We start from the raw sequence: 144,179 nt of genomic DNA, 5'->3' as shown, positions 1-144,179 counted from the left end.
CTACTGATCGGGAAGTATACTGAAGCGAAACCCGGTTCCCTGTATCTTTGTTTTGCTGACCTGAGCAGCGCATTCGATATGGTAGATCATTCCATTTTATGGCCAACTCTGTTAAATTTAGGAGCCCCAGAAGGCATAATCTTTTTCCTCGCTAGGTTATACGAGAAATTGAAAACCAACGTACGTTTTGGAACCAGAGGAGAATGTACTCCAAAAATCTGTGTTACACGAGGAATTAGACAGGGTTGTGTTTTGGCACCTCTTTTATTTATTTTATTTATTAATGGAATTGATGATATTTTAAAAAAGGTTAATGCTGATGCTCCTCAGATCAACGGTGTTCCGGTGCCGGTGTTACTATATGCCGACGACGCTGTTTTACTTTCTCGAACACCTGTCGGATTACAACGATTAATGGATAGTTTTTCCTCCTTTATTAAAGATAGAAAACTAGTAATTAATAAGGGAAAAACGCATACCATGACCTGCGGAGCTAAAGCTAAAACATTAAATGCCTTTTTTATAGACGGCGAAAAGGTGCAACAGGTGGATACATTTTGTTACCTAGGTATTACCTTCTCTAACGACAGGAAATGGAACAATGAATTTAATAATATCCGGAATAAAATGGCAAAAAATGCTTATGGTATTTATAGATTTGCTGCAAAAATTGGGGATCGTCGAACCAGGGATATGCTCAAGATTTACCAAGCTAGATGTGTGACTATTGCTCTGTATGGGGCAGGAGTATGGGGTTATAGCTGTACCTACAACTTACAGTTGGAGGAAAATATGTTTTTAAAAAAGCTCTTGTTTTTGCCCATCTCTGCCTCAACTGAATTAAGCCATCGCGAATTAGCCATTAATTATTTAACTGATCTGATATCACTTAGACCATTGATGATCTGGCGGTCTTTTTGGCTTGGAGATGAGAAGCTACTTAACAGAACTATTGTTGAGGATTGCTTACGTTTGGATAAATATCGAGATATTCCCTGGGTTAAATATGCTGTTGTCTGTTTTTCAGACATTTTTAATCTGAATATTTTAAATAATCCTAGATCAGCAACCACGATCTCCAAATCAGAAATGAAAAATATATTTCTAACTTATGCAGAAAGGAAACGAGCAACCATAGCCGGATCATTGTCCTCCGTCATTTTTTATAATAGATACAATCTAATGGAGGGTTTTCCATCTTACCTAACTATGGTGACTAGGAATTCACATAAATTTGTGCTAACCAGACTAAGATTTGGGATGGCACATTGTCTAGTAGCCCATCCAAACATTAAGAAACACCCGATTGGGCCATGTAGGTGCGATAATGTATCTACACAGAGCACTGTGCACCTTCTGCTGTTCTGTAAACTGTATACATGTTTTCGTATAGTATTTTTTAAACCTCTGTTTGTTAAATACGGAACACGTACGGTTAAACATGCCATGGCTTTAATTTTTAATCTGCAATCGGCAGATATTTGTTTTTACACTGCCACCTTTTTAAATCAGTGCATCAATTCCAGGAAAAGTATGAGTTTTTAATGTATTTTATTATTCATTTTATATATTTATGAATGACCATATGTATTACTCAATGAGCCATTAACTATAATTAATAACTGTAAGTTTTAATTGCAATGTCTTTGTAAATACGCACTGTTGTCTTTTTTTTCTTCTTTGTTCATGCTTTCATGGTCATTTATATGTGCCGAATAAAGCTTTATGAATTGAATTGACTTAATTACGTTTTTTGAAAATTCATTCCAAGGTGGCCACATTTTAAGGTTGCATGCACAGCAGACATACTGGAATGGTTTTTTTAAACTCATACGAAAATCCATTGTAAGATGGCAGCTGGCATGCAACTGCATGCATGGTAGCTCTCTTGTAAAGGGTTATCTTTGACTTTATAAAAAAGTAATTTCGCTGCGAAGAACACACATGTACAACAGCCATTTTCAAAATGGCGTCGTGAATATGCATCACCGACGATCATCAAGGGAACTAATATGTACAGATGATAGGTTTGCACTTGCAATGAAATAAAAAAACTAGTTGTTTTGTCAAGGCTTTTTTACAATATTGAGGTGAAGTATTACGCATGAAGTCAGCAGTGAAGATGACAGGCTTGAAGACCTTAGGCAGACTCAGAGAAAGGTCTTATCTCTTGCAGCAGCAAGCAATAAACGAAAAAGATAATGGCCGCCGAGTCAGGCAGGGGTGAAAAGGTAGAAAGGTGAAAAGTTTACCTGCTGAGGCAGGAAATGATAACAGATAGATCCACCAGGTGACACAGGGAACACGACGTCCTTACCAAGAATAACGATCAGTATCTGGCACGTCTATCGCATTTGTCTCTTGTATTTTACTATTCAGCCTAGGCAAGCGTTAATCTGATTAAAAGGGCTTGCTGTTTGTTTTGGTTGCTTCACCATTGTGCTGTGGCACTCACTCCCTTTTCTCTCACTCTTTGGCCTTGTATTTGATATCTTTACGGGTTGGAGAGGACCCCAAATGGTCCTTTCTCCGATTCCCTTAGAATTGATCATTCCTGTTGCGTCTGATCTTCCCTGGGCCTGTTCTCCTACCTAAGGCCTGAAGTCTCTCCCATCATCAACTTTCCTGGACTCCCGCTCTCTGCGGTATTTTTTGCGTGCAATTTTACCTCGCCATTACAAATTCTGCTGGTTGGAATGGAGATAACACAGTCATACACATTTTTTAAGCATAATATTCTTTATTGTACGATTAATTAACATCTCTACACTATTTGTAAAAGAGCAAAACGATTTGAAATAAACAGTTTGAGCAAGAATCGAGTACATTGCAATGAATCATTTATTTAAAGAAAACAGAAGAAATTACTTATCAGTTGCATGTAGCGCTTTAAATAAAAGCCTGAAGTTAGCAGCAGACATATAAAGTGCTTAACAGTGACTTGGATAACCCTAAAGTGCAAGTATTCTAAAAAGAGTCTGAGCTCGTATCAGGGGCACATGCTCTCTCACAAAAAGTATTAAGTGCCAAGTTATGACTAAACACTTAAAGAAAAGGTCTGCCCAAACGAGGGCAAAAGATCAAAAACCTAAAAATAAAAGAGACAATAGACTGTAATTAAGAAGCAATGATAGCGGCTGTATTGTGAGATACACAAGTTAAGGGAATAAACACTGTTTGCCATCAATGGTTTACTGAAGGAAGAGAATCTAGCCAAACTAGCAGAAGTCTTTAAGCAAATCATGTATTGCAAGTTCATATGCTGTGGGTTAAAAAGAGCGGTTTTTATCAGGGTGCACCGGGCGTTCAGCAACTCCGGGTGTTAGAAATGGGGTCTCTAGTTGGCAGAGGTATACACCCTTGTCCAAGTAGGGACCACAATCCTAGTCAGGGTAAGTTACACATAATAAAAATTATCCTGTGCCCTCCCTCTGGTAGCTTGGCACTCAGCAGTCAGGCTTAACTTAGAAGGCAATGTGTAAAAGATTTGTGCAATAAATCATGCAATAACACAGTGAGAACACCACAAAAAGACACCACATAGGTTTGGAAAAATATAGGATATTTATCTGATTAAATTAAGGTCAAAACTATCAAGATTTGATAATCACAAGTGGAAATATCACTTTTGTAATGATAAAAAGAGTCTTTAGTTCTTAAAGGCAACAATTGTCTCTTGCAAGCACAAGAGGCAGGCCACTGTCCTTTGAAATGTGTCAAGCCCTCCACCCTTCCAGCCCAGGAAGACCCATTCAGTATGCAGATGTGTGCAGGTGTGACTGAGTATCCTGTGTTTGTGGTTCTCTGGGTGAAATGCACAAGGGAGCTGTCAACCAGCCCAGCACAGACGTGGATTGGAGACAGGCTGTAAGGCACAGAAGGATCGTAAGTGCAGAGAAATGTTCACTTTCTAAAAGTGGCATTTCTAAAGTAGTAATATAAAATCCAGTCTCACCAGACAGCAGGATTTTGTATCATCATACTGGCCATATTAAATATGACCTGTCTGTCTCTTTCTGACCAGAACCTACCACTCAAACAGCATATGAGGGTAGACCTAATTTTAGCCTTTGAAAGGAACAGGCCTCAAAGCAGTAGAAAACAAATCTAGGAATTTTCCACTAGCAGGACTTATAAAACACAAAGGTATATGTCCTGCCTTTTATCTACACAACACCTTGCCCTATGGGTTACCTAGGGCCTACCTTAGGGGTGACTTATATGTAGAAAAGGGGGAGTTTAAGGCTTGGCAAGTACTTTTAAATGCCAAGTCGAAGTGGCAGTGAAATTGCACATACAGACCTTGCATTGGTAGGCCTGAGACATGGTTAAGGGGCTACTTATGTGGGTGGCAAAATCAGTGCTGCAGCCCACTAGTAGCATTTAATATACAGGCCCTGGGCACATGCAGTGCACTTTACTAGTGACTTGCTAGTAAATTAAATATGTCAGTTGGGTAGGAACCAATGTCACCATGTTTTAAGGGAGAGAGCACATGCACTTTAGCACTAGTTAGCCGAGGTAAAGTGCGCAGAGTCCTAAAACCAGCAAAAAAACAGTGTCAAAAAGTGGAGGGAGGCAGGCAAAAAGTTGGGGGTGACCACCCTAAGACTGTCAGGTCTAGCACCGGGCAACAACATAATAAGTAGTTAAATGACTCAGTTTTGTATCCGCAGAGCCTGGAATAAATGATCGTGGAAAAGTAGAGCCATTCCGGGTTCATTTCTTTAGTCTGGAGGCCCATCAACTTTGCTTGATTTGTTCAAGGCAAGCTTTCCCAACCAAGCACTAAAGGTATGGTTGTGGATTCAAACGGTGTGGATGGCTGTTAGCATAGGATAGTTCCACAGTTCAAGCACCAGCATGCTCTTTAATTTCACCATGTCATTTAACATTGAGAAAGATTTTGTCTGGTTTTTTGGCTATTTGGGGCAGTTTGCGCTTAGGCCCTCATAACTTTTTGTCCACATATGCTACCCACGCCAAATGTGCGTCCTTTTTTCCAACATCCTAGGGATTCTAGCGGTACCCAGACTTTGTGGGTTCCCCTGAAGGAGACCATGAAAGTAGCCAAAATCCAGTGACAAATTGGTTTGTTAAAAAAAATGGAAAAAAGGGCTGCAGAAGAAGGCTTGTGGTTTTGTCTCTGAAAATGGCATCAACAAAGGGGATGCAGTGCTAAAATCACCAGTTTCCTAGCTTTCAGGAACAGGCAGACTTGAATCAGAAAACCCCATTGTCCACACAATTATGGCATTTTACTGGGACATATGCCATTTTTATTATTTTTTGTGCTTTCAGCCTCCTTCCAGTTAGTGACAGAAATGGGTATGAAACCAATGCTAGATCCCAGACAGCTAAACATTTCTAGAAAGTAGACAAAGCTCTGAATTCAGCAAGGGGTAATTTGTGTAGATCCTCCAAGGTTTTCCTACAGAAAATAACAGCTGAAATAAATAAAATATTGAAATTGATGTAAAAAAAACAGCCATTTTTCTCAACGTTTTACTGTGTAATGTTTTCCTACGATGGCAGATTTTTGAAAGCAATATACTGTTACATCTGCTGGACTCTTCTGGTTGCGGGGATATATAAGGTTTGTAGGTTCATCAAGAACCCTAGGTACCCAGAGCCAATAAATGAGCTGCACCTTGCAATTGGTTTTCATTCTATACCGGGTATACAGCAATTCATTTGCTGAAATATAAAGAGTGAAAAATAGGTATCAAGAAAACCTTTGTATTTCCAAAATGGGCACAAGATAAGGTGTTGAGAAGCAATGGTTATTTGCACATCTCTGAATTCCGGGATGCCCATACTAACATGTGAATTACAGGGCATTTCTCAAATAGCTGTATTTTTTACACACTGTCTTACATCGGAAGGCGAAAATGTAGAGAAAGACAAGGGGCAATAACACTTGTTTTGCCTTTCTGTATTCCCCCAAGTCTCCCGATAAAAATGGTACCTCACTTGCGTGGGTCGGCCTAATGCTCGCAACAAGAAACGCAACATGGACACATCACATTTTTACATTGAAATCTGACGTGTTTTTTGCAAAGTGCCAAGCTGTAGATTTTGGCCTCTAGCTCAGCCGGCACCCAGGGAAACCAACGAGACCTGTGCATTTTTTAAAACTAGACACCTAGGGGAATCCAAGATGGGGTGAGTTGTGGGACTCTCACCAGGTTCTGTTACCCAGAATCCTTTGCAAGCCTCAAAATCTGGCCAAAAAAACACTTTTTCCTCACATTTTGGTGACAGAAGGTTCTGGAATCTGAGAGGAGCCACAAATTTCCTTCCACCCAGCGTTCCCCCAAGTCTCCTGATAAAAATGATACCTCACTTGTGTGGGTAGGCCTAGCGCCCGAGACAGGAAATGCCCCAAAACACAAAGTGGACACATCATAGTTTACCAAAGAAAACTGCTGTTTTTTGCAAAGTGCCAAGCTGTGGATTTTGGCCTCTAGCTCGGCCGGCACCTAGGGAACACTAACACACCTGTGCATTTTTTAAAACTAGACACCCAGGGGAATCCAAGATGGGGTGACTTGTGGGGCTCTCACCAGGTTCTGTTACCCAGAATCCTTTGCAAACCTCCAAATGTGGCAAAAAACCACTTTTTACTCACATTTCAGTGACAGAAAGTTCTGTAATCTGAGAGGGGCCACAAATTCCCTTCCACCCAGCTTTTTCCCAAGTCTCCCGATAAAAATGGTACATCACTTGTGTGGGTAGGCCTAGCTCCCGTGACAGGAAATGCCCCAAAACACAACGTGGACACATCACATTTTCCCAAAGAAAACAGAGCTGTTTTTTGCAAAGTGCCAAGCTGTGGATTTTGGGTTCTAGCTCAGCCGGCACCTAGGGAAACCTACCAAACTTGCACATTTTTGAAAACTAGACACCCAGGGAAATCCAAGATGGGGTGATTTGTGGGGCTCTCGCCAGGTTCTGTTAACCAGAATCCTTTGCAAACCTCAAAATGTGGCCAAAAAAAAACTTTTTCCTCATATTTCAGTGACAGATACTTCTGGAATATGAGAGGATACACAAAGCTCCTTCTACCCAGTGTTCCCCCAAGTCTCCTGATAAAAATGGTACCTCACTTGTGTGGGTGGGCCTAGTGCCCGCAAAAGGAAATGCCCTAAAACACTATGTGAATACATTACATTTTGCCGCAAAAAACAGAGCGTTTTTTTGCAAAGTGCCAAGCTGTGGAGTTTGGCCTCTAGCTCAGCCAGCACCTCAGAAAACCTACCAAACCTGCACATTTTTTACAACTAGACACGTAGGGGAATCCAAGATGGGGTGACTTGTGGGGCTCTGACCAGGTTCTGTTACCCAGAATCCTTTGCAAACCTCAAAATTTGGCACAAAAATACACTTTTTCCTCACATTTCAGTGACAGAAAATTCTGTAATCTGAGAGAAGCCACAAATTTCCTTCCACCCAGCGTTCCTATAAGTCTCCTGATAAAAATGGTACCTCACTTGTGTTTGTAGGCCTAGTGCCCGAGAAAGGAAATGCCCCAAAACACTATGTGGACACATCAAAATTATCAAATACTAAACTACCCGATTTTGCGGGGGGACCTGCGTTTTTGGTCCTGGGCTCAGAGCTATATAGGGAAACCTACCAAACCCAAACATTTCTGAAAACTACTCACCCAAGGGAATCCAGGGAGGTGTGTCTTGCGTGGATCCCCCAATGTTTTCTTACCCAGAATCCTCAGCAAATCTCAAATTTAGCTAACAAATCAAATTTTTCCAACATTTTTGTGTGTGATCACTGCACCAGGACAAATTTCCTACCACCCAGGATTCCCCTCAGTCTCCCAGTAAAAATGATACCTCACTTATGTAGGTTGGCCAAGTGCCTGTGACAGGGAAGAGCCAAACATATGTTGAAATTGAGAGGGAACCAAAGCGGGTCCAAAAGGGCAGTTTGAAAAAAACATTTTTAGGCTGACAAGTGGGGCAGAAGTTTTATCGTTATAGATGAGACAATGCTGGGTGGTAGGAATTTTGTGGATTCCTGCAGATCCGGAAGGTTTCATCACAAAAATGTGGAAAAAATGTGTGATTTCCAGCAAAGTTGGAGGTTTGCAGGGCATTGTGGGTAAGAAAATGGTGTGGGGTACATGGGAAGCACACCACCCTGCACTCACCCAGATGAAGCCTTTCCTTCCCTTTTCATGCCTCTCTGCCTCCCTTGCCCCCTGTACCAAGAAGAAACAAATCAGTTTCTCCTCGGGTCTCGCTGAAAGCATTGCGTTGGCGCGCTGACGTCATCAGACGTCACTGGGGGTTGGGGGAGGGGTCAGGGTGGAAGGGGAAGCGATTCCCCTTCCAGCCCTGCCCTGGAAATGCTTCCCCCGAGGGCCAATACCAGAACGTAGTGGTTACGTTCGTGGCGCCTCAGCACTGCGCCACCGGACATAACCACTACATCCTTGGCGGGGAAGGGGTTAAGTTGCAGTTTTCTGTCATTTTGGTGAGTTGCCCCGGGAAAGCTTTGTGACTGTAATTTATCGCCAGTACGAGGGATGCCCTAAGTACTCATCATATTAGAACTGAGGAAGGGCATTTAATGCTTTCTGGATCCTGATTCTGAATATGATCCAGAAGAACGATGTCATCGGCATATGTAACATGACCTTGACATTTCCAATTGTTGGCAGGATCAAGTTAGCGCTTTTTAGAGCCAAAGACATATCCGCTGTATATCATTTAAATAGCAAAAGGGCAGGGACACAGCTTTGCTTTAGGCCGTTCTTTGTTGGAATTTTCCTTGTTACAACCGTCTGTGATAACTTGACCCTCACCCAGGTCAAGGTGTATAAAGATATTATTGCCTGGAGCAACTTATAGTTACAGTTATAGTGCATGTTTCCCCCATTCCAATCTTGTGCCTGGAAAATAACCATCAGGTACAAAATCTGGTTGCAGCTTTTACACCTGATTTGGTTGCTCACTCTTGTTTAAGATTATCAGGTCAATTGAGATCTGCATCACCAGGGCATTCAGGGAGAGGCTTTGAACTTTGTTTGCAGCCTCCATTTCTAGTCTCTCAGCGTGATGGGAAGAGTCCCTCTGCAGCCATCCTACAGGTATTCGTTCAGGGCTTGTTTCTGAACTCCCTTACCAATCAAAAGAGAGAAACATTTCTGGCTGAAAGTCTATGCAATAATACAGATGCAGGCTCACAGATAAATGTACCATGGAAGTATACACCTCCTGGAGACGGTGCAGGGTTACTGTGTGTCCTGCCCACAAGAACCTCTGAGAGAATGCAAGGAAGATCCCAGCAATACCACCACAGGGATGTAAGAAAAGACTGCACTCAACCCCACAAGGTAACTAAGAAGAGGAAAATCTGATATCCCAGGCTACCCTCCTCTTGTGTCTGCCCTGCAGAGAAAATTATCACCTACCCAGAACTCTACTTCAGAGATACAACTGAACTTTTGCACCTCAGAACTACAACATTTAACTGACATAAGAAATTGCGAGAGAAGCACAATAAACTAACCACAAGTTCATTGTTCACTGGGTTGGGCTTTAGAACAGCATAGGGACACCCTCATATAAACTTACATTAGGGACAGTCCTCTCAAATATATCTTTTTACCAATTACTTTGACCTAACATTTTTCATTATTGGTATATTGATGAGACACCCAGCTGATCCTCTCACTCACCAAGGACCCCGCCACCGCCAAAACCAACCTCTACAATGGAATAAAGGCCATCGCCAATTGGATGGAGAGGAGCCGCCTAAGACTGAACTCAGACAAGACGGAAACCCTCATCCTCGGCTCCAACCGCTCCGCATGGGACGACTCCTAGTGGCCAGCCACCCTGGGAACCGCACCAACGCCCACCAACCATGCACGCAACTTTGGTTTCATCCTAGACTCAGAGCTCACCATGACCCAGCTAGCCAACGCAGTCTCATCTTCCTGCTTTAACACCCTCCGCATGCTCCGCAAGATCTTCAGATGGATACCCATCGAAACCCGAAGGACGGTCATCCATGCCCTTGTTAGGAGCAGACTGAACTACGGCAACACTCTCTACGTGAGAACCACGGCCAAGCTCCAGAAAAAACTACAACGCATACAGAACGCCTCATCCTCAACATCCCACGCCACAACCACATCTCAGCCCACCTAAGAGACCTTCACTGGCTCCCTGTCAACAAGAGGATCACCTTTAAACTCCTCATCCACGCTCACAAATCACTCCACAACGCTGGTCCTGCCTACCTCAATGAGCGACTCACTTTCCACACTCCCAACGGTCAACTCGGCTCCGCCAACCTCGCCCTTGTCCCTCCCATCCAATGAACTACAGCCGGCAGCAGATCTTTCTCCCACCTCGCCGCCAAGATCTGGAACTCCCTCCCTGTCCACCTACGACAGACTCAGGACCTGCTGACCTTCAGGAAACGCCTCAGACCTGGCTGTTCGAGCAGTAGCACTCCCCCCCCCTTCAGCACCTTGAGACCCTAGCAGGTGAGTAGCATGCTCTACAAGTTATTGATTGATTGATTGAATATAAAATTCAAGTTCTTTGCCAGGTTGTCAAGGGCTGGTAAGTAAGGATTGAACAATCTGTAAAGACAATTGAATACTTATCAGAGCGTGAGTGAGAGGAAATTAATTTCAAGGTGTTATGGATTACTCTCTCTGTAAGTCTTCATCCACACTAGAAAAATCAGAAACACCTTTATCATCAGTTAGTTGGTAGTGACCTCCTCACTAGGTAGCGCTTCTAGTGTCTATTACTGAAAATGATGTGAACATTCACCCACACTAGGTGACTTGGTTCACTCTCTAGTTGCTGCTCCTCCATGATGCAAGGTTCAAGATGGACCATTTGAAGGCTGTTTGTCCCTACCTCAGGCATTAAATATTAATGGTTCCATCCCTTGTGGTTAAGGATCAAATAGTTGTGGAGGGTACTATAACTTTATTTCAAGCCCCAACACTCACAAGAATAGATTTGACTATGAACCTTTCAATACCTCATCAGTTGTCAATATGTTTCTGTGTAACTTCACTACCTATAAAGGGTAAATGCATTCTTCAGAACTACTGACCTTTGCTGTCTCCATTCTTTATTGCTATGTGCTTGAACAGGTATTTGAAAGAGTAAAATGCATTACAGGTCCGAATATGACCACAGAGTTTGTTCCCATAAATGCAGCTTGGGAAGATAAAAGTTTTTGTCTCAGATGTTAGCAATAAGATGTGACTTTGTCAGTGTGTAAAACAAGGAAGCGAATAAGCAGCACTAGTTGCCATGTTTTTTTTATGATCTTTCTAATGTGAATAAGGAGAAAACTGAGCCTTTGGAGACCCCCTGTGGCAGTGGAGCTAGTTGAGACACAAAGTTCTTTGTTTGTATCATCTGCATGTCATCCTTTAGAGAAGGGCTTGCACATCAAAGGCCATCAGAGGTCTCATAATTATCAAGCATGTTCAGTTCATCATCTATGACATAGAGAACAATGTTTCAGCTCAAATGGTAATCTACAAGCAAACTTTTATTTGACATTAGCTTTTCTGATTAAGAGGCAAAGCAATGTTTGTTTTTACATGGGATCTTTATGCTTATATTGTGTAGGATATTGTTGTGGGTCCAAGGGCCTGTTTTGTGTCATTTAGGAGAGACATTATATGATCCAACTTTAAACTGGTTTCAGTGAGGAGATGATACTCAAACAAAGGCCATGCATGGGAAAGGGGAGGTAACCACAGCACACAGGCCAATACATGGTTTCAGTTTTATGATGGAAGTTAGACCTGGCATCATTGGTGTGGTTTTCTCTGTCTTTTTGCCTCTGCTTCCTGTATCTTTGACTGTGTGCTGGACTTTGTTTTTGCTGGTTTTGATACTCTAGGCACTTTTCCACTGCTGACAAGTGCTAAAGTGCAAGTGCTATCTGTGTAAACTGTATTTGTAATTGGCTTTTCCCTGATTTGCATAATCTATTTACTAGTATGTCCCTAGTAAAGTGCCCAGGGCCTGTAAATCAAATGCTACTAGTGGGCCTGCAGCACTGGCTGTGCCACCCACATAAGTAGCCCAGTAAACATGGCTCAGACCTGCCTCTACAGTGTCTGTGTGTGCAATTCTGAACTGACAATTCGACCTGGCAAGTGTACCCACTTTCCAGGCCCAAACCTTACCTTTTACTACATGTAAGGCACCCCAAAGGTAGGCTCTACGCAGCTCCATGGGCACGGTGCAGTGTATTTAAAAGGTAGGACATGTACTGGTGCGTTTTACATGTCCTGATAGTGAAATACTGCCAAATTTGTTTTTCACTATTGCAAAGTCTATGTCTCACATATGTTAACATGGGGACTTCATTTAAATATCTTTTAAGTACAGTTTCCCATTGCGAGTTGATAGAGATATGGAGTTTGCGATCTCTGAACTCACAATTTTAAAATGCATCTTTTGGTAAAGTTGGTTATTAGATTGTCAGTTTGAAAATGCCACTTTCAGAAAGTGGGCATTTTTTTGCTTAACCATTCTGTGCCTTTGCCTGTCTGTGGAATCCATGTCTGGGTTAAGGTGACAGTTGGGCTGCTTGTGAATTCCCTCTAGACAGTGACACAAAGGGAACTGAGGAGTGTCCTGCATATCCTGATGAGTCTCCTGGGCTAGAGTGGGGAGGGAGGAGCTGACACTTACACCTGAAAAGGCTGTGCCTGTCCTCACACAATGCAGTCTCCAACTCCCGGTGTGTGTCTGGAGCCAGGCTGGGCAAGGCAGGATCTTGTCAACAACAGAGACTTTCCTTTGAAGTTTTTCAACTTCAAAGGGAGAAATGGGTATAAGTAATGGACCCAAAACCCCAGACTTTTAGTTTACTTCTGGATCAAGAGGAACCTCTGCCAAGGAGAAGCGCTGAAGAGCTGGAGGAGAAGTACTGCCCCTTTGCCTGTGAGTGTGCTTTGCTGGATTGAACTGCACTTGCTGCTTCTACCTTAGAGAGGACAAAGACTAGACTTTGCTGTGTTTTCCTGCTTGTGAAGTGTCTCCAAGGGCTTTTACTGAACTTGGCCCCTGTTCTGAAGTCTCAGGGCCATCAAAGACTTCTGCTGCCAGAAACTGGACTCCCTTGCTGAGACTCATACCCTGCCAAGTAGTGCCCTATCCAGTCCCTGGGCTCCTGAATGGAGAAGCTGGTGGGACCATGGCAGAATTCCACGCATCAGAGCCAAGTGGGAGAAAAATCAACGCAACACCTGCTTCGCGGCTGAAAAATTGACACACCACCTGCATCGAAGCTGGAAAAATTCGACACAACACCCGTTTGCGGCTGCTGAAATCAAAGTATCACCCATGCAGCACGGCTCTTCACTATGTTGTGTTAGGATTTCGCAATCATCATCGCTGGGCGTCAAAACCACAGTGAACGTGCACGGATCAGAGGCTGCCCATCTGGAAATCAATGCACCGCTCTTCTGCTCGAGAGAGAAACAACGCATCGCCTACCTGACCAGAGAAGAATTGACAAATGGCCTCACTTGCATGTCAGGAATCAACGCATCGCTTACTTTTCTAAGGCACGCTCGCCTGTGTGGCTTTATTTTTGACGCATACCAGGTACTTTGTGTAAAAACAACACATCCATTGATTAAGACTCTTTTAAATTAAAAAAATCATATCTTTGCTTGTGTATGTTGGAATTTTGTTGTTTTGGTCTTGTTTGATTTAGATAAATATTGGCTATTTTTCTAAACTGGTGTTGTGGCCCTTTTGTAGTGTTTTCACTGTATTGCTGTGTGTGTTACTACAAATACTTCACACATTGCCTCTGAGATAAGCCTGACTGCTTGTGCCAAGCTACCAAGGGGGTTAGCGGGGGTTATGTGAGCTGTGTACCCCCCTTACCCTGACTAGAGTGAGGATCCCTGCTTAGACAGAGGGCAAACTGACTGCCAAGCAGAGACCCCATTTCTAACACTGGTGATCAGCGGTGAAGATAGGACTTGTATTTGTACTTGACATATAGTGATTGGTGTACACTACTACTTCAGTGAAGACCATTATGTGACCACATGCTACTTGTTTTTCCCTCTTGGGATTTTTTTTCTTCTTCCTTTTTGTTCTTTTTTCACTTGGGATCTCTCTCCCTTTTTGGAACTCTTGCATCTTTATTGAACCTCACTCACAAGCATGTTTCAATCTGGGGATGCACCAGCTGTTGCTACAAAAGTTGTGTTTGAGATGGAGAAACTGGATGAGTATACAGTAGCTCAGCTTAAACAATTGTGCAAAGAACCTTCCTGTCCAAGCAAAAGCTCAGTTAGGAAGGAGGAGCTTCAAAAGGTGTTGAGGGCTTGGTTGGCAGCTAAGGAGGCTAGGGAGCACACAGAGGAGGAGAATGTGGATGAGGAGGTGCAAAGCATACTTGATATTGTGTTGAGTAACCCTGACCTGCCTGGGGAAGGGCCTCCAGGGCAGGCAGTAGTAGTTCTTTCAAAGGTCTGACCCCAGAGGAGCCTCAGGACAGACAAGCAGAGAGAGTGAACCAATTCGAGTTAGAGAAGCTTAAAATGGAAATGGAAAAGAAAAGATTAGCCATAGAAGAGAAAAAGATGCTTTTGGCTGATAAGTTAAGTTTGAGAGAGCTGGACCAAAGGAGCCAGTCCAGTAGGGATGGTGGCAGCAATACCACAGTGCAGCCTGAAAGAAGGGTACACATCCCAGGATTACAAAAGGGAGGATTACATATACCCGTGGTTGAAGGGGTACAAGTCAGCTCTCCACATGAACATGGTCCCTGAGGTACACTGGTGGGGGTGGGTCTGTGGATGCACTTTGAGGTAGAGGGGAGGGACATCCTGACATCCTTAGGGAATCCTCAGGGGCTCACCTATTCTATTTTGAAGGTCAGCCTACTCACCTTAACACCGGAACTTATGACACTCCTAAATAAGAGACTACTAGGATATTGTCCAATGAGCATGGGAGGTATTTGTAAATCAAAGATTGATTTATTCAAATATATTAGATGATTGAAACGTAAGATTTTTTTTTAACAAATAGATGTACAAAAAATAAACAGGGACCGACCAATAAGTAGGATTATGCAGAGTGAACTGTTGATTCAAGATGTACACAATACTGTGACCTTCTTGTCAATAACCAATTATGAAGACACACCAGCCACAGTGTCTAAGGTATTAAATGATCTCAATATTACACCGGATTTACAGATAACTAGTGGCCTAAAAAAAAAATCAAGGTGGACTCCAAAACTGTCGACAGACAGTAGCATAGAAGTGTTTCACAAATTGGTGTGCAAAGATTTAGATAAATATTCTGCTAAAATGCTTAAACAAAAAAAGAGGCTTAGATGGAATTTGAGTCATGAAGAACAACTAGCCTTAAGAGCATTAAGGGCTAATACAAATATAATAATCAGGCAAGCTGATAAAGGAGGAAATATTGTTGTGATGTTGCTTGAATGGATTCAAAAGACAGAGTTGATTATGGCACACCGGCGTACTCGGGGAGGTAGAGAGTGACTAAATTGCCGGTGAGTAGACATACGGATTGAACAATGTGATATTTGTAAAGCCAGATAGTCAATTAGATTATGGACTCATACAGCACTTGGTTATTTTTAGGATACTAATGCCAGATTTGTGTGCAAGATATTTTTATCAGGGTTTTCAACTGCTCGGGAAGAGAATTAGGTAAGCAATTGTAACAGTGGACTCATATGGTCAAAGCACTGGGTATTTGAGATAGCTCCTTAGCTGGGGATTATCTGGTCAAACGACTGTATTTTCCTTTCAATACAGAAGCTTCAGCACAATATTTAACTATAACATATGAGAGGGAGTGCTTTGAGAGAGAGGTGACATTCGCATACAAGGTACAGATTCAGACATTCTTCCATTTGCTTTATAGGGTTATAAGGAACAGAGATGATTCCCACATGTGTGTGCATGCACAGCATAATACCTATACACATAAATCATAAAAAACAAAAAATTGGGGGCACTTAGAGTATTATGCGTATATAGCTCACGACTATGGTGATTCATGTGTTGATCATGAAAATATATATTGTTTGATTGATTAATAAGAATATATAACTGGAATATGTTACTTAAGGTTTCCACATTTGAATTGGAGAGCACTACCTAACACAATGATATTTTTGAACTGTACAATTAGCAAATTATTGTGAGATTCTTGTTATATCATGATTATTGTTCACAGCCTTGACAAGCCTTGAGAAAGTCATTGGGTGATTGTCCCAGACGAAACACGTGTTGGCTTGGCTGAATGTTGGAATAGAAAGAAACATCAAGTGGAATAAAGAAGTTCATCATATTAACTGGACAAGATGAAAGACGTGAGCCTGGTGTTTTAATATTATTGTAACAATCATCGGTTGTTATTTTACAGGGTTTATGGTGGGTTCCCTGTCAGCTACTCAAGAGTCAAGTTTATCACATATCAATATAAATACAAGTAAGATTGTGAGTGCCATATTCCCATTAAAACCACCTTTTTCATTATCATTACTCACTAGGTATGGTCTCACCGCTGAGCAGTAGAAAGAAAATTTTTGATCCTATAGGAAAAAGGAATCCCAAACTGTGTAGATTCTTTCTGCAGGTCACTGGATGGTTGGGTGAAGGGCAGTAAGGTAACAACTTATGAGGGCCTGTACAATTTGATTTCATGGGAGCACGTGTGTAGTCTTTGTTTTCCAGAGCTGCCCAGCACCTAATTGACAGCAAGCTGACTGACCCCAGGAAGCTTTCCCAGGAAGCGGACCGGTGGGACATCACTAGGGTCCAAAAGAGGTATGGGGGAGAGTCTGCCAAGGGTGGGCAGGGTCCCCATCAGAAAAAGTGTGGGGGTAGGGGTAAACGGGAAGTTCTCCAAATGGCCCCAACCTGGTTCCCAGTGAAAGGATTCCCAGCCCCCAGGTGAGAAGAAACCATGGGTCTCTACAGGGAAACCTGCAGAGAAGGGTCCCCGCAAGTCTTTTACATGGGATCAGGTAGGTCACATGAGGAGGGACCCCAAATGTCCCAAGTGGACACCGGCACCCACTGGTGCGCAGTCACAGGGGATTGGCCAGTGTAGCACTTGGGGAGGGGTTGGTTCCAGGAGAAGGGTGGGAGCCAGCTGAGATGACCCTTGTCTTACTAGGGGACCCTTGTGCCTGAGAACACTAAGAAGTACAGGCAGTGGGTGACCATCAATGGACAGAGGGTGGAGGCTCTGAGAGACGCAGGGGCCAGTGAGACTAATGTGAGGTGTCACATAGTGTCTGAAGAGCATGTAGTTCCCCATGTGCTTCACCAAGTAGTTGCAGTAACAACTAAGGTGGTGCAGGTTCCCTTTGAGTGGGGGGATCTCAGGTTCCTTGAGGGTAGCTGTGAGTCCAACCATGCCTGTTGATCATCTGCTAGGCAATGATCTGGAGGATTCCCCTTGATGTGAGGTGGAATGCCGGTCACACCTGGAGATGTTGGGTCTGCCAGGGTGGGGGGGGTGATCACCCCGTCTATGGCAGCCCATCAGGGTGATCAGGAGGCCCTGAAGCCTGAAAGAGAGGCCCAGGTACCTGCCAGGTACAGGGGCAAGGGGTGTGGGAAACCCACCTCAGGAGTTTCCATGGTCTGGGAGGAGGGTAAACCTGAGGGGGACGCCCCAGAGCCTACATGGGAATAAGTGGCTGAACTGGGGGAGATGCCCGAGCTGACCCATTGGCAACAGGAATGAGGGTCCCACCAAGGAAGAATTCTGTGAGGCACAGAAGTCATGTCCTACTCTTGAGGGTCTGCAGTATCAGGCTGCAGACCAGGCATCTAGCAAGGAGTTCGGATCACACTGGATCTATTGGGAGGATGGCCTCCTATACAGTGAGTCTAAGGTTGCTGAGCCTGGGGCAGCACGTGTGCTGGTGGTACCCCAGCGCTCCAGAGCCTTCCTACTGGGTCTGGCTCATGATGTGCCTTTGGCAGGACATTTGGGGCATGTCAAGACCTTTGAGAGGCTTGTCACCCAATTTTACTGGCCCCAAACGGGCAGGAACTCTGAAGCACATTGCAGGTCTTGTCAAACTTGTCAGGCAATTGGCAAAAGTGGGGGGAAGTGCAAGGCTCCCCTCCAACCTTTTTCTGTCATGAACACTCCTTTTTAGTGGGTGGGCATTAATATTGTGGGGACTCTGGATCCCAAAACAGCTATAGACAACACATTTATCCTGGTCTTGGTGGACCATGCATCCCGGTACCCGAAGGCCATCCTTCTGAGGTCAATGACAGCCCCTGTGGTGGGCCAGGCAATGAAGGGGATTTTACCCACATGGGGTTTCCCAAGTAGGTGGTATCTGACCGGGCTACCAACTTTATATCTACTTATATGAAGTCTCTGTAGAAGGAGTGTGGGGTAACCTAGCCATTCACCACTCCTTACCAACCACAAGGAAATGGGTTGGTGAAAGGCCAAACTGCACCCTGAAGGGTATGAATAGGGATCTGTCAGAACCCCTGTGGCATAAGTGGGACATCCTCTTGCCATGCCTTCTCTTTGCTTACAGGGAGGTACCGTAAAAGGAGCTTGGTTTTAGCCCCTTTGAGCTGCTGTATGGCCACCATGTGAGGGCACCCCTGAGTCTGGTAAAGGAGGGCTTAGAGAAAACTTCTGGTAAGCCCCCCAGGACATGTTTAGCTACATACTGGCCTTTAGAAACCAGACTGGGTGCTTCAGAAAACTCACTCAGGAGAACCTAGAAGCCAGGCAGGAGGACATAAAATGGTTGTACGACCAGAATGCCACTCTGGTCAAGTTAAAGCCTTGCCAGAAAGTGTGTGTCATGGCCCCAGTGGAGCCTCATGCTCTCCAGAACAAGTGGACTAGGTCTTTTGAGGTGGTGAAGTGCAAGAGTTATGTCACCTATCTGGTGAACTTGCAGACTCCCAGGAACCCTTTGTGGAGCGTGTGAACCTCTTCCCAATACTGACTCCAGAACAACAGAGGGACTGTCGCCAGTTGCTGGGAAAGTTTGCCTCCTTGTTTTCAATGACCCCAGGGGTCACTAATCTGTGTACCCATGATTTGGACACTGTGGACAGTCCACCGGCGAAACTGGGTGACTGACAAGGTCAGAGCCAGCATCAAGAATGAGGTTTCCAGGATGCTAGTGTTGGGGGTAATTAAGTTCTTTGGCAGTCCTTGAGCTAGCCCAGTGGTCTTGGTCCCAAAGGCTGCTGCCCCCAGTGCCACCCCAGAACTTAGGTTCTGTGTGGACTACGTGGACTCAACGCCGTCACTAAGATTGATGTGCACCCCACACCCGAGATAAAGAGCTCATAGATTGGCTAGGAGCTGCCAAGTTCCTCAGCACGTTTGACTTAACATCTTGGTACTGGCAGATTGCCTTAACTGATGGGACAAAGGAGAGGTCAGCATTTTCCACCCAAGAGGGGCACTACCAGTTCCGGGTTATGCCCTTTGGGATGAAAAATGCCCCAGCCACCTTTCAGAGGTTGGTCAATGGGGTTTTGGCTGGGCTGGAGGATTTCAGCACTGCCTACCTGGATGACATTGCAGCGTTGAGCTCCAGCTCTGTGAAGTGTTGAAGGCCCTGCAGAAGGCAGGCCTCACTATTAAGTCCAGTAAGTGCCAAAAAGGCAGGAATCTGTGGTGTATCTGGGACACCAGGTGGGGAGTGGTGGGGTGGCACACCTGCAACCAAAAATTGACATTGTTCTGGCTTGGGAACCACCTAAGACCCAGACCAAGGTGAGAGACTTTCTAGGTCTCACCGGTTGCTACAGGATTACTATAGGAGGCTTGTCAAGGGGTATGGCACCATTGTTGCCCCCTTCACAGAGCTGACCTCCAAAAAACAGCCCAAGAAAGTGATTTGGACTGCGGCTTGCCAGAGGACTTTTGAGGCCCTGAAGGCAGCCATGTGCATGGCACCCGTGCTGAAGGCACCTGACTTCTCCAAGGAATTCGTTGTGCAGACTGATGATTCAGAGCATGGTGTAGGGGCAGTTATAGCACAGTTAAACGAAGACGGCCTAGACCAGCCTGTAGCCTTCCTTATAAAACAGAAGTGGAGCGCAATTGAGAGGGAAGCTTTTGATGTGGTCTGGGCACTGAAGAAGCTAAGACACTACTTGTTTGGGACCCACTTCAGGGTTCAGACAGACCACAGACCTCAGATGAGGGGTGAGAACCCAAAACTCTTGTGGTGGTCCATCTCCCTACAAGAAATGTACTTTACGGTGGAACCCCGCCCTGGTACAGAACAGGCCAGTGCTGATGGCCTGTCCAGATTCTTCCGCGTTAGTGATGAGAACTCCCATGAGATTGGGTAGTTCTCCCCACTTTGAGCTGGGGGGGGCACGTGTTAGACCTGGCATCTTTGGCGTGGTGTCCCCTGTATTTCTGCCTCTGCTTCCTTTTACTACATGTAGGGCATCCCTAAGGTAGGCCATAGGTAGCCCCATGGGTAGGGAGCAGTGTATTTATAAGGTAGGACATGTACTAGTGTGTTTTACATGTCCTGATAGTGAAATACTGAAAAAGTCGTTTTCACTATTGCAAAGCCTATCCCTCCCATAGGTTAACCTGGGGACTGCCTTTAAATATCTTTTAAGTACAGTTTCCCATTGGGAGCAGATAGAGATGTGGAGTTTGGGGTCTCTGAACTCACCATTTTAAAATACATCTTTTGGTAAAGTTGTTTTTTAGATTGTCAGTTTGAAAATAGCACTTTTGGAAAGTTGGCATTTTCTTGCTTCAGCATTCTGTGCCTCTGTTTGCCTGTGGAATCCACGTCTGGGTCAGACTGACAGTTGGGCTGTCTAGAATTCCCTCTAGACAGTGACACAAAGGGACCTGAAGAGTGTCCTGCAAATCCTGATGAGTCTTCTGGGCTAGAGTGCGAGGGGAAAAGATGACACTTACACCTGAAGAGGAAGTGCCTGTCCTCACAAAATGCAGTCTCCAACCCCCTGGTATGTGTCTGAGGCCAGGCCTGGGCAAGGCAGGATCTTGTCAACAACAGAGACTTTCCTTCGAAGTTTGCCTACTTGAAAACCAGAAATGGGTATAAGTAGTGGACCCAAAACCCCAGACCTTTAGATTACTTCTGGATCAAGAGGAACCTATGCCAAGGAGAAGAGCTGAAGAGCTGGAGGAGGAGTACTGCCCCCTTAGCCTGTGAGTGCTTTGCTGGTTTGGCATGCATTTGCAGCTTCTACCTTAGAGAGGACAAAGACTGGACTTTGCTGTGTTTTCCTGCTTGTGAAGTGTCTTCGAGGGCTTGGACTGAGCTTGCCCCCTGTTCTTAAGTCTCAGGGCCATGAAAGACTTGCAGCTGCCTAAATTGATGCTGCACCCACGCAGCAAGGCTCTTCATCATCGTGCATCAGGATTTCACATGCATCATCGCTGGGCATCAAAACCACAGTGGATTGCAGGGATTGAGGCTACCCGTCTGGAAATCGACACATCGTCTTCTGAGGGAGAGAAACAACGCATCGTCTACCCAACCAGAGAGGAATCGATGCACGGCCTCACTTCCGTGTCAGGAATCGACACACGGCCTCACTTCCGTGTCAGGAATCGACACATTGCTTACTTTTCCAATGCATGCAGCTTTACTTTTTACGCATACAAGGTACTTTGTGTAAAAACAATGCATCCATTGATTTCTATGGATTAAGACTCTTTAATTTAAAAAAATGATATCTTTGCTTGTGTATGTTGGATTTTTGTTGTTTTGGTCTTGTTTGATTTAGATCAATACTGGCTATTGTTCTAAACTGATGTTGTATCCCTTTTGTAGGTTTGTTTCGGTGTATTACTGTGTGCTTGGTACAAATACTTTATACATTGCCTCTGAGATAAGGCTGACTGCTTATGCCAAGCTACCAAGGGGGTTATCTGAGCTGTGTACCTCCCTTACTCTGACTAGAGTGAGGGCCCCTGCTTGGACAGAGTACAAACTGACTGCCAACCAGAGACCCCATTTCTAACACTGGATTTCAAGCATAAGTGGGGTAAGGTTCTGCCATCTTGCAGCAGTAATGTAATGCTGCAAAGCCCTATTCCCCATGAGGAGAAGCCCTCATCTCAGGAAGCTCTCTGCAGTTTTAATTTAATTTGAATTAATCATTCCTGTAGACAAGTATGTGTAGAGAAGTATGTGATGACACTGAAGAACTCTTAGGGGCTCTGTTTGTTCAAATTAGTGGTTTCATAATTGTTCATTTTGCTTGTTTTGTGCTTTTTTGTAACTAGTAATTATTTAAAACACCATTAATTGTTTTTTTTGCGCTACTTCAATTGCTTAGTTCTTCTGAGAACCACAAAGTTATGCATTGCCTTTTTTCCTAATTTGAGTCAGTGAAGCCAGTTCATCAATAATGTCTATCACACGTCTCTGATAAGAGGACGAGACTCAAATACATTTCTGGCTTTGCCATCCATGGACATTTGTTGATTATAAGATTTTTTCAAAACAATCTAGCCCTTTGTTTTGAACCCTTTTTTACTGAAAATTCTTGGAAAAGAACAATCTGGCTTTGTCAAAGGACAATACATATCTGATAATACCCAGCTAATGTTCCATGTGTTGTATAAATCCAAACATTTATCTGATTCATTAGCAGGAATCACATTGGATGTTGAGAAAGCTTTTGATTGCATTGACTGGTCATTTATTTTTCATACTCTTAATTGGTTCAATTTTAGACCTAAAATATTTAAATATATCTCCCTTTTATACACTGCCCCCAAAGCGGCCATTTTTGCTGGTGGCATATCCCCTTATTTCAATTTAGGAAGAGGTGTCCTCAAAGATGTCCGCTTTCTCCCTTTCTTTTTTATTTAGCATTAGGGCCCTTTATTTAAAAAAATAGAAATAATACACATATCCAAGGTTTTGCAAAAAACAACCAACATATCAAAATAGCAGAGTATGCTGATGATATTCTTTTATCACTCATCCTCAGCAATAACTTCCATCCTTTTTACACAAAGTAAACTCGTATTCACTTGTCTCTGACTGAAAATTGAATAATGATAAATGTGAAATTTTACAACTCAACAAATTTACTTAAATACTAAGGCCCTGATTTATACTTTTTGGTGCAAAACTGCACTAACGCAGTTTTGCACCAAAAAGTTTAGCACCGGCTTGCACCATTTCTGTGCACCAGCCGGGCACAATATTTATTGAATGGTGCAAGCCGGTGCAAAGGGTAGGCTAGCGTAAAAAAAAAATGACGTTAGTCGGGTGGGGCTGGTGGTATGGAAGAAGGGGGTTTTGTACCAAAAAATGACGTTAGGCAGGTTAGAGTAAAAAAAAAAAAGGAATCTAGCCTGCCTAGAGCGATTTTCTGATTCAAAACCATCCATACCACATGACTCCTGTCTTAGAAAAGACAGGAGTCATGCCCACCACCCCGATGGCCAGCACAGGGGACCAGGGTCTCCTGGACATTGCCACTGCACCCGGTGCCATGTAGGGGGGTCCATTTCAGGGCCCCCAATGGCACTTGAAAAAATAAATACTTACCTGTACTTACCTATACGTACCTGGGATGGGGTCTCCCATCCTCTGCTGTCCCTCTGGTGTGGATGGGGGTGTCCCTGGGACCTGGGGAGGGTACCTGTGGGCTTATTCAATAGGCCCACAGGTCCTCCTAACGCCTGCCCTGATCCAGGCATTATATAATGGTGCAAAGCAGGCTTTGCACCATTATTTGACCCCTCCTCCCCTACGTGCCTGATTTTAGCACGGGGATAAATTTGGAGCTAAGGCCATAGAGTCATTTTTTGCACGGGAACGCCTACCTTGCATCTCATTAAGGCAAGGTAGGTTTCCACATCCAAAAAATGACTTTATGTCCATAAATTTGGCGCTAGACGGGTCTAGTGCCAAAGTATAAATATAGAGTTTGTTTTGCACTGAATTTGCGTAAACAACAAATGACGCAAATTCGGCGCAAAACATGTATAAATATGCCCCTAAATTTGCTTAGAATAAAACTAAAATCAAATGTCTAGGACTATGGTTCTCTCCTCTAATCAAAACGTTTATTTCAATCAGCCTAGAAGATTGGATAAACAAGTTAAAATCCTTAAAAGCTAGATTATGTCCTTTACATCTCTCCTATTGGGTTGCCTTGATACTATAAAGATGATGTTGGTTCCTGTTGTTTTATATACCAATTTTAATATCCCATTATTAATTCCATCCAAATTTGTTTAAAAAAAATCAACTCTATACTTTTATCTTTTTTGTGGAAAGGGAAACATCCAGTATCTTGTTATTAAAACTGAAATGACAGAAATTGGATGGTGGAGTAAACTTCCCTGATTTTCCCAAAAACCATTCAGCCTTCCTTTTAAAACAACCTGCGCATTGGCTGTCAGAATTTTCTAATTTGTCTCCACTATGGACAGATTTGGAGAAATGCTTTCTTTCTCCTTTTGCCTTCCAAGAATTATTCGCTTTCTCCAGAAAACCTCAATCTCTCTCTACACCTATTTTTAAAGATCTCTGTAAATTGTTAGAACCTTCAGTTACACATAAACCAGTTGATCCTACTTCCTCCCTTAACTCTAGCATATGTCACAACACTTCCATATCACACAATAACAAATGTATTTATTGGAAATCTTGAAGAACCTTTGGACTCATATGGGTAAATCAACTTATTAATAATGATACATTTTTGTCTTTTTTCACAAGCTCAGAACCTTTTCCACTTCCCAACCTCTTCTCGCAACAAAATCTTGCACAAATCAATCAACTTTCTCCTCCTCCACATTAGTCAATCTACTCACTACCCCAAGAGCCTAAAGTACATAAAAACTATAACAACAAACATCTCCAGATATACCTAAAACTGACATTGAATAAGTCTGGGAAACTGACTTAGAAGTAGGTCTGTTTCAATGTGGTGACGTATTTGGACAAAATACCAAAAACATCATGTGCTGCCAATAATACACAAACCTTATTTTACACTTACAACAGACTATTTATTTCCTCTGCTATACTCCATCGTCTATACCCAGATAATCTGCTAGTTGCTGGTACTGTCAATCATATTTCACTGATATTTAACATTTATTATTCACATGTCCCTTAGTACATTCATTTTGGCAGCAAGTATGGGCTCAAATTAACTCCATCTTCAACACCACAATACCCTTTTCTATAACTAATATATTTTTAGGGAGCCTAGCTGAATGTTGGAATGAGGTCCCCACGCACACAGGAATTATAGATTTATTACATGCAGTAGCAATCCAACATATTACAAAACACTGGGAAGACTTTTCACAATTATCATTTCAAGCATGGTGCTATGGTGTTTGTCATTATTATAGATTAGATACCTCATATTGTTATCCCCCACTATTGACTATTTAATGCAATGTTTTGTGGGCTCCAATTACCAATCTTTTAGATAAACAAGTACAATCTTTTTCCCAACTTCAGTCTATAATAGTTGTTAAACCAGCTTAATGTTCTTATCTTTTCTGGTTATTATTATATATAATGTTAAGGTGCTGCATTTATTATGATATATATCTTACTTGATGAAAATGTTTTGTTCTCTCCTTGAAACTGTAAGTTGACACTGTATGATTAACTTGATGTATTATCCTTTCTCCTTTTTCCGTTTCCTCTCTGTTCTGTTTATATTCTTTAATCTACGTATCCTATTGGTTTGATTACATATTATGAAGTAACTTGTTAATATTCTAATAAACCATTTCCAAACTTAAAAAAACTTTTTTCCCTTAAAATAGGAATATCAACGGTGTATATTTTGAGGGTGCCTGGAAACTGAAACTTGCGAACCACGACCGAAAAGCAGTTGGGAAGGAGACAGTCTAATTTAGCATTTCCAGATGAAGAAAGAGGATTCAATGGATGAGTGTTGGATGTCTATAGGAGAAAGTATAATCCCCACCTGTTACATTTGAAACAGAAACAAAATAGTTTTTTTGAGGTGTGAGGGCTAGGAACCTTGCCAGCTCATTCGCTGCGAAAAGCACTTTAAGTCTACACCTAGTCAAGCGGTTCTGTGCAATAACAGAGTGTCTATAAACCAACGCAAGGAAGTCCATTGTGTTGTTGTGTTACCCACTTGTTTTCTAGACATCTTCCATTTTCTCTTCCTAAAATGACTGGTAAAAGGATGCAATATCTGTCACCTTGGAAATCAGCTGTACAAGTTCAAGGTTTTCACACTGGACAATGAACATACACTGGGGTGTCAAAATCAAAGAAACAACTACTTTCCCAGTGGCACGGCCTAAGCTCAGCTGCAGTGCTCGACAAAATGGAATACACTTTCCTGGTTGGCCTCTTGCTGTTGTGTCCTAATTGCTAGACCTGGGCTGAGTGAAACAGAAGCTGGTGTTTCAAACTACGGTCAAAGACACAGAAACCAAAGAAAATTAGCCAAGGACTTCCGGGTCTTAGCCCTACTACCACACTGTTACTGGGACCAGACCAAAATCTCTAGAGTCAAAAGTCTGGAGCTGACAGCACCCTGGAAATAGAGAGTTCATTGATATTTGGAAGGAGTAATTAGGACAGACAAGAATAAACTATGGGGATTTGGAGGGCCCGGCACAAGGGAAACATCCACTATTTCCAGTTCTTGAGTGAAGGAGTATGAGATAGGTTTTACCTATAAGGACATTTTGTAGAACAGGAACTGTTTTACACTGCTGCTATAATAGAGAGTAAAACGTTATGGGATATTGGTCTCTTTTTCTTAGAGTTCATTACAAATCACTGATTAGTTATATCCTTTAAATGCCTTTTCACACTTCCCTGTTTGCTGACCTGAGGAGGTTTTTACTGACAAAGGACTGTAGCCAGCCTACCCTCCATCGCTGTCAGCCTGGATTTTGGATTTGCACCTGTTCCTCATGACCTCCAGTAGTCTTTTGACAGCTAGTAACTTCTAAGCACTGTTTTCACAGTTACTCTTTAAAAATGTGTATCTTGACTTCTGCATATTGGATCTTTGTTGTTTTGATTTTGTTTTACTCAGATAAATATTCTCTATTTTTCTTATTGGTGTAGTCTTTTTGGGGTGTTTTCCACTGTGTTACTTTAATTTAAGTGTTGCACAAATACTTTACATATTGCCTCCTGAGTTAAGCCTTACTGCTGTGTGCCAAGCTACCATAGGGTGAGCACAGGTTAATGTGGGCTGTGCATCTGATTTACCCTGACTAGGATTGTGATCCCTACTTGGACAGGGTGCATACCTCTGCCAACTAGGGACCCAATTTCTAACACCAGGTAGTGCTTAATTTTTAAAAAACACAAGTGTTCGGGCCCTTGTCAGGAGGCCACTGCAGCTTGCACTACCTAGTGCCCCTGCCAGCGCAACCAACGCAACTTCTTACCATCACACCTCTACAATTGTGACAATTCAGAGTATTCCAGGCCCAAAGAGCTATAAGAATAGCTTGTGCAGCAGTTATTAGTCATTTTAATGTGTATTGAATTAACGAACATTTGTTGTTAAGCTCATCTCTAAATTAGATGAACAATTCCACCATGTGGCAAACTCTCATAATTACCGGTGTTGACAATTAGGTGCCATTGCTGAGTACTGGAAACCGCCAGCTCAAATTAAGCACTGTTGAGAGGACAAAGAAACATGGATACAGGAGAGGAAAATAGGGATGGTGAAATAAGGAAGCACACAGACACAAGAAGAGGTAGAAATAGATCTCGGGACTGAAATACTAGATTTTCTGATAGAGGGGCACTCATACTGGAACAATCAAAAATATATTAAGTCAGGGAGACAGGTGATGCAGACATTTGGACGAAGAAAATCACTTACATAGAAACAGAGAGACAGGGACACCAAGACACAGGAGAAACCAGCACCGTGATACGGAAACGAGGATGTCAAACACAGTGGCGGCCGGCAGCTTTGGGAGGGGGGCGGGCGGGGCACACACACACAAACACACACACACACATACACAAACACACAGACTCATTCTTTCACACACAGACACGCACGCACCCACGCTCATCCATTAACAACACTCATTCCATTCAAACATGCCCGCACCCACCAAACATTCATTTTACAAGATCACACACATTCATTCTTTCACACACACATGCACGCATGCACGCACATCTATTAACAACACTCATAACACTCAAACATGCACGCGCGCACCAAACATTCAATGTAAAACATAACACACATACATACACACACACACTTACCTTTAGCCTCCAGGTCCCAGGAGGGTTGGGACTGCTGCCTTCCCTCATTGGCTGACCTGGCAGCAGTCCCAGCCCCGTCACAGAGTGGGATGGGGTCAGTGAGACTGCTGACCCCACTCCACTCTGTGACGAAGTGTCACTGATTGAGACTCGCCCTGGGCACTTCAGGGCTTAAACTGGAGCGCCCAGGGATGTCAATTGATGACGCTTTCCTCGTCACCCAGGGGAGGGTCTCGAGGCACCTTTGCTGGGCTGAGGAAGTCACGCCCATAGGAGCTGTGACCTCCTCAGCCCAGCAAAGTTCAGCTCAGGCAGCCAGGAGTCTGCGCAAATCGCGCATGTCTGCTCCTAGCTGCCTGATCTGAGCATGAAGAGTGTCTGTCAGGCTGACCTTTGTTCAGCCTGACAGACACTCTTCATGGGGTGGGGCGTGGCCCCTCCGCCCTAAAGGACCGGCCGCCACTGGTCAAACATGCACACCAACATGCTTCATGTGTGCACCGATGTGAAACTGAGGTTGCTGCCGTCAAATATAATCGGAGAAGAATTTATAACTGCAGTTGTAAAGTGGCTAGAGTAATAAACCAATTGTGCGCAGTTCATACCCAGGTGAGGCAAGTTCAGAAGTTCATCTGTGGAGTGTGGAACGTGCGGCTTCTCTTTCCTTCCCTGGGCAGACTCTTACTGCAACTCAGACAGCAGGGCTGTGGACTTCCGCCATTTTGTAGAGGCGAGGAGGACACAAATAATCACATTCTGCTGGAGGCTACAGTTTGATGCGTTTAAGATATTCAGATTCCTAATTATCGATTACATGTTTTTTTTAAAGTCACAGATACAAGTTTATTAGTGACTTGTGTTGTATATCACTATACCGGATGCCTAATATCGAGCTACACTATGGGATATTATTGTCACATGATTGTCGCATGATATATCACTAGCGATAGAGTGATTTACCCGCCAATGTTCTTATACTGGTATCATATAGTTCAAAGAAAACAGTTACATTTGGATTTGTGGTTCACTTGAAGAAAGCTTCTTCTCCAACATTCAGTAAGCACGCACATGCACGATGATGTACAACACAAACATCCGGTTATTAAATGATGCAGGCACCATTTTTATGTATTGTTTTCTTTTAGTTTACACATCCAGGATTGCATACTACATTTGGAGCACTAAATAAAACAAAAAATACATTTTACTTCCTCAAAAACATTTTAAAAAATTGACCAGCTATAATATTGGCAGCACCCACACAGGAGTAATGCAGACCTGTGCAGCCCCTGCAGTGCAGGGGGGCCCTGGCCCACCAGAGGAACCCTAACCGTTCAAGGGGGCCCCATTCAGCACTTTTGGAAGATTCAGAGCCCCTCATCACATTCTGCGGGGAGGCCCCATCATTTTGCAATGCAGCACTCTGAATTACTACATAAGGCTTTGAACAAAGCTGAACTAAAAGTTTCCTTATCTGCCTTCTCAAATACAGCACTATGGCCCTCATTATGACATTGGCGGTAAAACCCACTTATCGCCAACATACTGCTGCAGCCGCAGATATCAGTTCACCATATTATAACACACACACCCCAATCCGTCGTTCTACAGCCACAGACACAAGTCCTCCACACCAAAGGTCAGTGATAAGCTGGCGGTATCAAAACCCACACTGTTACGCCAACAGAACAACGCCCACCACATTATGACCCACGAATCACCACAGCGGACATTCAATGGCGGTAAACCATTGGCGGTACATACCGCTGCGCTCAAAATACACACACACAAACAAAACAACACCACATTGGACAATCCAAACAACACATACCTGACACCCATACACACACCACACCCACACCACTATAAAACACACACTCACATTACCCACATCCCTTTACCATTACAATTGCCACCAGAGAGAGAGACAGCAAGACCACTGACACAACCAGAACTCACACCTGTACACCACTCACGTACCCCAGATCACACACCCCAACACATCACCCTACATACCCTCACCTACACAACTCACACAACACCCATGGCACCACAAAGACACCCCAGATTCTCCTTGGAGGAGCTAAGGGTCATGGTGGAGGAAATCATCAGGGTCAAGTTACAGCTATTTGGAGCACAGGTGCAGCAGATATCTATTGCTAGGTAGATGGAGCTATGGCGGAGGATCGTGGACAGGGTCTACTCTGTGGGACAGCACCCCAGAACAAGGGACAACATCAGGAAAAGGTGGAATGACCTACGGGGGAAGGTACGTTCCATTGCAGCAAGACACCAACTCGCTGTACAGAGGACTGGCGGTGGACCCCTACCTCCTCCCCCACAACTAAACACATGGGAGGAGCAAGTCTTGGCAATCATGCATCCTGATGGCCTGGCCGGAGTAGCAGGAGGACTGGACTCTGGTAAGTCAACTCTATACTACTATCAGACCCCTAGCTGGATGCCATCAAATACCCCCACCCTCACACCCATCACTCCACCACCTCCCATACACCCCACCATCACATATCACTCATCCCAATGCCAAGCCCTGCATGCCATACCAAAGCATGGACACCATTTACAGACCTACATGGACACCTATCACTAAACCATGCACACTAGAGAGAACTAATCATCCCACCATACACCAACGTACACAAGTGAAAGCTGCCAGGGTAAATACAAACAAAGAGGGCAACCCACTGATGCACAATATGTCACACACAGAAACAATAACACTGCATTTACATCCTCACAGGTACCCCAGCCAATGTCAGCGGCGAAGAGGTGCCAGCACTATCCAGTCCCCCCACAGAAGAGGCCCACAGTGATGACAACAACTCTGGTTGCCTGGATCTGGATGACCAACCTGGCCCATCAGGGATCTCTGGACAGCCGGTTACCCAGGCCCAGTCACACACCACCACAGAGCCTTCCCCATCAAGAAACAGCACCACAGCACCCACCCTCGTACCCATACCTCTGTCCCCAGGACACGTCAATCAGCAGTGTGTCCACCACTACAGGGACCCCAGGGCACACCTCATACCCAAGATAATCAGGGACCTGGGGTCAGTGGCAGTGGGCACACGGTTCAGAGGACAGAGGCACATGACAAGAGGGAAACTAGGAGTCCTGCTGTGCACCAGAGGGAGGACAGGCCCAGGGAACCGACTCTCCAGGAGGCACTTGCAGAGATCCTGGGAGCATATAAAAATTCCCAGGATACGCTGGGCCAGATCCTGGACAACGTGCAGGAGAACAGGCGGCTGCAGGAGGGACAGTACCAGGGGATCAGGGAGGACTTGCAGGCCATCAACACCACCCTGGTCTCCATAGCAGGGGTGGTGGCAGACATGGCCAACATTATGAGGGAGGCAGTTTCACAACAGTGGGCCCCTACCACTAGCCAGACATCTGAACTTCCTTCCACCTCCGCTGCCGCTAGTGGACAGGAGGCCCCGCCACAGGAACAACAGGCCACAAGCACCCCTCACCCTGCAGAAGGTGATCCACCAGCAAACATTCCCTGCGATCCAGGCAGAAGCCAGAGACAATTGCCAAGACCCCGCCAGGAAATGAGACTCTCTTGATTGTCACCCTTGTGACCCACTCTGTCACCCTGTCCACCTTGAACTGCCATTGCTCCCCTTCCTATGTCCCCTTGGACAATGCACCTATGTAACAAATAGACTGGAATAATACCCTGGACTTTCCTCCATCATCACCCCATCCCCTTGCACTTTCCCCTCTTCTTCTTAGGACTTCAATAAACACACTTTGAAAAAATACAAGTATGGAGTATGTCAAATGTTTTAAGTATGTATTTGTTTAATGAGGTTCAAACATTGCAATTCAGCTTTACAGTAATGTTCACATAGTAAAGAATTGTAGTTGGCTGCAGTGATCACACCAGGAGCGATAGTGGGGCACCAACATCTGCAAAATTAGTTGCCAAAGGGTACAGTGAGTGGGCATAGAAGTGGGAAATAACAGCATGCTATTGCCAAAGATAATCCAAAAAATGACAATGAAATGTGGAGTTACCACTGTCTTACCTATTTGTCATTGTAAGTATTGTCAAATCACTGCAGTTCTGTTGTCCTCATCCTCATCCTCTGCCTCGTCATCCTCACTGTCCACAGGGTCCACTGCTGCCACACGGCCATCTCCAGCCTCCTCCTCCTGCAGAAAAGGCACATGGCGTCTCAAGGCAAGGTTGTGCAACATGAAGCATGCCACGATTATCTGGCAGACCTTCTTGGGTGCGTAGCACAGGGATGACCCAGTTAGATGGAGGCAACTAAACCTGGCCTTCAGGAGGCCAAAGGTACGTTTGATAATCCTTCTTGTTCGCCCATGTAACGTTCTTCTGCCCTTGTCCTGGCATTCCTCACAGGGGTCAGTAGCCATGATAGGTTGGGGTAACCAGAGTCACCTGCAAATATCGAGGGACAACATTTAGGCACACACTATCCTATATGCCCACACCATACCCATACACCAACATCTACTGGGTGGGAACCAGGGCTCACCTATTAGCCACACCTGGTGCCTCTGTAACTGGGCCATCACATTTGGGATGCTGCTATTCCTCAGGATAAAGGCATCATGCACAGACCCTGGATACTTAGCATTGACATGGGAGATGTACTTGTCCGCCAAGCACACCATCTGTACATTCATGGAATGAAAACTCATTTACAATTTCTGAACACCTGTTCATTTTGCCTGGGGGGGGACAAATGCAATATGTATACCATCAATTGCCCCAATTATGTTGGGGATATGTCCCATTGCATAGAAGTGAGACTTCACTGTGGACAAATCCTCCACCTGGAGGAAAACAATGTAGCTGCACATGTGTTTAATAAGGGCAGACATCACTCTTGTCAGCACAATTGAGAACATTGGCTGTGACATTCCTGCTGCCAAGACCACTGTCACTTCGAAAGAACCAGTTGCCAGGAAATGGAGCACTGATAGCACTTGCACAAAAGGGGGGGTCCCAGTGGGGTCACGGATAGCAGATATCAGGTCAGGCTCCAGTTGGGCACACAGCTCCATGATTGTGGCCCTGTCAAGTCTATAGGTGAGGATAATTTGCCTGTCCTCCATTGTTGCCAAGCCCACCAGGGGTCTTTACATGGGGGTATGTCTCCATCTCCTATTCATCCACAGCGGTTGCAGTCTAAGGGACAAAAGAGTGAGGAGCCGGTCACAAACTGAACATTGTAGCCACAACAGTATAATGCACGATATTAATTTGTAATGTATAAGTGGTATTTGTCCAGTATGTCCTATTTTGAACTGTGTCGCAGTTATTATCCAGGGCCTGCCTCCCCCCCCTCGAAATGGCATCCGCCTGTCCTGTGTGGAGAGACAGGTGGAAGTGAGGTAATTCTGCTGACGTTGTGCGCTGTTGATGGAGGCGGTTGTGAACCACCGTGCAACTCCTCATTGTTATTATTGGGCCCTATGGGGTACAGTGGCCAATGGTGATGTACGCCGGCGGTGACAGTATGCACTGTCGCCAACGTGACCGCCATTTTGTATCTGATCACTCATTTGCTCCCTGACCTTCAACAGGGGAGGACCTACACTGCATGTGCTGCTGTTATCTGTGTCTGGAACCTACCATGGCTCGTGTGACTGGGGAAAGGGCCCCTGTCTTCACCTCAGTGGAGTTGGAGAGACTGGTGGATGGGGTCCTACCCCAGTACGGACTGCTGTATGGCCCTCCAGACCAACAGGTGAGCACACTGTGAGCACGATGTATGTGGCATGAATGCATGGAATGGTGTGTGTGAAGGCGTCGTGTAGGAGGGGGTGGGTGGATGTCTCCTGGGTGGCGTGCAGCTTGTGTGCTGGGCCCTGTGTGTGCAAATGGCGATGTGAAGGGGTATGGTGGGCCATAAGTGTAACAGGCAGGATGGTCTGACTGATACCCTTTCCTGTGTGTATTTCTCTGCAGGTCAGCGCCCATCAAAAGAAAGGGTATATGGTGTGCCATCGCCAAGGACATGTGGACCCTTGGGTCTACGGCAGACGGAGCTCCCACTGTCGGAAATGGTGGGAGGACCTGAGACGCTTGGCACGGAAGACGGTGGAGACCCAGCTGGGGATGGCCTCCCAACGAGGAAGGGGTGCGCGTTGAACCCTGACCCCCCTGATGGCCCACATACTGGTGGTGGCCTATTCGGAGTTGGATGGGCGCTTGAGGGCATCACAGCAGCCACAAGGGGGTGAGTACAGTGCCCATCATCACTACTTACGCCTGGTAGGAGGGTATCCGGGTGGGGGATGTGTGTCAGTGGGTGCCCCTAGACCAGGCCTGACATTGCAGAGTAGGTCCCATGTTGGGCAGGGTTATGAAGTGATGATCCTGCCACGTAACTTGTATGTATCCACAACTGGTCAGGGCTGTATGGGTCCAATGTATGCTGCATTTGGTGGTATGTGCCCCTCCCCATGCCTTGGTGGCTAGCATTCTAACTGGTAGTGCATTGCATAATGCTTAGGGCTGTTCCCTGTGTGTGATGGTGGTGTGTATGCCAACGGTGGTGTTGGTGCAGCCATTGACCAAGTGTATCCTTTGTCTCTCCCCCCCCTTTTTGTTTTGTCATCCTGTCCTTATGTGCATTAGCATCATCTGGTGGAGGAGCAGAGGCACCAGCGACAGAGGGAGCTGCAGGCAGAGTCCACCGACGGTGAGGGCACCAGTGAGACGGAGGGCGAGAGGAGCACCATGTCGGAGACTGGAGGGGACAGTTCGGACACAGATACCTCCTCCAATGGGAGCTCCCTGCTGGTGGCAGACACCTCTGTGACTACCCCAGGTACAGGTACAGCAGCCACCCCTGTACCAGCAACGCCTTCCCAGTGGCCCCTCAGCGAGTTGCCCGTGCCCGCTCACCCAGGTGGGTGGGTATCTCCTTCGCCCCAGGCACCTCAGGCCCTGCCCCAGTGAGCCCTGCTGCCCTGAGTAAGGAGGCTATTGACCTCCTGAGATCCATCTCTGTAGGGCAGTCAGCCATTGTGAATGCCATCCAGGGGCTGGCAGCTCAAATGCAACAGACAAATGCATTCCTCGAGGGCATTCACACTGGCTTGGCGGCCCAACAGAGATCAATTCAGGCTCTGGCCTCCTCTATGATGGTAGCCATTGTCCCAGTTTCCACCCTCCAACTTCCTCTTCCCAATCCCATTCCTCTCAACCCCAACCACATCACACAGGCAGACGAGCATGCACACAGGACAACACACAAGAGTGGCACAGGCAAACACAAGCACCACACATCATCCCACAGGCACTCACACAAACACCATCTAGATGCAGACATACCAACATCCACTGCCTCCACTGTCTCCCTCTCCTCCTCCACCTCTCTCCCAGTTGCGTCTACACTCACACCTGCATGCACTACATCCTCATCGCCTACCAGCATCACCACCACACCTAGCAGAACACACACCCCACTGGCAGACACCTCTACAACAGCCATGCACACGTCCCCTGTGTCCTCTCCCACTGTGTCTGCCCCCCCTCCGAAGGTACACAAATGCAAGCACTCGGACACCCAACAGCCATCCACCTCACAACAGCATCCAGCCCATGCACCTGCACCCAAACACAACAGACAGACACCACCCACAACTACACTCTCTTCCTCCACTCCCAAACCTTCTTCTTCTTCCCACCCCAGTGTACCTAAGAAGCTTTTCCTCTCTACCATTGACCTCTTCCATACCCCTATCCCCCATCCTTCATGTTTGGCCAGGGTGGCAAAAACCCAGGCAAGCACCTCAGCCACCCAGTCCATGGGCCCAGTAGTCTCCACACCCACTTGTGGTGGGAAAAGACCCAGGTCACCAGCCAGCCTCAAATAAAGTGTGCCTGCCTCAGCTGCTGCCAGGAAGGGCAAGGAGCCTGCTGCAAGTGCTGCCCGGAAGGGCAAGGAGCCTGCCCCAAGTGCTGCATGGAAGGGCAAGGAGCCGCCTGCCCCAAGTGCTGCCAGGAAGGGCAAGGGGCCTGCCCCAAGTGCTGCCAGGAAGGGCAAGGGGCCTGCACCAGCAGGCAGGAAGGACAAGGGGCCTGGTGAAGGGAGTCAGACGGAGCCCTCACCAACAACCATGGTTGTGCAGCCATTCATGGCTGCAGAGGATGGGTTGGAGCCTCCCCCCACCACCACCAGCAGTAGCAGCACCACCACGAGCAGTAGGCAGCCGTCCAAGGCTGCAGGGGATGGGCTGGAGCTTTCCTCCACCACCAGCAGCAGCAGCACCAGCACCACCAGCAGCAGTGGGCAGCCGTCTGATGCTGCAGGGGATGGACTGGAGCTTCCCCCCACCACCACCAGCAGCAGCACCACTGCCACCACTGAGCAGCTGTCACAGCCGGCGTACTGTATGTAGTCCTGCCTCCATGGGCTGCTGTTCGGCCTGCCCCATGCAAATCTTGTGGGTATGACACCCAGCTGAGAGACTGTGACCTTGCACTCCCCAGGAACAGAACAATGCCCCCTCCAGAACCAGTGGGTATGACACCCACCAACCCCAGCCTCCCCAGTAACAAGAACACAGGGCATGATGTCCCCTCCACAACCAGTGGGTAAGACACCCACCAACCCCAGCCTCCCCAGGAACAAGAGCACAGGGCATGATGTCCCCTCCAGAACCAGTGGGTAAGACACCCACCAACCCCAGCCTCCCCAGGATCAAGAGCACACAGCAAGATGCCCCCCTCCAGAGCATGTGGGCAAGTCACCCACTTGAAAGACTGTGGCCTTGCACTCCCCAGGACCAAGCACAGGGCATGTTGCCCCCTTCAGAGCAAGTGGGCAAGTCACCCACTTGAGTGACTGTGGCCTTGCACTCCCCAGGACCAAGCACAGGGCCTGTTGCCCCCTCCAGAGCAAGTGGGCAAGTCACCCACTTGAGAGACTGTGGCCTTGCACTCCCCAGGACCAAGCACAGGGCATGTTGCCCCCTCCAGAACCAGTGATCTTGTTCCATCTGCCGGCTGAGGTGCCCCCCATTCCCCGTCCCCCTGAGGTGCCTGCCTATTCTACAACTGATGCCCCTGCAGCGTTCTCTCCGTGTTGTTGCAGGTGACAAGTGGGGCCTGTGGCCCTATGGCCCACACATAATGAGGACTGGGCAGTGTCCCTTGAACTATACATGTGTATATACCATTAGAGTGATTTTTCTTAATTCTACTGTGTTGTTATTATTACACTCACTTTTGCACAATCCTGTAGTCCTTGCATTATTATTCAGGGGTACAGGGTGAAAATGTTTTATTACTGCAGCTGATTGTGTGTATGGTGTTTGGGGGTGTGTGTGTTGCGTGTGTGAGTCACTCTCTTTTTCCTCCCTCCCTCCCTCCCCTGTGTGCTAGACGGCTGTACTCACCATGGTGGTCTTCGCCGTCGTTGGTGTTCGTGGTGGAGCAGGACGCAGAATATCATAGGGAATATTTGAAGTTCTGGCTCCATGGAGGCGTGGTTGTTCCCTGTGTCTCCAAAGGTGAGTCCTTTCCCTTCTGAGCTCAGTTTCCTCTAGGCTTTTGATGTCACTGGTACCACCCCGGAAAAGGTGGTGGATTGATGTGTCTTAATATTGTGGGCGGAACATTAACTTCTGCCTGGCTGTAGGCGGCTACCGCCGCGGTGCCTGTTGTTTCCGCTCTGGCGGTCATTTTTTTGACGCTCCAGTGGCACAGTGTGCCAGACCATATTTACAAGGCCACACAAAGCCACACTGCGTGAAAGGGGTGTTCATTGGGTGTTGCCTGGGATGTTCCAACGCAACGCCCATGGAACCCAAAGGAATCGGATGCATTCCCAGATTTACAAGTCTAGGAATGCGTCAGATTTCTACATCACCTTAGGGGTAGCGTAAGAATGACACAAAGGGGAGAAATATCTTTATTGCTCCCCGCTTTTCCTCTTTTACAGAAAGAAGAAAACACCTCTTGTGAGTGTTTTTGTGCAGGAAGATGTCCTTTCCTGCACAAAAACAATCATCCACACAATGCAGGCACCCTTGCACCATGGTAAAGGACGCCTGCTTTGGTACTAGGTAGCAATTTGGGCACCAGTGCAGGGGGAGAGGCCAGAAATGCACCCTATCCTGTAGATACAGCGCATTTCTGCCCTTTCGCGATGGCGCAGGACGGCGTAGCAAGGCACTTGCTATGCTGCCCTGCACCACAGTCCTCCTAAATGAGGGCCAAAGTACAGTTGCGTTTGCCTGGGTGGCAAACTTGCCCACTGTCCAGAGAGATTCGTTGTGTCTATTTTTTACATACACAAATAACAAAAATCTTAACTGAATCTGCTAAAATGTAGCAGTTATCTCACAAGTGTTTTTGTATTTCTAATAGTTTTTTGTTGAACTTAAATGTAACAGAATTTCTCACAGACTTAAGAAACAATGCAGTAGAGATACTTAGAGGTGGTGCGCAGTCCTGATTGGTGCAAAATGTGTTTGCATTAATGACAGTAAAAGCAGACTACATGAGAAATTATTACAATAGTAATCGTCATACACTGCAGGAAGATTGAATGATAGCCAGATGCAGGAGCTTACATTTAATTGTGCCTATGTTTTGGGTGCTTGACAGCCACACTGCTACCTGTGCTGAGAAGCACCAATTTACTCATATTTATTGTTAAGTGCATTTACCAGTGGTAATGTTGAGGTGTGTGCAAGCTGAGGTTCCCATGGTGTGTTGTGGTATTGTAACGCATGCAAGTATTGTTGTTTCATTCTACAGGTTTGCATGTTATCTCAGAAAATCTCCGCAATATTCCTAAAAACCCTGCATAAAACCAGCCTTGACTTACAACCTCCCTTTGCCACTATTCTTTTTCCTTCGAATGACTATCTCCTTCCTTTTCCATCGTACGGATGCCTCATCTCTCTGAGCACTGTCTCTTCTACTCTCAAATGCATGTTTGCCTTAAATCTATTATTGTATCCCTGCAAATTGCCCACATCTTATTTGAGAGATTACAACCTCTTCCTTAAAAGTCATACCCCCTGAAATCCAACAATACCTAATCTCCTGTAGCTTATCTATTACTGCCAACCAATGCCTGAAATTCTCATATCCCCCAATGCCACAGAGCAAAGCAGAGCCTTGCATTTCAGCACTGTGCTACTTCCGGACCAGGGTCAGAAGGTATAACTCCCAGCAGACCGAACATCATCCCTTACCCAGCATGAACTCCATTGAACCCGGCCTGAACTTGAGACTTTGCCCGGGTCTAGCATGACCAGATATTGAAGTTGACACTTAGAGCCTCTGGGAGCTGTTTCTACCTTCTTGTGTTGTCTTTTCAATTTATAATTGTTTATTACTATTTGGTGGGTAAGCTCATAATTTGACGGACATTTGAACCGACCAGTGGCTAAAGAATGCTGTTAAAGAGCCCATATATATATATATGTGTATTTGTTACTGGTATGTATTTGTTACTGGTCAGTCTGTTGCCCTCCCCAGTGCAGCTCCTCCTGCTGCTGCCTCTGCTTGGGATGAACTGAGAGCCTGCCTGACTCTCAGTTCGAGGCCCAGCTCCACCCGCAAGCTCCTGCCTGTGCCTCATCCCTGGTGGCCTAGTGTCCATCTGCAAGTTAGTATTTTCTGTCTCTCTTTACTCCTACCTTTTAATTCTGTCTTCATTTCTATTTTCACTTCTGTTCCTTTTTCTGTCTCTTTTTCATTTTTCCCCATGCTGCTGCTGCCCCTGCGGCCTGCTCTTCCCCTGCAATGCGCTTTTCACACCCTCCCACCACTCAGCTGACTGGGCCCCCGCCTCCCTCCCCTTCTTAATGGCGGCCTTGCACAGCGGGCGCACCAAAGGAAAGCCCGTCTGTGCCCTCTGTGCCCAGCATCCTGGACCCTGGTTCTCACCCCATCCGCTGGTTCGATGGCAGCACTCTACGCGCCCTCAAGCTCTGAAGATCATCAGCCTGCCACCAAGCCAACCCCAGGAATACCCATGGACCTTTTTCTTGCCGTGCCTGCTCCAGCACCCTCCAAGGACCACCCCACGATCCTGCACCACCTCAAGTGCATACACCTCAACACACGCTCCCTCATCAAGTACGAGATAGAAGTCTGGGTCCTCCTCGACTCAACAGCCTGGATGTCGCTTTCTTCACAGAGACTTACATCACCCCTACTGCTGCCCCAGTCATCGCCACAACCATCCCGGACAACTACAAAATCATCCACAAGGACATAACCAACTGGCCTGGAGGAGGCATTGCCATAATCTATAAGAACAACTTCCACCTGACAGCCACCATTGAGTCGAAGTCTCAGTCAACTCACGAGCACCTACATTTCCAGATCCAGACTGATAAAAATGGGGTCTCTAGTTGGCAGTCAGTTTGAACCCTGTCCAATTATGGACCCTCACTCTAGTCAGGATAAGGGAGATACCCACTCAGATAACCCCTGCTCACCCCCTTGGTAGCTTGGCATGAGCAGTCAGGCTTATCTCAGAAGCAATGTGTAAATCATTTGCGCATAACACACAGTAATACAGTGAAAAAACTACAAAAGGACACCACACCAGTTTTAGAAAAATAGCCAATATATCTGTGTAAAACAAGACCAAAACGATAAAAATCCAACATACAGTAATAAAGATATGAATTTTGTAAGATTTATCTTAAAAATACAGTTCCTTGAAGTCAATAGCTTCACCTGCGGCTATCGTGGCGCCGTGATCAACAAAACCAACAGTTCAGGCCAGCCGCAGCGTTGCGGGTTAGCTGCAGTGTCAGGAAGACCCACAAAACAGTACCTTTGGAATTGCAGGGTGTTGTGATCCTTGCAGTGAGCTCCGGAGAGCGGCACCGCTGGTGTTGCAGTGTTGGTTCCGGAGTCGGTGCGGGAGCAGTCAGGCCCTTGAAGTCACACGTGTGCGGATCGAACTCCGGGCTGATGAAGTCAGGAGCACTGGCGTGGATGGCATTGGGGCTCCAGTGCAAAGCGGGACGATGCGACGTGAGGTGCCCACAGGTCACAGGGCAGGCAGCGGCTCGTGACGGCATCTAGCGGCGACGGTTAGACCAGGGCTGCGGTGTGAAGCAGGGCGGTGGACGTGCGGTGTCACCAGGTCATGGTGCAGGCAGTGGCGTCGTCGTTGCTGAATCGCTGTCGTTGGTAGGCCCAAGCCAGCAGTGCGGGATGGGATGGTGCTTTGTGTACCTCACGAGCGGTGTCCCCAGGCCATGGTGCAGGCAGCGGCGCCGGTGTCAGCAGGAGCAGTGGCGTCAGGGATGCCCAGGCTGAGGTGTGAGCAGGCAATGCTGGAGTGCGGGGCCCACAGGTCGCGGTGCGAGCAGCGGCTCGGTGAAGTTGTCTGATGATGGCGTCGGTGAGACCAGGGTCACGATGCAAAGCGGGCAATGTGACTCCATGCAGCGTTCGCAGGTCACAGTGCAGGCCAACGGCATCGTTGGCGGCATCGCAGTGGTTTCTCCTCTTGAGCAGCACAAAACACACATTTTCCAGTGCTGCAGGTTGAGGAAACTGAAGTCTTTGGTGTCCCTGAGACTTCCAACAGGAGGCAAGCTCTACTCTAAGCCCTTGGAGAACTTTCTCAAGCAGGACACACAGCAAAGTTCACCCTTTGCACTGTTTTCTGGCAGAAGCAGCAACTGCAGGCCAGTCCAGCAAAGCAACACAGCAAAGGGACAGTACTCATCCTCCAGCTCTTCAGCTCTTCTCCTTGGCAGAGGTTCCTCTTGATTCCAGAAAGATTTTAAAAGTCGGGGGTTTTGGGTCTTCTTCTTATACCCCTTTCTGCCTTTGAAGTTGGCAAACTTCAAAGCAAAGTCTCAAGTGTTTGCAAGATCCTTCCTTGTTCAGGCCAGGCCCCAGACACACACCAGGGGGTCGGTAACTGCATTGTGTGAGGGTAGGCACAGTCCTTTTAGGTGTGAGTGACCACTCCTCCCCTCCCTTCCAGCACAGATGGCTCATCAGGATATGCAGGCTACACCCCAGCCCTCTTTGTGTCACTGTCTAGAGGAGAGGTGTGAACAGCCCAACTGTCAAACTGACCCAGACGAGGAATCCACAAATAGGTCACAGAATGGATTAAGCAAGAAAATGCCTACTTTCTAAAAGTGGCATTTTCAAACTAACAATTTAAAAAACAACTTCACTTTTTTAAATTGTTAGCTCAGAGACCCTAAACTCCAAATTTCGATCTGCTCCTAAAGGGAATCTGTGCTTTAAAGTTATTTAAAGGCAGCCCCCATGTTAACCTATGAGAGAGATAGGCATTGCAACAGTGAAAAGCAAATTTGGAATTTTTTCTTCACTGTTAGGACATGTAAAACACACCAGTACATGTCCTACCTTAAACATACACTGCACCCTGCCCCTGGGGCTACCTAGGGCCTAGGTTAGGGGTTCCTTGCATGTATAAAAAGGGAAGGTTTAGGCCTGGCAAGTGGGTACACTTGCCTAGTCAAAATGGCAGTTTAAAACTGCACACACAGACACCGCAGTGGCAGGTCTGAGCCATGGTTACAGGGCTACTAATGTGGGTGGCACAGCCAGTGCTGCAGGCCCACCAGTAGCATTTGATTTACAGGCCCTGGACACCTCTAGTGCACTTTACTAGGGACTTACCAGTAAATCATATATGCCAGTCATTGATAAACCAGTCAACAGTACAATTTACATGGAGAGCATATGCACTTTAGCACTGTTTTAGCTGTGGTAAAGTGCCCAGAGTCCTAAAGCCAACAAAAACTAGTCAGAAAAATTAGGAGGACGGAGGCAAAAAGACTGGAGATGACCCTGCAAAAAGGGCCAGGTGTAACACAGACCAACCCAAACACCTCCCTATGTGGCACCTTCATCTACAGGCCACCCGGACCCTGACTCTGACCCCAGTTCTGTGAAGTCATTGTTGACCTTGTCGCCCCCCCAATCGCTCACCTCCTCCGACTACATCGGTAACCTCAACTTCCGCCTTGATGCCCATGATGACCCCAACACCTCAAACCTCCTGGACAACCTCACAACTCTTGGCCTCAACAACTCATCAACGTCCCCACCCACAGAGCCGGACACATGCTCAACCCTGTTTTCTCACCAGGGGACAACATCACCATCTCCCACACCTCTGAACACTATTATACCAAGTACATCCACTTTCCCTACACAAAGAACACCACATGCCACTACACCCACTGTCCCCCAGGCAGATGCTGGGGCAAAGTCATGGAAGCACAGCTCACCAACGCTCTCTCTGTGTGAGGACTCTGCTCAAGCCAAGAGGAATTTCCACAATGGGATGAGAGCAGTTGCCTCCTGGATGGATCCGCAAGAGCACAGCAGGAGGAAGATCCTTCTCTTACCTAGCAGCCCAGACATGGAACACAGTACCTCTCAAGCTCAGGCAGACAGCATCTCTGAAGCAGTTCATGAAGGACCTCAAGACCTGACTCTTCGACTGAGCAGCACACCCACATACAGCGCCTTGAGACTCTATGGATGATTAGCCATGCTCTACAAATCCATGATTGATTGATTACAATTTTTGGAAAACATGAGGTTGGCAAGACAGCTAAAGCTCAGCCCCCATCTGCAGTTCCCTGGAATGTAAGTGGACTGGGCTTATGGGTGTCAGTCAGATGGAAGATGGCCAATAAGACATAGAATGTTTGTATGATTGTGGGTGGGCCTGGTTATAATATTGATCATGAACATCTAGGGTTTTTGTTATGCAGTGAATCTGTTTGACAAACCTTCCAATACAGAGATAGAAGAATATGTTATTGCCATTAGATTTGCATAGATAACAATCAAAGGATTCTCCCCTGTAGTTTTTCTCAACTCACATCAAACAGAGGTTCTTAGATATTGACGTACTTTCTATTCCAGGGCTTCAAAAATGACAAAAAGTGTAATATGGCAGATTTTTGAGACACCATATGAAGTTAGGTGATTACCTTTCTCTCCATCTTTGCATCCAATGGCGATCAAACCTTGTTCTTCTCAGATATGCTGCCTCTGATCTCTGAATTAATTATCTACTTGACCCAGAAAAAGAGTGAATCTAACACATCGAGCTGGGCATCAAAGGCTGTATCATGATCCTGTTTTCTGTGCTGCATTGGTGCAGAAGGGGCCTGTGCCTTGTTTGGCATCTTCAGTGCACACATTAACTCGAATAATTTTCGAATTAATGCATGCTTTGCTCATAGCAGAGCTTGTAAGCTCAAAGAGGCAATAACTGATCTGTGTTTCTGAGATCTGTCAGCCAAACATACATTAACTCAGTTATTTTTAGTGTTAATTTATGCACTTAAGATGCCCAAAAGACACATAACAACATCTTCTGCTATGGCACTGTAGAGAACCCATATGTCACTGTGAAAGCAGTGATACTGGTGGGTCACAATCTAGTTTTCACAAAGATGGAGCAACACATTTATTACTCAACTGCACATTGTTTTCACACACTTTTGCCTGAATTCAGGAAGGACCTCAAGACCTGGCTCTTCAACTGAACCAGCCATCCAGCGCTTTGACTGAGCTGCAGAACACCCGCCCCGAGCATCTTGAGAACCGAACGGGTGATTAGCCGCACTTTATAAGGTCCCTGATTGACTGATTGATTGCATATCTACTAACAATATGCTAGGTGAGACCATTTGTATGTCGGATTTGGCAGTCTGACCTATCACTACCAATTCATCAGAATATACATGAAGTAGGCTTTGGCTCCATCTACAGAAGTATTTCTGTCTCACCTCATGCTGTTGCCTGTTTGGTATATCGGTTTGCCTCCTATTGAGTGCTTGCATGCAATGCATGAGGAACTATTTTACAGCATATTGTTTGTATTATTTTGTTGTAACTTCAGCAGGTATTTGTTTAATGCTTACTCAGAAATCAGTATGAAAGTCAGACTTACTGGATGCCCCAATGCTTGTTGTTAATGAAGGCAGGGTTAATATATTAGGTTCTTTGAAGCCAAAGACCATTGTCTTCCTTCTAAATAGTACCATTCATTAATGCAATAGGGAATAAAAATATCCTACTTCAAGATTCCATATGGCAAGACTAGTCATACTATAAAAAAAACTTTCAACACAATGTAATGTGGGAGGTTGCATGGGAGATAATTTGGAGGCAGCAAGAGCAGAGATGAAAGGGAAAATTATTCACCTTCTGTAGCCATTGAAGAAGGCCACAAGTACTACGAAACTAGACTTAGGGCTTGATTTAGAGTTTAGTCAACACTTTGTTTAAGTGCATTAGAATATAATGCACTTCTAATTAGGCAGACTGGATATCCATCAGATTTGTGTTCTCCTCCTCCAAAGTCAAAATCATGCCCTTAAATTCACAAATTGCTCATCGTGAGTGTAAAAAGTCTGATGTACAGAAAAGACTAAAGTGGTAATATAGAAGAATGCTTAATCCTAAATTACTGACACTACTGAATTTTTACTTTATTTTATTTTACAAGGCTTTATCTTATGAGAAACCAGAGTGGGGGCGGGATCATAAAAGAATACATGGATAATTAATTTTCCAAACCTAAAGCTGAGCTGAAACTGCTAATAATGAAAGCTGAAATCAAATCTGCTATTCCTATACTTAAACCAGAGGGTTTACCACCCTCTTTCTTCAAAGAAAACGTATTAGAATCTTTAATAATCCTGTTTATTTCTTTTTCACATATGGGAAGTGTGACTGCTACTTAGATCAAGTATAGGGGGCTATTCACAAAGGTAAATGTATGCAAGTAAATCTACACGTGTATATGTACTCTTACACTTTGTAGTACATTTACTATGTTTGGCTATTCACTATTTACAATGGTAAATTTATTACAAAGTGTAGACTTACATGTGTCCAACTCCTGGCATCAGGGGTGGAACCTAATTAGCATGTGGAAAGGTACTACTTTTAGCTTTTCACATTTAGATGAAGATCTCCACCACTGAGGCAGAGATCTCCCTACCGTAAAGTATCAGGAAATTGCAAAAAGGTTATTAAAAACACTTAAAATATTTTAATGTCAAATCTTAAAATATTTTAATGTCAAATATTAAAATCAATAATTTTTTATTATTTATTTTAAAATGTAGAATAAAAATGCTATAGCGTTAATAACCAAATTGTAATTTAAATATTTATTCAATTTATATATGTGAAGATAATATAAAAATATTTGTTTACCCATTTATTTTAAACAATACGTAAAGTTGAATGTTTTATTTATTATGTAGTAGAAATACTAAAAGTAATGTAATGGAATTAATTTAAATTCATTTAATTATTTTAAAAATATTAAAGTTACATTTATTTGTAAATTTAAAAAGGTTAAGATATTACATAATAAAATACTACTTTTTTTATTTATTTGTTTTTATCATTTCCATAAATGTGTATATATTTGTAAGAAGACAAATGGTCTCATTATGAGTTTGGCAGTCTGAAACTCGCACAGAGGACACCACCGCCATCGTGGTGGCGCCCCACTTGCCCTAGTACAAAGTTTCCGCCGGTCTGACAGGGCTGACCAGCGGAAACATTGAAATAGAGTGTTCCCGCCGGCCAGACCGGTGGGAGCAGTGCTACGAGATAGTAATATTTGCAGTAAAATTTTCTATGAAAAAAACGTGCATGGTGGGGGCGTGAGTTATAGTTACCTTAGAGCACGAGTTATAGTTACTTGAGATAACTCTAACTATAACATGTGAATTTCTATGGTTTTCTACAAATAAATTCAGAACCTAACTATAACGTCCCTGTAACCTTTGTTTTTTTCAATGAATTTCTATGTTTTTTTAATTCTATTTCCTAAATATAACGTCCCTGTCATTGTTTTTCTTTGTTTTTTTTTTAACATAAATTAGTTTTCTTAATTATACGTTAATCCAACCACTGCTGCGCAAGCCCTTTGGCCATGCATGGGGGGCGGGGTTGGCCTGGGGCCAGGCCCTTCAGCTAACTCCCTAAACCACCCTACTGCACACCACGCACTGCCTTCAGCAGCAGGGGTTGAGGCCAGACTCTGCAACCAACCCCATTTAATCACCCAACCCTGGTTCATCCTGCCCCTCTGTTTCTGCCTTTCTGATCGTTTCATTCCTTCTGTTTGTCCATCTCTGCCCATTTTTGCCCTTTGTTTCTGATTCTCAGTCCGTTTCTTGCCTCTGTCTTTGTCTTTCTGCCTGTTCGTCTGCTCATTTCTTGCTTTCTTTTTCAGCTTCTCTGCCCATTTTCTGCTTGGCTCTTGCCCTCTGTTTGTGCCTTTATGCTCATTTCTTGCCCCTATTTATGCCTTTCTGCCTGTTTCTTGTCCTCTGTTTATGCCTCTCTGCCCGTTTTCTGCTCATTTCCTGCCCTCTGTTTTTGCCTGTCCGCTTATTTCTTGACCTCTGTTCTGCATCTCTGCTCATTTCTGCCCTCTGCATATGTTTTTCTGTCCGTTTTCTTTCTCTCTGTTTGTGCCTGTCTGTCCTTTTTTGTGCTCCTTTTTTTGCCCTATGTTTGTACCTTTCTTCTAGTTTCTGCCATCTGTTTCTGCCTTTCTCTCCATTTTGTTGCCCTCTCTTTGTGCTTTTATGTCCGTTTTCTTGGCCTGTTTGGGCCTCACAGGGCCAGCTCAAAGCCGGTACGACCGGCGCCACTGCATCGGGTGCCGACTTCAGGCAGGGGTGCCTTGTTGACTAGATAATTGGGGGTTTAAACTCACCTGCTGCCCACCCTTGCCTCAAACAATTTTCAGGCAACAATAAAGATGTCAAGATAACTCTGTGACTAATGTTCTTCCTGGAGAGGGATCAGAGTTTTGTCTTGCAAACCTATGACTCATCATGAGGTAGTGGAGAGAGTTAATATGCCTGCTGCAAAAAACGTGCTCTGTGCAGATCACAAAGTGCATATTATGTAAATTGGTCAGTGGGTCACTGCTTTTGCCAGAGAGTATTTTTTGTCACTTGCAGTTCATCAGTTAAAATGCTAATATAGAAAAGAGAGCTTTTACATATCATTAAAGACCTGTCATTAGAGTGTTATGAATTTATTAATTTTCCCCCATCTTTCATTATCCTACTGCTGCAAAAAGGGCTCATATGGGTAGAAATCAATTCTTATTATTAAAGAAAACCCCCAACCCTGGTGTCACATTTTAAATTCTGAGTTTGTGCTTCTCCAGACCAAGCACTCTTAAATTATACAACCTACCAGTATGGATGACATGTGACTCCTACTCCTTGTAGTCCTCTGCCTTATGTGACAATTCCTATACACTGATTTACACACATATTGTGACTGTCTCTGTGTAATGTGTGTGTGATGAAGAGTGCTCTGACCCCCTACAATGGTATGAGTGGTGCTTTAAAACAAATTCAATTCATGTGAGAGAGAGTGGTTATGGAGACTTGAGGGGCACTCTTAAAGGGTGGTAGTGAGGGAATCTGGGGTGGTGTGGTCATTGGAGGGCGCCAACAAAAATGTTTGCACCGGGTGCCGCCAATGCTGGCCCCTTTACTCATTTCTTGCCCTTTTCGGGCTATCTGGAACCATGGGGATGGGGGGTGCTCAAGGCCTCCCCCACAGTCCCTGCAGGAGATGGCATTGCTCCAGCAAGCAAAAAGCTGCTTTAAATAGCAGCTCCATGCTTGCTGGAGCAGTGTTTTCATCTGTCACCCTACACGCAAATCTGGCAAGAGGCCCTGTTTGACAGAGCCAGCTGTTAGAAAGCGGACTTTCTTTGTTTTTACTTGGTGGAAGTGGTCAGCTCCCACCAAGCAAAAGAAACCAGCTATGTCCTGAGGGTGGGCGCCCAGGGACGTAGCAGGAGTCAGCACTAGGGGGTGGCGGTCCTCAAAGGACCCCCTTTCTTTTTTTAAAAATGTTTTTGTGTTTACCCTGGGGAGGTGGTGGTACCCAGGGATGCACCCCCCCAACACTACAATAAACCATGCCCCCAGGCCTTGGCCCACCTGGGGGCTACAAAATAATGAAGAGCAGTAGCCTGCATTTTGTTTTAAAAAAATAAATGTACGTAGATTTGCTGTGACTCCTGCAGAATTGTTTTAAAGAAAATGCTTATTGCTCTAGTTGGGGGCCCTCTGGGGCCCCTGCACCAAAGCTAAAGGGACAGAGTGACTCTACCCTGGCCCTTTTCTTTTTTTTTTAACCTTTTTCCTGGGACTTGGCTGAAGCTGAGTCCCAACATGAGTGTCAATGCTTCCGTGTTGAAGTGTTGGCAGTCAATCAGATCTCAGCACGAAATCGGGAGGGATCATAAATCCTTTGCGTCCCTATATATACAAATTTGTTTTTTCTTTAATTTCTCAAAAACTACTGAATGGATTTACACCAAATAACAACAAGGGCTCTTTCCGGACCAGGAGTTACCTTTCTGCCACATTTGATGTAATTCCGTCCAGTGGTTTAGGCGCTTATTGCTGTTCAATTTTAACATTGGAAATGCTCTAAATTTGACCCCCATTTTATATTGGCCCCCGCTTGACGGATCACCCCAAAACTTTCCAGACAGCATCTCATGTGACTCAAAATTTTGGGGACCATTTTTTGAATATTCGTCAAGCTGTGCCAAAGATATAAGTAACACAAAACAGCTTTTTCTATAGAAACTAGGTCCTAACTATAACTACTTAGTGGCGACCGCAAATAGATAATAGTAAATACAAATCCATAAAACCCCAGAATTCCCCAACCCATACCCACAGTAAACCCTTAAGTTACCCTTGCCACCTAGAAACCCATACCTACCCTAAAATTACCCTAGCCAACCAAAAACCCACACCCACCCTAAACCCTAAAATTACATTTGCCACCCAAAAACCCATACCCCACCCTAAACCCCAAAATTACCCCAGACACCCAAAACCCCATACCCACCGTAAACCCTAAAATTACAGTTTCCACCCAAAACCCCATACCTACCCTAGACCCTGCACTTACTCTTGGCACCCACAACCCACACCCCACTCTAAACCCTAAAATTACCCTTGCCACCCAAAATACATACGCACCTTAAACCCTAAAATTATCTTTGCCTCCCAAAACCCAAGCCCACCCTAAAATTACCCTTACCTCCCAAAAACCCATACCCACCCTAATTCCTAAAAATGTCCACCCTAAACTCTTCATAAATAGTTCCCTAATATATATGTACTTACCTAATACTTACATTTAAAGCACATATGCCTTTACCATTCATACCTTTAAAATGAAATTCGTTGTAAAGGCATATGTGTTGTAAAGGCATATGTGTTGTCATTTCCTGTGTGGTAAAGGTTATACGTGGTAACAGCACTCGCGTTGTAATGGCTGCATTATAATTGCAATGTGTGGTAACAGCCACGTTTTAATGGCCGTTTTCCACTTGTGAATATGAATGGGCTTACTCTTTTGTGGGTTGGTACATGTCCCTTCCTAAACCATTCCCTAACCAGCTCTTAAACAAGCTTACTCCTCCAAAAAACCCTCCCATTTAGCAGTATGTATTTCCTATTTTCCAGCCACTCCGCTGCCCCTCCCACATTTACTACTAAAACGTAGGCATACCTATGCGGAGGGCTCTGCAGTCGGGGCAGATATCTGTGCATATTAGATAGAAGAGGCGAAATACAGAGCTCTAAATGTAGTTTTGTAAATGTCATTTTGTAGTAAGTGAGCAGTACTATTGTAGTACTACTAAACGTACTACAAAATGCATTTTGTGAACAGGCCTCTAATCTGTAAAGACTTCAGTGAGACAATTTGTGGGTATTATTGAAATATTGCACCTTTAAATACAATTATCAACATTTATTTTGAAGGTTCTGGTAGGATACTTAGAAGGTATCTTGGCAACATCAAAACAAGTGGAGACTAGACAATTAAGTGTTTTAGTGTGTGCGTGTGTGTTTCTTATAACCTAAGGCCAGGAACACTACAGGTTTTGAAAGCCAGTAACATGTTTACAAAACACATATTTAGATAATTAGCAATAGTGGCCAAGGTCAGGAGCAAAAACTATAAAATGATGACCTGCGAGTCCCACACTGATCCATAGGAAGGGCAGCAGCATGGGTGTTGGAGTTGGCACATGCCATCCCATAAAGAGGAACTATTTGTTTATGTGGCTTTCCTGCAAGGATAGGCCACTTATGCATTTTCTGGATTTTCTAGATCCATTTGTTAACCCAGAAAGGACATGATGGTGTAAATTCATAAAAATGAACCAAACATTTTGAAAATGAAATGACTTCTTGCTACCAAAGTAAGAATGCATTTAAGCTACAAGCCACTCCTATTTACTTTTGTATCCTATCGGTCATACCACTTCACACTCTCAGGTGCAGCACAGCTACTGCTTGACTCCTGTAACAAACCTATTTGTCCAGGAACTATCCTTATGGTTATTAGATGCCAAGACCAAGGGGATGATTTAGTTTGGCAGACAGAGTTACCTTCCAGACATTACCTCTGGCATTCCAAGAGCTTCCGACTGCCAAATTAATAGATGGCCATCCCCATGGCCATCTCCAGTGTCATGGGGGTTCCTGTAAATATAGGAAAGGTTGGAAGTATGGTACCGTCAGTCGGCTGTCAAACGTTCCAAATGTTTTTTTTTTTTTAAACACAAAAAACAAACTCGCAATGTGGAAGTTTGTTTTTGAAAACAAAATACTAATGGTACCCACACCCTGGCAATTTTCTCTGTGGGGATAATTTTGTGTTTTTCCCTATCCCTTGTCGCCAAGTTTTTCCTACAGGGGCCCTGTCAATGGAATACTTAAGGCCCATCTGTCTATAAACGAAGCAGGTGGATCAAGGGTTTGGCGGGCAGAGTAGTTCATCCGCCAAACTCTAAATCAGGCCCTAATTTATGAATTACACTGGTAAGTTAGCTCACTGGGTTAAATTCTAGGTCATTTAGTTACATGTTGTGATGGACTATGAGGGAGCAGACACACCCAAAAAATGGTGTTCCTTGTCTACATTCCAAATGGAGGCCGGGGGAGTCACTGACAGTATCATACTGTGGAAATCCTGAATCTCGTGCCACAAGAGAGGCTCCCATAATAATTTTAATGGACTCTTACTACCCTTGCCATTGTCGTGGCCTTTTGAGGAAACACCATCACTACATCAACGAACCTCAATATGAACTCAGTTGGGATTCTCACTATAAAAAAGAAGGCGGCTAAATTGTTAAAGACATGTACAATAGCATTTAATGTTGTTACAAAGTTCTACAATTAAATTAAGGGATAAGGGGTAATTTAATAATAATTAAACTTAAAATGGTTAAGGTTAAATAATTAGTTAGTAATTGGACTAATTGCAACACACAAAGTTGGGAAATGGTTTTTGTTAATATGAAGTTTGGGATAAGAAATATTAAATTGTTCCTTACATTTAATTCAATTAGTTAGGGATTATGGTTTATAAATAGGCTTAGGTTACGAATAGTTAATTTAATTCAATTTAATTTAAGTTAATTAAGAGGGAGTTTAGGGTTGGCATGAGAGTTATGTTAATGGTGATAATTAAATTTGAGCACATGTAATTCATGTTAAGGTTAATAATAACATTAAGGTTATAATTCGGTTAACCAAATATGTATGTAAAGAGAAATTAATTACAACTAATTTTTTTTTTTTTTTTTTTTAAAGTTGTAGGGCTGAGGTACTAGTTTTTAAGTGTGCAAAAATACATCTACAATATACTATACTGGATTTTGTGGCTGGCGATGTATCGGCACTAATGTAAATTGTGCTTAAAATATGTAACGTCGAGGTAGTAACATAGAACTTTATATTTGTGTTCCTTCACCCCCATCCTTCATGTTTTGTCCTTAGGGAACACAGCGCCAGATTGTACATGACACACCAGGGCTTTAGCTGCTTGTGTGTAAACTAGGGTTACACACCCTTTCAAAAATATGCTTAGAGGTACTGTTATACCAACTTGCCTGGGAGAAAGGAATTTTTGTAATATTCTTTCTTTGTATCCGTGAAATTGCATATCCAGGAGTAAGATGATGTCCGAACCCCACCATCAATATATATCTACTGCTTCGTATGCCCCTGCTCTATTAGTTGTAATGTACTAAATTATATTGACCAAGCAGATAGCGAGAGTGCCCTTATAAAAATTGTCGAAACATATAACCACTGACAACACTTCTAATTTTTATTTCGGTATTAAAGTGTCCATAAAGGCTGAGTAAACGTGTTCATCTTTGACCTAACCTCATGATCTTCAGTGCCAATGATTTTCACTAAATGCAGTGCATGGGAGAGTATGAACCCTGTTGGCTACATCTGGTCCTTTGAGTCCAGCAAGTGGCCTGCATCCTTCCAATGGTCAATACGAAAAACACAGCAGCGATCGCTTGTCCACACTGACGCTGCACTATCCAGTTATATGCTCTCTTTGGTTATGCACTCAGCCTTTCCATAAGAAAATTCTAATAACACAGAAGCAAGGGATTACTGCAAACATGGCTGTTGAACATGGCTGACTTAAGTCCAAGGCAAATGTGCTCTGCCAACCAAGTTCACCTCGATAAATATTGAATACTTTTCTTGTTCTTCATCTTTGAGGTTTCAACAATCTCCATAACAATGCTATTCCCAGAGTTCTGGCACCTTTGTGCATGGTTAGGACTGTAGTAAGCTATGGTTTATGCATACAAACCCTATCTTTGGTAATCCCTTGTCATGGATATCCCTTGTGCTCAACACCATGATCTTCTAATCTTGATGAGTTTAGCAGAACTTCTCAGCTTCTGTCACTGGTGGATCCTCTTTACTAACTGCAAGTGAGAACCACAGCTATGACAATTAAAGTCCTTCTTCTTGTCTGAGAGACTTATGATACCAGTCCATAGTTACCCTTTCTCCTCATACAGCTCGGAGAAGGGGACTGCAGCTTGGGTGAGGAATAGCCTTTTGTTTGTTATAGTTCAGAAAAGTAGCTCGAAGAATTGACAAACGTCCTACAGGCTAGAGGTGCAAAAAGATACCAGGATGCCATCGCATCTACGGCCCAGGCCACTCTGTCTGTGAACAGAGCTACATCCACTGTTTCATGTCTTTCGGTGAACAGGAAGTACCATAGGGTCAGCCACTGGAATCCAAGTTGACCTTCTTGAAGGTGTACAATGCTGATACATTCCTTCTGGCACCTTGTGTGGAACTTAGGAAGAAGACTGTCAATTAAGTGGGGGTGGAACAGACGCAGCTCCATCCACCCTTTGTAGAGAGTGGCAGGACATACGATGGAAAACTAAGCTGAAGTGGTGTTGGAAAAGGTAATCCCTGTAGTTGTGATGAAAAGGGCAGCATGCTGGGAGCAAGCATGGATGTCTGATAGCCATGGATGGGAGAGTAATAGTTTCCAGGAAGCCTGAGCAGGTTAAAATCCAGCTGTGAAAAAACAGAAAGAACATTTGTGAAAATAAGTCTAAATGTAATGGAAGACATCATAAAAAGAAAATCGATAGTAGTCTATATATGTGTGTGTGTGTGTGTATATATATATATTTATATATGGAGAGAGAGAGCGAGCAAGAGCATACGTTTGGGAAGGGGGTAATACTATGTAGTATGGTTTAATATGGGCCAATATTGCCATCAAAGTTTGTTCTAGTGACAACAAAACCTTTGGGGCCAAAGGTCTCATGGCTTTTAAATTTCACCAGAATCTGGAGATGGCAGCGTAGGGCCGTATTATACCTGGAAATAGTTATGCTTTGTTTTATATTACATGTTTATTTTGGGGTAGTTAACTTGAAAAAGGTTTTTACTCCCACTTTAACCTTTGTTTTTTCAGTGAATTTCTAAGGTTTTGATAAAATAAATTAAAAATTCTACTGACTTACGTATAACTCCACTTTACCTTTTGCTTTTTTGTGAATGTACATTTTTATGTATTTTTTTTATGTAAAGTAAGATCTTATTACGATTTGTCTGCAGCCAAACCCCAGCACAGTGCCCAACCCCCGCAGGCAGCTAACCCCCCCCCCCCAAAGTATATGGGGGCCAAGCTGGCTCCCACATGAGTATTGCAGGGCTAGGATGATCTTCATTTTTTTTTTTTTACATTTTGTTCACAACGAGTGTCCTTCCGGGACCCCCAACAAGGCCAAGAGGGTCAGGGAATTTTTTAATACTCAGGAACAAGTCACCTAGGGCCAGATGTAGGAAACGATTTGCGACTCGCAAACGGCAAAAATGGCCGTTTGCGAGTCGCAAATGTGAGTTTCCTATGCAGAAATGCATTTTGCGAGTCGGGACCGACTCGCAAAATGCATTTTCCGACTCGCAAATAGGAAGGGGTGTTCCCTTCCTATTTGCGACTCGCAGTGGGATGCAATTCCATTGGTCGCAAATGGAGTCGCAGTTACCATCCACTTGAAGTGGATGGTAACCCACTCGCAAACGGGAAGGGGTCCCCATGGGACCCCTTCCCCTTTGTGGCTGGACCCCATATTATTTTTTCAGGGCAGGTAGTGGTCCAAGGGACCACTCCCTGCCCTGAAAAAATACCGAAACTAAAGCTTTCTTTTTTTTTTTTAAGTGCAGCTTGTTTTCCTTTAAGGAAAACGGGCTACACTTAAAAAAAAAAAAAAAACTGCTTTATTTAAAGCAGTCACGAACACGGAGGTCTGCTGACTACAGCAGGCCTCCATGTTTGCGAGTGCCTTGACTCGCTATGGGGCCGCAATTTGCGACCCACCTCATGCATATTCATGAGGTGGGTCATTGCGACCCCATAGCGAGTCGCAGTCGGTGTCTGAGACACCGTACTGCATACCAATTTGCGAGTTGCAAATTGCGAGTCGCATGGACTCGCACTTTGCAACTCGCAAATATTTTATTTGCTACATCTGGCCCTAAGTCCTATCATGGTTCCCGCAACATTTCTGTTCATGTTGAGGCCAGCCAATCAAAACTATTGGTCTGTTGGACCAATCTTGGCTCCACTGGGCCGAGGCAATCAGACTGTTTATTTTGACATTTTATTTCCCGCTGTAGGCCCCCAGTACTAGATATCACTCACTATTAATTTAACCTTAATGTATCAAAAATGGCTGAACAGATTTACAGCCAATCACAAAACGCATGCTTACTGAATAAAGATCTAGCTTTCTCTCAAAATTGATGAAATGCTGTTCAACAGTCTCTCTGTTGCCCAAATATCCCTATGGAAATTGCATTGGGAAAATAGTGGTTTGGGACCTACACTTTTCTCAGCCGCCACATAACGTATCAGCCTAAAACTTTCCAGCAAAAAATGCTGAAGTGGATGGACTTTAGGTTTTAAAAGTTTTGCAAAGATTTGTCAAACGGCGCCAAAGTTATAAGCAAAACAAGAAACACTCTTCCTATGGAACTGTGACCTACACATAATTACATACTGGTGATCTCTCATGTGCACTGTATGTATATTTATACACACACACAAATGCATATATTTTTATGTATGTGTGTCTGGGTGTGTCTGTGTGGGTGAGCCACTGAAAGCCCCAAGTCCATTAGGAGCCGAACTTTCATCCTGGCTTCTACCTGCCTCCCTCCCTCCCTCTACCCAGGATGTTGCTTGTTGGCCAGAGCTGCAGACAATGGCAATGGGGAACCAGGTTCAAGTCTTGGCATCTGGGCAAGCCACTCAATCTCCCCATGCCTATTAACAATGAATGCAACCTTGTGTAATGTAACTGGTGTTCATATAAAGTGCTCTAAGTACGTGCTATATAAAATCTCAAGGAAACTGCACAGAGGTAAAAACAAAGCCTTAACACAAGGAAAGACAAATACATAACCATATACTAGCTGACTTGCACAAGGTGAGTCCAGAAAACCTGGATAAATCGTGGCTTCCCTGCTTAACTTGTGTGATCTTGGGCAAATATTTTAAAATGTTAGTAGTAAGAAAACAAATATTTTTGATTTAATCGACTATAATGTTGATCATTACACAGCTTACATGACAACTGTCTTGTCTACTTAATTCACTAATGGTTAATGTTTTAAAACGATCACTTTTAATAAGTACTTCTCAGTGCAGTGCTATAATGTTGTGACATTTTATTGTTGAAGCTTCCAAATTTTAAACAAGGGTTGAATTTTGAAGAGACTATCATATTTTAGGTGATGTTAGTTGTTTGAATTACATAGCAAACATTTTCAGGGATCTGCCCGTGCACAGAGTCCAAGATTTTAGCCACACACTTGTTTCAGCCCTGGCTCGCCTTTCCGTGTATATATCCCAGTAGTGGTCATCATGTTTCCACAGAAAAAGCATTGTTTTTCCTTATAACTTTGGCACCATGTGATAAATGTTAATCAAAGTTTCCAAAAAAGTGCTCTTTCTTGCCTAGTTTGTGCATGGAAAGTTTTGCTGCGATCTATCAAACAAGGGCTGAGAGAAAGTGTGGGTCCTAAAATGTATTTTCCCTATTCCTTTTTCCATTGGAACTTTAGACACGGCTACATTCCCAACACCTACACTGATGTACACCAAATTTGGCAGAAAGTGTGCTTTTGTGTAAATCCGTTCAGTAGTTTTGAGCAATGAATGCTCAAAACTTTGTATGTATCATGCAGTGGAAGATCCGCAGACCTGACAGTTCTCAAGCCGAGATCTGGTTGGCTGCCTCCACATCAAAAACAGTCCTATAAAGTAAGCAGGTAGGGATACCTACTGGGGCCAATTTTGTTTTTTAACTTTGCTGCAAATTTGTGAATCTACAGTAAAATTAATAAAAAATGTTTGGGCTCCTGTACTATAAATAAAACACCTCTCCGGGGTGGGGGAGTCACAGTACCCAGGGGAATTGCACATTTATTATTTTGGGGGACAGTGGTGCATGGCCCCCGCCCTAAGCCTCTAAGAAGCCCCGGGTACCCCATCCTCCCTGAGCATGAAAAGGCCTGGGGACCCCATCCTCCAGTTCTGAATACAAAATAAAGGTGAGGAGGGTGCGTGGGTCCCCTCCACAAGCCTCCAAAAGGCCTCAGGGACCCTATCCCCCGGAGCTGTCATTTTCATAAAGGGCAGGAGGGCCCCCATCCCTGAGCTTGGAAATTACCCAAGGGGCCCCATACTCTGGGATGCAACTTAGATAATGAGTAGGGGTCAAGCAGCCCCATCCCATTGACTTTCAATGGCCCGGTGAACCTCCATTCTCCGGGGCAAGCGCAGGGACGGTGTCCAAAGGTCCACAAACCCAAACATTTGGAAATGCTGTGAGGACCAGCAGGAAGTTCTGCGTCTCTCTACCCTGTGACATTAAAAAAAAAGAAAACAGTTTGTCTACTAGGTCATTTCTTAAAGCACTGGCATTTTGCAGCTTGAAATTTTTTAAAAAAGGAACCCAAAGATGTGTTGAGGTTTGTTTTTAAATAAAACTTGATTATAATTTTTAGGACAAATATTTTTTATTAAACATTGTTGTGAATTAATTAAAAAAATAAATTTCATTAGGCAATGGGTCCACTTTTTATATTTTGGTGCTCTGACCCTTTGACAATCTCAGTAGGCCTGGAGGTTTCATGCAGGGCCTGGCCCGCAGCCGATCACACACCAGGCAAGGTCAAAGGATTTGCGTGGCATGGAATCACCTATGCATGAGGGGTTGAATGCAGGGCTTGGCTGGAAGCCAGGTCCTGTGACCAGTCCCACTCTGTCCTTGGCCAAAGGCCGTGCGGAACATGGGCTTGATTGTCAGTGGGGGCTGGATGTAGGGAATACAGTTTTCAATGTACAAACCACTGAAATTGACCATCTATAGTTATATCAAGTAACTATAACTTGTGCCCTTGACAGACACTGCTAATTACCATACATATTACATCACTTATGATATGATCTATGACATCATTGATAGCATCACTGCTACTTCTGAAATATCATCAATGATGCCAAAACTGTGCATGGCCGGGGGGAGCGAGTGAATTATAGTTACCTTATGGTACGAGTTATAGTATATATAGAATTATAGTAATATATCTATATATCTATATATATATATCTATACATATATATATATATATATATATATATATATATATATCTATATATATATAGATATATATATATATATATATATATGTATAGATATATATATCTAAAAAAGAAGCAGAGAGCTCCGGGTAGTTCCCACGTTTAGGTGGAGAGCAGCTTCTGTACAGACCACCCTACACTATCAGCAACACTCTGAATCTGCTCACCTCAAATGTCTGTTTTCCTAGCAATGTTTTTAAGAACAGAATTAGCACAGTGCCATCCACACTCCACTAGAAAGGGACAAAGGGCCTCATAAGGAGTTTGGCTTCTGACAGGGAGGTTGCCACCACAATGGCTACCTCCCCGCTAGACCCATTAAGTGTTCCCGCTAGGCTGGTGGGCAAAAACCTCAGAATGTTTGTTGCAGCTGCTGTTATGTGACACAAGGGAACAGTGAATCTTCTTACATCCAAGGAGCATGGGGACAGTACAAGAGGAGAAAATGTTGCTCTCAAACATGGGGAAAATGTAGTTTTCACCATGGTATCTGCAGATCTGCTAGACAGACACAAACACTGTCAGCATCATTTTCTTATTCACTGGATCAAGGGATGTATCCTTGTATATACTGTGACACACAGGAAAAGGGGAGAAGATGGTATGGCAAACTAAGGAATGTTTCCCAATCCTTGTGTTGATGTAAAGGTTGTTAAAATGAAAAGCCTCCACAGTTGGTTGCATGTACATGAGGGCCGGACATGGGTGACGGCGTCATGAAGCAGGTTTTATACCTACCGGGTTGAGCACAAATGCAATTCTTATGCCCTCACAATATTTATCCAAATATGTAACAACACCTAAAAGTACAGTGTAATTAAATAACAATACATCCTCAAACCATTATTTGTAACACTTGTATTTGCACATCAAGTGTGAGGTCAAGAGCACAGCATCTGATGTGTGACTTAGATGTTTATGTGAGCTTTATGAATTATGGATTGCAGTTCCAACCATAATTTGCACATTTCACTAGTTTTCTGTTTTCTCTGTCAATTTGTACTAAGGTTTTTTGTAAACATATGTTAATGTGTTATAACTAAAGGTAACCATAACTTCAATTTATGCTTTGTTTTTTTCAGAGGATATATATAACACACACACACTTAATAAGGTCCAATAGTCCAATATTGCCATTGAGCGGTACTAGTGACATCATTAACAAATGAGGCTGAAAGCCAAGAGGTTTAAAAATGTTACCAGAATCCTGAGAATACACCTGGTACCAATCATGTATTTTTTGTATTAGATTTCTTTGGTGGTAATTAGCTCAAAACAAATGTGCCATTGGCAAGGGTCAGTGGACTTAGACAATTCTTTGCTGCAACAATTACTCTATAATTATGGATTCACAACATTTGAATTTCCATTTAGGATTTTAGATAAGTTGACACACACCTCATCTTGGACAACTCCTTGAGTCAGCAATATCCCTTGTAGCCCCTGGCTCTTCAATGTACCCTGGCAGCAAAAGTCATTGACAACAGAATATTTTGTACCTTCTGATTCAGTACAAGGTTCATTGTTTGCTTATGTGAGAAAATGTATACAGGCATGTAAAGCAAATGACAATTTGCAACCAACAACCTCTATGGCCCATTGCGGTACACAGAAGCGTGATGTGGTACTGTGCACCATACTGCACTCAATAGCATTTGGCTCTTACCGGGACATTAGGCTTTGGAGCTGGAGTCATGTCAATTTCCATGAGGTTTTGCAAGCCTCCAAAGTTGCCAAGCTTCTCATATTTTCTCCACTTTGCTCGGCGGTTCTGGAACCATATCTGTTTAGAGGTGGGATACAAAATTAGGGTCAATGCAACTGTTCTCTTTCAATTTCAAACTGATTAGGTAATTTTTAATGTACATCCAGTTTTTTAGAGATATCTAAAAAGAGTCAATATGTGTCACTGGAGCATGTCTTCACATTTTGAAAGATGATCTGTGACCCTAGCAGCTCTTCCAAAACATGCCCCCACAGGCTAGGATGCACTGATCTGGATAAACCTGGTCAGAATCCACTCTACAGGTGAATCAATACCATTGATTCTTTCACCCAAGACTGTAATCACTGGCAGCGATGGGAAGTTTTCCATTGGGTTTGACACATACAGTGTACAACAAAACCGATCTGCTCTATTTACCTCTCTGAGTATAGATACTCTCCAAGCTTCTTTGTGACTATTAAAGGCAATGTAATTTCGAGCAACCATTGCAAATAGATTATTTTGGGAGCGTTCAAAGAAAATCTGTTTTTGAATGTATATGTTTATGCAATCGATTTTGTTTGTGCTTTATCCTAAGGTTTCTGTCGGACTTGCCCTTTCTGCAGGGACACCCCCATAATATTTGCCTTCACCCTCCTGTTTTCTGAGCCTGTTTTTGTTGGCTTTCAGGACTCTGCACACTTTACCACTGCTAACCAGTGCTAGCATGTGTGTTCTCTCTCCTTTAAACCTGGTGAAATTGGCTTACATCCAATTGGCACCTTTCATTTACTTGTAAGTCCCTAAGAAAGGTATACTACATATTCCCAGGGCCTTTAAATACATGCTACTAGTACAGGTAGTGGCAGTCATGAGACATGTTTAAAGGTCTACTTATGTGGGTGGTAGAATCAGTGCTGCAGGTCCACTAGTAGCATTTCATTTACAGGCCCTAGGCACAGGTAGTATAAATACATTCTACCATATTCTAAGGAGAGACCAAAAGCACTTCTTTGCTGGTTAGCAGTGGTCAAGTGAGAACACTCCTAAGGCCAGCAAAAATGAAGTCAGCAAAACTGGAGGGTTGAAGGCTAAAAGTTAGGAGGAAAACCATGCCAAGGATGCCAGATCTAACAGCTTTCAATTAGAAGCAGGTAGGAATGTCGAGTTTGGTGTCTAAGGAATGCTATTTAAGACCCTCTTGATTTGGAAAATCAGCTTTTAAGTCACAAGTCTGAAAATTGCACTTTTAGAAACTTGGCATTTTCTTGTCCTAACCATTTGGTGCTTGAAGCCTGTACCCTGGGTCACATGACTTAGGCCCTTGTTACGAGTCTGGCGGCCTTGGGATCGCCAGACTCGCATTGGCGAACAGACCGCCGCCAAAGCAGTGGTCCGGCCTCCACAATATGACCGTGACGGAGCCGCCACGGACTGACCGCCTGCACCACCAGGTTGCCGCCGGTCGACATCCTGGCGGTGCTGGCGGTCTTAATACTTGGCATCGGCAGTGCAGGGGCCCCCATGGACAGCCCCATCGTGCTTTTCACTGCCTGAATTACAGGCGAAGGAATGTTATTGTTCTTTTGCCTGTACTTTTCATTTTGAATACTTTTAGGTATAATGTATACCTCTGTTGAGCTGGTGTCCGGAACTTCGATAGAAAGCCTAGTCAGTCAATCAATCAATCAGTAATTTGTTAAGCGCGCTACTCACCCGGTAGGGCCTCAAGGCGCTGGGGGGGAAGGTGCTACTGCTTGAAGAGCCAGGTCTTGAGGTGCATACTGAAGAACAGGAGGTCCTGGGTCAGACGTAGGATGACGGGAGGGAGTTCCAGGTTTTGGCGGCAAGGTGGGAGAAGAATCTGCCGCTGGTTGTGGTACATGGATAGGGAGGACGGTCGTGAGGGCGAGGTTGGCGGAGCGGAGCTGGAGTGGCGGGATGTGGAAGTTGAGACGCTCGTTGAGGTAGGCAGGTCTGGCTTTGTGGAGAGCCTTGTGAGCGTGGATCAGGAGTTTAAAGATGATCCTTTTGTTGACGGGGAACCAGGAATGTTGCCAGGTATACTTTTGCAATCCAAGTGTAACACAACTTGGGAGGGGCAGAGGGAATGCACACCAGTTTACACCTGACCCATAGTAGAAGTTTGGACGTTGCGAGGATGATTTATGATTATTCCTGGAGTTCCAATATAAAATTGGTTGATTTAGTAGAGTTTCGAGCTCACACGTTTTGCAGAGTACAATTGCCTAGGGTTTCTTGCATTGGATGAGTTTTTTCCTAAATATTTAAAGGAAAAACTGACAATATGGAACCACCTAATTAACTTGTTCTTCCACTGATACTGTGCATGCTACAGTTTTCATCTTGGGCAGTATCCTGAAGGTGTCTGTTCCTATGGTTGAATGAGGTGTAGCCGGGAGTGATTATACAAAGTCTTTAATTTCAGCCTCCTATCATTATTTCATATGTTACTCTATTTATGCTAATCCATTTGTCTACTATCCATCCCATGGCTGGATTTAACGATGGAACTGTAAAATTATTACTTCATCAGAATGAATGAGGCCGATGGAGTGATCTAGATCAGACTTTACATCAACTTTGGGTTCTGGATTTATTGATTATTACTTTCTCCTTTTAATAAGAATGTTGCTATAATGGCTGCAATTCAGAGCTACCACTGCCTTTAGAGTTACTCGGGCTTTCTAAAAATGTTTTACTTCTGTTGGTTTTATTCCCAATAATTGCAGTATCTCTAACCTGCGTTTACTGATCAAAACACCCTCTTCAGGCATAGAGACATGTTGTGTAATTTGGTTTAATTAGGTCTCTTTTTGAGATCAAGAACAGATTTATAATGGCATCCAGAAATGCTACAAAGTTACTATCTTGAGCACGTGCTATTTTAACAGCATCTAGGACATTCATAAAAAAATCTGTATCCTTGTGGCTGTAGCTATTCACATTAAAGGATTCTTCTGCTGATAGAAGAATCCTTTGTTGCTTTACCAATCGGAAATGGGCTTTCTTCTTTGTTATTAGCAGCATTACTATTTATTCACTATTCGGCAGCGTATCTAGGACCAACTCACAATGCTCCACCTCAGTTACTACTTCTACGTTTGATCCAATAGGTGCTTTGTTCCTCTAATTTTTTTACTATGTTTTTACTCATACCTCCATTAAAATCTGCTTAGTTAAAATCATCGCCCAACTGGATAGAGTAGCAATCCCTCTCAGTCTTGCCCATCTTTTCAGATATGTTAGATAGTAAAGCAGTAAAATATCCCAAGATACCTGAATTAACTTGATCATCAAATCCATAAAATAGAAAAATGAACTACATACGTAGACCCAATGTATGATGTTGTCAAGCACTCTAAATAGTGCCAAAGCTCTTAACAGAGATTATAAATATAAAGTAAATATTTAGTACAATATGCGATTATAATGGTATACCTGCCGGGATTACATTTTTCAATATTTAAATTGAATCTCTTGTTGCCTAACATAATTTGGGTTTCTTGAGTAGGGCATGAGTGCTCAACATTAGACCAAACGGGTCAGTGACATGCCAGATTTTCAGGAGAACCCCTGATTATTCAGAGTTTGTAAATATATAGCGTCAGAATCTGGGCATTGTCCACCAACACTGGACAGCTCTCGTCTAAAGGAGGGAAAAGACTTCAATAGGTTCACTATCACATGGTTGGTTAACTCGTTTTCACATCCTTTTCTCCCTGAATCAGTATGTTGAAGGAACTGGCCCAGAAAAGGTGTTTGCATTTTCAGCTCTCCACTTTGGTTCTTATTTAAAGTTAGAAAGTTCAAACCCTATTTCCATTTTACTCATACAGATATGCAAGTGGTTATAATTCCTGTCATATGAAATTAAACCGCTAGAGTCAATGAACTACAGAAATATTTATTGAAATTATCAAGTACCAAAATTAGGAGTTTTGTTTTTTACAAAGTGCAGTCAATGATGGTAGCAACTCCATACGAATACATAGAGTGGAAATTAAGTTCTTCTTCATGTTGTACTGGTAAAATCATTTCTTCATTCCTCTAAAAAGCTTTGCCGTAATGCGACTCTCCAAGCTAAACAGAAAATAAAAAATCTAGCGACCCCCAGCCAATAAGTCTGGCTTTAATGCGCAAGATGCTACTGTTTTTCACCTCCCTGGGCCTGCATCGCTGATGCCATGCAATGCCTCATGCTTGTGGAACAACAAAATAGGGCTAAGACGTAGAAGGCACAGAAAGATGAGCCCTGTCACGAATACTTTTTATGTATTTGCCTATGCTTGTTTTTGCGCCTGCTGGCACACTGAAGCCAGAACTATTTTCATGCCAATGATTGTTTAAAATGCCATATGCCAGGAGAGATTAGCAGAAATTAAGACGATCTGGGGTTTTGCCATCCTGGAAGTTGTAGGTGATGGTATTGAGTTTAAGGCCACAGGTTTGCGAGGGGCTGCATGAATGGACATATCCTTACTATATCTCCGCTTTTAATCTGCTAAATTGATCATAGCAAGCCAGTGAAAAATAAAGCATCTCCCAATGTGTAAACCAGTGGAATGGGAAATTGGGGATTATCCTAGCAATTACATGGGCAGTAGTAATGTTAAAACAGAAAATAAAAAGATTTGCAAACCATTGCTAGCCTACATGCTAGAGAGAGTACTGAAGTACTGCCAACTGAGAGTCAGAACATTGCAGCTCCTCACATAACTAACAAGCATTTGCAATGCAATGGGTCTCGCGTTGCTCGAATTAGAGCTATTAGAGTTGTAAATTCCTAACTGGACTTTTCTTGCCACACAAACTGAAAATAGAAAGAAACAGATTACATAAGCGTGCCAATTCAAATTGCCACCGCCGTCGTGAGCGCAGAGGGAAAGCGCAAAGGAGAGACACAAAAGGAAAAAGAAGTTTGCTTGGAGTCAAAGTTATCGGCAAAAGTGGACATGTAACAGGGTCGATGGCCAAGGCGGTAACATAACCGCCCCAAGGAGGGACAAACATAAAGCATTGACCAACGAAAACAAAGGATTTTTGAATGGCAAGTCCATGAACGAGTGATAGTGATGGGCGTGTGGTGGGCGTGGTTAAAAGTCCAGATACATACCAACATGTCAGAAAAGCAGCGCTTGCGCATTGCTACGCTCAACCTAAAAAGTACATATTTATGGTTTATGAGAAGCTGCTGAATAATTGATACTCCCATTCCTATACCATTCGACACAAAGAACAGGGGGCACATGGGCTGTCCAACATTAATGCCCAACTCCTGGCTATGCCTATCAGTGAAGCTATGATTTATTTAACTTAGCTTTAAAATCAAGGTGTGAAGCTAGTACAGCAAACCATTTGTGACAAAAATAGCTAACACTAGCCAAATAAATGGGACATTCTTAACATGAAGACACAGGACTGTCCATTTTAAGAACTGTTCACTTTTGTAGTCCAAAAAAACAGTTTTTGGTAGCATATTTCAAGGAAGGAATTGTGCCTGCCTCTAGGTTGTTCTTGAAAAAAATCAAGAAAGCATTTTTTTTTGCAACATAACACATTGATTTGAACCCTTTGTACTGCATTACACCACTTCGAGTAGATTTAATGCCAAATAAACACAGTGTACAGTTTATGGGGGGTGAGTGCTTTCCTTTCCACTATGTCACTCAATTCCTACTTTCTGTCCTGCTTGTTGAACAAGAGCGTGTACTAAACATATTGTCATGTTGTCACAGTGAGACTCACCTAATATATTTTCTTTTGGTCAGGAGTATGCTGAGAGGCTCTCTGGCACACTGCAGCATTCTATGCTAAGTTTTGTCAGTACTTTTAGAGTGCATTATTACCGACACAGGTGTCCTGGCGCAAAGGCCATTTCCATAAAGCATGATGAACGGCAAAGACAGAAACATACTATTGAGCCTATAGTGAGGACAGCAGAGAAATAGTGAGTTGCAATAGTGCATTCCGTTCAAATTAGTCCGTTGGGCCACCAAGGGACAGAGAGAAACCGGAAAAAGTGGTACATTTCTCTGCAAGACTCACAGCAATTAGACACAGGTTGAAGATAGCTGACTGGACTGTCTAGAAAGGGGTAGTTTGTTGTCGATTTAGAATCTGAGGTTTTGAACCGACTCAGCTGGACAAGGAGACCCATAGGGGGCTGGCCAAAACTTCGCAGGTAATGTCAGTGATAGACTATTATCAGTGCAGCACAGAACTTCAGTTTCGGCCATGATACATTTCTACGATTTGTCTGACAACCAAGAATCAACTGCTGTCATACACTGATGAAACATGTCTAAAAGAGGCATCAAATAATCTACAGATATAAGCAGTTGCATATCGACTGCATAATTCGTGAGGTTCACACCATGAAATCTGGTGAACTGCATTAGATGATGAATACAAAGGTTAACAGGCATTGGCAATGTCAACAGGTCTCAGCAAAACGAGAGCTATAGGCGCTGGCAATGTTAACGCATTTGTGTATGGCTCTGGGCTGGTTTTATTACATACACCAGTGGTTCCCAACCTGTGGGACCCCTGGGGGTCCGCAAAGCCTCCTCAGGGGGTCTGTGACTGCTTAAAAAATGTAATAATATTAGGTCCCAGCGATCAGTAATGACTCAGTGGGGGTCCCCGGGTTCCAATAATGATTCAGTGGGGTCCCCGGGCCCCAGTATTGATAAAATGGGGGTCCACAGAAGTCAAAAGGTTGGGAACCACTGACATACACAGTGCATTAACACAGTTAACGCCTTTAGTTCTCGGATTGTCGAAAAGGTATGGCATAGCTTTGTGCACCACGGTCGGGGTACGAGTCAGCTGAGTAGAAAATGCAATCCTGCTTCGAAACAGTGGCAGCACCCACACTGTGGTAATCCCAGTTGATGCTGCACCTCTTCTCGTCAGCAGCCAGATTTCGGTCCCTGCCCAGATCATATATGTGCATAAAAAGTGTGTTGGAGAACGAAGGGTCAGAAACACGAACGCTTGTTTAGTTTGTTTTCAGCACTTAACACGAGGGTTTGTGCTTTCAGCTGCTCCACGCTCCGACGCACATTTTTTGTTTGTACTCAGTCCTTAACATGAGTGCTTGTGTTTTCAGCCAAAAACAAGGAAATCAAGCACTTGTGTTACATGCTTGGCGATGTATGTCTGGAGAGCTAATGGGATCTGCAGTAGTTCCGGCAGGGTTATAAGGGATTAGGGTTCTCTTGGAGTTCTAAGAAAGATAACAATAGTCAGTTCCCATGCTGTTATATACCACTGAAATATGTGGATGAACAACTAAAAAAAACAAGCATTTGGAATGCAATGGTGTTGTGTTTGCTCAATTACTGACTGGACTTTTATTGCCAGACAGACTGAAAATAAAAATAACAAGAGGAAGAGAGCAAGAGCGAGCTTGCCTGAGAAAAGCCCCCCTCAGTTTTATTATGTTTGCAGAGGGAGCTGGTGGGGAGGAGGGACTGAACAAGCACCCACACTGTTTAGGTGAAACAGGCAAATGCCAAAAAAAGTCCCGTACAGAAGAGTTAAACAGGACATAGCGTAATTACACAGTACTTTGTGCTGCTCCCAAAGTGAAACAAGGCAGGACAAAGAGGCAGAACTGACCACTAGAAAGCAAGATTTTTTGAAGGACACTGCAACTAACAAATCAAATAGCTTTTCTTCACAGTATAAGTATACTTAAGTATACTACACGTCGAACGCTCGACCTAAAATGACTTTGTCGTGAGTAACTATGACTTTGGGGTCAATGGAGATTCAGAAAGAGGAGGAGAAACACGTCACTGTGCAAGTGGGGCAGGTGTTCATGTCGCTCAGAGGTGAATGTTTTCATGGATGGTGTGGGGGGTGCAAGGGTTAGTTTTTTTTCTTCAAATTTCAAAAACGTTATTTCGGCTACAAAGCCATAAAAGTTTATGCAATAGCAAAAATAACATGAGTAATATCATCAGAAAGAAATAAAAAATTGAAAAAAGCAACAACTCATACAGTGTACATAAAAATCCATTGAGTGGATACAAAGGGACGTCCAATCGCACGCATTAAAAGTGAGTTAAAAAAACATAACACTTAGGCAACAACATGTCACATATACGAAGAAGGGACCTTCCTGTGAACCAGACACACAGCACCCAAGTATTTAGCAACTGCAAAGGCATATAGTGGCCGGCAGTCAGATCTAAGTATGCGAAGAGGGGTACTATGACTTCTGGTACCAAGCTGTCTGCAAAGAGGTGAAAGCCAGAAAGAACGTGCACAGGCATAAGTAGGGTAAGCAAAAAAATCATGGGGGACAGATTCCTTTGAGAGGTCGCACGCAGGGCAAACCACAGATTCAGATACCAACCACTTAGAGGTAAATGATCTCAGCGATAAGGTGCCCACTCTGAACTGGAAGTACAGCTTTCTGTCCAACGGTATTGTAGTAGTATCCCAAAACTGCTCATAATAACAAGAAGTTTTAACAAGCATTTGCAATGCAACGGGTCTCGCATTTGATCGAGTTAGAGCTATTAGCGTTGTAAACTCCTAACCAGACTTTTCTTGCCACACAAATTAAAAGAAAAAAAATTAGCGTGGCGACCAAGTCAAAAGCAGATTTTACATCAACAAAGGCAACATGCTGTATTCCAATAGATTAACAAAAAATTGAAGATTTGGTCAATAGCTGGCAGTGACTAAAGACCTTTTATGAGTGGTCTATTAAACTAATATGCCTATAATTCCCGGGCTGGGACCTGTCGCCCTTCTTATAAATTGATAACACTACAGCGCCTTTCAAAGAATCAGGTATAGGGGCTCCCTTGGCAATAGCATTGGCGAGGATAAGAACATATTTAGACCAAGCATCAATATTGTTGGAAAATGGGCCTCTCTGCCAACTAGAGACCCACATTTTAACAAATATCATGGAGGAAGATACTTGGTATGCCATCTGGGCTGGTGTCCCCACTTCTATTAATAGCTTTAAAAGAGTCTAAAATATCAGACATGACGAACATTGGTACAACTACACGAGGAGGAAGGAGACAGGAAAGAGTCCTCGGTTATACCCGCAGTGCCATCATGATATAAATTCTTAAAGATGGCAAACCACTTGAACAGAAAGACATAATTATTGGGTTCCAAAGAAGCGGGGTTACTACCCTTGGAAACCAATGCCCAAAATGTAGTGCTCTCTAGCTGAAGAAGCCTCTTTGGGGTCCTACCACCTTTGTTCATCCCAGGCCCTTTTTGTATTGACCAAACACATTTTGTAGGCTATCCTACTGATACGAATTTGGCCAAGGCCCTTAGCCTTGATGGCCTGTACCAATGCGCTTTTTAGATGTCGACATTCCCCATTATACCAAGAACTATGCTTGTAGGTATAACTTTTGAAGCTGGTAACAAGAATTGTAAAATATACTAAAATATGTTTAAAAAACTAACAGTGTAGAGTGCTATTATTATGAATCCCCCTTTCACTAGAAATACCATCATAAATTAAAGCAAGCAACTTTTGCAAATCCTGTTCTATGGCGGGTAGAATGTCCGGATGGGTCACTATTTAGCACCATTTCAACCAGCCCATATCAGATGCAAGTTCAAAGCCCTTAGTTATGGAAGGGAGACAACAATCAGATTAGTGACTAGTACAGAAAGCTGACATTGAAAGAGTTATGATCACTCTCAGCACTATGTATGATGACCATATCTTCAAGTGACCACAGTCTCAGGTCCACCAATATACAGTCAATGCGACTAGTGTGATTAGGTTTGTTAGTTAAATGTAAACGCTCTCCTGGAGTCTGATTTTGTACGGCCATTAACAGCCCTAAACCCAAGTTCAGCTGTAAGGCCCTTTAGCTGAATAGCCGTCTGTGTCACCTTTTAATTGTAGCAATTTCCACATGGGGAATACCCCAAGTCTCGTCCTCCTCATATGTTAACTGGACATCATCATTGTCTAGGGGTTCAAAGATGGTATTAAAGTCCTCTGCCAGAATAAGGTGACATTGACAGTGGTATTCTTCTAAATAGTCCTCAAGGGCTTGTACAGTTTGTGAGCTAACCTACCAATTTGCCTTCTACCACGGATATTAGAAATGGCCACCCAAACATACTTATTAATCGTTAGTTGAATCCCCAGAATATCTGAAGAGTCAATGACTAACTTGCTGACTTTACAAGCCAGAGACGTTCTGACCCAAGTGGTTAGGCCACCCGAAGCTCTCCCAACTACACTTGATTTTGCTGGTACAATGAAATTAAGGTAGCCAGATTTATATACAGGATTGAGGCTCTATGTCTCTTGCAGCAAGCATATATCATGCTCCTCAATAAATGTATTCCGTCAGGTTGAACCATTTTTGACCTGAGGCTTGCCACATTCCAAGATAGTAGTTTGGTCGAAGAACAGTGTGAGCATTACTTAAGGTGAACTCTTGAGAGATAGGGTTTACAACTGGCAAGATTAAATTAGTAGCTAAAGGAGTAATAGAGGTACTTCTGGTCAAGGAAGGCTTCAGAGCAGTTGAAGCATTACATAAAATCTGCTCTTGAAAAATAGGTGTTTCCGCTGATAAAATTGCATTGGTGGCTAGAGAAGTAATTGTGATTCTAATTATATCCATCAATTCATGGCAACTAAATTTATTGATGACAGGTACAGCATATAGAGAACTATGGTAAGATGAAGAAATTGAAAGACTATCAGACTATACCGTAAGTTGGCTTTCGGAATCCATTAATGTCGGACACATATTATGTTAAGAGGGATTGACAGAATCTGACTAGTTCATTGTTTCCTTTGCCGCAATGCAAAATGTAAAACTCTGTGTTCCACTAGTTAGCCCCTTGATTGCTGTAGGCATCTTTGTATGTTTATATTGAAAACTCAATGTAAAACATATTGATGTCAGGCCTACTTCCTTAAAAGCATATTAATCCCTGCCTTTGAACTGTTTACCATTCTGAAATATAGGTTTCTTATTCTTGCAATCATCTGTATATAAGGTTATATGCCCACATGGAGTCTACATTTGTTATTCCAATGGCCTTATCTTCCAGTAGTAATGCTCCCTTTCATCTAGTGTATGTTCCTGTACTCTATATTACAGTTGCCTCATTAACTAATTCTTTTATTACAACTTGTTTAAATCTTCCAGGACTGCAAAGCCACCCTCGAGTCCAGTGAATGATTTGACTATAAAATATTTCAAGACATCTTTCCAAACCTATGCCGACAACAGCCAAATCATGGTCCTCCTGATCAAAGAAAGATGCAACAGTTAAGTTCAGATATCACTTCTTGTGTAAGAATAGATGAGGGCTAACAATCTTTGTCTTAAGGGCTGAAAACTGGAAATAATGCTCTTTTGCAATCTGAAGCCAAGGCAGGTACCAATTCAATGACCACCTTTGATGGATGGGCCACCCAGTCCATGGTCGAACTCTTAAAATCTTGGAGTCATTTTTAGGCCAGTTCTTTTTGTTTATCCCTTGAGTTAACACAGTGCTACAAAGCACTCATCAACGCCTAAATATGCTTAGTAAAGTCACTTTGAGGCTAAGTCTTCTTCACAATGTGGATTTGTACGGTTATTGACTTTATCATACCGCAACTGTTGCAACAGCATGTACATTGGTGTCCAGAAAGAAGGCCTGCAAGCCTGCAAAAACCTAATCTAGTGCAAAATTAGTCAGCAAACTAACCAGTAGGGCTGAAAGAAAGTCAGATCATATCACTCCTCCACTTTGACGCTTTGACAATCAAACAGATGGAAACATTTAGGATGCTATACATTGCACATAGAGCATTATAGTTTGTAGCCCCGAGATGCATGTCTAAATGTTTCAAGATATGGAAACCACCATTCTGGCTTAGAATAATTTACAACCAAATCACTTTAACATAATTCACCAAGAAGAGTGCCAGTGGTAAAACACTAAGCACTTGTGGTCTAGTAACCTGGAACAGTTTGCCTCCTGCAGTTCTGCACATCAGGACCACCTCAGATGCAGAAGAGATGGAAGACTGTCCTGTTCCGTCAGCCTCTCCTGGCCCTCACCCTAAAGCACCTGGCCACTGGAGTTGACAGTGATATGACCCCAGCTATCTCACCAGGCCTACTTTGAATCTGGATAAACTTTCTTTCCTGCTGACTCCAAACTTAACCTGTCTATCTCAAGTCCCTTTGTTTGTTGCAGAATCGAACTGCTCGCTCTGTTAGCTATGAACACTCCTGACCTCCCCCCCCTTCTCCCTGGTTCTTCTCCTCCTACATACTTTATGGCAGTCTTAAGCAACTTCTGGTGGCATGTTCTAGTGGCAGTGGCACAGTAGCAGTAAATAAATAAATAATGTCAGTAAACGTCTTTCTTTTCTCAGGATGTTGCCTCCATCTATCTCATTGTGGCATTAGCTCATCCCTCTTGGGCTCTGAAATCCACTGGAAGACGTTCATGTGCGCAAGGGCAAGCAGCTTCCGACCTGCGTTTCTTCTTCTCTAGCCACTCATGGTTACCCTTTTTCCCTCAATAATTCAGTTTTCCCTGGCTCACTTTTAGACATTTTGGGCCATATTTATACTTTTTGACGCACAACTGCTCAAAAATGTTACAGCCGGCTAACGCCATTCCAACGCGCCACGCGGGCGCCTTATTTATGGAATGATGTTAGCCGGCGCTGCGGACTGGTCTGAGTAAACAAAAATGACTCACACCAGGCAGCGCTGGCATATGGGAAAATGGGGGTTGTGTATCAAAAAATGGTGCAAGTCAGGTCTGAGGCAAAAATCGGGCCTCAAACCGGACATGCGCCATTTTCTTTTACGCACAACCCCCATTGACATGACTCCTGTCTTAGCAAAGACAGGAGTCATGCCCCCTTGCCCAATGGCCATGCCCAGGGGACTTCTGTCCCCTGGGCATGGTGATTGGGCATAGTGGCATGTAGGGGGGCCCAAAATAGGCCCCCCTATGCCACTTAAAAAAAAGTTACAAAATACTTACCTGAACTTACCTTTACTTCCCTGGAATGGGTCCCCCCCATCCATGGGTGTCCTCCAGGGGTGGGCGAGGGTGGCAGGGGAGGGCTCTTCTGGGCTCCTTCCGAGCCCACAGATCCCTTAACGCCTGCCTTGACCCAGGAGTTAAAAAATGGCGCACAACAGGCTGTGCGCCGTTTTTGAAGGCCCACCCCCTCATGTGCGTCAAAATGACGCTGGGGTATAAATAAGGCGCACGGGCCTTAAAGTAATTTTTTGGAAGGGAACACCTACCTTGCATATCATTAACGCAAGGCAGTTTCCCGCTTCCAAAAAATGACGCACATGGTGGGATTTTGACGTCCGCGGGGTCGGGCGTCAAAGTATAAATATGTGACAGGGTTTGCGCCGAATGTGCGTCAACATTTTTAACGCACATTCGGCGCAAACAGAGTATAAATATGCCCCTTTACGAGCTAATTCTTTCAGCTTTTCCTCACACACTACATCTATCATGGGTATTTGATGATGTGGACTCCATACTTACAGCTCAGATCACATCGTTTTTTGTGCGTAAATGCATCTTGCATCTGAAAAGAGGCATAAAACAAACACGTGGAATGTTCTTACAATGTAAAACTTTCTATTAATCATTTAAAGGAGTTATCCACATAACTTGTATTTGTAAGTCTATGCAAGTGTTGCAGGATATGTGTAGGAACCGATGGTATGTATGGGAATATAGATTAATTTGTAGGTAATATAGTTAAAAAGAAAATATTGTGTTACCTTTTTTTCTTAACAATAGGAGTGTGTACACATGCCTCCAACACTACAAATATCTACTGTTCAGAGAATAAGCCTAAGTGAGTTGTCTGTGTGTAACTGCTATGCACACACATGTATGAGGAATTTACAGATCTAGAACAAAGGGGGTCATTCCAACCCTGGCGGTCGGTGTTAAAGCGGCGGCCAACCCGCCAACAGGCAGGCAGTAAAAAAAATGGAATTCTGACCCTGGCGGAAACCGCCAACAGAGACCGCCACTTTAACACTCCGACCGCCACGGCGGGACAAATAAACAGCGCGGCGGTCACCGCCAACAGACAGGCGGGAGACAATGTACCGCCCACCCTATCACAACCCACCAATCCGCCACCTTTTCCGGGGCGGTAGCCCCGCCGATAAAAACACGGCGGAAACAGCCATTACGAACGGAAAACGCTCACCTCTACACACTCCACGAGGAATCTGGACAGCATGGAACCCGAACTACACATCCTACCAGCTATTGTCTTCCTGCTCCTCTACCAGGAGCACGAACGCCGGCGCAGAAGACAACGGTGAGTACTGCACCTACTACACAGGGGAGGGGGAGGCAAACAATTACGGAGACACACATACTCGACACACCCACCCTCACCCTCACCCTCACCCACAACTACATACACATCAATGCAGAGCAACAACTCAGAGTGACACCCCCAAACCCCCCAGAAGAATGCAAAGACAAAATAAAATGATCATGAAATTTGAAGTATATTGTACGGCTAAGTAAAAAAATATATCAAACATCTATAACTATATATACATATGTAAATTGTCCTGTCCAAATTGGGTATCAGCCATTGTTCGTGGGCCAATGGGGCTAAACACATGGGCAAAGCCCACACAGGATACCCGACTCCAATGGAGAGAACACTGCAGGGGCATCAGATAGCAAAACTACAGGCACCTCAGGGGGAAGGGAAGGGGGGGCACCTCAGCCAGATGAGTCCACGACGCCAGATCCACGAGGGGCCTCCATGGCCACTGTTCAATCCTGGGGAGTGCAAAGCCACAGTCTCACAAGTCTCTACAGTGGGTGGATTGCCCACTGTGCCATCCTGGGGAGTGCAAAGCCACAGTCTCACAAGTCTCTACAGTGGGTGGATTGCCCACTGTGCCATCCTGGGGAGTGCAAAGCCACAGTCTCACAAGTCTCTACAGTGGGTGGATTGCCCACTGTGCCATCCTGGGGAGTGCAAAGCCACAGTCTCACGAGTCTCTACAGTGGGTGGATTGCCCACTGTGCCATCCTGGGGAGTGCAAAGCCACAGTCTCACAAGTGGATTACAGACTCCACTGGTTCTGGAGGAGGCATGGTGCCCAGAGTGCTTCGTGCAGCCCTGCCCGACACAGATGCGGGCCTGCCCCTTCTGCCAATGGGCCAGCGGTGCTTGAGACGGCGGTGCCCAGCGGAGTGGTGCAGAGACTCCGGTGCCCAGCGGAGCGGTGCTTGAGTTGAAGGGCCCAGCGGAGCGGTGCTTGAGATGAAGGGCCCAGCAGAGCGGTACAGAGACGGCGGTGCCCAGCGGAGCGGTGCTTGAGTTGAAGGGCCCAGCGGAGCGGTGCAGAGACGGCGGTGACCAGCGGAGCGGTGCTTGAGTTGAAGGGCCCAGCGGAGCGGTGCAGAGACGGCGGTGCCCAGCGGAGCGGTGCTTGAGTTGAAGGGCCCAGCGGAGCGGTGCAGAGACGGCGGTGCCCAGCGGAGCGGTGCTTGAGATGAAGGGCCCAGCGGAGCGGCGCAGAGACGGCGGTGCCCAGCGGAGCGGTGCTTGAGTTGAAGGGCCCAGCGGAGCGGTGCTTGAGTTGAAGGGCCCAGCGGAGCGGTGCTTGAGATGAAGGGCCCAGCGGAGCGGTGCTTGAGATGAAGGGCCCAGCGGAGCGGTTCTTGAGATGAAGGGCCCTGTTCAGCGGTTCTTGAGACGGCGGTGCCCTGTTCAGTGGTTCTTGACTTGAAGGGCCCTGTTCAGCGGTGCTTGACTTGAAGGGCCCTGTTCAGCGGTTCTTGAGATGGCGGTGCCCTGTTCAGCGGTTCTTGACTTGAAGGGCCCTGTTCAGCGGTTCTTGAGACGGCGGTGCCCTGTTCAGCGGTTCTTGACTTGAAGGGCCCTGTTCAGCGGTGCTTGACTTGAAGGGCCCTGTTCAGCGGTTCTTGAGACGGCGGTGCCCTGTTCAGCGGTTCTTGACTTGAAGGGCCCTGTTCAGCGGTTCTTGAGACGGCGGTGCCCTGTTCAGCGGTGCTTGGCTTGAAGGGCCCTGTTCAGCGGTGCTTGACTTGAAGGGCCCTGTTCAGCGGTGCTTGGCTTGAAGGGCCCTGTTCAGCGGTGCTTGACATGTGTGTCCAGGTCACCAGATCCGGCCATTACATGGATTTCACTCGCCACCTGACATGTGGCTGCCGGGCCCTTCGTGCACATCTGTCTTCTCGCTTGCGGGGCCCTCCTGTGCTGCCGTCCCGGGCCCGTGGGTGTCCTCCTGCACACCTGGAATGGGGCTGGTGGGGCCCTCCTGGGCAGCTCGCCTGCTGCCGGACTTGTCGGGCGTGCTGCCCTTGCCACCCTTCCCTGCTCGTCTGTGGCCCTTTCCTCCCTTTGGCGGTGTGCCAGGTGGCACCCCACTCCCTGACGGTGCCAGGGTAGTGCTTTTGGAGCCTGCTGTCTTTGGCCTCTCGCGCCGGGCACTGGCTTTCTTGCCTTTTTTTTCAGGGGGTGGGCTGGCCTTCTCTTTACTCCTAGCCGAAGTAGCTGGCCTTGAAGGTGGTGGACTCCAAAATCCTTGGACTATTGTCTTTGTAGGTCCAGGTTTTGTGGTGGCTGAGGTGCTCATTGGAGTCTTATGAGATGGAGGGGGTGGGTCAGTTGTTGGAAAGAGGTCAAGGTTGGAAAGGAAAATCAATTTAGAAAGACAGGGACGGGTAGTTGTAGTGGGTATGGGAGTGGAGGAAGAGGATGTGGTTGTAGGAGAGTGAAGTCTGGTGTCTTTGGGTGCAGGTGCTTGTGCTGGAGGCTGTCGTGAGGTGGATGGCTGTTGGGTGGGTGGCTGTCTGCGTTGGTGTGGTTTGGAAGAGGGGGTGACAGACACACTGGAAGAGGACACAGGGGACGTGTACATGGTAGTGGGGGTGGTGACTGCACGTGTGCGGAGTGTTCTGGTGGCTGTGCTGGTGATGGACGTAGTGGCTGAAGATGTTGTGCATGCAAGTGTGAGTGGAGACGTCACAGGGAGGGAGGAGGGAGACGAGGAGGAGGGGGACACAGAGGAGGCAGTGGCTGTTGGCATGTCTGCATGTGGATGTTGCTTGGGTGAATGCTTGTGTGATGTGTGGTGCTTATGTCTGGATGAGCTTCCCTTGGGTGTTGAGGTGTGTGCAGGCTGGTCTGTAGGTGTGTCTGGGATAGGCAGAGGTACAGGGGAGTGGGACTGGGTTAAGGAAGTTGGAGGAGGGAGGCAGGAGACAGGGACAATGGCTGCCGTCAGTGCTGAGGCCAGAGCGTTGAACGATTGCTGATGGGCAGCCTGACCCGAATGAATGCCCTCCAGGTATGCATTACTCCGGTGCACCTCCCTTTCTACACCCTGGATGGCATTCAAAAGGGTAGACTGCCCAACAATGAGCGTCCTCAGGAGGTCAATGACCTCCTCACTGAGGGCAGCAGGGGTAACTGGGGCAGGGCCTGAGGTGCCTGGGGCGAAGGAGATGCCCACCTTCCTGGGTGAGCGGGCACGGGGGCGAACGCTGAGGGGCTGCTGGGAGGGCGGAGCTGGTGCGCTGGGTGGCGGCTGTACCTGTTGTTGCGGTGGGCACGGATGTTGCCGCCACCACAAGGGAGCTCCCTTCCGAGGACGTGTCTATGTCGCTGGTGTCACCACGTGTCCCCGCTGTGGAGCTACCCTCGCCCTCCGTCTCACTGGTGAAATCCGAGTCAGTTGCATGGCCCTCCATGGCCATGTGAGATGCAGCTCCCTCGTGCTCCGATGCCACTTCTCCTCCACCTGATGATGCTAATGCACACATGAACAGGAAGACCACCAAAAAAAGGGGGGGGAGGGGTGGAGAAACAAAGACATGTTGAGTGCATGCATTGGCGACACCGTTGGCGGAGAGGACAGACACAGAAGCCCCCTGCGCTACGCCGCGCACTTGGGGTACACTACTCAATCCGTGGGACATGGCCTACAAGCCTATGGACGACAACTCCACACATAGGTGACACAGGGCCATGAATAGCTGTACTAGGCAACCTACAGAGGTGGGGGGCGGGGGCACAGGGCCATGCCTAACGGAGGGGTCTAGCCTACAGAAATCGCCCTGGCCTAGGGATACCCACAGCCCTCCTCCCCCACCCAGACACCTCCAATGTGCGCAAAATCAGCAGAATGTGCTTGTACTCACCCCCTTGTGTCTGCTGTGATGTCCTCACGTGCCCATCCAAATCGGGGTAGGCCACTGCCAGGATCCGGGACATCAGGGGGGTCAAGGTACGACTGGCACCCCTCCTACGTTGGGAGGCCATCCCCAGCAGAGCCTCCGCGGTCTTCCTGCTCCCGCGGCGGATGTCCTCCCACCTCTTCCGGCAGTGGGTGCCCCTTCTGTTGTGGACCCCCAGGGTCCGAACGTCCTTGGCGATGGCACGCCAAATGTCGATTTTCTGATGGGAGCTGACCTATGTGACATGTACAGGGGGAGAAAATAAAAAATCATCACCTTCTGCATGCTCGATGTGAGTGGCCCCCCATCCCCACCCTTGCCATGTGGCACATGCTCTCATCTGTCGTTTGATGCATGCCTCATTCGCTCCCCTCCCCACCATCTTTCATTCACCCCACTCAACCCAGGCATTGGCCACAAAGCATGGTCCCAGTGTACTTACCTGTTGGTCTGGAGGACCGTAGAGTAGCGCATACTGGGGGAGGACCCCATCCACGAGTTTCTCCAATTCTTCAGAAGTGAAGGCAGGGGCCCTTTCCCCAGTCGCAGCAGCCTTTGTCTCTTCCAGACCGAGGTCACAGCAGCACTTGCAGTATAGGTCCTCTCCTGTGGATGATCAGGTATCGAGTGATTAAGCAGATAGAATATGGCGGTCACGCCCGCAGCGGTGCGTACCGCGGCGGTGCGTACCGCGACCGCCGGTGCACATCGTCATTGGCTCCTGAAACCCATAGGGTTCAATGTTAACCAATGCGGCTTTGCGCCGCGGTCTTCGACCGCCTACCGCCACGGTGTGCCACGCCAGCGCATTGAACTCACATCCCACTGTCGCACTTCACAGGTCCGGCAGCCGCCATTTCAATGGCCCCCATATCTTAATTTCTACTGCATCACACATGCCTAGGCCTTGCATCAACACTCATACAAGCCTTCAATGCATTGAGAATCGTGTACTGTGCAAGCTGCGGGAACGTACCTGTGGGTTGATTGACTCTGTGCTCCATGTTGTCCTTCCTAGGCACCGTCCGCTGGGACTTGCGAGGAGATGGAGGAATCTTCCTGTGTACAGACCGCTGGTGGACCTGTCGACAATGGAAGAAAGACATGTCATACTGACATACAGGCTTGACAGAGCCACTATATAGGAACTGTGTGCCCAGCTGGAGCCAGACCTGATGTCACCCATCCGCCAACCCACAGGGATCCCCCCTCTAGTGCAGGTTCTGTCAGTACTCCATTTTTTGGCAAGTGGGTCATTTCAAACAACAGTGGCCATTTCATCAGGGGTGTCTCAGCCTATGTTTTCCAAGGTGTTGTCCAGAGTGTTGTCTGCCCTGCTGAAATACATGCGGAGCTACATTGTTTTCCCTGAGGTGGGCGATTTGGCTACAATGAAGGGTGATTTCTATGCGCTTGGACATATTCCCAACATCATTGGTGCAACTGATGGGACACATGTTGCTTTGGTCCCCCCCAGCACGAGTGAACAGGTGTACAGGAATAGAAAAAGTTATCATTCCATGAATGTCCAGGTGGTCTGTTTGGCTGACCAGTACATCTCCCATGTAAATGCCAAGTTCCCTGGGTCAGTGCATGACGCGTACATCATGCGAAATAGCAGCATCCCTTACGTGATGGAACTACTTCAGAGACACCGTGTGTGGCTAATTGGTGACTCTGGTTACCCCAACCTGTCATGGCTACTGACCCCAGTGAGGAATCCCAGGACAAGGGCAGAGGAACGGTACAATGAGGCCCATGGGCGTACTAGGAGGGTGATCGAGCGGACCTTCTGCCTCCTGAAGGCCAGGTTTAGGTGCCTCCATATGACAGGTGGATCCCTAATGTACTCACCAAAGAAGGTGTGCCATATCATCGTGGCCTGCTGTATGCTTCACAACCTGGCTTTGCGACGCCAGGTGCCTTTCCTGCAGGAGGATGGTCCAGATGGTGGTGTTGTGGCAGCTGTGGAGCCTGCGGAGAGTGAAGAGGAGGAAGACGAAGAGGACGACACAGACAACAGGGACACAGTAATACAGCAGTATTTTCAATGACATACAGGTAAGAATCAACACCGGCATTTTACATTTACTTAAAGTCTCCTGCCTCTCTACTGTCTGAGTTTCCCCCCAGTGTATGTTAACTGAGTTGTGACTTTCCCTTCCAATTTCAGAGATGTGGGCCCCACTCCGTGACCTCTGCTTTGTTTCCCCATGGACTACAGCTGTGTGACAGTGGTATGTTGTCATCACAATGTAACTGGACATTTTGGCACGGTTCTGTGTAATACATTTGTTCAAAAATACAGGCAGACTCCAGATTATTTTTGTGCAATAAGTGTGTTTATTAAAGTGCTCAATTTTGGGTAATGGTTGCAATTCGGTGATGGGTGATGGTGGAGGAATGTCCATGGCAGAGTTCAGATTTTCAGTCTCACAGGTGCATTGTCCATATGCCTGTGGAAGGTAGAGCAGGGGCAGTTTAAGGTTGGACAGGGTGACAATGTGGGACAGTGGGATGACAATCAGGGGGTATCCTTTCCTGGCGGGGGTCTTGGCATCTTACTCTGTCTTCTTACTAGATCTCAGGCCCCGCTTGAGGGTTGGTTCTCCTTCTGCAGGGGGTGGGGTTCTGGTGGCCTGTTGTTCTTGTGTCGGGGCCTCCTGTCCACTAGCGCCGGCGGAGGTGGTAGCCTGTTCTTTGTCCATGCTAGTGACAGGGGCCCTTTGTGGTGCCACATGGTCCCGCAATGTGCTGAATATCTGATTGAGAGCCACAACGATGGTGCCCATTGCGGAACTGATGTTTCTGAGTTCTTCTCTGAACTCCATAAACTGTTCCTCCTGCAGTACCTGGATCTCCTGGAACCTGGCCAGGACCGTCGCCATCGTCTCCTGGGAGTGGTGGTATGCTCCCATGATGGAGGATAGGGCCTCATGGAGAGTGGGTTCCCTGGGCCTGTCCCCCCCCTGTCGCACAGTAGCCCTTCCAGTTCCCCTGTTTCCCTGGGCCTCTGTCCCCTGGACCGTGTGCCCACTACCACTGCCCCCAGGTCCCTGTTGTTGTTGGGGTGGTGGGTTAACCTGGGTGCCCTTTAGTGGTGGACACACCGCTGCTTGACGTGTCCTGGAGACAGAGGAATGGGCCCGCTGGGTGGGTGCTGTGCTGGTGTTCCCAGAGGGGGGTAGGTCTGCTGTGGCCTGTGGCTGTCTGAGGGGAACCGACTGTCCCGAGGTCCCCGATGGGCCGGGCTGGTCATCTGGGTCCAGGGAGACAGAGCTGCTGTCATCACTGTGGGCCTCTTCTGGGGGTGGAATGGACATTTCTGGACCCTCCTGGGCGGTGTCGTGGCGTTCGGGTCCTGCAGGGGTATAAGAGTATGGTTATTGCTTCTGTGTGTGCCATAGTGTGCAATGGGTGGGTGCCCGTGTACCCCAGTGCTGGCATTCCCTTGTGGGGGCTGTTGTGACGGTGGTTTGGGGGGGGATGGGTATGTGCAGTGGGCATGCTTAGGTGATGGGTGTCCATGGTTTGTGGTCGCATGCAGGGCTTGGTGTTAGGATGGGTGGGTTGTGATGGTGAGACATTAGGAAGGAGGATGTGTGATGGGGGTGGGGGAGGAGGGAGGTGGTATGATTTGGCATGCCGGTGGGTGGGGGGGGATGAAGTAGTTGAGATTAGACTTACCAGAGTCCATTCCTCCGCCTACTCCTGCGAGGCCCTCAGGATGCAGGATCGCCAAGACCTGTTCCTCCCATGTTGTAAATTCTGGGGGTTGAGGTGGGGGTCCGCCGCCAGTCTTCTGCACCGCGATGTTGTGTCTGGATACCATAGAACGCACCTTCCCCCGTAGGTCGTTCCACCGCTTCCTGATGTCGTCCCGATTTCGTGGGTGCTGAACTACAGCGTTGACCCTGTCCACTATTCTTTGCCATAGCTCCATCTTCCTGGCAATGGTGGTGTTCTGCACCTGTGTCCCGAAGAGCTGGGGCTCTACCCGAACTATTTCCTCCACCATGACCCTGAGTTCAGCGTCTGAAAACCTGGGGTGTCTTTGGGGTGCCATGGGGTGGTGTGGATGAGGTGTGGGGTGGTGTTTGTGGTGATGAGTGTGGGGAGTGTGGTGGTGTGTGGTGTTTTGTGCGTGGATGTTGTGTGAGTGATGGTGTTATGTTCCTGTGAATGCTCTGTACTAGCTGGTGGTGTCTCTCTCTGGTCTTAGTCAATAAATGGTGGTCGTAGGGGTTTGTGGGTGATGTGGGTGTGTGTTTTATATTGTGTTGGGTGTGTGGGAGTGGTGTTTGTATGTGTATCAGGTGTGTGTATTTCAAAATGTCCAATGTATTTTGGAGCTATGTGTGTATTTTGACCGCGGCGGTGTGTACCGCCAATGGAATACCGCGGTTGAAAGACCGCCGCGTGGATTCGTGGGTCGGAATGGAATGGGCATATTTCTGTTGGCGTGACAGTGGAGGTTTGGTCATCGCCAGTTTTTCGCTGGCCGTTGGTGTGGCAGACTTTTGTGGATGTCGGGTTTTTGGCGGTTTGCCTGTTGCGGGTCAGAATGACTGTGGCGGTTTCCCGCGCCCGCGGCGGTGTTATGGCGGTCTTCTGACCGGCGGTAAGCGCCTTTTACCGCCGAGGTCAGAATGACCCCCAAAGTCTGTGAATACCCAGAGAACTGTAAAGTATGCGTGCTTAGGCCTGGTCCTCCCATGACTTGATTTATGTCTGTTGTGAATTGGGCCATTCAGGCCCTCATTCCAATACCAGGTAGTACAAGGATTGGGAACAAACATTGTTTCCTTACAATGCCAGCGTTCTGAGATGTATGGTAATTCCGCATTTCTCGTGGTTTTCTTGGTTCACATTTGTCCAGATCTATATAGCGAAAATAACTAGGGGAAAAAACGTGGAAAGAGGCAAAATGTGCTGAAACCAGGTGTAGTTTCTCAGAATCTCGGAATGGTGTTGTAATATTGCCACTGGGCAAAGACGCTAAGGACCAGATGTACAAAAATGCAATTTTGCATTTCTAAACTAGCAACTTCATAGAAATCGCTATTTAAGAAATGCAAAACGCTATGTACAGAGTAGGAAGCTCTATTTAGAAATCGGTATTAAGAAATCCCATTGCACTTTAGTCAATGGGCCGGTTTTGCATTTCCTAAATAGCGATTTCTAATTAAGAAATTACTATTTAGGAAATTGAAAACCAGGGATGGCAAAGGGCAGAAGGCCCCCATTGGTGCACCTCAAAAAAAGGGGTGTACCTGTAGAGCACACATATTCCTCAGGGGCATGTGTGTGCTCTATTTCAATGTTAAAGAATAATCTTGGGGTGCTTTTTATGTAAATTGCACCTGGTTACCACCGACTTTAAGTCGGTGGTAATTGCATCTCCTAAAGGCCCAAGTCGCATTTAGGTAATGCTTTGTACATCAGAATAGGAATCACAAATAGGAAATCATTATTTGTGATTTCCGATTCTGGGAATCGCAAATTGGGATTTCTACAATGTAGAAATCTCAATTTCCAATTCTTTAAGGGCATTTGTACATAAGAAAAGGCATTTTTCAGCATTTCTTAACTGCCCAAACTACTTATTCGGACCGTTAAGAAATGCAAAAGGGCTTTGTACATCTGGCTCAAAGTGCAGTTTCAATATTTCTGCAATGTTGATACATGGTAATTCCAAAAGTGTATGAGGGAAGGGACATTAGTGTGTCAGAAGAACCTTTAAATTGGGTGTAAGTATTAAGCACAATGGGCCAGATGTGGCACGCCGTTTGCATGGCGCAAACTGCGAAAAACGCAGTTTGCACCATGCAAACGGCCTCACGCGATGCACATTCCCAAATTGCGAGTCAGTACCGACTCGCAATTTGGGAATGCGACTCGCAAATAGGAATTCCCTTCCTATTTGCGACTCGCATCGCAATTCAGAGTTGCTTTGTGACTGCGAATGCGGTCGCAAACCAACTCGCAGTTACCACCAGTGTCACACTGGTGGTAACACATTCGCAAAAGGGAAGGGGTCCCCATGGGACCCCTTCACCTTTGTGAATGTCGACATAAATATTTTTTCAGAGTAGGCAGTGGTCCTATGGACCACTGCCTACTCTGAAAAAAACGAAACCAAATGGTTTTCATTTTGCAACTCGTTTTCCTTTAAGGAAAATGGGCTGCAAAATTAAAAAAAACTGCTTTATTTAAAAAGGAGACGCAGACATGGAGGTCTGCTGACTACAGCAGGCCACCTTCCCTGTGAGTGCAGGGACTCGCTATGGGGTCGCAAAATGCGACCCACCTCAAGAATATTGATGAGGTGGGTCTTTGCGACCCCATAGCGAGTCGCAGAAGGTGTCTGAGACACCATGCTGCATCCGTTTTTGCGACTTGCAAATTGCGAGTCGCTCAGACTCGCAATTTGTAAGTGGCAAAAACGGATTTTGCCACATCTGGCCCAATGTCGGCAGTGTCAGTGTTTTGACACTACCTCACCAGTACTCTCTAGGGACCGCCTCTGGCCAGCCAGTGACTGGTCAGGTCAGATGTAATGGTTACTTGATGCTTCCCACTGGGAGTTGATAAGTATTTACTTTCTCTATTGGTTTAGTGAACATATCTCTGTATAAGACGGATCATCCAGATAGATTCCTGCCTCCTTCCTATGTCTAGTGTAACAGAAACCATAAAACATAACATGGAACCTGCAAAGTAAATCATAACTGCCACCTAACTATATTTATATTTTGCTGCCTATCTCTCACATCTCCTCCTTCACACTGCTAGTCCCTGCAAACCAAGGTAGAAGCATCTCTTTGGTCACTCACATACGACTCCAAAAAAGCTTCCCACGTAGCAGCACAACAAATGGCAATAGTGAAGTTACAAGGGTGTAAAGAAAAAGATTTGTTGATCAAGGGTAACGTGGTTGAACAAGTTCTGGAATTACTTGATATGTCTGGTGGAACATTAGACTGTGTTGATTTTGGGTATGCCTATTTTGGAACATCAAAGAATCAAAGATGGAGCAATCTATTGTAAACAAGAGCCCAGAGCTCTTTGACTGGGTGGCTATTCTGGATGATGTTACCCCTAGTGTTGAACTAGTAAGAAAATCCTACTCTCTTAGCTGAAATGTATAATTTGATACTTTTTTATCTTTCGTCTTTTTGCTGTTCTTTTTTTCTTTCCTCCTTTAACTTCATACATTACTGAATTATTTATGTTACATCACTGTTTTTTTTTCTTTTGCTTGGGAAAACACTTCTTTTTTTTTGTTTGTCTTTTCTAGAAATCACTGTTGTATTTATATAGATTTGAATATATCAAGTCCAACTTTTCATATCTTCTTATTTACTTCTATATCTGAGACACAGGGAGCTAAAATAGGTTGGTGGTTATTAATTATGTTTTAAAATCGTTATGTAAGGCACGGCACAGAGTAACCACACTTTCCTAGACTGAACCTTTCCCCCCCAAAAAAAAAAAAAAAAAAAAAATTGTAAGCTTTACTCTGTCTCCCCATCACCCTATAACTCTATCAATCTATCCTCCACCCCCACTCTCTGACTCATCCCAAACCCATTCTACTACTATAATTTCCAAAATAACCCTGCCTAAGCTCTTCCCTCCTCTACCGCTCCTGGCTCACCCCGAACCTCAGTTTACAACTATGATTTCCCAAACAACCCTACTAAATTCTCCCTCACTTATCTCAGCTTTGACTCATCGAAAATCCCTTCTACTACTACTATGATCTCCCTAACCCCTTTATACAGACTCTTCCCTCCTCCATCTCTCCTTTACTCATCCCAAGCATCATCTTATTATTATAAACTCCCAATTAACACTTCTGAATTCTTCCCTCCTCTATCCCTCCATTATTCTGTTCAAACCTACTAACAAACTCACATATCCTTTGCTCGAATCAACTCATACTAATACTGTACTCATATTTCCCTACACTAATCCAACACTAATCCTTTTGGGTTCCGAAGTATTATGCTACTCACCAAAAAGCAGTTTGATGCCTCGTCAGGAGTAGTAAGTGCTATATAAATACAATTACAACACTGCCAAGCACACACTCCCCACAGTACCCGTCTGATGCTGCACTTCAGTACCCCACTACATGGTATACACCACTATATAATTGCTGCATATCACATCACTGTGTTCTGGGTAGGGGCTTGAAAAAATATACAAAAACATTCAGATAAGAAAAAAGAAATGTGTAGGGGGCACGCTCCATTTTGTCAGATTTGTAATTACCTGGACTCGCGCCTCAGGGAGGCTGATGGCGGCTGCCAGTTGCTCACGCGTCTGGACATCGGGGTAGTGCGTCACCTGGAAGATCCGCTCTAGCTCACAGACCTGCTCAACCGTGAAGGTTGTCCGGATTCTCCGCTTCCCTTTTATCCTACCTGCACGTTAAAAGCATTGCCAAATAACACTATTAGACACACTGAAGAGGTGTAAGGGACGACACAAAAGCCAAACCGCTGGCTTAGACACTGGTGAGGTCACTCACTTAAAGCAGGGGAAAATGATTTAAACTAGCAGTTCTTAGTCTTTGCCTTATGTTGAGCCCCCTATCATCGTCCATACTAGATTCTGTTTGCTGTACCTGCGCTGCTAAGGATACTGAATACGTTTTTGGTCTCAAACTTCTTAACATTTAAAGAACATCTTTAAACATTTTCAGTTTTATGTGTTTGCTTTTGCTGTCCAAAAGATTTTTTTATCTGCTGCTATTACTTGTCTATGTAATTGCAGACTTTTCTGAGTAGGCATTGCGGACGATCAGGAGACAACAGAACCCAGATTAAGAACCGCTGTTTTAACCACTGCATGGCACATGCTTATAATTACACTTTCATTCTGTAAAAAAAAAACTTGCCAATGTATGTTTAAAATTATGCAATGTATTTACTACATGAAAAGAATCTTCATTGCTTTATTTGAGGAGAGTCTACTCCTGCAAGTGATTCTAAGTTGAATAACATATAACATTGTATAGTATTATTTTCCTTCTCCCTTTTTAACATTATTTAAAAATGCATTTTAACACTGTTGTTATGTTATGAAAACATCTTGCCCCCTTGGCACCACCTCTCCATGCCAAGTTGCACCATCCATGGATGAGAAAACAACTCTCAGGTCTGGGGGGCATGGGATACTCGGACAGAGATAGGGAAGAATTGAACTTGGAGTACCTAGTCTTATCAGTAAGTGCCCTCTTATTCTCTTGGCAGCATTTCTAATCACACTGATTCATTCTTGAGAAAGCAGCATCATGGTGGATAGCATGAATCACCAAGAACCACAACAACAGTGTCCTTATGTGTCGTGCCACCCATGTCTTTCTTCAGACACATAAGAATGCCTTGTCATCTACAGTTATTGACAAATTAGTATCAAATGCCTCATTAAGAGATATAGGGGGTCATTACGACCCTGGCGGACGGCGGAGAAGCGGCGGTAAGACCGCCAACAGGCTGGCGGTCTAATTTTTGGAATTCTGACCATGGCGGTTACCGCCATGGTCATCCGCCGCTTCTCTGTTCCGCCCGCCAGGGCGGATACGACCGCTGGGCTGGAGACCTGGGTCTCCAGCCCGACGGTCGTCACTATACCGTCAGCGGTATTTGGACCCGGCTGACCGCCATGGATTTCATGCGGTTTGGAACCGCCATGAAATCCATGGCGGTAAGCACTATCAGTGCCAGGGAATTCGTTCCCTGGCACTGATAGGGGTCTCCCCCACCCCCAACCCCCACCCTGACTCCCTCCCCTACACCCCCACCAGCCCTGCCACCCCCCCAAAGGTGGCAGGACCCCCCTCCCCACCCCGACCCCCAACATCACATCACTCATTCACACCCGACATGCACGCAGGCACCACCAACACACATACACGCACACACACCGACATACATGCCAACATCCACACACACAGTCAGACACGCACACCCACATTCAAACATACACGCACACATCCATACAGACATACCTACAGACATAGACGCACTCATTCCCAAACACACAACACCCCAGCAAGCATACACGCACTCACACACCCCCTCTACATACACACACGCACACCCCCATGCACGCACACAACACACAACACCCCCCCACCCCTCTCCCCTATCGGACGTTTGACTTACCTGGTCCGTCGATCCTCCGGGAGGGGACGGGATCCATGGGAGCTGCTCCGCCGACACCACACCGTCAACAGAACACCTTCATTTCCCCGCCGACCGCCAGTATGGCTGTTGGCGGCTCTCCGTCTGAAAAAGGACGGAGAGCTGCCAACAGTCATAATACGCTGAGCGGAAAACCGCCACCACTGGCGGTCTTCAGCACGGCGGTCCCTCGGCGGTCTTGACAAAAGACCGCCGAGGTCAAAATGACCCCCATAGTCTCGGTTGACCTGTAATGTGCACATCATCGGGATGTGGCAAGGTCCAGGTAGCTGCATTGCTGATATCATGTAAGTACACACCCTAAAGTTCTTTTGACGACTTACAAAAGCTGCATTAACCATGTGTGTTCTGGTGGGTATAGTGCACCTAGCCGAATGATCCTGCAATACAGCCACCTATGCCCACCAGTTGAGTTTCATCAAGACAACATTCTTCCCTGTCTTGCTGTACTAAAAGTCACAGATAGAGGATCTGAAACCCTGAACCAAGTCTCAACCATATGCATAGACTACTCAGACACTTCCTCAGCTTAAAACAGCCCTGGTGAAAAAAAAAAACGATAAAGAAGCTTATGATCATAAAATGTCCCTAGATCACCCATCCACTGAACTGAGATGATAACCTCAATACATTTATCATAGGAAAATCAACAGAATCTCTCTAAAAATGTTCTGGATGTGGACCTGGAATGCTTGAATTAATTTTTTTAGGGGATAATCGCAGGATGGCTATGAGGACTGCACACTGGACACTAATCAAAATACTCTGCAACTGCCAAGCTATTAGCAGGACAGCCTTTGAGATTCTAACTGTACACAGACCTGAATACTTGTATTGCCAAAAGACCATCATAAAACATTGAACAACTCCAGAGACAAGGGTTCTCCAAGCAGAAAACTGGAAGCATTTCATCTTCTGATCCAAACAGATCGATCAGTGGCTAGCCAATGCACAGCATAATTGTGTGAAAGACTATCAGACATAGGAAAATCTCCCTTGAACCTGTAAATGCTCAACTCAGAAGTTCAGCACACCCATTCCTGCTCCTTGAAGAAACGTCATACCCGATATCATACAAGCTTTTCCATTTTGGAGTAAGGAACCTAAATCCATCAAGAACCAAGTTTACCTTTGACAGTTTACGTAGCACATGGCTGCCTCGTTGTCCAAATTCATCTGATGGCCTACTCCTTCACTGCAATTGACAAACAGCAAGGCCTGGTGAATTTCTAACAGCGCTCACTAGTTTGAAGAGCATGCATAATCATCTGGAGTTCACACCCTAGATGTTAAACGCTTGGCAAGAGTGGTTTCCCACGTCTCCTGGTTGTTTAGATAACACTGATCAGGTGTATAGGAGGATACAAAGAATAACAACCAAATGGCAATTTAGAGACTGAGTCTAATTTAAGAAAAATGGGGGAAAAGCACAGACGTCAAGACGGTATATCTTCATGACCCGATGTACCACACCACAAATGGATATTTCAAAATCACACTGATCCCTAAATATTCTCAGCCGAACCTCCCTCGTGGAAGATTTCTGGAGGAAGATATCTGCACCATCATGCCCTGGGTTGAGAGAGAGAGGAGGGAGGAGGTTTGGTTCAGAATTTGGTACTGAAGAAGCCCACCCTCCGACTTCTGGTCTTTTGCAAAATGGGTGGGTGTTGCTCTTGTAGCATTTTGCTTTAAGGCCCGCACACAAGGTCCGCTTTAGGGCGGTGCAACCAGTGCCACCGCACTGGATGCCGAGCTCGAGGGGAGCTGTATTTAAATTTTCTTATGGGGTTACAAACACCGGCTGTAGAGTTCTTTGTGCACCCAAGAACTTTCAGGCAATAATAAAAAACGTCAAGATAATCTAGTGATTACTGTATCTACTTTTTTCTAGTGACAGTTTTAACTTACCATAAAGTAGTACCTGCTGCAAAGAACATGTACCATGCAGATCACAGAATTGTATTTTATGTGGATAGCTTATTGGGCTGCTACTTTTGTTACGGAGATCCTTTTGTTACTTGCAGTTCATATGGTACAATCCTAATATAGCACAATGTGCTGTTAAAATGACATCGAAGCGCTGCATGCGAGCTGTAAAACGTAGGTTCGAAAATAATGTTTTTTCCTCCAGTCTTTCATTATTCTAAGGTTGCTAAAAGCATTTGCTTGTATAGAAATACATTATTATCAGTAAAGCCAACCTCAAATACGAGGTTACATTTTAATTCCAGATTCTGTGCTTCTCCAGATTAAGCGCTCTTGAAATATATACTGGCTACCATTTTAGATGACATGTGACTTCTACACCTTGTAGTCCTTTTTGTCTTATGTAACAATTCCAATACATTGATTTACACACGCATGATTCATTCTCTCTGTATAATATGTGTGATATAAAGCGCTTTGACACCCTTTATTGGTATGAATAGCGCTATGAAAGAAATTAAATACATGTGAGAGAAGGGCTATGGAAAGATGAAGGGTACCCTTGGAAGGTGGTAGAGAGGGAATTTGTGCAGAAAGAGGTCACTTGGAAGGGGAGAAGGGGACACAGGCAAAGATTGTCGCACCGGGCACCACCAGCGTTAAAGCCGGCCCTGCCTGCATGTGGATGGTCGAAGGACTGGAAATCAAAGAAGAAGCATCTCCTCGAGGTCTGCCCACCTCCCCCTAGCAAACATCATTGTGCACTCACTGGATTTACCTGTTAGCACTTCCAGCAGATCAAAGATTTTCTGTGCTTCATCATATCTCCAAGAAGGTTAATCATATGTGAGATTCGAGGGTAAGCAGAGAACCAAAACCAACCATGCAAGGCATGACCGGTTTAAAACAGTGCCTCAAATTTGTTCATCCAGATCTGTGTGGGTAAAGGCTGTGTGCAGTCCTGATCTGACATGAAGGTTCTTAGCAGAATGTAGCAGTCCCCACAGTATAGATACTCGGGAGAGGTATGTTTGGTTTTAAGGTAAGTGTTTTTATTGGTTATTGAAAAAGGTACTATGGATATTTCAGTTAGATGGTTTAAGTTCTGTTTCTCCTTTGGGTGATGCGTTTCTCCCCTCTAGTGGTATGTCCCTCTTCTTCTTCTCCTTTGGCACTGTGTGTGGTCGTCCTCGTAGGATCCCACCGTCAACCATAAAGGGAAAAGGAACAAATATCTTCTGTAAGTGGGATGACCACATGCATTCACGTCCTTTCTTAGTCTAACTACTGGGGAATGGGATACTGGGGGGGGGGGGGTGATTCTGTGTCCGTGAGGATTGGAAGGTAAGTGCTTATTATCTTGTTCACTCGTGCGCAGTGGAGTTTTGTGGTTTCCACGTGCTCTTCAGGTGTCCCTTAGTTCCCTCCCTGTCCTCCCCTCACCCTTCCTCCCTCCCTTCCCCAGCTCTCTTCTATTAAAGTGCCCCTCCTTTTGCCCACAAGGACCGTACCTTCCAGAGCCACGACCCTCCGGGGTCGTGGCTGGCTCTGGGGAGTTCCTCGCGTCGGTCTCCGGTATGGTTGCCGATCGGTCCAGGCTTCCCGTCTTCGAGACCGGATCTGCTCCTCCGAGGTCCGCTGTCTTCGTCCTGGGTTTCTTGGGGCTTTTCTCCTCTCCGATAGTTTTCTCCGTCTCTCTGCTTCTCCTCGCCTCCGCCGCCACCTCGCATTCCTTCCTCTCCCTTCTCTCTCGAATTCCGCCCCTTTTGGCCTCCTTCCTCTCCTCCTGGCCAATCTGAACTGTCTTCGTCATAGGAGGTTGCCCCGGCAACCTCCCGATGCGTGCCTCGCTGTGAACGCGTTCCCAAGGCGACGTGGGAACGCGGAAGTGATGTTCCGGCCTCCTCCGGCATGGGGGAGGCTTCTCGATCCGACACGGAGATCGGGGCCACCCGGTCACACACCCTTCCCCAAGAACTGTCCTGTTCCAGGACAGGAGACGACAGGGGAAACCGAGACAGATAATCCGCGGGGGCCTGCTGGGATCCCGGAACATGGCGAACCTGGAAGGAGAATGGCTGAAGTTCAAGGAACCATCTGAGTATCCTAGAATTCGAATCCTTATGGGCAGCTAGCCAAGTGAGGGGAGCGTGATCTGTGAATAGTATAAAAGGCCGACCCAGTAGATAGTATTGTAAACAGTCCACGGCCCACTTGATGGCCAGGCACTCTCTCTCGATGATGGGATAGCTACGTTCTCTCGGAAATAACTTTCTACTGATGTAGACAATGGGATGGTCCAGCCCCTCGCTATCCGGTTGAGTCAGAACCCCCCCAAGCCCAACATCCGAGGCGTCCGTATAAAGGTGGAAAGGTTTTGAGAAATCAGGACAGTGGAGGATGGGGCTGGAGGTTAATGAGGCTCTCAACCGTTCAAAACTTGCGTTCTGTGATTCAGAAAAAGGTAAAAGCCGATTGGGATGGTGTTTCATAAGGAGATCCGTAAGAGGGGCTGCGCAGGTGGAGTAATGGGGAATGAACCGCCGATAATAGCCGACTAGCCCTAAAAATGAGCGCAACTCCTTTTTAGTGTGGGGAAGAGGTGCATGTAAAATGGCATCAACCTTCCGCGTTTGTGGTTGTAGGGTACCTTGTTTTATGCGATACCCTAGATAAGAGATGTCGGTTTTCCCTATAATACATTTCTTTGGATTGGCAGTTAAGCCGGCTGTCGTGAGAGTCTGGAATATGTGCTGTAGATGTATTAGATGGTCTTCCCAGGTCTCACTGAAAATCACCACATCATCTAGGTATGCAGCCGAGAATGTAGGATAGGGTTTTAAAATCCTATCCATGAGTCTTTGAAAGGTTGCTGGTGCTCCGTGAAGCCCAAATGGCAATACGGTGAATTGATACAACCCGGACTGGGTGGAAAATGCCGTTTTTTCTTTATCTTGGGTAGCTAGGGGAATCTGCCAATACCCTTTTGTTAAGTCAATTGTGGACATGTATTTTGCTTTCCCTAGTTTTTCAAGAACGTCATCTACCCTGGGAATGGGATAGGTGTCGAACAGAGAATTTGAGTTAAGTTTGCGAAAATCTATGCAAAACCTGACAGTACCGTCAGGTTTGGGTACTAGGACTACCGGTGAACACCAGGGACTAGTGGATGGTTCTATTACTCCTAAGGATAAAAATTTTTTGATTTCTTCCTCGATTATTTGTTTTCGGGCTTCGGGAATGCGATATGGTCTTACTCTAGTGATAGTATTGGGGTTGGTTCGGATGTTATGGTGTATCAGGAAAGTTTTGCCTGGTTTTTCTGAAAACAATCTTTGCCATTGTTTTAATACCTTATGTGCTTGCCGTTGTTTATCCTCAGTTAAAGTTTCGTCAATTGAGGGTAGATCATCTTTCGGGGCTGATGTGGTAGGGCAGAATTCAATGTCTAGTGTCTTGTTGGTGCATAGAAACTGGCCCATTCCTACGTTATGGTTTGGTTGTTCGGGTGCCTCCCATTTTTTAAGTATGTTCACATGATATATTTGGGTTTTCTGTGGACGGGATGATATTTCAACCAGGTAGGTGACGGGGGAAATTGCTTTGACTATCCGATAGGGACCTTGCCATTTTGCCAGGAGTTTGTGTTCAGAGGTGGGTCTCATTAGTAAGACTTGATCCTCAGGTTGAAATACCCGTAATTTACTTCCCCTGTCATAGTGGGACTTTTGGGTTTGTTGTGCCTGTTCCATGTTTTCATGTACTTCAGTCCATAATCTGTGTAGGTGTGTTCTTAACTTTTGGGCATATTCTAGCAAAGGAGTCCCCCCTTCCTCCGCCTCTGCCTCCCAGGTTTCCACAGCCATGTCTAACAGGGATCTAGGTTGGCGTCCAAACACCAATTCAAACGGGCTATGACCGGTGGATGCTTGTTCATGGGTTCGTATTGCGTATAATACTAACGGCAACTTTTGATCCCAGTCTTTCCCGGTTTCATGGATAATCTTCCTGAGTAGCGTTTTAATAGTTCGGTTATACCGTTCGACCAGTCCATCCGTTTGAGGATGGTAAGCGGAGGTTCTTATCTGAGCAATACCTAACGTTTTGCAGACCTGTTTCATTAAGGTGGACATAAAAGGGGTACCCTGGTCTGTAAGAATCTCGTGGGGAAACCCAAGACGAGCGAAAACATTAATCATAGCCTGTGCAACTGTTTTGGTAGTCATGCTGGTGAGGGGAATGGCCTCGGGGTATCTGGTGGCGTAGTCCACAATAACTAGAATATAGGTGTGTCCCTTTGATGAAGGAATCAAGGGTCCGATTAAGTCCATTCCTATTCTTTTAAAAGGGACATCGATAATTGGAAGGGGCATAAGAGGTGCCTTCTTAGGCCTTCCAGGTTCGGTTAACTGACATCGTGGACATTGTGTGCAATATCTTTGTATGTGTGCGTATATTCCCGGCCAATAAAACCGCCTGAGCAAATACTCTTCGGTTTTTTCTCTCCCGAAGTGTCCCCCCCCTGGTTGATTATGAGCTAAGGTGAGAACATGTTCTCTATAGGCTGTAGGTACTAGAAGTTGGTGTTTACGTACTCCCGACCTGGTGGTAGTCACCCGATATAACAGGTTTTTCTGTATAAAAAAATAGGGACCCACCTCCTCACTCTCTTCTGTTACCGCCGACCTCCAAGCATGGGTAAGGGAGGGGTCCTCTCTTTGTTGTTGGCAAAAGCTACTAGGAGCCTCATGTAGTTCTGCCACTATCTCTTCGATGGGCTTGGCACCTGATACCTTCCGGTATTGCTCTCTCTCTTGTCGTTTTTCTCTTCTGGATAACTTTCTGCGGTCTACTGAACATTCAATGTTACTATCTGAAAAAGGGGCCTCTATCCACCAGTCCTGGGATACCTTGTTATCTCTGACGTGGTCTAACAACTCTTGGAAGTGTATGTAGTCCGTTCCAATGATACACTCCTCGATTAATTGTTGCATTATTCCCACCTGCAGGAAATCTCGATAAGGACCCCACCCGATCTGGAGTACCTTTAGGGGATATTGGGCCTTATCCCCGTGTATACAGCAGATAGACACCCATTGTTTCACTTCTGTGTCATCGTCGACCAGTTCTTTTCTAATTACCGATTGGCTACAGCCTGAATCCACAAGGGTATACACATTCTTCTCATTAACTGTTATCATTGTCTTGAACTTCAGTGCCCCTCTTCCTGTACACAGTACCCTACGTCTTGTCATTCCTATTTCCATTGGTTCCCCAGTTTCTTGTTTCTGGGGACACATACGTGCAATGTGTCCCCATTCACCACAATTATAACATTGGGGTCCCGTTGTAGGTGGTGCTTCAGGAAATCTACGAGTGGCTAGCTGATCGTGTGGGTTTTTCGCAAAGGTCTTTGGATTCGATAGGACCGGTTTAAGGGTGGACCGAGTTGGGAGGTTCCTGATATCTGTAGAACGATGAAAAGCGCAAGCTAAATCGATAGCTGTCTCAGTATCTACTTTTGGGTGTTGCCTGATCCAGTGTTTTGTGGACGGTGGTAGTCCTTCAAGATATTGTTCTAATATAATAGTCGTGATAACCTCCTCTCGGCTACTCCCAATATGGCCTAGCCACTTCAGTGCTAAGTCTTTGACCCGAAAATAAAAGGTCCGGGGATCTTCGTTGGTGCCCCATTTAACTTTACGAAATCTAACCCGGTAGTACTCGGTATCGTGTCCTACCCTTTCGAGTATGCTGGTTTTTATATCCCTATAAGGTGTGAGACCTCCTGGATTCGCGGCTTGGTATGCTGATTGTAGGAGACCGGTCAACAAGGGGGCGACATACTGTCCCCATTTATCTTCCGGCCACAGGGCAGAGGATGCCACTCTTTCAAAGTTTGTAAAGAAGGATTCTGGGTCCTCTCCCTCTTGATACTTCTGTAGCACCGAACTGGGAACATTTGGGTGCACTTTGCTAGCGGCAATAGTCTCCGTGAGCTTTTTCATCGCCGTTTCATGTACTAGCTGATTATTCGCAAGTATGGTTGCCTGACTCTTTAAAGCAGATTGTAGGGCTTCTCGATCCTCTTTGGCTTCTCGCTGTTGGGCTTCCCATACCAGTTGTAAGTGTCTTTGCCCTTCTGCTAATTGCTAGACCATGGTCTCTAATGACGGATTTTTACTCATTGTGTATACTGTTTGGACTGTTAAGGCAGGGTAGGTAATTCTATCCCACTTCTGACACCACTGTAGCAGTCCCCACAGTATAGATACTCGGGAGAGGTATGTTTGGTTTTAAGGTAAGTGTTTTTATTGGTTATTGAAAAAGGTACTATGGATATTTCAGTTAGATGGTTTAAGTTCTGTTTCTCCTTTGGGTGATGCGTTTCTCCCCTCTAGTGGTATGTCCCTCTTCTTCTTCTCCTTTGGCACTGTGTGTGGTCGTCCTCGTAGGATCCCACCGTCAACCATAAAGGGAAAAGGAACAAATATCTTCTGTAAGTGGGATGACCACATGCATTCACGTCCTTTCTTAGTCTAACTACTGGGGAATGGGATACTGGGGGGGGGGGGGTTGATTCTGTGTCCGTGAGGATTGGAAGGTAAGTGCTTATTATCTTGTTCACTCGTGCGCAGTGGAGTTTTGTGGTTTCCACGTGCTCTTCAGGTGTCCCTTAGTTCCCTCCCTGTCCTCCCCTCACCCTTCCTCCCTCCCTTCCCCAGCTCTCTTCTATTAAAGTGCCCCTCCTTTTGCCCACAAGGACCGTACCTTCCAGAGCCACGACCCTCCGGGGTCGTGGCTGGCTCTGGGGAGTTCCTCGCGTCGGTCTCCGGTATGGTTGCCGATCGGTCCAGGCTTCCCGTCTTCGAGACCGGATCTGCTCCTCCGAGGTCCGCTGTCTTCGTCCTGGGTTTCTTGGGGCTTTTCTCCTCTCCGATAGTTTTCTCCGTCTCTCTGCTTCTCCTCGCCTCCGCCGCCACCTCGCATTCCTTCCTCTCCCTTCTCTCTCGAATTCCGCCCCTTTTGGCCTCCTTCCTCTCCTCCTGGCCAATCCGAACTGTCTTCGTCATAGGAGGTTGCCCCGGCAACCTCCCGATGCGTGCCTCGCTGTGAACGCGTTCCCAAGGCGACGTGGGAACGCGGAAGTGATGTTCCGGCCTCCTCCGGCATGGGGGAGGCTTCTCGATCCGACACGGAGATCGGGGCCACCCGGTCACACAGAAGCTCATCACCACATCCACATAGTCTGGCAGAAAATGGTTCCCTGATGCACAGCTGCTAGTACTGACAGGCATTACAGAGTAAATGGTAAGAGAAAAATGCTGTGTTGAATACCTTCAGTATCAGGAAGTATGGAAATATGTCCTTGCTGCTCTTACTACACTTGTGGAGGATAATATCTCTAGTAACTAAGGGGCAGATTTATACTTTTTGCCGCAAACCTGCGTTAGTGCAGGTTTGCGGCAAAAAGTATAGCGCCGTCTAGTGCCATTCCTAGACGCCGGCCGGTGCTAGGCCCTGTTAGCGTCTTCTAAAAGGACGCAAACAAGGTCTGGGAGGCGTGGGGGGAACTGGGCTTGTGCGCCAAAGTATGGCGCTACACTGTTTAGAGGCAAAAAAAATGCCATTTTCTGGCACACAAACCCCATGGACATGGCTCCTGTCTTGGTAAAGACAGGAGCCATGCACAGCACCAACAATGGCCAGTGCAGTGCAGGGGGGCCCCAAGTCAGGGCCCACGAGCGGCATTGGATAGAAAAAAAAATACCTACCCGGACTTACCGTCTGATGGGTCCCCCATCCGTGGGTGACCTCCTGGTGTGGGTAGGGGTGGGTGGGGGTGTCCCTGGGGACAGGGAAGGGCACCTGTGGGCAATTTTTGCCTCCAGGTCCCCTTATGCCTGCCCATGCACAGGCGTTAAATAATGACGCTAAGCTGGCTTATCGCCATTATTTAAGGCCCTCCTACTCCTGTGCGTGATTTTTGCACTGGAGGATAAATAAGGCACTAGGGCCTTTGAGGCATTTTTTGCCAGGGAACCCCTAACCTTGCATCTCATTGATGCAAGGTAGTTTTCCGCAGGCAAAAAATTTAGTTAACTCCAATATTTTGGCGCTAGACATGTCTAGTGCCAAAATATAAATATGGAGTTAAGTTTGTGCCGGATTTGCATAAAAATAATTACACATATCCAGTGCAAACAGAGTATAAATATGGGCCTAAGTGTAACAGCTAAACCTCTAAGTCGGTAATGATGGAAAATGGTGCATGTTTCTGTATCAGCCTCTGGGTCAGTGACCTAAAAATCGTGCAAGCTCAGCTTGGACCTTTGTACATATTCTTTTAAATGTTCCTGCTGCACCTTTATTTCAGAGAAGGATGAGATATTCATGTCATGGTCTCACCTTGCCCATTACCTGGATAGGACATCCAGTGCCAAAACTGCATACTCACTTTTATAAATCAAACTTGCAGCTTTGCTGGTTTACACCTGAGCTGGAATCACCAAGGGTGTCTGCAAAGACCCTTGGTTATACTCCACTTCAATCCCTTGCTACCAGAGAACACGTAGCCTTCTCCCCCTCTCAAATATGAGAAATCCATATGCCCAAAATTTGAACAAAGCATCTTTTTTGCTCTGACAAAACATGGGATTGGAGAGTGGTAGATTCCCAAATGATAGAAAAACTACTAACGCCACTTTAGCTCTAGCATTCTTTGGTTTATCAAGAGTTATCTGGCTTTGCCTTCCCTGGGAAGCATACCTACAGGTACTGCACACTGGTGGTTCTTCCCCTTAAAGGTAGTACATGACAAATACATCATACGTATTGGAAGGTGGACACTGCTACTGTGATTTTAGGTTAGTGGAGACAACAGAATATTTCTTACATGGTTTCCCTATATGTATAGAGACCATCTCTAGAAATGCATGCGAGTATGTGAAGGGCGGACCAGATTTCAGGTTTTACATCTGATTTTGAGTGCTCAGGTAGTCAGATGGGGCACGTGGAGGTATAACAAGGTTGGATGCTTCTGTAGATCTTTCCACAGGCATTGAAAGAAAGCATGCTCCAGTATAAAAGAGGAAATCAGGTTGAAGCCTGAAGAGAAGCACATCAGGGATTTTACTTGAATGTCAGACCGTTCAGACTCCGGACCCGCTGGTAGCAGTCAATGGAAGGGTTCTTTGGGAGGATGGGTCCTCGCAGGATTGAGGAATCAGGACTCTCATAGACCAAAAGGCTCAAAGGGGTCTGCACTGAGCTGTCTTGGCCAACCACCACTGGGCATGTTTCCCTGTGCTGCCCTACACATTCCGCAGGGGCAGCCCCTCCATGCATTTTTTTATGCTAATGTTCTGTTAGATGGCCAAAATCCCCGCGCCATATTTACAAAGTGGCGCAATGCAGGCATTGCACCACTTTGTAAACCCTTAGCCACATTATGCTTGTGCCAGGCATTATGTAAGTAAAGGGGGACCGAAAAAATGGTGCAAAGATATCTAAGAGTTTTTCTTGCACCATTTGTTTGCATTTTTAACGCCTGCTCAGAGCAGACGTTAAAAGTGGGCATATCATTATTTATAAAGGGACCCTATGTACTCTGCAAGACTAGCAGCAATATCTTGGTGCTACTCCTGCAGAGTACATCAATAGCATCATAAAAAATTATGCTATTTCCTCCTCCCCTGCGCCGTGGTGCGCCGTATTTAAAATACGGCGCACACATGGTGGCGGTAGGGGGGTAGGTAAAGGACACAAGAAAAGTGGCGCTGCACGTGTGCAGCGCCACTTTTCTTAAATATGCCAGTTTGTTTATTACCATTTTATTTTTCAGCGCTCTGTCCTAAACTGAGTGTCTGGATGGGCAGGGCAATTGCTGCTGAGTGGAAGCAGATAGCTGTGTACTTGTTTAAAGTGTGCATGTCCCTCAGGCTCAGGCCTCTAGTGCTCTTGTGAGTGCTGAGAAAGCCCGCTCCCACCAAACACGACGCTGCTTTCATGCTGACTACCAGCATGAAAGCAGCGTCATATTGGCTAGTACAGTTTTCTGGGTCCGGACGCCCATTGTGCACAGGAGAGTAGGATAAACGTTGAGAGGAGGATGTCCGGCCAAAGTTAAGTGACTTTTTCTTTTCTTTTATAATTATTGTACCCTCCTCTATCCCCTCCACCCCCATTGTAAGTAAGAGCCAGCTGCCGCTGTGTTTGAAGCAAAAACATCCTCACAAGGAGTTAGAGCTTGTCCACCAATTTTGGTGATACGAGTATTAATCCCTCACATTGGATCTTCTATTTTTGCCTCAAAACCTACTGCTTCCTGCTCCTACAGTGAAGAGTAAAAAGCCACATTGGAGGGAGAAGGTGCCCTGTCTACGTGGAAGCTCATGAGAGTTTGGCAATTTGGGACCTTATGATAAGGAAGCAGGTGAGCTACTGCAGCCAAAAGACAATGAGCCCTTTATGTGTAAGTTATCATTTATGTTCACCCAGCTATGCAGATGATCATTGTACTTAGCGGAACCTTTATATCCATTTTACAATTTTCCTTGTATGTGTCTACCTAGTCGATCCTTGTAGGTGCCTTATCAAAAAGAAGGAAATTGATGTTAATTTGTGTTATCATTTCTTTACACATTGTCTCCTGCCCCTGTTGTTGGACTTTACCACCCAGCGGTGAGCAGGGAAGAAAGTGATTATATAGCAGTCATTACATTTATCACTGATGGCTCAAACATTAATATGGAATGTGTAATACTAGGGCTGCTTTCTCTTTCTCTGAATGTCTAGAGCCCGTGTTATTCCAAACTGCAGTCTCCCACATGTTATGGGGCACAAGTCTGTACCCTAAATAGGCAACAACTACCCTTTGGATGAGACAACCCCACCTCGGTATGGAAGACCGCACGTGTCCTTTGTCTTTGTTCCCTATCACTTTCCTCCCTGTGTTTAATTTCTGATTTATTATTATCAAGACTCAGGGGGTACATTCAATGATGAGCCAATATCTTTTTTGCAATTTTCTTTGGTGTGTAAAATCAAGGTTCACAAACTGCATGCTACAATAGTATTATCTACTTACTAAAAGTGCAATTTAAAAACCTATGGATGGAGATCTCCACCTCTGCCTCTCCTATCTTTTCTAAGCAGCGATCTGTTGTGTTATTGGTTAAAACTAACATTTTTGCAATTTTAAGAACATGTACACAAATTTATTTTTTCAGTTACAACTGTGCAATTCAGTCTGCAGAGTTTTTTATGTAAAAAGTCATGGCTGGAACAGAAGCTCAACAAAAAAAGTTAATGCATGATGTTTCCCAGAAAAAAAACATAGGTTTCTTGAATTTTCTCAAGCAAATTAAAATGTGCTAACTTAATTAAAATCTCAGAAGCAACGTTCGGTAAGTCTGCACATCCCTCCAAAAGACATTGGCGTAGAAACTCTGCAAAATGATACATTGAAAGAGTGAACGAGGCTATTTACCAGCGGATGAACTGTCATGCAGCTCACACATTTCATCACTTTCCTCTTCCTGACAGGTTTCTTCTGGACTCTTCTCTTGGTCCAGGACATGAAAGGTATCGGGGTCAGTCTCACTAGACCTCCTTTCCTTTTTGAGTGACGTCAGACCAACCCTGTCCACAGTAGTTAATCCTGGCTCGGTGGGGCAGGATGAAAGCTGTAAAGGTACATCTGTGAAGAAATTGCAACGTTTACAAATACTCCTAGGTTTGTAAGTAACACATCCACAGAGGTACATAAGTAACGATTGGGTCAATTCGATTAACATTCTGAATTGGAACAGTTTTGATACTTTGTAATTCTGGTCTGTAGTGACCTGAAAGCACTCCAAATAAATTACCGTTTAAGGAGTTACATTGCCTTACACTTCACCAAAGAACAATGAGACAAAATAATGTAACCACGTGTTGAGGAAGCACTGTTCATTTAATACGAAGACAATCTACATAATAATGGCAAGTTGGTATTCACAAATATTTTCCTTACTGTGTCAAGCATCTCTGCAAATGGCAGCTGCCGCCAATCTAAAGTGGTGGGGCAAGGGTGGGGTTGTGGGGTGAGGAGATTAATAATTTAAAAAAAGATTTACTTGCCGCTGCTGGCTGGCTCGGTGCTCTTCTCCTCCTAGCATGAGCCACAAGCACTGGCTCCCCACACAATCCAGATGCTATTGTCATGCTATACCAAGCATGAGAGGAGCAGCGGGATTGGCCTGAGCGGGCTGGTCTGACGCTCGCTCAGGCACATGGAGTATGTGCCTTTTTCTCTACCTGGCTGTGTAACACAGCTGGGTTGGATAAATGTAAGTGCAGATGTCGGTTTGGCCATGTTAAGATGGACGGCCAAACCGACATGCGCACTTACAGTGCCTACCACTTCTCCTCCCTGCCGTGTACCAGCCCTGCTGCATTCCATTGGCTCAGTCAGTCGAAAATAAAATGATAACATTGTTTTATTATCATTTTATTTTTCTCTCACTGACTCTGAGCACAGGGCGACGTTCCTCCGCTATTGAGGTGGAGCCGTCCAGTCCTCTGCATGGGGATAAGCACCATTCTTGATTCAGTGTATATTTTGTTTGCTAAGCGGATTTCCGTAGAAGGACATTTTTGTTTATTTGTTTTTTCAAGTTCGTGGAACCCTGAGTGCTGCAGATTCTCACAATTCTCCTGTTATTGTCTTTAATGATTCTGAATTTATAGTCTGGCATGTGACTTTTTGTTACTTCGTTTTCCTATCGTGCCAAGACTTTTTTGATCAGTTGTGGCAGATATCAATGATCTGATTAATTGTTCTTTGTGTCACTTATATGATGAATTGGGAGTTAATAGAGCCTTGTAACCCCCTGCCAAGGGCTATACCGGTTGTTAAAGGCCCTGAACCCGAGTTATAGGCCTGAACCACAGGCAAGGGTCTATAACGAGAGAGAGGGCCTTTAACAAATGGTATAGCCTAAGGCAGAAGGCCTATAAGGCTTTTAGAACATTCCACCCATTAAGGGTAGAATGTTCCAAATTAAAAGGGAGAACATGAAGACAACCATTGGAATGTTGGAGATCTGGGCTTATCCCAGCCGTTATAAGCCCAGCACCGCTCCATTGTCTTCAATAAAGCTCTCAACATTACAATATTTTAATTCTGCTTCTTTCTCTGTTGGCATTCCTCTTTGCACCTAGGTACGCTTAGTGCTTTTAGGTGAAACAAACAAGTCAATCAGAATAACATCTTCAAGTCTTGGCTAAACTGACAGCTATACTTGGACACTGACGGCCAAATTCACAAACTGTGTGCTACTCCCTACTTACTACAAAATGCAGTTTTAAAAATGATGGGTTGAGATCTCTACTTCTGCCTCACCTAGCTTTTCCAAGCGGCGATCTATGCAGATGTAAGTTTACTACTTTTCAGTAAATGTAAGGGGGTTTAGAAGAAGTGGTAGGGAAAAAGGGAATTTATATTACTAAATGGGAGGGGATAGTGGAATTTAAGGAAGGGTTTAAAGAAGGACATGCTATTGCAAACACACACAATAGAGAAAGACCATTGCTCACCATAACCTGTACTGTTAAAGTAAGATCCTTAAAAAAGCATGGCATCAAGCCATATAAGGGATTCACAATTACCACAGCACAAGATATAAAGACTTGGCATATGGCTTCCTGAGAGAGGTGGCCATCACTTCCATCTATCCACTTTAAACCCTAAATCATTGTAACACTCCAACACATTGTCTCACTTATCTAGGGAATTGACAGGCCCCTCTCTTGATCCCATTTTGGAAAAAACAAAGGAAAAAGACTATCATTGTGGCTTGACCTCACCCAGTGCAATCTACACAGGTGACTATTTGTCCCCCACATTAATTTTCACAACTGCATGTTAGGTTAGACTCTGTCCTAATAAACTGACATTGGGCTGAAGAAGCAGCAATATCATTTTGCTGGTATGGGAATAAATATGTCAGACCTGGCTCCCTAAAAACCATCTAATGTGAAGAGCTGGATGCCTTAGTACACTTCATAACAGCTGGTACCAAACCCTCAAAATTACTTTAAATAATCTAGACTTTGAACCCATTTGGAACCTTGGCCTGACGTATAATCACTTTATATATAATTTGAAAAGAGGAAGCGAAACAGATATCTTTTAAACAGGCTCGTCATATGTTCAGTGGTCGCAAAGTATTTAGCTGGGGGGGAAGCTCCTACACAAAAGTAGGAAGTTGATCGCATCTTGCAGAAAAACATTAAAGTTCACAATTTAAGAGGGATTTTTTGGCAGTTTGACTTCACTGGGGCAGGCCAGAGTTGGAAACATGAAGCACAATGCAACCGTTGTATTTTGCATAACACTAAATCAATTCAACTATCTCTGTCTCCGCTCCGCTCTAAATATTGACAAATGCATTTTCTTAAAGCCAGTGTTCCCCAGATGTGAGAACATGTGGAGACACTGTTGAAAAAGGTTTCAGTTGCAATAATGAATGGCTTCTGGCTGGTTTTGTAAAGCTTATGCAGGCTGCACAACACAAATAATTGACTGCATTAGCAGAGCGGGCCAGGCATCACTGCAAGCCTCACCCACCTAATGACACTAAAGACTGTGATGGGGTTGGCCATTTGAATTGCAGCCAAGCATTAGTGTTTTCGGTTTGCTGGTTATTGTTTGTCTAACAGTGTATTACAGTTTTTAGGACTTGAGCTGTGCTCAAACTGGCTTTATGCACTTTATTGTTGTTATGGGCCAGATCAAAACCTGCTTGGCGCTGCAAAAACTTCCCAAAAAAATCCATCACCTCCCTTGGCTTATCTATCTCCTGACAACCCTGATTAATTAATTTGAAAGGGAATCTGTGGGCACACTGGATCTCTGCTGCACAATTTGTGGACAGCCCCCCTACATAGCATAATCATTTATTTTTGGGTATCATCTCCCTCTCTCCCCTCTGGGATGCCCAGCACTCTTAAACGGGTCTGCCTTAATCTGTTTTCAAAGTCTTTGGGTTTCCACTGGGCATCCATCACCCAAGTTTCCAATAGACCTGTGGCCTCCTTATATGATGAAGCCTCGGACTCCAACAACACAACTCTCATTTCTAGCTCCTCCAGCCACTCTGAGAACGCGGAACAGGTTGTAGCCACCTGCAGGATAGTGCCTAGAAGCTTCTGGTAGGCAGTCTGAGTTTTATGGCTATCTGCCCTGGTCTCTTCCCTGTGAGCCATAAAGCTTTGATAGATTGCTTCCAAAGAGACGGGGTCAGGCGGGACCTGCGTTACATTACCCCCTCCAGAGGTAGATCCCTCCAGGCAAGGTGGTACAGAGTAATCCCATAGCAATTTGGGGCCTTTGATAGCTGATTTGGTCCCCGCGCTCTCCCCTTGCCGCAGAGTTCCCCTCTTTTTTTTTAACAGTATCTGATATGGCCTGTTAGACATCGGAGGTACAGGCCAGTGACTCCCATCCCTGCTGCCAAGACTGCTCATTCCACTTGTCACACTAAACCCTCAAGCTTCTCCTGCCATGCCTATACCGTGGTGACCACTCTGACTGATCAGACAAAGAAAAAAGTGCTCAGCCAAGTCCCCTATGCGTGATTTTGAGTGTAGCAAGTCACTAGTCCCTGCAGCCGCTATATGCAAGGGCTCCACAGTATTTGCATTGATCAAGGTGATGTCCTCAGCTGCACGCACTGCAGAAGTAAGATCAGCGGCAATATTCTTACCAGGTCCAATCCCGATTGCAGTCCCCCATGGAGCAGTCATGGCATCCTCACCTTCACCACCAACACTCTGCTCTGCATCACTCGCTGAAATACAGCCTGTTCTTCCTCTGACTGCATCTTCTCCCAACAAAGATGCTGCTATTGCTGCTGCTGTTACTAAGCTAATTGATTCCACAGATGCTGGAGCCACAGAGGAGCCACCCGACCACAGCCTGAAGACCGGCTCGGCTGGTCCAACCACTTCCTGTATGGTCTAGGAGGCAAAGGAAGCCACAAAAGCTTCCTGCTCAGTGCCGACTGAAATGTCATGGCTCGTACTGCCTCTAGGCTCGCCCACCAGGTTTCTTAGTGTGGTTGAAAAAGATCAAGATAGGACCCTAAGTCACCTGCTGGCTGGCAGAATCTTTGGTACCTGGTTCCACACTCTATCGATTAGAGTGGACCTTGGCCGAAGATCCCTCCTAATGCCGCAGGTCAGTTGTTGTTATGGTGGTCTCACTGCTGAGGCTGGACCGACAGCCTTCACTGCTCTCAACGCCTTAGGGCCTATAATGTAATGATGGCTCAACCTGAATGATGCCCACGAAAACCAGCAGCCTGTGCCGTAATTCAACAATAGTAACTCCAGTCCACTCCTTGCACTGGGAGAGCAACACCAAAATGATTTGAACATGCCAGTCAGATACGTTCCATCACGATCAGCACATGTAGAGGGTCTGAAAATCACTTATATACAGCGGAGCTGGGAGGAGGTATAAGCTGACTGTTTATGCAGCCACCATCATGCCGGTCTAGATCAAAGAAGATTGTGCCTCTGGCAGCTGATCCAGCCCTTTCAACAGAAGGGCGCCCAGGCTTACTTAATTAATCCAGTGACGCTTAAGATGGTAGTACAGGAGAGGACCCACTTTTTCACCTCAGAGATTAGGGCTAAGGACGTTTTGTATGGTATAGGCCCTGGCTAGGTGCAACAGCTCTGTGACATTTTCTGTATCTCAAACCAGGGCTAATTTAGTTGATATAGTTGATTTAACACCGAGGAATGGGTCACAAGGTTCTGGTTAAGGGTCTCTGGTTGGGGGGCCACGCTGTATAAGGGTGAGGAGAATTGAGGGTCACCATGTAGTTGGTCTTGTAAAACGCATGGGTTGGAAGGGGGAGGAGCATCTCCATCAACAGGCCTGGGTGTTCCAATTTACTACAGCAATAGATGGGGGATGGAGGGAGTGGGGTGGTTCATCTACGTGTGGGGGTTAGAGGTGGGGTGAGGTGGAGGGAGAGGATGCAGGGCGGGATTAGGGGGTGGTTGGGAGGGGTGGTGGGGGAGGATAATTTTGGTGTGGTAGGGGGAGCGGTGTGTGCCATATGTATGGAATGGGGTGACTTGTTCAAAGACAACCAAGACCTCCGTGAAAACAGAGAGCCTAGTCCGTCGGACAGTGACTTCAACCTGGCACATATCGTGGCCTATGGAATGTTCAGCCCAGACTGATAACATCAGTAGTAATGATATAGGATAGAATACGCATCTGTACACTTAATGCTAGTGGTTTAGATGACAGGGGTAAGAGGGAGAGAATGGCATTGAGGCTCAGGGCTATGAGGCCTGATATTTTTTGTCTACAAGAAACCCATGTTCCATGGGCGAGAAGGAGGATGCTTGAAGAGCTGGGGTATTCACTGTTAGGCTGTACGATGTAGGGACGCACAATCAGGGGAGTACCTATAATGGCCAATCGCTCCATAGGGACACCAATTAAGGTGAAATCTGATAAAATGGGAAGATTGGCCATTATGGCACAGGGAGGGTCACACTCTGTTCAGCGTACGGGCCTAATCTGGGCGCCCCGGCTGTTTTTCACATGCTCAACCCGGAATTGGAAACATGGCCAGGCCCTTTTATATTGTGTTGAGACCTCAACCTTCATATGAAGGCAGGAGGCAGGCTGTGGGGGGGGGGGGGATTCCAGGTATATGGGAACAAAACCACTAGTCTATCAGGCTATTCAGCAAGCAATCAAAGATCCTGGCTTGATCAATGCGTGGGGGTCCCTTAAGAAGCCTCACCCGGGTTCATGTTTTTCTTCTACCCCCATAATAAGTTTGTATGTCTTGATTATTTTTTTGTATATGCATCCTTAGTGGTTACCCAGGGTGCTCTCAGATCATAATCCCTTAGTATTGGATTGTGCAACAGTTGGTTTTGTAAAGCAACCTAGAATCTGGACATTTGATAGGAAACTCCTGCTTGAAGAGGATTATATCATGCACATGTGGAATTGGTTAAAGGAGCTTCATTTGTTTAATCAAGGCACTGCGGCTCCTAAAATGGTATGGGATTCTTGAAAGGCAGGAATAAGAGGGGAGACACTGAGCTTCAGTTTAACCACACAGCATTAGACACACCTTCATATACGGGAATTGTCTGACCCTTTTTCAAATATGAGGTTGAATTAGCTGAGGGAATCAAGCAGGGGCAGGATTGTGGAGAGGCCTTGCAGAAAGTTTTGGTAATCAAGTTCAAAATTAATGGTCAATATAGCAAAGAAGTGGCTGCTAAATATCAAAGTCATAAGACTGATTGCTATAAATATGTAGCGTGGTGGCAGATAATATCAGGCAGAGGGGGGCAGAAAGAGGGGTCGAGGCTATCGAGGACAAAGAAGGGAGGAGGACAAAAATTGCCTTAGAGATACTTGAAGTCTTTGTAACTACTATACAGAGCTGTACGAAGAGGATATCCCTCCACAGCTAGATGGCTACCTCAAGTATTTACAATCAATTAAGGGGGACTCGCTGAATGGAGACGAGAGGGCTCTCCTCGAGCAGCAAATTGCTTGGGAAGAGATAATGGCTGCGGTTGGCTCCTTGACAAAGGGGAAGGCAGTGGGGCCTGACCAAAGTCTGCTGGAGTTTTATAGGTTGTTTCTCCCCGAGCTCCAAGAGGCTGTCTTTTACCTTTCTCGCAGCACAAGCAGGGGAGAGCGATACCACCATATTCGAAAGATACTAATATTGTCATTTTCAAGAAAAAAGGCAAACCCCACCCACTGAACCCGGGGCCATATCGACCTATCTCACGGATCAATGCAGATGCAAAGGTCTACGCTAAACGTTTGGCTTGCAGGCTAGTTAAGGTCATAGCCAAGCTTGTCTCCCCCATCAGCATGAGTTTATCTTGGAATGTGGTACTGCAGATCTCATTCGGAGAGTGATTACTCTTTTAGACATGGCGGCGGTAACTAAGACACCTGTGAGACTGGTGCTGCTAGTTTCAGAGAAAGCCTTCAACTAAGTCTCCTGGGGCTATTTCTGGGTGGTTTAAGGTGGAAGGGGATCTGTCCAGGCTTTATGAGATCTATCAGCGCTCTTTCTCAAACACCCAAGGCTAGAATACAGATCAACGTAGGGGATCAGGTTTGATTCCCATAACTAGAAGAACAAGACAGGGGTGTCCATGCTCCCCCTTGCTGTTTGCTCTTTATATAGATCCAATTATTGCTCGATTGGAAAGGAATAACAAGATCCAAAAAAGTCTCTGTGAATCAAGTACAGTACAAAGTGTTGGCATGTGTTGATGAGAGCGGTTCTACCGCTTTTAACCCTGTAAGGCTTTAGGGGCTATAGAAGTGGAAGGCAGCATATTTGGCACCTTTGCAGGACACATCTTAACGAGGGCAAGACCCAAGGGATGAGCACTGAAGACCTCAACCCTGATGGCGAACGTTGAGTAGAAGGTGTAACCTATCTGGGGGTGATTCTTACTCCAAGAGTGGAGAAGGTAGTCAGAAACAATCTGGTGCAACTACTGAATAAGTTAAAGCAGGCTCTTCACACAATCAATAGTCTGCATCTAATATTAATGGAGAGATACAATGTATTAAAGATGATGGTTCTTCCAAGAGTATTATACTTATTTAGAACTATGCCTTTGGAAATCCATCGGAGCTGGTTCACCAGGCTGGAAAGTCTGTGCTTCAGCTTCTTTCGGAGTCAAGGAGGGTGGCAAAAAATATGATCCTCCCCAGATTGCGAGGAGGGTGGGCAGTGCCTGTTCTTTTGTTTTATTATTGGTCATGTATGCTACAGCATTTTGCGGTCCTGATCACTGTAAACACCTCTAAGATTAACCCAGCTGCATCGCAACTAACACTGGGCACTGATGTTAAAAGCTGTTATTTTCTTGAGAGGAGATATTACAAAAGAACCAGGTTCAAAACCATTGATGGGGCATTTAAGGTTTGTCATCAGGTTAGAAGGAGGATAAATTTTACTAAATTTAATCGCTATACCCCCTCTGGAATTTCCCTGTGCTGCCGGGTATATTCCAAGATGGAAACGTTTTGAGGTATGTGGAATTGTGAAGCTGGAAGACCTCTAAGAGAATGGTCAACTTTGCTCTTTCCAGGAGTTGCAGGATACTTTTGGGCTGACGAAGGAGAAATTCTATAAATGCTTGTAGATTTGGGATTATCTTCTCAAGTTGGATATGAACCAAGTATCTGTTATCAAATGTCAATTAATAGATATAATTGATCATGGGTGTTGAAATGGGCAGATCTATGACATACTGATTGAGGGCCTCACTGATGATATGGAGTCACAGGATTCGAGGTGGGAATCTAGGATGGGGGCGAAAGACGAATTACATTGGTGCTCCCGCTCGACTTGTAAAGAGGTACTTTTGAATGCTGCCTTTGAAAGGCAACACTTTTAGACAGTCTTTGAATTATATCATATTCCTATTAAATTATTTAAATGGGGCAAGAGACTGGGTTCAAGGTGTTATAGATGGGAGCCCGAGGAAGCTGACATTATTGTACATATGTTTGTGTCCTGTCCTCTGCTAATTAATTAATTTAGGCAATGGTAATTGCAGATTTTATGGGCATGATGCTTAAGAGACAAGTCCAGGTTACATCTCAGGCAGTAATATTTGGTATTGGTGGTGTACAGGGTCTCCCAAAAGCAAAAAGGGATTTATTCTTTGTATTCTTTCTTCTTTTTCTTCATCTGTGTTCTTCTGTGCTCTTCTCCTCCTCTGCACCCTGTCCTGTGTGTTGTTTCTTCTTTTTCTTCATCTGTGCTCTTCTGTGCTCTTCTCCTCCTCTGCACCCCGTCCTGCATGTTCTTTCTTCTTTTTCTTCATCTGTGTTCTTCTGTGCTCTTCTCCTCCTCTGCACCCCGTCCTGCGTGTTCTTTCTTCTTTTTCTTCATCTGTGTTCTTCTGTGCTCTTCTCCTCCTCTGCACCCTGTCCTGCATGTTCTTTCTTCCTTTTCTTCATCTGTGCTCTGTGTTCTGTGTTCTTTCTTCTTTTTCTTCATCTGTGCTTTTCTGCTCTTCTACTCCTCTGCACCTCGTCCTGCGTGTTCTTTCTTCCTTTTCTTCATCTGTGCTCTGTGTTCTGTGTTCTTTCTTCTTTTTCTTCATCTGTGCTCTTCTGCTCTTCTCCTCCTCTGCACCCCGTCCTGCGTGTTCTTTCTTCATCTCTGTTCTTCTGTGCTCTTCTCCTCCTCTGCACCCCGTCCTGCGTGTTCTTTTCTTCTTCTTTCTTCATCTGTGGCCTTCTGCTCATCTTCGGGACACTTCCCTCCTCTTCCTCTCTGGTCTCTCCTCTTCTTCCTGACTCCTCTCTCCTCTTCTTCTTGACTCTTCTTCTTGACTCCTCTCTCCTCTTCTTCTTGACTCTTCTTCTTGACTCTTCCTCTTGACTCTTCCTCTTGACTCTTCCTCTTGACTCTTCCTCTTGACTCTTCCTTGTGACTCTTCTTCTTGACTCTTCCTTGTGACTCTTCTCTCTTGACTCTTCTCCCCTGACTTTTCTACCCCTCTCTTCTGTTCTTCCTGACTCCTCTCCTCCTCTGTAATCCCCCCTTCCCTATCTTTTTTTCCCTCCCCCTCTACCTGTCCGCCCCGCCCTCCGCTTTCCCGCCGCCACCTCCCGCTCGGCCCCACCCCCGCTCCCATTCGTCAACCCCCCTCCCGCCTCCAGCTGACCCCGCCTCCCCCCGTCCTCCCTCTTATGGCGGCCGCTGCGCGGCAGAGTCAGCGACCCTTGACCCTAGGGTAGGTCGCTCCCCCTCCCGCTGCAGCTCCACCAGCCCAGGCTCCTGACACCTCCCAGCAAGACCTACTAAAACCATAAGTACTCCCCCCGCCCAGCCCCTCGCCCAGCCCGCGCTACTCACCTCTCTTTCCCTGAACTTCTGTCCTCTGCCTCCCGCTCTCTCCTCCAACCTTGATTGTACGACGAAACAACGACTTAAAAAACAACTACTGCCTTAACAACGAGGTCGGAACACCGACCTCGTTGCTACTTCTAATGATTTTACCACGAATGCCTTAACAACGATATTTCGTGGTAAAGGCATTCCTGATGAAATCATTATCAATAGGCACCATTCACCCTACATCCCTCACCCCACCCCCCCAACCCCACCCCAAAACCTAAAACCCCCTGACCCCCACCCACTCCCCAAAACCAAAAACGCCCCACCCCCCCAACCCCACCCCAAAACCTAAAACCCCCTGACCCCCCACCCACTCCCCAAAACCTAAAACGCCCCACCCCCCCAACCCCACCCCAAAACCTAAAACCCCCTGACCCCCACCCACTCCCCAAAACCAAAACGCCCCACCCCCCCAACCCCACCCTAAAACCTAAAACCCCCTGACCCCCACCCACTCCCCAAAACCAAAAACGCCCCACCCCCCAACCCCACCCCAAAACCTAAAACCCCCTGACCCCCCACCCACTCCCCAAAACCAAAAACGCCCCACCCCCCCAACCCCACCCCAAAACCTAAAACCACCTGACCCCCCACCCACTCCCCAAAACCAAAAACGCCCCACCCCAAAACCTAAAACCCCGACCCCCCACCCCCTCCCCAAAGCCTAAACCCACCACTTACCTTCGCCAACTCCCTTCTTTGTACCTTAACCACGCATGTTCATTGTTCAGAACATACGTAGTTAAGGCACAAAAAACCGGAGTCGTGGTTAAAAAAAGCGTTGTTGCGCTTTCGTTAACCACGACTTTCGGAGAAAAAAAAGTCGTAAAAAAGGATGTTTCCCCCAACCTTTCTCCGCACCTCTGCTGTCCATTTCCCTTCGCTCGCTGCTCCTTCTTCTGGTAGCCATCTTCCTCCACTCTCTGCTCCTCTTCTGCGTGTTCTGCTCTTCCTCTGTGCCCCGCTCCTCTTCCTCACCGCGTTCTCTTCCTGCTTTGCTCTACATCTGTGTTCTTCTTTTCTCCTCTGCACCCCGTCCTGCGTGTTCTTTCTTCATCTGTGTTCTTCTTTTCTCCTCTTCCTCACCGCGTTCTCTTCGTGCTTTGCTCTTCATCTGTGTTCTTCTTTTCTCCTCTGCACCCCGTCCTGCGTGTTCTTTCTTCATCTGTGTTCTTCTTTTCTCCTCTTCCTCACCGCGTTCTCTTCCTGCTTTGCTCTTCGTCTGTGTTCTTCTTTTCTCCTCTGCACCCCGTCCTGCGTGTTCTTTCTTCTTTTTCTTCATCTGTGTTCTTCTGTGCTCTTCTCCTCCTCTGCACCCCGTCCTGCGTGTTCTTTCTTCTTTTTCATCTGTGTTCTTCTGTGCTCTTCTCCTCCTCTGCACCCCGTCCTGCATGTTCTTTCTTCCTTTTCTTCATCTTTGCTCTGTGTTCTGTGTTCTTTCTTCTTTTTCTTCATCTGTGGTCTTCTGCTCTTCTCCTCCTCTGCACCCCGTCCTGCGTGTTCTTTCTTCCCTTTCTTCATCTGTGCTCTGTGTTCTTTCTTCTTTTTCTTCATCTGTGGTCTTCTGCTCTTCTCCTCCTCTGCACCCCGTCCTGCGTGTTCTTTCTTCCTTTTCTTCATCTGTGCTCTGTGTTCTGTGTTCTTTCTTCTTTTTCTTCATCTGTGCTCTTCTGCTCTTCTCCTCCTCTGCACCCCGTCCTGCGTGTTCTTTCTTCTTTTTCTTCATCTGTGTTCTTCTGTGCTCTTTTCCTCCTCTGCACCCGGTCCTGCGTGTTCTTTTCTTCTTCTTTCTTCATCTGTGGCCTTCTGCTCATCTTCGGGACACTTCCCTCCTCTGCCTCTCTGGTCTCTCCTCTTCTTCCTGACTCCTCTCTCCTCTTCTTCTTGACTCTTCTTCTTGACTCCTCTCTCCTCTTTTTCTTGACTCTTCCTCTTGACTCTTCCTCTTGACTCTTCCTCTTGACTCTTCCTCTTGACTCTTCCTCTTGACTCTTCCTCTTGACTCTTCCTCTTGACTCTCTTCTTCTTGACTCTCTTCTTCTTGACTCTCTTCTTCTTGACTCTTCCTCTTGACTCTTCCTCTTGACTCTTCTCTCTTGACTCTTCTCTCTTGACTCTTCTCTCTTGACTCTTCTCTCTTGACTCTTCTCCCCTGACTCCTCTACCCCTGTCTTCTGTTCTTCCTGACTCCTCTCCTCCTCTGTAATCCCCCCTTCCCTATCTTTTTTTCCCTCCTCCTCTACCAGTCCCCCCCGCCCTCTGCTTTCCCGTCGCGACCACCCGCTCGGACCTGCCCCCCCTGCTCCCATTCGTCGCCCCCCCTCCCACCTCCCGCCCCCAGCTGACCCCTCCTCCCCCCCTCTTCCCTCTTAAGGCGCCCTGGCCCCCAGCACTCCCAAACCCCGCAGCACTGCTACGACCCCACCTCCCTCCACGATCTCAACCCGGGGCGCTCCAGAACCTGCTTCCAAGCCAACCCTAAACGCACCCATGGACCCTTCGCATGCCTTACCTGCAAGCACACCTTCCACCGCGACGGCACCCCGCCCGCCAGCCCTCGCGCCAATAACCACCTCAAATGCATCCTGATCAACGCACGCTCCATCCACAAGCACGCCATTGAACTTTGGGACCTCCTGGATTCCACCGCACCGGACGTCGTCTTCATCACTGAGACCTGGATGAACGCCTCCTCGGCCCCCGACATCGCCACAGCCATCCCCGACGGCTACAAGATCACCAGGAGAGACTGCACCAACCAAGTCGGTGGAGGAATCACCATTGTTTTCAAGGACTCCATCAACATCACCACCTCCACCGAAGACACCCCCCTTGCCGCCGAACACATGCACTTCCAGATCCACACCGACCCCAGGACCACCCTCAGAGGAACGCTCATCTACAGACCCCCTGGTCCTCGCGCCCTCTTCAGCGAATCCATCGCAGACTTCATCTCCCCGCACGCCCTTGCCTCGCCGGACTACATCCTCCTCGGTGACCTCAACTTCCACCTGGAGCAGAACAATGACCCCAACACCACCACCCTGCTCGCCAACCTCGCCAACCTCGGTCTCAAGCAACTGGTGAACACCCCCACCCACATCGCCGGACACACGCTCGACCCCATCTTCTCCGCCAGCAACCACGCATCCTTCAGCCACTCCTCCGTAATACACTGGACTGACCACAGATGCGTCCACTTCACCTTCAGACGCAAGACTCTCCACCTCCGCACACAACCCATCCCGCGCAGACTTTGGAACAAAATCCCCACGGAACAGCTTCGCTCCACTCTCAGCGACAACCAACCCACCTTCTCCACCGACCCCAACGACGCAGCCCTCAGCCTCACTCATTGGATCACCAACTGCGCGGACAACCTAGCACCTCTCAGACGCCTCCCAAGACAGACCAGCACCAGGAAACCTCAATGGTTCACAGACACCCTCAAGGAATCCAAAAAAACCTGCGGTTCCCTCGAGAAAGCCTGGCTCAAAGACCACACCGCAGAAAACATGTCTGCCCTCAAAAACGCCACCCGCGAACACCATCAGCTGATCCGCGCCACCAAAAGAACTTCCTTCACAGACAGACTGGACAAGAACACTCACGACAGCAAAGAACTCTTTAACATCGTCAAAGAGCTCTCCAATCCTAACGCCAACTCCAACTCCATCACGCCCTCACAAGACCTCTGCAACTCCCTCGCTACCTTCTTCCATCGTAAGATCACCGACCTACACGACAGCTTCGGACACCAGACCCAGCCAACCACCACAGAACCTACTAGCCCAGCCACCACCCTCAACGCCTGGACCCACATCAGCACGGAGGAGACCAAAGCTACCATGAACTCCATCCACTCCGGTGCCCCCTCGGACCTCTGCCCACACTTCATCTTGAACAAAGCCGACGACATCATCGCCCCGCATCTCCAGACCATCATCAACAGCTCGTTCGCCTCTGCCGCCTTCCCCGAGAGCTGGAAACACGCGGAAGTCAACGCCCTCCTGAAGAAACCTACGGCGGACCCCAGCGACCTGAAGAACTTCCGCCCCATCTCGCTCCTCCCCTTCCGTGCCAAAGTCATAGAGAAGACCGTCAACAAGCAACTGACCAATTTCCTTGAAGACAACAACCTACTCGACCCCTCGCAGTCCGGGCAAATCACAGCACAGAAACCGCCCTCATCTCAGTCACAGACGACATCAGAACTCTGATGGACAACGGAGAAACAGTTGCCCTCATCCTCCTGGACCTCTCGGCTGCCTTCGACACCGTCTGGCACCGAACCCTAACATCCCGCCTGCGCTCCACCGGTATCTAAGGACTGGCCCTGGACTGGATCACCTCTTTCCTCTCTAACCGCTCCCAAAGAGTCTACCTCCCTCCGTTCCGCTCAGACCCCACCGAGATCATCTGCGGCGTCCCACAAGGCTCCTCGCTCAGCCCAACTCTCTTCAATGTCTACATGAGCCCCCTCGCCGACATCGTACGCAAACACAACATCAACATCATCTCATACGCCGATGACACTCAGCTGATACTTTCCCTCACCAAGGACCCCACTGGTGCCAAGACCAACCTGCAAGATGGAATGAAAGACGTCGCAGAATGGATGAAACTCAGCCGTCTGAAACTGAACTCAGAAAAAACTGAAGTCCTCATCCTCGGAAACAACCCGTCTGCCTGGGACGACTCTTGGTGGCCCACGGCCCTAGGCACCGCACCAACCCCCTCAGACCACGCACACAACCTCGGATTCATCCTGGACCCGCTTCTCACCATGACCAAACAAGTCAACGCCGTATCATCCTCCTGCTTCCTCACTCTCCGCATGCTCCGAAAGATCTTCCGCTGGATCCCCGCCGACACCAGAAAAACTGTGACCCACGCCCTCGTCACAAGCCGCCTGGACTACGGAAACACCCTATACGCAGGAACCACCGCTAAACTCCAGAAACGCCTGCAGCGAATACAAAACGCTTCCGCCCGCCCCGTCCTCAACATACCCCGCAACAGCCACATCTCCGCCCACCTGAGACACCTGCACTGGCTTCCCGTCAGCAAAAGAATCACCTTCCGGCTCCTTCCACGCACACAAAGCCCTCCACAACAAGGGACCCGAATACCTCAACCGTCGCCTCAGTTTCTACACGCCCACCCGTCAACTTCGCTCCGCCAACCTCGCACTCGCCGTCGTCCCTCGCATCGGCCGCACCACGGCAAGTGGGAAATCCTTCTCCTACCTGGCGGCCAAGACATGGAACTCCCTCCCCGCCAACCTCAGGACCACCCAAGACCACCTTGCATTCCGGAGGCAGCTCAAAACCTGGCTCTTCGAGCAGCAGTAACCCCCTTTCCCTAGTGCCTTGAGACCCTCACGGGTGAGTAGCGCGCTTTATAAATGTTTTTGATTTGATTTGTTTTGATTTATGGGTCGTATGTGTATTGTAGCCAGCTGGATAAGGCCAAAGGCCCCTAGATTTATAGAGTAGCGAGCACATTTCTTGGCTATATATACATTGGAGAAAGGCCTCTACGAGCGAAGGGGGAGGTGTGCTTGAAAGAGGGGCAATCTAATCTGGGCACCTGTTGATGAATGGATGGAGCAGGCACTTTAAATTGTGAATCCCAGGGCTGTGTTGTTAGTCGTATACATGTAGAGGAATGCATTCACTTGTGGAATTAGCTGGACGGTCGTTGTATAAGGTACACTAGGTGAATAACATACTGTTGTGAATAGTTAGTATTGTAGTTTACTAGATAGAAGATGTGACTTTGGAGTGTTAATGTACGATTATTGCAATATTCAAGGTACATACTTTGAAAATGTATTATGGCGAACTGTAACCCATACCTGCAACATTTAATAAAAATATTTTTTAAACATAGATCAACTTCCTTATGCTATCGGATTTATTATTATAATGGTTTTAATTAACTGAACAATAAACTTATCTGTCTACACTCTTAAAGTTACAACAGCCCCGTTTGTCAAATCTGGCTCAAATGTACTCCAACGCAGACTTGGAGTAACTTAAGTACCACACATGGCCAACCAATGGTAATGCAACACACTCCCGTAGAAAATTATGGAGGCAGGGAAATAAAACAACACCTCATAGGAACTAGTGCTAAATTAATTTAATTATTTCGAGATTTAAAATATGTATTTTTATGTGAAACATATTATATATACATACTAAATAATTATTTTATTTTAAAATAAATGTCATAATAAACTTAAATAAAATAAATATATAATTTTACCAAAATGAAAAGTAATTTAAATTACTTAAAACAACGTCGAACAAATTTTACTACATTTTTCATAATAACAAAAATTTTAGTGAGGGTGGTTTTTTTCTGTTTTGATCACAGTTTTTGAAATGTTTATAAATCAAATTACTATCTTTAAATTAATTATTTAATAGGATTTAATTTGATGAGTTGATGGGTTGTAACTTTATTTTATCAGTCACAGGTTCATAGTATTTTTTAAATTAACTTACATTTATATAATGCATTAAAATATTTTTCATTTTTAAAAGAATAATAAACTCTAATAATTTTCCTTACACTTTATGCCTCCCTAGTACAGATCTCAACCTACGTGTGGAAATGTACTAGCAGTAACTTTACACTTATAAATCTTCTTGTAGGAGGCTCTGCCCTCTGAGGGGGTGGAGACATGTAAGACTACACCTAGGTGTAAATCTACACTCGGAAATGGTGAATAGCAAAAACAGCAGGCACCATGGCTCCAAGTGCATATTGTGCGTATGTAGACATTTGTATGCATCTAATGTACATTGTGAAATAGTGCTTTTGGTTATTAATAAGTTACAGGCTGTAGAGATGTTTTTTCTCATATGAGTGAGAACCCTTCCAGAGCAAACAAATAAATACTACCTTAATGCAAAGTGTGGCTTCTTAGAGGAACTTCTTGATTTTCAAATGAAAGCAAGGGTACTGCCCTGAACAGATGGCCGTGTGAATATGAGTTTGTGAGTGACAACAGTTTTCCTTGAATTTACTATTTGTAAAGAGTGGTTTAACTAATGTTGATTTACATACACATTCCAGCCTTTCCTCCTCTAACTCCTGACTGCACAAGGGTGAGTCCCTGCTCAGCAAAAGGCAACCATGTTTATCACAAAAATATATTTAATCAAAATCCCATGTGGAATAATGATGATTCTTGGTCAGTAATGCATCTGTTATCTCCCTGTTCCTATTTAGTGTCTATTGAGTGTCATGGCCTTGACCAAAAGGGACTTAAGAAGAATCAGTTCTCACTACTGATTCTTGCACAAGGAACACCGGGTGTATGGCTGCAGTGCTCAGTGTTTAATCACTGCTCCCTTACATCAGCAGAACTCGGCCTCTATGGACCACAGAACCAAACAGACCAATATTGGCTCATTAGATGGAATCTCTATAATGCTAGATAACACATGCGCATGCTCTGAAGGAGCATCCTTACAATGTTTGGAATTGGAGCGCCCTTAAGCCTTGCCATGGATGCTGCCAGCCCTTATGCTGATTGACGGAGTCCCAAAAAACAAAGATCAATACTATAATCTGGCCATGCGCTGTTGACAGTCTGATCTTCCAATTTGCGGTGGATGAGAGAGAACCAGATGATAGGTGGCATTCTACTAAAGGTCACCTGGGCTTCTAAAAACGCTCTGCTCCAGCCTATGGCCCAGCATAAAGGGACAGAAAGTTCTTCATTAGCAACTGTAACGTTCTGGCACACAATCTCAGTTCATAGCAGCAGAGGACCCCTTCAGGTTGTATGTCGCAACAACACATTCCGTTGCAACGCATGCGTTACAATGAGAATGCCATTACCACGCATAACCTTTACTGCGCATGCCTTTCCAGCAAATTATGTTGTAAAAGCATATATGTTAAAAGCATATGTGTGGTGATGCTTGCCCGCGACCCCTGCCCTGACTCCTAAACGTGGATCCCGACGCAATACCCCCCTAGCTCCCCCCCCCCTGCCCCGGGGCTCACCCTTCTAGGAACTACCCTATCTCTGCCCTAAGCCCTAAAACCGGACCTCAGCACGACCCCCCCGGCCTCCACCCTTCTAAAGACTACCCAACCCATGCCCTAAAAGTGGACCCCAGTGCGAACTCCTCAGCCCCCACCCTTCTAAAAACTGCCCAACCCCTGCCCTAAGCCCTAAAACCGGGACCCAAGCGTGACCCCCCAACCCCCACCCTTCTAAAAGCTACCCGACCCCTGCCCTAAGCCCTAAAAACAAGACCCCAGCATGTCCCCCACCTGGACCCAGCCCTTCTAGAAAAATACCCGTTGCCTGCCTTGGACCCTAAACGAGTACCCACTGCCCTGAGCTCTAAAATAACTCCCCCAACCCCGCACCAAGCCCGAAAACCACCCCCGCCCCAAAACAGTATTCCCCCCAGGCCAAGCCCTAAAAAAGTACCCCTCAGCCCAATCCCCCTTACCTTACTCATGAAACGAAGAGTCCGCTCCTCTGAGGCACGGCGCAGGTTGTTTTGAGGAAACGGAAGGATCTCTCCGCTTCCTCTAACAACGCAGATAGCCTTTACTAGCATCACCACGCATACATCACAGGATCATTTATTGTAATGGTATGCGCGGTAAAGGCTATTCGTGGTAATGACACATGCATTGTAACACATGCGTGGTAAAGGCTAGTCGGGCAAACAGCTGCGTTGTAATGGCTGTGACGCCCCTTTCAGGGCTATTTCTTCTTTCTTATCCGTAGAGTAAGATTAGAAGGTTTCCCCAGCCCTGATCAATGATTGCTACTAATGAAAGTCAGACCCTAAAACGCCTAAATGTTGGCACTAAAATTTGTCAGAGGATACTGCCGCAGAACGCCCCTCAGACAGTCCCCTTTCTTAGTGTCCTTCCATTCTCTGTCTTACTCCACGCCTAGGTGTAAATTACCCATGTATTTCCGGGTGTAAGGCATGCTTCTTTATGGGAAAAACGTTGTAAATTACAAGTAAGCAAGCCTTACTACTGACAGTGCTTAATTTGTAAATAAAAACGTGCCGGTGCCCAAAGCCCTCCTCTTAAACACCAGGCTGCTGCAATTAAATGTGCGAACAGGGAATACTGAGGCAGCTCAATCCTGAAGCCATCTCGGGCCTCTTAAATCTATTTAAAGCCACTCCCTGCCCATTCAGCTCACTCCTGCAGATTTCTGCTTTCTCCCATTGTGACGCTTTTTCGTTGTTCTCTTCCTCCGTCTTTCCCTTATGTATCTTTTGCTCGCAGCAAATGCTTAGGGCAGAAGAATAAGCGCCGGCCCTCGAAAATAAGTGCCGGTGCTCAGCACCGGAAATAACAAACACAAATTAAGCACGGACTACTGGAAATTCCTGAGTAATCACAACCAAACTTGAGGTAAGACACACCTTCTAGGTCTATAAATGCAGGTGTATGTCACACCTGTGACAGTAGTAAGACACCAGCTCATTGAAACCGCTTTGTGAATCAGGCCTGCAGTTTCTGGAGAATGTGGGCCGGGCATGTGGCCGGGGGAGGACTTTGTTCAAAATATGAGAGGAATGTCGGACATTGACTCACCCCTTGCAAGCAGGACTGCCACGAGGGAGAAGGGGGCGGTGTGCGGATTCTCATTATGCAGATGGTGTATCTAAATGCAAAATCCAATGCAGCATTCTTACCGTGAACCCGCCGGGCATCAAACATCCTAATTAGCTAATTAGCAGGGTCTTATAAAAACAGAGAATCTCAAAATCACAGAGGGTTTTACAACCTGCATTTGCAATTATAAGGTCAAGGAGAAACCCTGATGTCCATGACACAGTCATGAACATTCTGCTGCCGAGGAGCAGCGCATTAGCTCTTCGTTTAAAAGCGTGTAATTGTATTTACTGCGTGTAAGACAAATGTGCGGGCAATGATGAACTCAGCACTTTGCCTCTCTAACTACACTATCTGCAGTTCCTTCATTAAACAGCAGGCAGATAGGTCAGGTGGTTAATGCACCCGCTGCAGAGATAATTGAAGGTCAAAGGTTCAAATCCTAGTCCAGCTGATTCGTCGTTTCCTCTTTCAAGGACATTAAAACGAGTTGGTTAACAGTAACAACTGTTGTGTAGAACTCTATGGGGCAGCTTCAAGAAGCTATGAATAAAACACAAGTTTTCCTTAGCTGTGGCGGATACCCAGAACATCTAAATGTACAAAGAGTGGGGTAATATGCTAATGGTACATGCACCCCCCTCCTGGTTAGAAACACACAAAGTCAAAATGCGAACTACGTGATTTGCACCGGGTTTTATTTGACCAAATCCCTCAAGGGGTGCAATTTGCACCCGAGTTGGAATCCTGGTTCAGGCATAAATGGAGGTTTTCCTCAGAACCAGGACTGGCAGCTCTCTTGTGATGAGGCCTTGGCCTATAAGGCTATCAGTAAACAGTGTCTTGAAGACCACCGCTTACTTTCTGGCGCTTCCACTGGGGTCCCGACATTACACTTCAGGTTTTGTAAAATAAATAAATTCAGCAGTGCAGTGCGTAGTCTTCTGTTTAAATAAAAAAATAAAGTAAAAAACAAACTCATTTGTAAACAAATGATTGCCTTGCTTCATTGTTGTTTATACATGAAAAATATGTTCACAGGAGTGAAAGTGTCTTACAAATTATCATAAATTAAAATGCGTTACCAATATGAATAATTTAAGCCAATAACATAGCTCATATTTAATATATATTGTCCAGATCAAACAAAAATGTGAATATAGCTGATATTGTTTTTTTAAATCTCTTTATATTCCTCTCCCTATGATTTATCAATACATTTCTTGTTGCAGTACACAGTGTACTTTTAAATCATGACAGCCTGAGGTACAACTAAATTAGGTTTCCAGCGCTATTCTGAGTTCTGTGGCACTACGTCCTCTCCGACGCATAATTTTTCATGTAATACACACAGAAAGGAGAGCTCTCCTCTCATATCATTTCAGCATCCTCGCATAAATGAAATCTCATATAGGCTTGTGTCTGAGTTATGTTGATATTTTAACCATGCACGTATTACGGAACTTTTAGTGATGTCAATTATTATGATGTCATCAGGGTTACAGTCATGGGACATCACTTCTTGGGAAGGTTCAGAGTCAAAGGTCATATGATGTCACTACATTATTATTGTATTAAGGCGAAAAGGTGCATGATATCACTTCAGCTATCCCTAGCGTTTTGATAAATCAACGAAAGATGTAGTGTGCAGCGCTAATAAATCGAGTATTTCGTTGCTATAAGAACAGGAAAAGAATGCCTCATTACTGCAACATGTTATTGTTTAAACATGGTTTAGACCAGTGGTTGCCAGCCTTTTTTTTTATAATAACAGCTACTTATGGTCAATAAAATTCTCAAAAGCTATTCATATCTTTTGTGATGTAATAGTTACTGCATGACAAGATTACATTAATAACAACCATATGCGAAAATTACCAGCAGTGATCACTTCACTGCATCAGGCACATTGCTAGCAGAAATGTGAAAATGCTTTGTCAGCCTGGAATGCCTCTACAAGGGCACTACATGACAGCCACAGGTGACCAAGTTAATCATACTAGTAGTACATTTCCTCAACACTATTTGATATTTCTTTCTCAAACATCAGCCTTATGTACATTTTGCAAATTCAATCATTTTTCTCCACACATCAGTTTATGAGCTCTAAAAATACAAACATTTGTGTCTCAAATACAAGGTTTGGGATTTTGGTATACATATATTAATTCAACTAAGCACAAGCTTCTAATTTAGTTGACTTCAGCACACAAGGGGGAGCTACCAGTAGCTCACGAGCTACTCTTTGGAGAAGCCTGGTTTAGACATCTCCAACAGCACAATAACACAGTTGCGAAACAACGTGGACACTATCTATGAATTGATAAAAGAAGATGAATGTGGATAAACAAAAAGTGGCATTAGGAATTGCTCATTACCGCCAGAGGCATGCCATTAACAATGGAGTGTTTGGGTAACGGAGCGCTACACATCGAGGGTGGATCTAGTTGGTGCTTTGCAACCACTGTGATTTAACCTATCTGACTACTGATCGTTCCAAAAGTAAGCACTGAGTTACCATTTGTTACCAGCTTATTAACTACATTCCTTGTTCCATTTATCAATTGCACATTACTGACATGGTGAAATCTCAAGTTTTCCTAAATACTGTTTGAATAAATCTTACGAATAGTAAATCCATACCTCCCTCTATGCACCTGCCTCTTCGATATTAGGGCTGTCGATGTACTGGTCATCATGATATTGTGACCCTTCAATATCCTGCCTTCCATATTCCGCACCACAATTGTGTGGATCAGAGCAAGTCACATGCTAAGTGCAACCTCTGAATGGATCTAAGCTGCAGACATTTTTTCCCTTCAGACCCTCAGGAATTGGTGAGATTTCCCGATGGGACGCTTTTTAACAGGCTTGTACTGCTGCGGCATTAACAGTAAAATGATTGCCGGGCCTGAAATGTGGCAAACTTTGCTCCAATCCAAAACGAACCAGGGTACTGGGAAATGGAGAAGATTCCCTGCCCTGATATTGTCTCTCACAGGCAGAGGGGGCTGGGGTAGAATCAGTCACAAGTCAGACATGCCTGATTTGTTTCTTGTTCTACACTATTTCCATTGGCGTTTTAAAGTGAAATATTCAACCGTATGGCCTTTTATAATAGTAAAATATAATTCAGCAAGTTATTAATTAAAATCGTTCATTTTCAGAACACACATTCATGAACTGGTATAAGGATTTATTACTTTAACTTTAATCCTTATTCAGATCGAAAATGTGACAGGTCAATAATGTGGTGTTCCCAAGGAGGGGGGCACTCCACCTGTGCTCGTGTCCTCTTTAAACCGGATATATCATGGCAGTGTTCCATGTATGCTGCTGATGCTTTGCCACGCACAGTTTGCTGTGCACACAAAAGCCACACTTTTGAGATGTGACTGCAGTGGGCCAGGGGAAGAAAGAATGGGCAATACATGCATCAACTCCCAGCTCAGTGCTTAATTTGTGCTTGTTGTTTCCGGTGCTGAGCACCGGCACTTATTTTTGAGGGCTGGCGCTTCGTCTTCTGCCTCACGCAATTGCTGTGAGCAAAAGACTCATTTGGGAAAGACTGAGCAAAAAAAAAAAGCGTCACAAAGGGAGAAAGCAGAAAGCTGCAGGAGAGAGCTGAAGGGGCAGGGAGTGGCTTTATATGGATTGAAGAGGCCCGAGATGAGATGGCTTCAGGATTAAGCTGCCTCATTATTCCGAGCTCGCACATTTAATTGCAGCAGCCGCGTGTTTAAGAGGAGGACTTTGGGCACCAGCACCTTTTTATTTACAAATTAAGCACTGTCCCAGCTAATAGCTTATTCACAACTGTAGAAGATTTACAGTTCAGAGGACAGGTTACTCGGACACAAACGTCCTGTTTGCCATATTACACCTGCCATTGGATATAATGCACTGGCGATATAATGGACGGATTTTCCTCACCTCTGTGATGAAGCAACCCATCCACCAAACACTGAAACAGGCCCTAAGTTTCTGAGGGGGGCACAAACAGCTCTAGGGAGAGATGACTCTAAGAGCCAGCAGAAGAGCTTAGTCATCAAAAGATGTAAATCAAACAAAAAATGACACGAAAAAATATGATAAGGACTTTAGAATTAAAAATGATTGTCTTATCTCTGTATGCTAGTTAAGGACATATGACATCTCACTGTATTGGGAGCCATTTAATGAAATTAGTATTTTCTTCCACCTTAAAATATACCCATGCCCTGACAGCCACAAGTTACCCAATCTGTGTCAGTTTCTTCTGTTATCAAGTTAGATAGCCTATGTTCCTGTTAAAAGCTAAGCAAAATTATTTCATATTAACAATATATAAGTGATGATTTTGTGGAGCCCGTATCTAGAACAGAGTTTGTTAAATAGTCTCTCAAGCTGGATGGGTACCCAGTGAAATAAAGCGATAGGGTTTAGGATCACACAATTTGGTCAAGTGGGGAAGTTAGAATTAGAGCCAACAATTGCATAATGCGCAGTTTAGAGACTGTAGACATGCAGTTTTCCCTTCTATTTAACACGAAGGGCTTCATTATGAGACCGCCAACCTCGCGGTGGTGGTCAGGACCACCACTGCTGTGGCAGTCGGACCGCCACATGAAGACTTTGGCGGTCAGACCACCAGGGTTCTACCAGAACCGCCAGGATCCATGATGCCGACGGCGTGGCGGTGTTGGAGATCGTAATGCGCCAGGGCAGTGCTGCATGTGGCACTGCCCTGTGGATCACAACCTTGTTCTCCTCCAGCCTTCTCATGGTGGTTTCACCACCATGAAAAGGCAGACGGAGAACTGGAGTCGGGGGCACGGAGGGGCCCTGCACTTCCCATGCACTCGGCATGACTTGCAGACATTGAACATTGTGAGGGTGCTGGTGCACCCTGTGGGCTACAGCATTTCCGCTGGTTCAATTATGAGCTGGAGACAATGCTGTAGCCTGTTTCCCGCAAGGCCAGCAGACGGAAACCAAGTTTTCCGCCCGACAACCTAGCAGAAAACTCTTCATAGGTCTAATGGGGTGGTCCTCACGAAGGTGGCGTGCACCCTGTCGGGAGTTTGGCGGACGGGCTTTCCCATCCGTCAGACTCATACTGAGGCCCCAAATATCAATGCTTGGTGCACACTCATTCAATTACTGTTATTCAATTTGTTTTACTATACAGATTTCAATAATTATACTTATCAACACCACACCCACGGGTGCACACACACACACACATGCACGCACACTCTTGTAGTCATGAAATTTAAAGGTGTTCTTTTGTGTTTATAATCTGTCTACAGGCACTAATAACCAAGCAGAGGCAGAGCTTGCCTGTCTGAAAGTATGCTGCATTATTGAAGCTTCTACTTGCTAAATTGCAAATGCTGTGGGGGTTGCGAGACCTCCTAGTTTTTGCTAAATCTTTAATTATGGTCTGTCATTGTGCTGTTAAGCCTTTTCTAAAATCAATCTTTTTCTCTTCAGCTGACCCAGCAGTAGCATTAACATAAAATAGCATTTTCTGCCTCTGTTACTCAACTGGCTTCTCTGGCTTAGCAGAACGAATTTAGGAGAGGCAAAACATCTAAACTAACACAATTAAATGACAAAGAGCCTATTACCTCCCCTCCCCAGAGTTTGCTCCTCAGTTTACATGGCCTCAAGGAGACTTAGGCATTTGGCCTAGGAGAGACAGGCTGTGTCTACACTGTTTATTTATACTTCAAAATCTAGGGGAAGTGATATTGTCCAATCTGCCCCCAACTTCAAAATCTGGAAGGGACTCCTGCCACCTGTAGGAAAGTACCATCTTGCCTGGCATGTTACCCCCATTTTTCACTGTATATATGTTGTTTTAGTTGTATGTGTCACTGGGACCCTGGTAACCCAGGGCCCCAGTGCTCATAAGTGTGCCTGAATGTGTTACCTGTGTAGTGACTAACTGTCTCACTGAGGCTCTGCTAATCAGAACCTCAGTGGTTATGCTCTCTCATTTCTTTCCAAATTGTCACTAACAGGCTAGTGACCATTTTTACCAATTTACATTGGCTTACTGGAACACCCTTATAATTCCCTAGTATATGGTACTGAGGTACCCAGGGTATTGGGGTTCCAGGAGATCCCTATGGGCTGCAGCATTTCTTTTGCCACCCATAGGGAGCTCTGACAATTCTTACACAGGCCTGCCACTGCAGCCTGAGTGAAATAACGTCCACGTTATTTCACAGCCATTTTACACTGCACTTAAGTAACTTATAAGTCACCTATATGTCTAACCTTTACCTGGTAAAGGTTAGGTGCAAAGTTACTTAGTGTGAGGGCACCCTGGCACTAGCCAAGGTGCCCCCACATTGTTCAGAGCCAATTCCCTGAACTTTGTGAGTGCGGGGACACCATTACACGTGTGCACTACATATAGGTCACTACCTATATGTAGCTTCACCATGGTAACTCCGAATATGGCCATGTAACATGTCTATGATCATGGAATTGCCCCCTCTATACCATCCTGGCATAGTTGGCACAATCCCATGATCCCAGTGGTCTGTAGCACAGACCCTGGTACTGCCAAACTGCCCTTCCTGGGGTTTCACTGCAGCTGCTGCTGCTGCCAACCCCTCAGACAGGCAGCTGCCCTCCTGGGGTCCAGCCAGGCCTGGCCCAGGATGGCAGAACAAAGAACTTCCTCTGAGAGAGGGTGTGACACCCTCTCCCTTTGGAAAATGGTGTGAAGGCAGGGGAGGAGTAGCCTCCCCCAGCCTCTGGAAATGCTTTGTTGGGCACAGAAGTGCCCAATTCTGCATAAGCCAGTCTACACCGGTTCAGGGGACCCCTTAGCCCTGCTCTGGCGCGAAACTGGACAAAGGAAAGGGGAGTGACCACTCCCCTGACCTGCACCTCCCCTGGGAGGTGTCCAGAGCTCCTCCAGTGTGCTCCAGACCTCTGCCATCTTGGAAACAGAGGTGCTGCTGGCACACTGGACTGCTCTGAGTGGCCAGTGCCACCAGGTGACGTCAGAGACTCCTTGTGATAGGCTCCTTCAGGTGTTGCTAGCCTATCCTCTCTCCTAGGTAGCCAAACCCTCTTTTCTGGCTATTTAGGGTCTCTGTCTCTGGGGAAACTTCAGATAACGAATGCATGAGCTCAGCCGAGTGCATCTCTCTCTTCACCTTCTGATAAGGAATCGACTGCTGACCGCGCTGGAAGCCTGCAAACCTGCAACATAGTAGCAAAGACGACTACTGCAACTCTGTAACGCTGATCCTGCCGCCTTCTCTACTGTTTTCCTGCTTGTGCATGCTGTGGGGGTAGCCTGTTTCCTCTCTGCACCAGAAGCTCCGAAGAAATCTCCCGTGGGTCGACGGAATCTTCCCCCTGCAACCGCAGGCACCAAAAAGCTGCATTACCGGTCCCTTGGGTCTCCTCTCAGCACGACGAGCGAGGTCCCTTGAATCCAGCGACTCTGTCCTAGTGACCCCCACAGTCCAGTGACTCTTCAGCCCAAGTTTGGTGGAGGTAAGTCCTTGCATCACCTCGCTGGATTGCATTGCTGGGAACCGCGACTTTGCAGCTACTCCGGCCCCTGTGCACTTCCGGCAGAAATCCTTTGTGCACAGCCAAGCCTGGGTCCACGGCACTCTAACCTGCATTGCACGACTTTCTAAGTTGGTCTCCGGCGACGTGGGACTCCTTTGTGCAACTTCGGCGAGCACCGTTTCACGCATCCTCGTAGTGCCTGTTTCTGGCACTTCTCCGGGTGCTACCTGCTTCAGTGAGGGATCTTTGTCTTGCTCGACGTCCCCTCTCTCTTCAGGTCCAATTTGCGACCTCCTGGTCCCTCCTGGGCCCCAGCAGCGTCCAAAAATGCCAAACGCACGATTTGCAGCTAGCAAGGCTTGTTGGCGTTCTTTCGGCGGGAAAACACTTCTGCACGACTCGCCACGGCGAGAGGGATCCGTCCACCAAAGGGGAAGTCTCTAGCCCTTTTCGTTCCTGCAGAAACCTCAGCTTCTTCTGTCCAGTCGAAGCTTCTTTGCACCCGCAGCTGGCATTTCCTGGGCATCTGCCCATCTCCGACTTGCTTGTGACTTTTGGACTTGGTCCCCTTGTTCCACAGGTACCCTAGATTGGAAATCCACAGTTGTTGCATTGCTGGTTTGTGTCTTTCCTGCATTATTCCTCTAACACGACTACTTTGTCCTTAGGGGAACTTTAGTGCACTTTGCACTCACTTTTCAGGGTCTTGGGGAGGGTTATTTTTCTAACTCTCACTATTTTCTAATAGTCCCAGCGACCCTCTACAAGGTCACATAGGTTTGGGGTCCATTCGTGGTTCGCATTCCACTTTTGGAGTATATGGTTTGTGTTGCCCCTATCCCTATGTTTCCCCATTGCATCCTATTGTAACTATACATTGTTTGCACTGTTTTCTAAGACTATACTGCATAGTTTTGCTATTGTGTATATATATCTTGTGTATATTTCCTATCCTCTCACTGAGGGTACACTCTAAGATACTTTGGCATATTGTCATAAAAATAAAGTACCTTTATTTTTGGTATAACTGTGTATTGTGTTTTCTTATGATATTGTGCATATGACACTAAGTGGTACTGTAGTAGCTTCACACGTCTCCTAGTTCAGCCTAAGCTGCTCTGCTAAGCTACCATTATCTATCAGCCTAAGCTGCTAGACACCCTATACACTAATAAGGGATAACTGGGCCTGGTGCAAGGTGCAAGTACCCCTTGGTACTCACTACAAGCCAGTCCAGCCTCCTACACCACCCACTTTTTATATGGCCATGAACATATTAATGTTCTTTCAGAATATCTCTATTTTTAACAACACATGCACCGTGCACAATTTGGCCTCCTTTTTCTCAAAGCTTTTCTCCGGGTAAAGAAACCCCAGGTCCACAGTCTGGGGTGAAGAGGGGCTTTCTTTGCCCTTTTCGCTTGGCTAACCACGCGATATGTATTTGCCCCACCATTTTAAAAATTCACCATCCGCCAGTTTGTTCCTGCAGCTCTCAGTTTCAAGTCTAATGGCAACTGACCTGCATCTTAATCTACATTCTGCAGAGCCGTGTGTGCAATTTGCAGGTCACTGATTTTTTGATGTATGTTTATATAGTAGTTTCTCTCTAGGACCACAGTAATTTAATTAAAAGCCACATGTTTCCGACCTTTGCCCGAATCATCATCAAATAAAGCGCACTAAATAGTATTTACCTTTTATGACGTTGATAATTAGTTTGCAATTATCTGGTGATTAACATGTGAGCCACACTATCACTGGCCAGTAATTGTCCAATCTTTCAATATAATGTTCTGCAGGGAGGCAGTTGTTTTGTGTCGGCATAAGCTCGCCTAGTGTGTTATGTTTTGTTAGACATGATTTGAAGAGTAAATTTTACTACATGATTTGGAGAGTATATTTCCTTAGTAAATATATACTAGAATCTAGCTGCCAGCGTGACTCCTGGATATACGATTTTGGGGTGAATTTCGGATCACGTGGGCCAATGAGATCTCTAAACAAAAGGGGCCTGATAGGTTCTAAACTTCCTAAGGGTTACACTAGGTACTCCTAGGAGTAAGAGTATGTCAATCACAAGTTTGTAGTATTGACACATTGGTCTGTTTTCCTAATAACATCTGAAAAAGTATTATGTGAAGGAAGTGATGTTAGTGAGGTCTATATTCCTGAGCTAGATATGATGGGGGTAAAGAGGTATAATTCCAGACACTTTATGAAACTGGTTCTCATGGGTACTCACATTATGTGTTGAAGAGTTCCACTTAAAACCTAGCTATCGCTAGCAGAGGGCCCCTTGCAGTAAACCCCCCGATTTGCCATGTGAAGCGTCTTAAACTGGGCAATACGCAGTCAATGAAGAGCGTAGAGTCAAAGAGGAGGACGAAGGCAGTAGCTAGTTGGACAATGTCTGTGCTGCTTCTGCTTGAACTCTTTAGGTCGCTTAAGGCGGCACAGGGGTACGGACCAGGCATTGTGTTGTATTGTAATTGCATTGCATGGTGGCATCGTGTTCTTATCGAATGGGTTTCATGATACACCAGGAGGAGAGCTTGGTTGGAAGGGGGTTGTATTTGTTACCTGCATTTGGAATTTTTGGTCACAACACTTGGTGGTGTGACCGAGGAAGGATAAGCGGGTGGTAGGGTGTGCTCAGTTTATTTTTACTGGCTGTCATAATTTATTATGCAGTTCCCATGATTAATGTTTTATGTTTTCTGAGGATTTTCAAAAACACTGTCGGTGCTGCATGTGCAGGAATTAAGCCATTCACACTGCGAGGTTTGAGGGTTTGGGGGTTCTAGTTGCAAAAGAAAAGTATTCTTACAACAATCAAGACCAGAACTCACTCAAATTGAAAAGGTGAGTTTTGATGATGAAAATTCAGAGACTTAAAGAGCAGCTTGAGCATTCTGAAGACAACCGGGAGCTCTAGACTTCCGCAACAATCTGGTCAGAGCACGAAATGTCTTAGTTTAACAGAGACACCCATTTTTTGACACTGCTTGTGATATATATCTTGAAAATTAACTTAGCTAAATGTTTTTAATATGAGTATGTGTAATAATTATATGAGTAGTAGGACATCATATAGTAATTGCACATTCAAAATGGATACTCAATACAGGACAGGATGAAAAATAAGACAGTATGGGGCTCTTATGAATGTCCCCTGTAATCCATATAGGGCTGCGTAATGCTGATTGGGTCGTAATGGGGCAACTCATCTGTAATGTGAACACTAAGAAGGAAATGAAACCCTTCAGACGTATGTCACACACAGTTTCCACAGAGGTTTTTGGAAGGAATAAGGAGTGAGTTTACAGGAAAGGAAGAAGGGACAAGGCTTTGAAGACAGTGGTGAGTGGTGGATGAGGAGCGCTTGACTTATACGGGTCAATAAAAGAAACATGGGAGGGAAGAAATTAGAAGACATGAAAAAGGAGAAGAAGAAGTACTTAAAAGAATATGGAGAAAGGCTGAGATAGTAAGGAACAAAGTTTAGGGAAGGAAGAAACTAGAGATGTAGTGGGATAGAGAGATGCTGTATGAATGGAAGGGTAGAGCCCAGAAAGTAAAGCAGACGACAGTCAGAGCCATGAAGGAAAATATAGAGGTGTGGACTTTAGGGGTTTAGAATATAAAATAGGACACATGTTAAAAGTTGGGTCCAGTGTTAATTCAATGTCATCATATAAATGGAGATATCTAGCTAAATAGTATCTATGATGTATGACGCTGATGTACAGATGATCTGGTGAATAACATGTGGTTAGACAATAGCTGCTTTTTCTTTCCTTATACCACTGTATTTTAGTGAGGTAGCTGTTTAGTGTCAATTGCTTCTTCCCTAGTATATGATATTGTAGTTTCTAAGATTATAAAGTGCAATATTCACCACTAAAAAGTATCTCTGAACATGAAGAGTGCTGTTGTGTTGCAGGCATGCAGCATGAGTTCCGCTGATCAATCAGAGGATAAAAAATGATTTCAGAAACCCCCTGAATTTAAGATTATGGGAAGTGCGTCTGATCACATGGGACGATGAGTCCTACAACTGTGGTCCTTGATTGGAGAGGCAATTCGTAGGCAGAACTTTCCATCTCAAGGTGCCTTTACAACACACTCGTAGGAGAGTTTTGGTTACGAACCAGAGGGATGTGGTGAAAGAGACTGAGAGGGAGATGTCAAAGAAGGGCCATAGTGCAAGTCCCAACATAATGAAGGGATCAAGGCCTTGCAAGGAAATTTGAACTCTAATTAGGAAGATGTAAAACAGGCATTTTAGTGGTAAGGGAATGAATAGATGCATGCACAATACGGCACATGCATTCAATAGCATGATTAAAGTAAGGAGAAAGGGCTAGTTAGAGTTTGACACTAAGTTGTACTAGGGTTATTTAGTGCAAGAGGGCTAGTGAGAGGAAGATATGATGTAAAATAAAAGCCATATAGGAAAGATAAACGCTCAGTGGAAAGATGTAGGGGATCATTCTACTGCAAAGGAGATTAATGATCAAAGTACAAACTATAGAGAGACAATGAGACTGGGGTCCTCAATTACTATTTCGGCTTCAATCCAAAAACAAGAATAAGGAAGAAACCCATCAAATCAAGAACAAGAAGTGCAATAGACGGGAGCCCCACCCAATCATGAGTGGGGCTGAACCAGAACCCACTCTATCTATTGTATTATTCACAATAGGTCTTCAACAATGGACAAGTGCTGCCCAGAGGTGAGACTTAATAAGAATCACAGGTCTTGTACTCACTGTTAAGTTTCTTAGTGGGATCGGGCCCCGGCACGCCTGCTTCCGTGGCATTCTCCCCAAAGGTAGTGGATTTGCTGCTGTCCACCAGGTGCATGCGGACTGTAGGTTTCCTCAAAATCTCCTCAATAGAATAGGACAAAATGGCTTTCTTCTGATGACCACACATATCCATAACCACAAATTCCCTCAAGCGGTAAATGTCTGGCAATTCAGCTGGGCGCTTCTAGCTGCCTATAGGAGCCACTGCCTTTTATCACCATCTCGCAGGTAGCACTCTATACTCTCTTCTGGATGGAATAGTGCTTCTGCAACACAGGAGGCGGAGTCAGTACTCAGAGGAATCCACAGCTTTGGAGATACCACACGACTCCTGTTGCACAAGACATCCCTTAATGGCTAAGGGTTGCACTGGTAATGATCATGCTGCAATCGACCAAAAGAAATCGAGCAATTCTTAGCAATATACGGTGATGAAGAAGAGAATTCCCAAGTTTTACCAAGTAATTAATACTGTATCCTAATTTGCATTTGGTGGAAAGGTCATATGAGGCTCCGAAGGCTGCCCACATTTCGTGCCGTCATTATTTTCTTTCACAAGGTGAAAAAATCTATGAAACGTTGCAGGCAAGTGGTGGGTGGTGTACAGTGCTTGCCTCAACTTGCTGGTTTCCTGGTGGCCTTCTCCTCTTCCTCTACGCACTGCTTCTTGCGTAGACAGTGAGAGGTGAGTACCTTCTGGATTGTACCTTCCAACTATGGAGGTACCTGCCTCCAGCTCGCTTCCTTGAGTGACCATGCGAACAAACCACTTCCGGTGTCGCCTGGCCGCTGCTCCGGATTCTCTGGACAGGGTCAGGCTCTGCACCTACGACCAGCAACACGTAAAGAAACAAAGCGTTACAGGCACTCCGTGGTTTTCCGAACCCAACCTCGGAATAACAATGCAAGGCATGTTTTGTGCTGGCGCTCCTTCTTTTTATTGCCTTAATCTCTGCTCAGGGTTTTCTTTGCTTTGTAGCGCGGCCTCTCTCCAATGTCGGTAACCGCCTGTTTTGTCTGATTTGTTCTTGGCTCCTGCTTAGCTTTGATAGTTCCAGTGCTTAATTTGTGCTTGTTGTTTCCGGTGCTGAGCACCAGCTCTTATTTTTGAGGGCCGGGGCTTATTCTTCTGCCTCAAGCATTTATTGCGAGCAAAAGACACATATGGGAAAGATGGAGGAAGAGAACAACGAAAAAGCGCCACAAAGGGAGAAAGCAGAAAGCTGCTGGAGTGAGCTGAAGGGGCAGGGAGTTGCTTTGTATGTATTGAAAAGGCACGAGATGGCTTCAGGATTATGCTGCCTCAGTATTCTGTGTTCCCACATTTAATTGCAGCAGCCGCGTGTTTAAGAAGAGGGCTTTGGGCACCGGCACGTTTTTATTTACAAATTAAGCACTGGATAGTTCCTCCTCTCTTTTATCCTATTTCTCTTTGTCTTCCCTCTTCCAGCACTAATTAGTTCCCCTCATTCAATGCTCTGCACCTTTTGCGTCATTTTTCTCGTTGCCCTGTATTAGTTACTGCATTTGATAGGTGCCCTTTTCCCCTGTGGCGGACACCTCTTCCCGCCTCTTCACCCCCTCTTCCTGCCTCCCCTTTCCCCGCCCCTCTTGTTGTCTGTTATTCCAATTTTTGAGCTGAATAGAATGACCCCTATTTTCTCCATGGCGTATCATTTCTAGCTCTCTCCTTTCTACACCTTCGGTCTTCTCCCCTCCTGTTCTCCAGTTACTGACCTTTCACTTTTCTGCACCAATGTTTCTTTATAAAAGTTGCTGTTATTGTTGTATTTACGTTGTGCTAAAATCTGGGTGCTTTCCTTCTAAATGTTTCTTTTCTCCTCTGTGTCTGTGCCTCTCTTTCTCCATCTGTCTACCCCCTCTCATCATCACTCAGTGTGTACCCTGTTCTCTCCCTGGTTCCAGAGACAGTTATCTCTCCTACACGACAGTGATATTGACAGAGGCCTCCGTGTCTGGCCAGTGGGCGGCCCCGTACCCGCCCCCGTCCCGCCCCCGTCCCGCCCCCACGGCCTTCCTGTGATCACTGGAGGAGGATCCAATCTTCATGGCTGTCACTGACTGGGAACAGGAAAGCTGTTGATTTCACTGTTCTCCACCACAATCTTAGGTCCGGCTGTAGGCAGCTTGAGCTGTTTAGTGGACCTCATCTTTTTAATAGGTATAGAAATAAATTGAGTACTTCAGAAAACGAGCCTGGACTTTGGGTCAGCTCACTTCAACCATTGTCTTTCATGTATTTTTCACGCTTTACCTCTGTTTAGATGAACTAACATTAAACCATCGGCATTCCATGGCTGGTTACATTGTACCGTTTACATTTTGCTTTTGGTGTGGGAAACAGTAGCTCCTTATTGGAAATATGTTTTGCTGCTTGCAATCATCTAAGTAGGCACAGTGCTATTAAGGAACACCTGTGGATGCTTTAAGGCTTACCCTCTTCCACCCCTCATTCTGCGTGTGGTTGGGCCATCCCTCTACATGCAGTGTGCCCAGAGAGCAGTTCAGAGCCCACTGCAGACCCCCTGCTATTGCTGCTGCAGCACATGACGTCATGATGCAACTGGCATGTCCAGCCGGACGCTGGTACATATTTATAGTGCCTAACATCTCCCCTCAGCTGATCCCACTAAAGTTCAATCCAACATAAGATCCTCAGATGTCAGGTTCTGGACTGGACTGAAGCTCCTGCCTTAAGTTTCATGCTGCCTGATGCTGGCATAATTCCTGCCTGTAGCCACGATGCCACCTGTGCAGAGCAACAGAGATTGGGTAAGGTGCCCTCAGGAAAGGTCGCTGGTGAAGAAAAATTCCAACGTGAAAAACCTCCAGAGACAGATGGAAAAAGACACTAAGAGAAATAGATCAGGAGCTGATATAAAAATGAGAATCAGGATGCTAAACTACCCAGGACTTAATAGAGTAAAAATAAAAACAGAATCAGGAAACTTGCTTGAGTGACTTGGAGAGGATTCTAAGGAAAATCCTAAGAAGGAAACAATGTGACTAAAATCCAGAGCAAGGGGGAGAACATGACAAAAATGTTACTGGCTGCATTTCCGCACACTAGTATGCCAAAGAAATAGGAAGTGATATCACATGAATTGAAGGAGCTATCTTGGTTTGGGAATCAGCCATTAGAATCCACTGTACCCAGTATCATCTTTTCTTTTTAATTCTACCTAGCTTACCCACATTAATAAAATAAATCTTTGGGTTAACCTTAAGGTCACTATATAACTCTTGATCGCTTCATCTATCAAGTATTACTTTATTAAGAACTCCCTCAATGGAGAGGTTAATTCCGTCCTGGCAGTGCTTTCTTTCCAGCATGGGGGAAGGTTACCTACGATGAAGTATGTCACAATAAAGTGGGTGAAGTTCCCTTATCCAGAAAAATCAAATTCGATTGGGTCTCCAAGAGGGTGTCGCTGATATAGGTTGTCACATATTGTGAGATATTATATTGATAGGGAGGTTGTTCACAGTGCTGGAAATGGAAAAATAGAAGTGCAGGTACTCTGTGCCAGAGTACCTGCTTATTTCTGAGAAGTGCTGGTGCTCTCGAGTTAAAAGTATTACGTTTTTCTTGAGAAGTGGAGGTACTCTAACTCTTAAAAATAAAAAAGTGCTGGTACTCCGTACCGGACAATACTGCCCATTTAAAGCCCTGGTTATGCAACAATTCCCCCCCCCCCCCTCCACTCTTCTTTGAGTGGACCAGAATAATATGTGGCATCTTGAATAATTCTTTCCAGAAACAGTAAATATATTGAGGGCGTTGTTGGGAAAATACCATATGAAGAAGTCCATGTGTTCCAAAGATGTCTATGATTAATTGTTTAGCCATGGTGGAAGAAAATGGTATCTACCTGAAAGGAGGAAAATTAGCCATCTCATTGAAATAAATCAATGGTCACCTTATGACTCAACATACTTCAGGGGTTGGTAATGCAAAAGTAAAGTTGGTTGAGACTGTATGCTTTGATTCAAGAGAGAACAGAAGAGGCTGTGGATTTCCCTTGGGCACATTTGGAGAAGCCAGAACATACTACTATATTCTGGAGCTAGAGCTAGAGTATGCTTTGGGTCTCACGGGAGTGTACCTCCTTCTTTTCTGTGAAGCACGGGGTACATCAAGGTTGCATTTTAGCACCTCTTTTGTTCTCCCTATACATCAACAAATTAGAGGCTGTTTTATCTACAGCATGTAGAGACCTACCACAAGTTGGCTCCCGACAGATTCCAGCGCTTATGTATGCTGATGATGCCGTCCTTATGGCACGTACCCCAGCAGCCCTGCAGCGATTACTGGCAACTTTTGACAACTATATGGAAGATCTAGGCCTCAAAATTAACCATTCTAAAACTTACACAATGACTTGTGGTATAAAACCTGTAAAAAAAAAACTACATCACAACAAAGGGTGTGAAATTAGATAATACAGAAACCTTCTCATACCTAGGAATTATGTTTGACAATAAAGGTACCTGGTCGCAAGCCATTAGTTCTAGGAAACTACTTTTCACAAAGACCATCATGGCTGTAAACAATTTTTCCCAAAAAGTTGGTAGGGCAAATCCTAAAGATATGATGACAATTTACAACGCAAAATGTGTTTCTGTTGCATTGTATGGGGCAGGCTTATGGGGACATAGGAAATGTAATGCTCTACAGATAGCAGAAAATGATTTTTTAAAGTCTATCTTAAGTGTACCAAAATCTACCCAACCTTAGTGTGCCATTCTGAAATGGGGGCAACATACATTACAGACCTAATAAGTATACAACCAATCTTATTATGGCACTTCAGAATTTGCTACTTTGAATAGGACCATTATAGCAGACGCTCAATCACTAAGCCATTCGCTGCGAATCCCATGGCTTGTTTATATAAAGAATTTTTTTACAGATATGGGTCAGCCTGAGTTTTACTTTAGACCAAGAAAAATTGAAACACTTTCCAAAAAAGATCTGAAAAAAATTTGTCTTACCCACCTGGCTGACCTGAGGTGGGTTACTGAGTCAAGGAAACCTAGCGTGAGGAGGAACCTTCTGTTGCAATTATCAGATCGCATGGAACCATATCTAAAACATGTATTGAATCCGAAGCATCGATTTGTCCTCACATGCTTAAGACTAGAGACATTTCATCGACTTGTCAGTTTTCCACTTATCAACGACTGGAGCCCAGTTCTGGAGAAATGTCCTTGTGATTCAGTCTCAGAACAAAGTACAATGCATATAGTTTGTATTCTGGTCTCAGGACAAAGTACAATGCATATAGTTTGTATTCCGATCTAAGGAAAAAGTTTGTGATTCCACTCTTAAAATCATAGTAATTTAAACAATGCCGCCCTGCCTTTCCTTATCTGGTGACTCTTCCATCAGTCGAAATCTGTAATGGTTTAGCGGTCTATCTGTGTGCAGTTATGAAGACGAGATCACATTTCTAGGTATTACTGAGGAGGCTTTATATGAAAAATTAACTTTAGTTAGGAAATCAGTCTCTTAAACTTTTGTTTTTATTGTTCTTATCTTGTTTTATCACTTTCAGGAATAACTGATCCTAAATTTTTGCAGCGAATTTCACGAGATAGGTTTTAATTGTTGTATGTTTTGTTTTACTTATTTTATTTATTTTAAGATTATGTCGATTGGTGTTATCTGTATATTCTATCTGCTTTCATGATTGTGATAAACAATCGAATAAAGTATTGAACTACTACTACTCCTCAACATCCTTGTGCGCAGAGAGATACCAGAAGAATTACTGAATGATAGTTTGATTGAAAGTAATAGGAGTCTCCGGATATCTTCTAGACAGGGCATTAGGCCTATATTTCTAGGATCCAGAAATATAGATAATGAAAAAGTCACACTGAGGAAATCAGCCTGCCAAGCCTTGCAACTGTTCTTGCATTGTTGGTTGTGAAGAAATCGAGATTTGTATTGTCAGTCCGGATATCAAAGGTTTACGTGTTCCAGTTAAATGATGCCTCCATTCTGTGCAAGCGAGCATCATTGCCAGAAGTTCTCTATTCAAGACTGAATAGTTCCATTGACAGTCATTCAAGACATAAGAAAGTTAGAAGATGGTATGTTGTAATCCATCATCATCCTGAAACTGCAGCAAAACTGCTCGCATGGCCCTGTCAAGGACGCCAGTCTGAAAAAATGAACTACTTTGCCAGATATGGATGATACAAAATGTATATTTGAGTAAAGGCTTTCTTGAGTTTACAGAAGGCTTGTTGTCCTAGAGTGTCACAATAAGAACATTACTGTAGACGTTTTGGTGGTCTTCCCATACTTTTTGCCTGTTTCCCCCCAGTTTTTGCTGAAATTCTTGTTTGTTGGCCTTGGGACTCTGCACTTTACCATTGCTAACCAGTGCTAAAGTGTATATGCTCAAACCCCTAAACATGGTAAAATTGGTTTACAGCTGATTGGCATATTTAATTTACTACTAAGTCCAATGTAGAGTGATATACCATATATTCAGGGCCTGTTAATTAAATGCTACTAGTGGGCCTGCAGCAGTTGCTGTGCAGCTCACTTAAGTCGCCCCTTAAAAAGTGTTGAAGGCCTGCCATTGCAGCCTCAATGAAGTTTTAAACTGACAATTCGACTTGGCAATATAACCTCCTTGCCAAGTCCTAAACATTCCCATTTACTACATATAAGTCATCTCAAAAGTATGCCCTAGGTAGTCCATAGATTAGTGTGCATTGTAATTGAAAGGCTGGACATGTACTTTGAAGTTTTACATGTCCAGGTAGTCAAAAACACCTGAATTAGTTTTTCACTACTGTGACATCTACCTGACCTGTTGGATAACATTGGGTTGCTTTATTACATTTAATAAGTGATAACTTTTGATTGGGAACAGGAAGCATTTCATGTTTGGTATCTGTAAAATTGTAATTAAAAATCCTATTTAATGGTAAAGACGGGTTCTAAATTACAATTTTGAAAATGTCACTTTTAGAAAGTAGGCTTTTTCCTGACTTTGTGAATTCCTTCCAGACAGTCACACAATAGAGGGAATAGGTGTGCCTGATTGGGCCATCTGCTGGCAGGATGGGAGGGGGGGCTGAGCTGGGCACAGCCCCACTTGTAACTGAATAGCCTGTGCTCTGCATTCATACAAAGGGCTTGTCACCACTGCATTGCCTCAGCAGCCAGGGCAGGGGAGTCAGGAAATTTTAAGCACTTCAAAGAGAAACCTCTAGACAATGCTCCTACTTCAAAGAAGTTACCAGGTATGAAAATACGGCCCCTAGACCCACTGTTCAGTTCACTTTATGGACCTGTGGAAAGACTCTCAGAGGACTACTTGCTGCTGTGGCTAGCTGTGTACTCCACAAGACTGTTTTGCTGCAACAGGAAGTGCTGGCTTGAGCCTTCATTGAACCCTCAGAGGCCGTCCCTGCTGCTTGAGCCCTGCTTCATCACTTGAACCCAGGAATACCAGAGTGACTTTAGGGGCTAGTTTGATGGCCTCCTATTCAGAACCAGAGGGACATAACAGGCTTCCACCATCTTGACCCTGCACCTGGACACAGCCTGAGTGAGGCCTGAACTCCCAAGTCGTGCCCCTCCAGTCATGGACCAGTGATTGTGGTGTTAAATGTGCCTAGATAGCCAAAATCCAAACTTGGGACTCTTTTAGGCTAAAAACTGCTTTGCGAGAAGACAGGAACCAACCTGGTTGTCCATTCACCCACGGTGCATCATCAGTCGGCCTGTCTTCGTGAAAGCTTCTGCTGTGTTCTTCTCCATTTCAGCAAATCTTGTCTTCAGTTTTTCACCAAAGGGGGATCCAGCCCCCTGGAACTCTTGTTGGCTACAGACTCCTGCCTCATCCCACTGAAGATTTTCGACTTCCAAAAAAAGAAACTAAGGGCCTGATTTAGAGTTTGGAGGACGTGGTTATTCCGTCACAAACTTTATGGATATCCCGTCCGCCATATTACGATTCCATTATATCCTATGGACATCATAATATAGCTGTAGGGAGCAACCTGTCCGCCAATCTCTAAATGAGGCCCTAAACCTCACAGCAGCTCCGTCTAGTGGCTCCAGATGATGATGCTCCCAGCACAGTCAACGCATACAGCCTTGCAATGCGGAACTTTTATATTTGCAGAACTTTTTCTCCAGGATTTCTTCAAAGTCCAAAGGTAAGTGCCAACCAGGCCCAATCCACTTCTTGTAGCAAATCTATTGCAGTCAGCCATATTTTTCAACTTTGACTTTGTTTCGCATGACAACTTGTCCGAGGTTGGAGCTTTGATCCTTTAGGTGGTAGTTTTTACCTTAAACTTTAAATATTCATAACTCCGGTTGTACTGGTTGGATTTTTGTGCTTTTGCTATCAAATATTACTCTGTTTTTCTAAATTTTTGTGTGATTTTTCTTGTGTTGTGTTTCCACTTTATTACTCTTTGTGTGCTGCATAAATACTTTACACATTGCCTCTTAGTTAAGCTTGACAGGATTTTGTGCCAAGCTACCCAGGGTTAAGCAGAGGTTAATTTAGTGAATTTTTGTGGTTCACCCTAACAGAGATAGTGACTTTTATTTGGATAGGGGTCAACCCCCTTTAACCAACAACCCAATTTCTCACATAGGTGTTCTAGCTTTATGGTCCTTATTATCTGAATGGTTACATTGGC

At 45.4% G+C, this 144,179-nt stretch overlaps 1 protein-coding gene across 1 annotated transcript; it reads right to left on the bottom strand.

Moving 5' to 3' along the window:
* Positions 1-53,544: 53,544 nt before the first annotated feature.
* On the bottom strand, positions 53,545-136,276 carry LOC138288490 (intestine-specific homeobox-like). Its single transcript, XM_069230042.1, has 5 exons — positions 135,438-136,276; positions 103,023-103,232; positions 87,666-87,817; positions 61,080-61,196; positions 53,545-54,771 (listed from the first exon to the last, which is right to left on the bottom strand). Exons 1-5 carry the CDS (start codon positions 135,607-135,609, stop codon positions 54,562-54,564), a joined length of 861 nt encoding a protein of 286 aa, XP_069086143.1. The 5' UTR covers positions 135,610-136,276; the 3' UTR covers positions 53,545-54,561.
* Between the last annotated feature and the right edge of the window lie 7,903 nt (positions 136,277-144,179).

Source organism: Pleurodeles waltl, chromosome 4_1 (genome assembly GCF_031143425.1).
Source record: "Pleurodeles waltl isolate 20211129_DDA chromosome 4_1, aPleWal1.hap1.20221129, whole genome shotgun sequence".
NCBI lineage: Eukaryota > Metazoa > Chordata > Amphibia > Caudata > Salamandridae > Pleurodeles > Pleurodeles waltl.
Note: the sequence above shows the minus strand (reverse complement) of the source record. Positions and strands in the feature narration are given on the sequence as shown.

What these genes read in the sequence shown, in the direction of transcription:
- LOC138288490 (XM_069230042.1), bottom strand. Translation starts at nt 135,609, where the DNA reads ATGGATATGTGTGGTCATCAGAAGAAAGCCATTTTGTCCTATTCTATT. An exon ending in TCCCACTAAGAAACTTAACA is followed by an intron (nt 103,233 to 135,437) that starts GTGAGTACAAGA and finishes ATTTCTTCACAG; the next exon opens with ATGTACCTTTACAGCTTTCA. An exon ending in TCCCTGAGGCGCGAGTCCAG is followed by an intron (nt 61,197 to 87,665) that starts GTAATTACAAAT and finishes ACCTCTAAACAG; the next exon opens with ATATGGTTCCAGAACCGCCG.